The following is a 136,831-nucleotide window of genomic DNA, read 5'->3' on the forward strand; positions in this document are numbered from 1 at the left end:
AACTTGCATGCAGATGTTTACAGCAGCTCAAACTCACCAAAATATTGGAAGTAATCAAGATGTCCTTCCATAGGTGAATGGATAAACATATTGATACATCTGTCATGGAATATCACTTAGTAATCAGAAAGAACAAACAAGCCATATAAAGACATAGATAAATCTTATTATTGCTAAGTTAAAGAAATCAGTCTGTGAATGCTACATACTACATGATTCCAGCTATGTGACTTTCTGGAAAAGTCAAAATTACGGAGACAGTAACCAGACCAGTGGTTGCCCGGGATTCATGGAAAGATGGGGGAGGGGAAGACAGGAGTGAGGTGTTAAATACAAGACGTGTAGGTTATTTTACTGGTGAAATTATTCTGTATGATCCTGCAATGGCAAATGCATGACACTAACTTTATCAAATACTACAGAACTGAATATCACAAAAAATAAACCATCAAACTGTTAGCAGATGGACTGAGGCATGCTAAAATTTGTGAGTTTATTTGCACAAACATTAATTCCAACTGGGCAGTGCTTAACTGAAACTGGTTAGGAGCACTCTACCAACAAACTACAGGAAAGGATTTTACAGAGGAGACGTGGAAGCAAAGCAAAGAAGTTATTTGATTGGCTATAGCTTAGAGGGAGTTGTTCTTCCCTTCATTATTGTCCTTTGGGTATTTAGCTATGTACTCTGCCCATATCAAATAGGTATCAGATAGGTGTAAAAATACATTGAATGAGCTGGCTAATAAGGTTATTAAATACTGAAATACTTCATTTTTACTTTGGCATTAGACCAATTGCTGGGAGCAGGATGTGGCTGACAACCTACATGGACTCCCAGGCCATCTGGAGAGAGACCTCTGTGATTGCAGCCCTGACAGGACCCACTGGCAATGCTGGAGGGGCAAAGGCACTGCCTGGTATGGGACAGGGAAAAGCAGAATGGGGGAGACTGGAGAGAACTCCATGCAGGAAAACAAAGAGAAAGGTTACTACCTCTGCAAAGAATGTTCCTCCTGTGCTCCTCTGACCCATCTCACCTAAATTGGATAACCATTTTTTCCAGTAGGAGGGAAAGTGGTTTTATTCCGTCACAAGCAATATTGAGAATATTCTGTTTTTAATGGACCTAAAGGGAGGAAATGGAAAGGGGATCTTTGCTTTCACAAATTAGCCCCTCTGCTCCAGCAGGTGAGCTGGGACGGGGCAGGGGTGGGGGAGGTGCAGTTTGGGATGGTTTTCTAGGGTGGCCAGGTGGGAAGCTGGAAGCAAAGCAGCTGAAATTCTATCACCAGGCTCTTGCCAGCACACAGTGAGTGTCCCATACATTCCCTCTACTTCTGAATAAAAGCTTGAATTATTTAGTTCAATATCATCTTCTATTTCGCAGCAAAATTTAGTTAGAGCTGGTTTTAAATTGGATTTTTTTTTTCTCCCCTCTGTTGGGACAGGAATGCACAGTGTCATCTACCCTCATCAGGTCATGGACAATGTCAAAAACCAGAATCTTGTTCTCTGGAAATCAGCCTTTCTTCTCTCTGTGTGGATCACTACATCATCCTTTGCAAGTAAAAGAACACAGTCACTTTTCCATGATAAACACCATGACATTCCTTGTATATTAGAGTAATGGAAAGAGGTAAGTAGTGCTCAGGGAAGCCCAAAAGGAGAAAGGAAAGCAGACTAATAGATATAATCTGATCTCTAAGATCAAAATAAGTAATTTAGGATACAACTAATGACAGGGAGACTGCTAAGAAAAGGAACTTATTTTAAGTTTACAATGTAACCCGGCAAAACAATAATTGTAATTACTTGTTGAGTGTCTATGTGTACGCTGGATAGTCTCTAGTGACTTTTAGTCACATTCCTTACTTCTCATAATAACCACAATGTAGGTATTATGATGATCAGAGTCAGTATAGCATAGTGTGGGTCCAGCCAAAGTGTAAAGGACAAGATACTAAATATTTTAGGTTTTATGAGCTATAGGGTATCTGTTGCAACTTCTCAACTCTGACATTATAGTGCAAAAATAGATAATTTGTAAATGAATGGTTTTGTGTTCCAATACAATGTCATTTACAAAAACAGGAATGCATTGTGTAGTAGAGAAAAGCACAGATTCATAAACCAGACACTCTGGATTTGATTTTCTAGTCTACCTCTTACTAGTTCTGATACTTAATCTCTCTTTGCCTCAGTTTTCTTATCTGCAAAATTATAACAATAATAGTACCTCATACAGTAAGTGCCTAGTACATTGTTAGTACTATATAAGTACTTGATATTTTATTTCCAATTAAATCCGATTTTTCTATTTCCAATTAAGTTCAATTTTCAATTAAAAGTGGCATACAAAGATGGGATTGGGATTCAGAGATGTTAATGCATGTCTAGTGAAATCTTTTTTTTTTTTTAAAGATTTTATTTATTTGACAGAGAGAGACAGGGAGAGAGGGAACTCAAGCAGGGGTAGTGGGAGAGGGAGAAGCAGTCTTCCTGCTGAACAGAGAGCCAGACATGGGGCTCCATCCATCCCAGGACCGTGGGATCATGACCTGAGCCTAAGCCAGATGCTTAACCACTGAGCCACCTAGGAGCCCTGTGAAATATCTTTAAAATGTTGCTCCAGAATCTTAATTATCACATAGAACAAAATCTCCCCAAATGATATTCAAGTACATTGAGAGGAAAAGCAAACAAACCATTTTAAAACCATAAATAATAATGTTTCAGGAGTCCTGCTTCATATGCCATTGGAACTGGTAGTTGGATAGTCAAAAGACCTATTAAAAGGGAAACCAAATAAAATATGACTTGTATGCCCACTGCACTTTAGAAAGTAAGCCGAGCAAAAGCAAGCAACAGGAAGGAAATAATCGAGAGTAGAAATAAATGAAAGAGAGAAGAGAAAAACAAAATAATAACTTAATGAACACATGTCATTCATTTGAAACTATCAATAACCAACAAGCCATTAGTGAGACAAGGAAAAAAAAAAAAACAGAGAAACTCAAATGACTAAAATCAGGACTGAGAGGAAACATCACTACTAATCCTACAGATTCAAAAAAAAGGATTATAATGGAATACTATGAACAACTCTATGCAACTAACATAGAAGATAGGGACAAATTCCTAGAAAGATCTAAAAGTACTGAAACTGACTCAAGAAGAACAGGATAACCTGAATAGAACTAACATAAATCAAGACATTAAATCAGTAATTTTAAAAATTTGAGAAAACCTGAAGCAAGCTGCAGATTCAGTGCAATCTCTATCAAAATCCCAATGGCATTTTTCACAAAAATAAAACAATCCTAAAATTTTGTATGGAGCCAAAAGCATCCCAAATGGCCAAACTAATCTTGAGAAAGGACAAAGTTAGAGGCATCGTGCTTCTTAATTTCAAACTATATTTATATTACCTGTAATAATCAAAACAGTATGGTATTGGCACAAAAACAGATAAATGAAGGGAAAAGAACAGAAAGCCCCCAAATAAACCCACATATATAGTCGATTAATTTAAAACAAAGGAGCCAAGAACACATGATAGGGAAAATAGTCTCTTCAATAAATGATGTTGAGAAAACTGGACAGCCACATGCAAAAGAATGAAACTGGACCCCTATCTTACACCATACACAAAAATCAACTCAAAATAGATTAAAGACTTAAATGCAAGACCTGAATCCCTAAAACTCCTAGAAGAAAACATAGGCAGTAAGTGCCTTGATATCAGTCTTGGTGATGACTTTTTGGATTTGACACCCAAAGCAAAAGCAACAGAAGCTAAAATAAGTAAGTGGGACTACATCAAACTAAAAAGTTCTGGCACTGCAAAAGAAGCCATCAATAAAATGAAAAGGCAACCTATCCAATGGGAGAAAATATTTGCAAATCATGTATCTGATGAGGGGGTTAATATTCAAAATCTATAAAGAACTCACACAATTCAATAGAAAAAAATTTGATTTTAAAATAGGCAGAGGATTGGAGCACCTGGATGGCTCAGTGGGTTAAAGCCTCTGCCTTTGGCTCAGGTCATGAGCCCCATATCACGCTCTCTGCTCAGCAGGGAGCCTTCTTCCCTTCCTCTCTCTTTGCCTACTTGTGATCTCTGTCAAATAAATAAATCTTTAAAAAAAAAATGGGCAAAGGATTCAATTTGGTATTTTTCCAGAGGAGACAGATGGTCAACAGGTACATGAAAAGATGCTCAATACTAATCATCAGGGAAATGCAAATCAAAACCATGAGATATTACCTCCCATCTATTAGAATGGGTATTATCAAAAAGACAAGAGGGGTGCCTGGGTGGCTCAGTCAGTTGAGAATCTGCCTTCAGCTCAGGTCATGATCCCAGGGTCCTGGGGTCAAGCCCCAGATGGACTATCTATGAAGTGGGGAGTCCACTTCTCCCTCTCCCTCTAACTGCCACTCCTCCTGGTTTGTGCATGCTCACTCGCTCTCTCCCTCTCTCTTTAGAGAAAAACAAAAGACAAGAACGACTGTTGGTGGAAATATGGAGAAAAAGGAACTTGTGCACTGTTGGTAGGAATGTAAATTGGTGGAAAGAGTATCGAAATTTCCAAAAAAAATTAAAAGTAGAATTACCATATGATCCAACAATTCCACTTCTGGATATTCAAAGGAAACAAAGACACCAATTCAAAAAGGTTATCTGCACTCCCATGTTTATGGCACATTTATTGCATTATTTATCTATAATAGCCAAGTATGGAAGCAAGCTAGGTATCCACTGATAGATGAATGGGTAAAGAAAATGTGGTATATATACACAATGGAATATAGGTCAGCCATAAAAAAGAACTCTTGCCAGTTACAACAACATAGGTGGACCTTGAAGGCATTATACTAAATGAAATAAGATAAAGACAAGTACGTATGAACGGACTTCCACACGGAGTCCGAAAAGAAAACCCCCCAAAACAAAAAACTACACTCATAGATTCAGAGAACAGATTGGTGGTTACCAGAGAACAAGTTGGCAGTTAGGGATGGGAGGTAGGCAAAATGGGTGAAGAGGTCAAAAGGTACAAACTTCCCATTATAAAAGAATTAAGTCATGGGGATTCAATGTACAGCATGGTGACTATAGTTAATTAACACCATATTATTTATTTGTAAGTTGCTGAGAGATCTTTAGAGTTCTTCTCACAAGAAAAAACGATTGCTGCTATGTGCAGTGATGGATGTTAACTAGATCTATTGTGATCGTTTCACAATGTATACAAATATTGAATTGTTATGTTGTATACCCGAAACTAATAGAATGTTTCATGTCAATTATATTCTAATTTTAAAAAGTCCTTCAAAACGTTAAATATACTGTTACCATATAACTGAGCAATTCTGCTTCTAAGGTATATACCTGAGAGCAAGGGAAATGTATGTCAACACAAAATCTCGTGTCTGAATATTAAGAACGACATTATTCATGATAGTTAAAATGAGGAATCCAAATGTTCATGTACTGATGAGTGGATAAGCACCATGTACATCTATACAGTGGGCTCTTTGGCCATAAAAAAGGAATGAAGTATTGATACATGCTACTACATCGATGAATCTTGAAAATGCTTTGGTAAGGGAATGAAGCCAGACACAAGAAAATGGCATCCTGTAAGGATTCCATTTACATGGAAAGTCCAGAATAGGCAAACCTATAGGTACGGAGGAAAGCAGATGACTGGGGTATGGGGGAGGGAGAGCAGAGATGGGATGGTAAAGGGCTGCTTACGGGTATGAGGTTTCTTTTTGAGAGTGAAGATGTTCTGAAATTAGACTCATAGTTACACTACTCTGGATATTTTAATCATCACTGAACTGTACACTTCAAATGGGTATATTTTGGTGTTTGTGAATTAATATCTCAATAAATCTGTTTTTTTTTTTTTAATTTTTTTGTTTAAAGATTTAATTATTTGAGAGAGAGTGAGAGAGCATGAGAGGGGAGAAGGTCAGAGGAAGAAGCCGACTCCCTGTGGAGCTGGGAGCCCTATGCAGAACTCGATCCCGGGACTCCAGGACCATGACCTGAGCCAAAGGCAGTGGCTTAACCAACTGAGCCACCCAGGCGTCCCAATAAATCTGTTTTTTAAAAGAACACATACTACTATTACAGATGACTTATTAACGTGACTTACCACGGATGACCTTAACCTCATTCACCTAGCTGGTTTCACATTATAAGACTACCTTTTCATCCCTCTCCATCCTCTAGCCATCGGAAGAAATGGAGAGAGGATTAACCCCCATTTCTGTGACAGGAGGAATACCTCCACAAGTTATTTGGAATTCTTCTGTGTAGGAGTTTTATTTCTCTGTTCTCACTCATTTTTATGTTTTTTTCAGTAGCTTTTTTATCAGCCTAAACTCATGGGTATTTGTATTTTTTGCTTTGGAATATAATCCAATGCTACATTATTCATTTCACTATTCAAATTGTTCCAGCTTTGGTCATGGGAACTCTTTCAGGTCCAGGCTTATGTAATTATAAGTAAATTACTACTTTACAATAACAAGTAGCGGTGTTCTGGACATGCAAACAAACAGGCAGTTCAGAAGCCCGCCGTCAGTGAACAGAAGCTCACATGTGCACTGCAAGGTAGCCTTTAAGCCGTGAGCATTTCATGGATGGTGGAATCAGCCAGGGTGTTCTACAGGAGTTGTGGGGAGGGCTGGCAATGACTCTGAAAGTCAATTTAAGAGCTTCAGCTCAAATGTTAACTCAAAAACAAAGCCTACCATGCAGACAGAAAGTATCGAAACCCCCAAATGCAATTGTCCAATGTTTTCAGAGACATTTTGTTACTATCCAGGCAAAGAATCTTTTTTCTTTAAGATTTTATTTATTTGACAGAGAGAGACAGCCAGAGAGGGAACACAACCAGGGGGAGTGGGAGGAGAAGCAGGCTTCCCGCTGAGCGGGGAGCCCTTTGCAAGACTCAATCCCAGGATCCTGGGATCATGACCTGAGCCAAAGGCAGATGTTTAACGACAGAGGCACCCAGGCACCCAGGCAAAGAATCCTATGGTTTTCAAACAACACCCGCTACCCCCGCCCCCACTACCTGATAGGAGATGACTTAGCATTAAAACAATCCAGACATGCTAATGAGACTTCTGAAAGGAATGCAACCTCTTTCTAGAGCTACAGAGGTTGTCTTGGGTGAGGAGCACAGCCTGGGCTGCAGAGAATTTATTGCTCTGTTCTGTCAAAGCACGTTTCAGACCCTCTCCAAGCTTTAAATGGCAACTTCTTAAAGAATCTCAGTAAATCTCAACATTTTGTTGACCTCTGATAGAGTCCCTTTTAGAGAATAGAACAATCTATTCAGTTGTTTGTTTGCCATGTTCACAGTAATGCTTTCATTATGACAGATGTGTCTATTCCAGGGGACAGATCTTTCGGGGCAATTCCATTCTATTAGGGAAAATTACACAGAAATTTAAATTTCCAGTAACAAACATGGGAAAACAGAAAAGCAATTGAAATGTTAGGTTGCTCTGGTTTTATAAATGTATGTTTAGGATAAACCCCCAAGAAGCAACTGGCTTTCTGCATATTCATTAACTCATTTGTGTATTCATTCACTCAACAAATAGTACTGAAGATCAACTATATCTTAGAAGTAGAATGTCTAGGATAGAAAATAGGAAAAAAATGTAAGATATATTTTAGTGTGATAAAGTCATAAAGTTATCGTGTTGGTGAGGACTCCTGTCGGGGTTTAGTTTGTCTGGATAAGCAAGACTTCCCTACAGATGTGGCATTTTTATTAAATTTATAATGTTAAACTATATTAAATTAATATTTAAATATTTTTATGTATTAAAATAATAAGATCCACTCAAGTGAGAGCTGAGAATGGTACCTTCCAGACAGAGAAGCCAGTACCGAGGGCCTCAGCAAAGTGCATTGGTGGAGAATGGGAACAAGGATGGGGAGCGATGGGTAAGGAGGTCAGTCAGAGATGCAGGAGCCAGAAAGGTCAGGGATGAGAAGTCTCAGGCAATGAGTTTGAATTAAGTAAAAATCAAAGACCTTAGAAAGATATGATCTAGAAGTCCAATAATCTGCTTCCTATGTCGAAAAATTCTGCTTACTTGAAGAGAATGCATTGTAAGAAAACAACAAGAGATGGTAAGGATAACCATTTGGAGACTCGAGTTAGTTCAGGCAGGAAAGTGGTGGTGGTTGGTGGGCATTGCCTGGCAGCAAAGAAGAGGTACTGAAGTTGAAAGCAAACACCCTGCTGATCAATGAGATGTGTAAAGAAGGCCAGGGCTCCTGAATTCAGGGAAGAGACTTGCACCTTGTAAGATTACAATTTATTCAACCAATAATACAGAAAATATCAAAAGGGAGGGTGGTCACACAAACCGTGGGTGAGGTAGAGTATCTTAACCTAGATTTCCTAGCTACCTCAGAGAAATTTACAGTTTTGTTTTACTAAATGTCCACCATATTTTTCTTACTTGAAGGGAAGTAAGAGGCTTTATTTGAAAGTAGTTAATTTTCTTCAGAAGCTGTACATTCATGAATGTGAGAAACAGGGAGATCAAAGCCAAATCTGTCTGGGCCAGCATTGTGTTCCCAACCCTGTCTTCCCACGGTTGAACAAAATCAGTTCTGCACTCCCCTGGGTGCATTAATAATGCTACTAAGTGCGTGTGGAACAGAGCAATGGACCCCCAACATGGCTGACCTTTCCTCTGTCAGTTCACCATAGAACAGTTCGGAGTGGGGGCAGCTCCTTCAGCCTCCTCACCGTCTCCCTTTGCTTATCCTTCCCACAGTGGAGCCTCACACAGTTCTGACAAGATCATTATTCTTAGGACACTTAAGAAAAAAATTTGCTAATACAGATGGTGTCTTTGAATAATAGGAGTTTGCATTCAGGACGGAATTTCAGCAGCAACAGAAATACGCCCCGGTAAAGCAAACGTTTTTAATGTATGCATTCGCACTTTTAATGGTCTTCTATAAAAAAGTCAACTCCACCTACAGGGAGGTTTTTAAAGGTGTGGGCATTAATTTCCGATTGCTGCTCTGACAAATTACCACAGACTCGGGAAGCTTAAAATAACACAAATGTATCATCGAATAGTTCCAGAGGTCAGAAGTCTCAATTCAGTCTCACTGGACGAAAGTCAAGCTGTGGGCAGGGATGCAGTGTTTCTGGAGGCTCTGAGGGGAATATCCCTTTCCTTGCCCTTTCCAGCTTCTAGAAGGACCCGCACTACTTGGCCGGTGGCCCTTCCTTGCATCTCACCAACCTCTTGCTTCCATGGTAATATTACTGACTCTGATCCTCCTGTCTCCTTCTCATAAGGACCCAGTGATTGTATGAGGCTCACTGGGATAATACAGGATAATCTCCCCCATCACAAGATGCTTCATCACCTCAGCAATGTCCCTTTTGCTGTGTAAGTTAACAAAGTCATGGGTTCTGAGGATTAGGACATGGACATGGGTCGGGAGGCGGTTAGAATAACCCAGCCTACCATACCCTCTGTTAGTCAAATTTCACATCCTGGTCTCTGCAATGTGCAATGTGCAATGAGGGAGGGAGAATACAACTGGTAACTCCTGACTTTAAAAAATAACTTACTAGAAGTAAAAATAAGAAAAACAAATAAGACATTTGAAAAAATGCCATCAAATTAGTAAAATCTCATCCAAGGCATCAACTTAATTTTAGCGGCCTTGACCGTCATAAGATTTATCATGGTCTTTTTGCTTCTTAAAAGTATTTGTGGACAAATAGGACTTTAAAACGTTGGGGGAAAATGGAAGACTTTAAAGCCTCAGACAGTGATTATCTGCGATTCATAATAAACAGAGTACCAGATATGAATGCCAGTGAAATATACACAACTAACTATTTGATGGCATGTTTTGGTCTGTGGGTGCACTGGTGCTAAAAATGAAATTCATAATAAACAAGGTTCTTCCCGTATTTAAATTATCTCCAGATTAATTCAGGAGCCCCTTTAGGGCAGTTGAGCAGCTTTTCATTCTGCAAATACACTGCAGCTGGAGAATTAAGAGTATTAGAGGAAGGGGGTTTTTAAAAACTCACTGGAACTAGAACAGAAACTCTATTATGTTGCCTATATGGTAGCTTATTTTTTAAATACTTCCATATCCATTGGTTCTTTTGTTTTGTTATTTGTACAAAAATATTTGAGCCTTTCCCCTCCATATGCCAGGTGTGTCTTGTTGAGGATCCAATAGGCCATTACATGACGCAGATTCTAAAGGGGTCACTTTGACTCCTATGTTGACACCGGATAAAGAGAAGGAAGGACTAAATGGAGGAGACTGGTGTGAACAGTGTGATGTCTGTGTGTGACAAGTTACTCTCAACAGTAACAGGAATGCTTACTTAGGATCTAATGTACTCGAATCAAGAATCAGTAACCTAGAGACAGTTCCTTAGTATTTCAAAGGATGCTATCAGAATCCACCACAGAGTTTGGTAGTTAGCAAAATTAACAAAGAAGCACAATTGTGTTGTTTAGAACGGTTGAAGGCCAGTTGGAAATATCTGCACAGGCCCTACTACCCTTGCCTGAGTGGAGTATGAGAAGCCTGCTAGCCCACGCTTGTGGCTTCAGTCCGCCTTCAAGGTCTGGAGCTGTTGCCCCACTGATTCTCGATTTGTCTACTGAACCCCACCTTGAGGTGGACTGATCCTTTTATCAGAATTCTGTGTCCCCCTAAAAGTAAACCTGATGACACCTCAAAACTACACAGATAGGTTGTATAACCTTTTGTTACATGCTTGCTAACAAATATTTATATATTTGGCAGAATTTGGTCCAAGACTTGCTTTCTCTGTCACATACTATCTTACAGGCAGTTAGTGGGGGAAGGGAGGGTAAGGCAGCCAACCTTTCTCTAGCCGATGAGAAGCTATTCACCAAAAGAACCTGACATTTTTTGGAGAGGTCAAATCAGTTTAGACCCATTCACATCTAATAAAATGATTTAGCTCTTTATTTTAATCCAAATCTGGATTCTATGCACCTATGTTTCATGTTGGATGTTTCTATGTTCAAATAGAATATTGCTCTGAAGTTTCCCTTTCAAGCTATCTTTATTAGGTTCTAGAAATATAAAAATGGACAAAATTCAGTCAGAGCATGAGCAGTGCATTGGGATTGTGGGTAATTTTTATTCATATCTCTGTACTGTGATGTATCTTAAAGTTTCAAGAAACATACAGTCCTAAAATTCCATGAAAAATTCTTAAACATTTTAAAGGGCATTCAATCATTATTTTTGGTATTTTGAAAGTGAACTTGGCCCAAAAGCTTCCATTAGTTAAGAAAACAAAGTTTTTTTGGATAATATTTAACAGAAACTTTATGATTTTATATAACTACTTTTTAGGATGTACAACATACACAAAAATCTTTAAGGAATCATATTTATATTAGTATTTATGCATTAGTTATATTTTAAATTCACCCACTGTTTTGAGAAAAAAAATTCAATGTGAAATATAATGAAAATATTTTCAATAAATTCTCATAGAACATTTAACATTTCTCATTTATATTGTTACCAATTGTGTTTTAAAAGTTTCTTCCCTCTCACCCTCCATTATAAAAAAAATGACAGGTACAGTTTCAAAGTCGATTTTAATGATTATTCTTGGATGAAGTGGGTTATGGGTGAGACAGTTCCTTTTGTTAGTTTTTCTCTGGAAGTTTTGAATATTTTGGTATTTGCATCTTTGCGTCCTCTGCTTTGTAGCAATCATTATTTAAGTTTAAAAAGAAACATTTAAAGTGAAATTCATTCATAATACTTTTGTGAAGAAGTTTGCTCTGTATTCTAATAGAGACTATGCTCTCTTTTTAAGGTAAACAATTCAATGGGTTACATCTGAATAAAGTATGACTTCTAAGGCTTCACTCCCCCCCACCAAATTATGTGGTTCTCAAGTATCTGCACACCAGGCACCTCTTGCCAAGAGGGTCATCACCTGAACTCACTTTCTGAAGGGAGCTTTTTAAGAAAAAAATGTCCACAGGTGATTTTAACTTAGTGCTGTAATGGCAGAGCTGGGGAGACATTTCAAGTGTATTCCTGCAATGCCCAGGCACGGCAGAGTTCTCCAGCCAGGTTTCATGGGAACCAGTTGAAAATGGGCAGTATCTGCAAATTCCCAGCAGCTCTGCACCACAGGACCTTCCACAACACTTGAGTATCTGTAGTTGGTAGCACTGAGTGATAATTTTGATATAGGCTGTTCCAGCGAGGCACTTTTGGAAAACACGACAGCTACAGATTGGAGACAGGGTACGGTGGGACTGAGGGAGGATGCCATTTTAAGGCTGGAAGCAATTTCTCAACTTCTGGAAATTTTGCAGCCTGGCTTTGGCATGCCAGTTCTTAGGATAACTGCATCCTCTGGTGGGCACCTTTGGAAGCTATGAAGATTTCACACTAAGCCCTTCAGAGAACTGCATCCTTAATATTTGTTCACTGCACTGTCTCTCCACCAGTTTTTTATTTTCTTTTTAGAAGCTCCTAAGCCAGCTAAGCCAACAGACTGCACACTGTCCAGGAGTCAGGGAAGATCCATGCGTGAAGTCTTTGCTCTGTTAACGTGAATTGGACAAACCAAAACCAGATGAACCTTCTGGCCCTACGAGGCTTTACTAGGGTCAAGAGTAGTCCCCCCCGCCCCCACCACCATGCCTGGGGGCACGTTCCCAGATCTCCAGCGGATGTCTGAAACCGCAGATAGTACCCAACCCTCTCTATACTATGTTTTGTGTTTGTTTGTTTTTTCCTATATGGACACAACTGTGATGAAGTTTAATTTATAAATGAGGCACAGTAAGAGATCAACTAATTAATCAGAACAGTAACAATATGCCAAAATAAAAGTTATGTGAATGTGGTCTCGCTCTCCCTCTAAACATATTCTCCCAAGGTACTCACCCTTCTTCCCGTGATGATGGGAGACGATGAAATGCGGTCGCAGGGGAGGAAGTGAGGTAAATATCCCGCAGCCACTTTGTGACGTAGGGTGAGGCTGCCGTTGACGTTATGACGCTGCGTCAGAAGAGGAACAGCTGCTTCTGGACCCCGGGGAACTGAAACCAGATGGTAGGGACTCCTGTGGTCATAGATCAGTATGGGCGTCTGCCCTGTGGACCCTGTGGTTGGAGTGTGCTGAAGCCGGGCCTTGCCACACACAGCCAGCAGGGAAACCTCCAGGAAGGACCTTCACCCCTGGAGTTTTGGAGTCACTGTGTCCATGTCTACTTCTGAGCGTGTGCATGTGCATGTCTGTGTGTTTGCCTGTACATGTATATGTTTGAGAGAGAGGTGGTTTTTTTCCTCTTTTTCTGTTATCAAACCTCTAGTATTCAAAGACTGTGTTCATCTTAAATATTGCAACTTGATGTTAATATTCTGAGTAATCAAGGGAGGGCCTTCCGTTCCCATGTTCAGCAAAGCAGCTGTGGTGGAGAGGCAGGGAGTGACCAGAGGGTTGAGGGGGCGGTAGAAAGGCGTGGGGAGGGCTGTAAAGGCTTAAAGGAATCCACAAAGAGGTGGCAAGAAGTAATCCTGAGCCACCGTGACTCAGCTACATGGCAAATGACAACAGGGATGGTTTGGGGGAACAAAGGAGAGCTGTCCGCCTACCGCCCTCCAGGTGTCTGAGGGGCACAGCTGTGCACCTCAACCCCCTGTGCACCCAGTGTTGGGGGCTCACAGTAGTCAGTCACTAAAAGGAAGCGAGGTTCCCCCAAAGCTGAGGACTCTGGAGCATATTGTTCAAAGGAGAAACTACTATCCAGAGACTAGATATTTACAACAATTATATTTGAAAAGTCAAGCATATCTGAATTGGTGTAGTTGATTCAATGTTTCCAGGTATTGTAGCTACATAGAATTGTTTAGATAAATTAAGCGCATTCTGTCTGGACTCTTGTGGTTTAAAATGTAACAAAAAGAGGTATCAAAGTGCCATCTAGTGGGATGATGGAGAATTAAGATGAAAATATGTACCAGCTGATGGGGTTTTTTTCCCTGTAAAAACAAGTAACATTATATTATGTTGTAATGAAAATTATAATACCTTGTCATACATGGTGGTAATAAGGGGTACAAGGCGGTAGGAGGGGTAAAGTACACGGAACAGTGTGCAGCACGTAGCAGGCACTCCGGAAGAGGTAGAGATTGGAATTCCTTATTTGTATCTGCCTTCAGCTCAGGTCATTATCTCAGGGTCCTGGGATCAAGTCCCACATCAGGCTGTCTGCTTGGCGGGGAGCCTGCTTCCCCTCTCTCTCTGCCTGTCTCTCTGCCTACTTGTGATCTCTCTCTCTCTCTGTCAAATAAATAAAAATCTTTTAAAAAGGGTGGGGGTGCACCTGGGTGGCTCAGTGGGTTAAAGCCTCTGCCTTCGGCTCAGGTCATGATCTCAGGGTCCTGGGATCAAGCCCCGCATTGGGCTCTCTGCTTAGCGGGTAGCCTGCTTCCCCCTCCCTCTCTGCCTGCCTCTCTGCCTTGTGATCTCTGTCTGTCAAATAAATAAATAAAATCTTAAAAAAAAATTCTCTGCTGATTTCTGCTAATCAAATGATATTATTATTATTAACAATCTGAATCATTGACTGTTGGGCCTACTGAATCTCAGGTTTAAGATATCCATTTAACAAGCTCTCTGCTTAACTCTAGAACGTCCATTTTAACTCTTTGGGGATAGAACAAAATGATAATGATGGGAGAGCCTATGGTCACCCCTTCCATGGGATTGCTTAAAAGGCTGCTCAAGAAGTTTGTTTTCACATACAGTATTCCCCAACACTGAACTAGAAGCTGCTGGAGTTTGGAGGAAGGAGAGAGGAAAACACACATCCAGTGAAATATCTTCAGTGTCGATGCCATGGGAGCACACAGAAGAGCAGTTAAATGTAAAATGCCTGTGGGTAACGTGTGGCATCTTAGAAACCTGTTTCTTTCTAATGCATGCCTCAGGGCAGCAGAGACGACTCTTTTCACATGGGATTTAATACCCTGAGTACCGCAGGGCAGGGAGGTGGGGGGAGAGACTGGAAACATAGATATCAATGTAAAATGCCCAGAATTCAGATAAATTGGACCGATGAGCAAATTGAGTGTCTGAGCTCTAATGGAGCTACAGACCGTTTTCATAACAAGTCATCAGTATGTTGTTAAACTCACGTACCGATGTCAGAACGTTAAAGCTGCCAGTCCCACCTGAGATTTTCATTCCGTTTCTCATTTACAAAGTAGACTCTGAATAAAGGAAAATTAACTTTCGAGTCTGGGAAAATAGTCTTACCTTGATTGCTACCACTCTACACGTTGAAATACAGATGATGCAGAAATATCACTCTAAAATAGCTTTATTAATCCTTCCCTCAACTAAGTGAAGGAATGGCTTGAAAAATATATCCAGATCCTCCAAGCCAAATCCAAATTAATCGTGTGATTATGTAGATACTCCTGAGAAAGGAACTTCTGGCCCTGATTCCTCTTCACTGCTTTACCATTTTTATAATGGGGCTAATTACTTTAATTGTGGCAGCAGAGACTTAAAAAAAAAAAAAAAAAAAAAACTCTACTTTGTGGTTGATACTGTTTTCCATATAAGGACCAAGGTTTCATATTTTTGTATACTTTGTTAAGGTGCCTTTCCGGCCAAGATCACGAGCGCTGCCCTGGCTGTTCTGTTAAGAGTATCCAAGCATTGATATTACCTATAAATCCTCACCAAATTTAGAAATTCCTGCCTGTGCACAGCAGTGTCCTTTGAAAGTATCTTGTCAAAGTGTGTACCTGTTCACTGGGGGGTGTTGGATGAAATGGGAAAGCTGCCTCAGTAGATAAAAGTTGACATCTTTTTAGGTAAAACAAACACGTACATACACAATTATAATCTCCATCTGGAAATCCCACCATTTATTATTACATTCGTCACAAAATTACCTGATACCCCAAGGACAAAAGGGAGGGAAGTCATTTATTTGATATGCTTCATGCCAGTTACCACATGAGTCATTTGAATAGTTTCTTCTCTGAACATTTGGGTTAAATGGACAATGAAAGTAAATGATATATATTTTACACGGAAGGTTGGGGCTCTCCATCCAACATGACTGGCATCCTTATAAGAACAGGGGAAGAGACAAAGGGGAGGAGGCCATGTGGGGACAGAGGCAGAGATCAGAGAGGGGCAGGCAGAAGCCAGAGAACAGCTGGGGCCACCAGCAGCTGGAAGAGGCAAGGAAGGACCCAACCCTGGAGGCCTCAGAGGGAGTGAGGCCCTGCTGACACCTCAGTTTTGGACATCTAGTCTTGAGAACTGTGAGAGAATAAATTTCTGTTGTTTTAAAACTCAGTTTGTTGTAATTTGTTACAAAAGCCGTAAGACAAAAACCACATGTGAAGATGAAGAAGCTTCGAGACCCAGAGAGGAGGTGAAGCTGAGGTGACTGTTAAATATTCATTTCATTCTGTCTCTGTCTCTCTGTCTCTGTCTCTCTGTCTCTCTTTCTCTCTCTCTCTCTCTCACACACACACACACACAGGTATATTCCTATGGGATGACCTTGGAAATGGCAAAAATGTTCTCCCAAGAAGGAAGAGAAGCCCACGCTGCTCTGATTAATGGACACCACATGCACACAATGTGAGTCGGAGTTGGGTAGAGCCCACAGACCACAGCTGGCCTCCACCTCTTCCTGACATGGAGAGAAGCCCTCTCAAGGGGAACAAGCTCGCCCACAGACATCATGTAGAAAGGCCCACTGACAAAACCTACTGTGACAACACACCACGACCAGTAACTGCTGCTGGGACATCCATGTGGTTGGTGAAATCTCTGAAGGTGACCTTCTAGTCACTGTCAACCAGGATGTGGAAAATCCTCTCACGCAAGGAAAGGGAAAAGCCATTCTAACCCAGATTGGTGTAAGGTGTGGAAAAGCATGCAAAAAAGGAAGTTAACACAATGTAGAGCCCAGAGGATGAAGAGAAAAGAGGGACTAAACGGGCCCAGAGGGAAAGATGTTTCTTCATCAAAATGGATCAGGTACCCCGAGTGTTTAATGAGGTTGGGCAACAGGTAGGGCCCTAAGAGTAACATATATAATACAAAATGTGTTGTTTACAAAGTCTTTCTTAAATAAGTGTCTTAATATTGTATATGATTCTCATTCCAAAGTTTGGGTTCACTTCCTAGAATCTGTGATAATGGCAGCCTACAGGTGCCCAGGGTGCCAGCCTGTGAGAATCGCTCTAGGTGTGGCCCATTTGTGGCCTCATTACTTGCTTTCCCAAGCACCACTCATCAGAGAGACACGTGGCTCTATAAAGAGTCCCAACCAAAATTATTCAAAATAGAACTTCTAAAATTAGAAGAAAAAATAAAGGATGTGCTGACAAATAGTACAGTTCTAAGTACCTAATATATATAGGCTAAAGTTAATTGAATCAGGGTAGTAATAATACTTGAGGTCACTAAGTCCCAGTGCATCCCAATGTTTCAGCTGCAAGTAATAGAAAACCCAATTTGAACTGCCTTAAACACAAAAGGAGATTGATTTACTGCTATGAAATAAGGAAGCCAAAAGTTGGTTCAGCCTTCGGGCATTCTGTCTCCATGTCTCGGTGGGCCCTGGGCTGGCTTCTCAAATTTGCTGCCATAAGTGCTTCCTCATTCACCTGGAGGAGGAGGAGAAAGCCATTCCCTCAACAATTAAAGTCTTACATGTTGCTCAGACTGACATATCTGAGCCAATTCCAGGAGCTGGGGAAGGCCATGTGCCAGCTACCTAGACCTGCTCAGCCACAGATGGATGGATCCATCCCTGGAACCAGAGATGGAACTACTTCCACACCAAATCTATGCCTGTAACCTGCAAGAAGGACTACCAACCAATATTTTCACAATACTGAGCTACTGTCCAGTTTTAATAAGATAAGCTCTGGAAGTTGTTTTTTTTTTTTTTTCCTTGCAAGAATTCTTACCATGTTGTAAGGCTGCAAGGAACATACTCTATTTTTGTCTACATGGTAACTGCTAAATATTTAAATAAAAATTAAGCTGTTAATAAGTTGGTGACCTTATACATGTGATGTTTAATGTCATTTGTATTAAGGAAGTCACAAAAACAAAACTATATTGAGACACCTTTTTCCAACTATCAGGCTGTCAAAAATTCCCAAGTTTAATGTCATCAAGTTAGCCAAAGGGTCGCCCTGCTATATTGCCAATGGGAGAGAAAATTGACAATTTGGAGAGAAATTGGATAACATTGAAATTACAAATGCATTTACTCTTTTGGTTTTGTTTTGTTCTCAGCAATTCTACTTCTGGAATATATGCTACAAATTTACCACATATGAGTGAGTGAAAAAATTGAAAACCACTTAAGTGTCTATCAGTAGGCAGCTGGTATTTGGAATCCTCACACTGGAATACCATACTTTTGTAAAAAATACAAACTGAGGAAGCCCATTGGGTACCAATCAGAAATATTTCCAAGGCAGAGTATAAAAAGGAGAACAGTGCTGAACAGTTAGGGTGTGCAGTCTTTTGGTGTGGGGCAGGAACATTCTTATTATAGGTATAAGGTATATTTTATATGTTCTCCCAGTATTTTCATTTCTGAATCATGGGCATATGCTTACTATTCAAAAATTAAGATAATATTCAATGTTAAGTATGACAACACTAAGGTGGTGTTTTTCTCAAATATTTGTCAGGGAAGACTTCAGAAAGATCTTTCTCTCTCTGCCTCTTTTAAAGAACAAACGTTTATTCAGAAATGGATTAGTAACACATGGTCTTTCATGCCTCTTCCTTTCATGCCTCTTCCTCTCGTTTTGAACCACAAAAAAGACACAAATGGGGAACGTAGAGGGAAGATCTCTTCCTACGAAGAATTATATCCCAATTTTTTTTAAAATGTGAAGTGTTACATCAAGACTACTAAGGTAATAAGCAGATAATAAGAAAATTATTACTACTGTTTGGTAATTTTAATGGTGCTCAAGTCTCAGTCTGTCTTGTTTGACTCTATAAGCATTTTGGATCTGGCCCCGTTAGACCATCCCAGTCTTTTTGATTTGGGGTTCTGTTTGCTTTTGTTTTTCATTTGTCCTCCTCAGCACAAGCTCATTTTTATCCTAGTCTTTGAACCTGCCCCAAATGCTCATCTTCCTGTCCATTGTCACAGAGCCCTGTACGTCCCTCCCACTGAAGTTTTACACTTGTATAATTCTTTGATTTTTGTTGTTCATGCTACCTAGACTGGGGTTCCATGAAGGTAAAGACATAGCACTTTGCTTACCACTATGTCCTCATAGTTCAGTGTGCTCCCTAAGCATTTTTCATACTGTATAAGATGTAATGTTGTTGACACAGGTTGAAAACGGCAGTGGAAACAGGGCACAGTCTAGGCATCAGAAACAATAACCAAATACTCGCACTAGAGGGCAAACCCCAACACTTAGCATACAGGGAGCTGTTTTGAAGATAAAGAAGACTCTACAAGAACCATCCACTTGTTCCCAAATTGTTTTTTCCCTGAAGTCTGGAGGTACTTTGTATTGAATTCTGTCCAAACCCTTTATTACCATGAATGTAGATTTGTAAACTCACACTCACCATGGCAGCTTCTCTTCAGAAAGCTCTAGCTTGTTTCCCTCACCTCCATCAGCTTCCTTTACCCAGAATCACACCAAATAAATATACAATCTACACACCAGTAGTTTTCTAGGCAAGTACAACTTTAAAATTCTTCCCTTAAGATACCACGTCCAGGTGAATTACAGCCTTCAATCCTTTCCCATATAGAAATCCTAGAGTCGACATTCACATGCACTCATGGTTCATGTCCACCCAAACTACTTTAAAAACATATTAAAAACCGAAATGACAGGGGTGCCTGGGTGGCTTAGCTGGTTGAGCAACCAACTCTCAATTTTGGCTCAGGTTATGATCTCGGGCATGGGATCAAATCCTGCATCAGGCTCTGTGCTGAGCATGGAGCCTGCTTAAGATTCTCTCTCTCTCCCTCCCCTCTGCCCCACCCTCCACCCATTGTTCTCTCCCTCTTAAAAAAAAAAAAAATTGAATTGACAAAAATTCCTGATTATTCTGAAAACCAGCCGTTGAATCCAGTCAAGTTCTTCTTTCACAAAAGAAAGATGTTCATGTAGGCAGAGCACAGATTCTTGCAAAATGAGGGTAACTGTCCTTGTCCCCATTTTCTCCAGCTCCCAGTTCTCACTTCACGAATCTTTTTATGGTGGTTGCTTCTGGCAGCTCTATCGGAGCCTCTGGTGCCACAACTGGATTCTTGAATCTTAAAAAATATCAATACTTGAATTTTTAAAAAATCACCATGGAGTATTTCTTTGGCCCAGTAACATGTGATCAAAAACCAAGAGACTGGATGCTGAAAACAACGATTATCATAGAATGGAAGTTTTGAAGATGATCATTTGTTTCTCTTGGCACATTCTCACAAATACCCACCCCCTTCACTGCGTTACTATCTCAGCACCATAACCTATGGAGGAAAATGGCAGCCCAGCCTCTGTCTTCGGTGCAATCAAAACCCTCCTCCCAGAAATAATCTGGTTTGCCTTTCAGGTGTCAAATGGCATGTGGGGACTCTTTCATACTGCTTGAGTTTTCTCCAAAATCCAGTCCACATACTTAACCACGTTGGTGTAAACCCCTGGCCGTTCCCTTTGACCACAGCCTTCTCCCCAGCTGGTGATGCCCACCAAATGCCAGACCTCGTTGTGTTTACAGGACAGGGGGCCCCCTGAGTCTCCCTGTGATGGGGTGAAGAAGGGGGGAAGAAAAGGTGCACATATGAGTTCAGATGCTTCTCATCTAAATACATTTCCCTCAGAGTGATTTTGCTTAAAATTCTGTTCTTGGCTCTTCGATAAACTTCAATGTAAATAAAATAATATATCATGGTTTCCAGAAGACTGCTTCTTAAATGCATTAAACTTTCTGGGGTGCCTGGGTGGCTCAGTCAGTTAAGTGTCCAACTCTTGGTTTTGGCTCATGTCATGAACTCAGGGTCGTGAGATCAATCCCCGCATCAGGCTCCTTGTGTGGAACATGCTTGGGATTCTCTCTTTCTCCTGCTGCCCTTCCCCCACTTGTGTGCATGTGCTCGCTCTCGCTCTCTCTTTAAAAATTGCATTAAGGGGCGCCTGGGTGGCTCAGTGGGTTAAAGCCTCTGCCTTCAGCTCAGGTCATGATCTCGGGGTCCTGGGATCGAGCCCCGCATCGGGCTCTCTGCTCGGCAGGGAGCCTGCTTCCTCCTCTCTTTGCCTGCCTCTCTGCCTACCTGTGATCTCTGTCTTTCAAATAAATAAATAAAATCTTTAAAAAAAAATTGCATTAAACATTCTAATGTGAATGTATTCAACTGATTGAAAACACTCTTACCTTACAAGCATCCTTTCCTCCCTCTTTATAGCCTGCACAGATCATCTTATTCGTTATTTTATGCCTTCTGTATCTTATCTGGCATTCTTCAGTCGTCACCAAGGGTATGCTAGCTTTCTGGAGGGTATTTTGTATTTTGCCTGAAAAAAAAAAGGTTTGTTAGTGGAATCATCATATATATATATATATATATATATATATATATAAAGGTATGAATTTAAAATCAAAATCATACTTATATAAAAATCTAGAAAAAATATTAGGTTTACCTCATAAACCTTTTATAATTGCAAAATATAGAGATTATTTGTGAACACTAAGTTCAAAACTAAGTATGCCTCTAACTGGAATTACAGCCTAGAGAAAATAACTGAATAGGCCAGGACATTTCATGAGAAGTGCTAGGTTTCACATTAAACGTCATTAAAAATAATTAGTCTTTAAATGAGATTGTCATGTTTAAAATTTCCAATCAAACAGATGTGGGATCCTCCTCACTTGGGCAACTTCACCTTTTCATTTTTTTAAAGGTTTTATTTATTTATTTATTTATTTGAGAAAGAGAGAGAGAGAGACCAAGAGCATGAGCAGGAGGAGGGGCAGAGGGAGAAACAGACTCTCCGCTGAGCAGGGAGCCTGATGTGGGGATTGATCCCAGGACCCTGAGATCATGACCTGAGCCGAAGGTAGACGCCTAACTGACCGAGCCACCTAGGTGCCCTGCCTTTCATTTTTATTTAACATGCTTTCTGTAGTTGAAGGACATGATTATTTTACTCACATTTTAGCTGTATGCCATGATATAGCAGATAAGGGTAAACCTGAGCTATGTTCTTTACCTTTAGAATGGAGCACACTGAGAAACACCATTTCTTACCTCTTAACTTTCTGTACCCCCATCCAGTCACCCAGCAATCAGTATATATTACATTTCTATCTCCTTTGGAAGGTAGACATATGGGCCTCTGAGCATCTAAATTTTAAAAATCATAGTTTAGTCATCAGAATCAAAATATACCTTCTTTCCCAGAAGAGACTCTCTTCTTTAGCTTTATATCAGGTCGTGTGTTCTCTATTTATTATATTTGGGTTTACCTCATTTCCATTCATTTTCACTCATGTTCAGCGTTATCCATCACATACTAGATGGGTGAGGGAATGAGGGGGAGACAAGGCACAGCCCTCCCCATGAGCTCCATCTCTCTAACTAGGTCTGTGACCCTGTAGAAACTGCTTACTTGTTCTGACCTGCAATTCTTTTGTCTCTAAAAGAGAGATATCAATCATCTTTAATATTCCAATATGTTATAGAGTTATGTCATTTGGTGCATCTGAGAAAACCTGCAGAAAACTTAGCTCTTCACCCACATCCCACAATAAAATTTATTTATTTTTTAATTTTTTTAATAATTAGGAAAGAGTGCCAGTCTTAACAGACTAAAAGACTAGCTTTGCAGACCCTCTCTCTTTCACGATCACGCCACCTTGAGATTGCTGAGGTCAGGTCATGAATCTGGAGGTGTTAAACATTACATTTAGGAAATCATTCTTGATAACTTCCCATTTAAAATTCCAACATACCTGTGTAATTTATTGCAGTTTCCAGTTTCAACAAGGCAATATCATACCCACTTTCTGCCACTTCATATTGATCATGAATTATTATTTCTTGAACCCCAAAGAAAGATGTGTCCTTTTTAATTTCTGATTGGTTTAGAATGCCACTATAGACACGCAAGATTTTAGGCGACTCTACCCTAAGGAAAAAACAATAAGAGGATAAGAAGTTCCCATTACCAAGTTGCTAATTACCTATTACTAATGTTTTCTACAAGTGGTGGGCTTTTTGATGGAAGGAGTGATTGCATAGTAAGCTTTTTCACTCACATATTCCTCCCATAGAAAGCTCTGAGTTAGTATATACTATAAAAAACACATAAAAATGAATGAAGGCTCTTTTCACCCAACACACACACACACACACTCACACACACATGTGTTCTCTCTCTTTTTCTCTCTCAATCGCCCTCTCATGAAGAGTTCCAGGTTCTAGTCTCAACCCTAGCATTATTAGCTGTGATCCTGAGAAATTCACTTGGTTTTTCTGGTACTCCATTTTCCCATAGGAAAAAGGTAAAAAAAAAAAAAAAAAAAAAACCATAAAGGAGACTATGGACTTCAAACATATCTGTGAGTTATAATGTGAGTATGCTACATATTGGCGAAAGACAAAAAAACACACAATACCATGTCTGGAAACTCAGAGAATTCTGAAGTACAAAGAGCAAGTTTGGCCAACTAAAATTCCCTGGGATACACATAATCTCCCGATGGAGCTTTTAGGTCTGCTCAATATTGAAACTGACCTAAGTAGGGAATCCAATTTGAGGATTTATAATGAACTCTTCCTTCTGTATTTGGAAACATAGGGAGAGAAGAGAGAGAGAGAGAGAGAGAGAGAGAGGAGGAGGGGGAAGATAAAAGAGAGACAGGGAAGAAGCAGCAAGGGAGAGAGAGAATGGCATATTAGATTTAGAGAAGGGGAAATTCTCCTTGTGTTTAGTTCTGGACCCGAGGCCCAAGACAATGCACAGAAGATATGTCCTGATGGAACTACCAAGAACACTCCTGGACATTTGGATGCATTTAAATGGGCACATGAAATAGTATGCCATCATGTTTCCGCACTTCATCTGATGCTGGCAGACCATAAGTGGTTCTTACCTTCTGCATTTCTTTTTTTCACTCTAGAAATTTAATTTAGCAAATAGGATAATTTGCATTTTTAAAGTATTTACTAAAATGCTAATGACAGATTTAATATATGTGTGAGTCTGGGGAACTAATAAAAACAGGAATGGTACCAACTCGTCGAAACAGTGAGCAGCTGTTAGTATCCACCGGTTTCCAATGATGGAGCCTCCACACAGGTGTCTCTGGCTGGGTGACGTGATCTGCAAAGTTATCTGCCATGGCCACTCGCCATGAACAGATGCCGTTCCTCCAACAATTCTGGGTTTGATTTTGGTTGTACACACTGCAACAGAGGGGTGGCAATGAGGAGCTTCCTAAATCTTCCTTTTCCTTCAGTAGTTATGTCCCTTCAGGTTCAAAGAGGAGAAAACCTTCCCTTGATTCCATATTCTATCATGACGCTGACATGAAGAAATTTTGTAATCAAGTTGGCAAGCGAAGCATACACAGGAAAACTGAATGACTGAGGCACCTGGTAATTACACGTCCCCAAAGAAAGTCTCATCCGGTATTGCATGCAGTCTTATCCTCCCTCACATGATAAACCCTAATGGTTCTTTCAAAGAAGTCATTGTCAAGGGTGGCCCTTAGACCTATCACATCAGCTGGGAATTTGTTAGAGATGAAACCTCTTGAGCTTCCCTCAGACCTGATAGATCAGAAACTTGGACAGCAGAGCCAAGGAATCTGAATTTCAATCAGCCCTGAAGCTTGAGAATATCCTTCCACTCAGTTTACCGCATCTGTCCAATTCCCCCATCTTCTTCCCTTCGGGCTGACCTTTGATCCCAGTCTCTCCTGCTCCAGCTGCGTTCCATCCAAACCTGAGCTGCTCTTCTGTTTTTGAACTGCTTCTGCCTTTGGGTCTTGTTGACAGTTGGACATTCTCTCAAGGACTTTCATTCTGATTTACCCCTCTGTTTCTTCCTGTCTTAGCTGCCCTGGGTAGGACAATCCATTCTGCTTCCACTTCCCGAGATGTCAAACATGAGCACCCACCCTCCTGATGGGAGCCTTGGCCAAATCTGGCCCAGCAACCCGGGTAGAATGGGAATGAGGTGCTCATAGACAACAGTTTTCTAGAGCAATTCTTCTCATATTTTAATGTGCATATGGATCACCGGGTTATCTTTTATTTTATTTAAACTTTATTTTTTCACCTGATTGTTTTTTAAAATACTGATTCTGATTCAGTCTAGGGTGAAACCTGAAATTCTTTCAGCAGGTTTACCGGTAACCTCAACATGCTACACCCAGACCACACTTAGAATAGCAAGGCCCAGAGGATCAGGGAAGGTTCATGGCCTTAGCTAAAGGAGGAGTGTGAAATTAGCAAGAGAGTCACTAGTCAGAAGCCAAGTCCTAGATGGTCTGCCTCCCGGTTTTGTGGGTAAACACAAAGTATGGGTAAACACGAAGTCAGTAAAACAGTCTATCCAGGCCTTTCTTTCCTCAACAGGGAAACAGATATATAATCCTGGGGCAGACTTCAAATCAAAGGAGAAATCAGGAAAAGGAGTCTTGGAGAAAACACCAGTTGGTGCATGTGGAGGCAGGAATAAGCTTGATGTGCTTGAGAAAGCCTAAACAGGCTGGGATGCTGAGAGAAGAGTTCTCACCTCAGAGTAGATGGAGTGAGATTAGCTTCAGAGTAACATTTTGAAGATTTTGACTAGATTCTGGAAATTTCAGGGAAGCCATTATGATTTACAAGAAAGGAATGGCAAAGTTTAGGAAAATTAATAGGTAAGCCATAACTAAAATATGTTACAAACAAGAAAGTCTTTCTTAGGGATAAGTAATAGGTCTTGTTCATTCCCTTTCATCTCTCAGTTTAAACAAAATGCTGAGGATATGTGTTTAGCGTTAGATTTTGTGTCAGGAAACATTTTTTTTATGGCAATTGCTATGTATCTTCAAGAAGTTATGAAGACCAATGACAGTGTAAGACATGATAACTATCTCCAGTAGGTATCCCCCCCACCCCCGCCAACTAGGGTATTATTTCATCTAGTATAGTGCAGGAAAATCTAATTATCTAGTTTCAGAAGGTGCCCTAAAAAGTTGTAAGATTTTATTTCCCTTTATCTTGTATTTTCTGCTTCAGCTATCAATTTCTACGTGATATATACTGTAGCCTTCACGGACCAGAATCCATACATTTATTAGAGAAAAAGCTAAGAAGGAAGGTGGGTAGGGAATGGATTCTGCAATTTAAGGTGTAAGTGTGATTCCCATTTTAGAAACTGTATCAATATCACTGACAACAAAATCTGCCAAATGTCAAGCATCCCTTCTAGTGCTTAACAGATGACAAAATTATCGTAAATGCTCCTTCCGTCTCAGGTAAATGTATTGTGAGGAAAACAGAGAATATTTGAGATACAACTTCATTGGCTGGCTTTTTAAAGGAGCTCGGGCCATCCAAAGATTCCCATCAGACCCCTCTACACCCCAGGAAGGCACGGTTTCCTAGTTAGGATGTTAAGCACTACACACAATATGGTATATGCTATGTGACAAGTTCTCAGAAGTTAAGGATTTACTCTTCTCCTCAGTAGAGAATTCTGACACAAAAAAATTTTCATACTCTGAAAACCATTACAAAGTATAATCATCACTCCTTTTTATTCACTAAATCTTGTTGAATCTTAAATTTGTAATACTTTATAATACTGGACATTAAGCAACAAAAGTCTAAAATGTAGTTTTATGTAAATCAATAAATACTGAAGTCATAATGGGTAATTTAGGGAGGAGTGTGGTATATTCTTTCCTCTTGGGGATTCTGTCCTTTAGATCATCTGTTTGCCTAAAAACCAGCACTCGGTACTATGCTTAGAAATTAGCCCCTGGAATTGGCCACAGCTGATCTGATTTCCATTAAAATTTTTATGTTAGTATAGGTCTTCTTTAATGTATACAATCTTTTTATTTCCTTTCTACCCTACCACACTGATTGTTATAAATTAAAAAGGTTTTACTGTAAATTTTTGCCAATAGTAAATAGATATGCAGAACACTGTAGGCAATCAGAAAAGAATGAAGGCCCCTGAGAAGGAACTACTTTATTTTTTTAATAAATACATAATTTTTCAAACATATGATAATTATTTATCTTTCAGTTAAAAGTCAAGTCATGGCTGATGGACAGAAAATGAATGATTTGATTAACCAAAATGCTGGCTGATATTCATTTTTAAAGGATGATAAGAAAGATCACTGGCCTTCATAATAAGAATCAAACATCAAAGTGTTGGCTAAACCTGAGTCTCACCATGAAATACCAGCTGTATAAATGTGTCAAATTAAAACACATATTCATTTAATACTAAGGCAACGCAGAGTTTAGTTAAGGCCCAATAATTACCCATAAAAAATGGTCAGCCTGAGTGACAGGAGCAGAAATAAGAGAAAATTGCATCTAAGTTTGTTATCATACTAATTTTCTCCCCTTTGCAGCTATTAATGACTCTCTCTGTCGTGATATATTTGGTACAGAGTAACTCCTTCGGATGTATTTTTCCTAAGGTAACATTAAACTCACCATTATCCATTTTACATAACCTTAATGTATATCCAGAGATGCCTCCTCTCCCATGAAGTATTTTAGTTGGAGATCCATTTGAAGAAAGTTTTAAGTAACATTTACCCCTGCAAGTTGGAAACAAAAGAGTATAAACATAACGCACCCCTCTAGAAGATGGGACAAGAGTGTGTACATAACTCTTCATAGGTCTTACTTCCCTCCGTTGCAAGATTCTGGAGATGGGGAGTAGGTAAAAAACTGGCAGCGTATGGCGTCAGTACACATTTTCTGGCAAGCTTCATGCCCTTTCGCATCAACAATGTCCAGTTCTTCTCCCAAGAAATCAGTGTCGTGGTAAAATGAGGAGTGACAAAACACTAGGCAGCAAACCACAGATCAGATATGAGACACAAAACCTCAGCACTGGTCAGCCTCGGCTGTGCTGAGCTCGAGCAGGAGAAAGTGCTTTCACAGCTTACCTGGGACACTGTGTCTGCAGCTTTGCAGACTGAACCCAGAAAGAGCTTTGTTCTTTTTAATGCGTGTACTCGGTAATCCACTTTCAGATGTTTTCAGGAGACAAAGATTTCTGACCGTAAAAAAAGTGAGGGGGGAGGGTAATGTAAATATATCATGTAGGACATATCAAAGAGAAGAACCATTTTTTATAGCACATACAAAAGGCAATTAATTCATGTTGGTCCTGGATAGTGAAAAATTTTTCATTTTGTAAGTACTCTTCATAAATCATTAAGTGAGACCCCATGATCCACAGGTGGTAGACAGATCTTCAAAACAAAACGACTTGCCTCCATAAAAATTTTCTGAGCTGCTTCTATTGTCAGTGTTCCAAGCACTTTCCTTCTTTGCCCCCTTTCTTTCAAATCTCCTCGCCCAACTCAAAGATTCCATCACTTTCATGTTAATGGAGAAATCTGGCATCCGGAGTTGCTGGGTGACTCTGGATGGCAGATTTATTCGTGGCTTAGACAGGGATAAATGCATTCCAACACAGACTCCGCACAGGGAGCATCTTCCTAGAAGGAATGAACTTTTCTTAATTAGCCCCAAATCACAGTGTAGAGCAGAGGTGCCCAACAGAATTTTCCGCAGTGATGGAAATAGTCCATGTCTGTGCCATCCAAGGCAATGGCCATTAGCTACATGTGCCTAGTGAGCACTTGGATGTGGCTAATACAACTGTAGAAATGAATATATACTTCTATTTAATTTTAATTAATTTAAATTTAAAAAGCCAAGTCTTGCCCTATAGTGTTCATCCCCCTCTCTCACCCTGTACTGAAGATCCAAGTGTTACTCCTCTTACAGACATTGATTGAGAATTTTATAAAAGGAATACAAAGAAAAAGAACAGCAATGAACCCAATGGTATCAAAGCCATCTTTCTAATTTGTGGCATTTATCATGTCCCAAGGCTCAATCTTTGAACCTCCTTTCTCTCTGCCTGCTTTCAGTCCTTTAACGTTCTCACCCAGTTTCAGTCACTTGGATTACCATGTATGCTGGTAACACCAGAACACAGATCTAGAACATAAACCTCTCTTCTTCGTTCCAGATTTCTCTTTCCAATTGCCAATTCAACACTTCTGGATGTCTACTAGGCATCTCTTCCCTCTTGAAATCTACATCCCTGTGATGGGGTTTTCATCCTCTCAGCTCCCTGGGCCAAAAGTCTTAGCGCTATCATTGACTTTCTTTCCTCCAGAGCCGACGTCAAATTCATCAGCAAATCTTATTGGCCCTACATGGACAATATATCCCAATCTGATTACTTCTCTATCACTTTCACTCTGGTCCAAATAGGGCAGGGTTTTTATCTGTTTAGTTCATTAATAGTATCCCTGGTGTTTAGAACAGTGCCTGGTATACAGAAGGCACCAAATAAATTACATTATGTTGTTGAGTAAATGAAAGCAACAGATATATTTTCATGTGACAGACTGAATACTTCTGAAAGTTTCTCAATGGAAAACCAGGCTTGCTTGATGGACAAGAAACTTGAGGGCTACCCTGGCTGGATTGCTCTTGGGGACACAATCCCCATGTGGGCAACCAAATCAAGTGCATACCAAGGATTCTGGGAATTCTGATTCAGATAATATAGAGAACCTAGATTCTGAAGCAGACTTGGGTTTGTTTGTTTTTTTTAGTAAGTCTTATTAATGAGGGGCAGCAACCCCAAAAAATAACCCTTTAATGATCAAAGACAATTCTTATGCTTTACTATGGTTTCCTGTATTAATACCCATCAGTAGGGAAACAGCATTTCAAGTCTCAAAACTCCCTTCGCAATTATCCCCAATTTCATTAATATAGGCCTTCACTTCCCCTTCTCTTCACAGTGATTGGACATTTCACTGGTATTCCTAGCTTCTTCTGCTCAATGATCTCAAACTGGGCATTGGACGAAGTTGCCTCTTAATGGTCATCCATGTTTTCTTCATTCTGTTAAGAGCTAGGCAACTCTCTTTGCTGAAGGCAGGGACCTCCCCCAGCTAAAGAAAACAAGAGTCCTTGCTAACATGGGATTTGTGGCCATTAGGTTGGGAACAGAAAGAGAGAGGAGCTAGGAATTCTTCTTTGCAAATTTGATCTACTCTATGCAGGCATTTAGATCAAATGTGTAGCAGCTCAGAATTGTTAACAATGGATTTTGAGCAGTTGTTTTAAAAGATACCACATTAATCTTAATCTTAACTCCTTACCTTTCAGATTCCTTTGGCCATTCTTGAGGAAAGAAGGTAAAAAACAAACAACTGGGATGGTGAGTACAAATGCGGCGACAGACAAAGGCATCTGGAGCCACGACACTGTCAATATTACTGTCTGCAAACGCCGTACCAGGGAAAATGTCCCTAATGCAAGCTGCACAACAGAAGACACTATGCTTAAGGAATCAGTTCTCCCACACAATCGGTAAAATCTCAGTTATCATATTTGTAAATGCCATATGAAAAGTTAGTGAGGGGGTGAGGGAGGGATAAATAGGCTAAGCACAGAGGAATTTGAGGGCAGTGGAAATTCTCTGTATGATACTGTAATGACATTGTCCAAACCCATAGAATACACACCACCAAGAGTGCATGAGAAAGTGAACCATGGACTTGAGGGGAGGAGGATGGGTTTGCGTACGTTAATCAACCGTAACGAACGTACCACTCTGGAGGGGAATATTGATCATGAGGGAGTCTGCGCATGGGTGGGGCACAGGGGTATATGGGGCATCTCTACTTTCCCCTCAACTCTGCAGCAAATCTAAAATTGCTCTAAGGTAATAAAGTCTCCATAACAATTTTTTTAAAGTTTTTTTTTTAATCTGAGGATCTTCAAATGTTTCTTTTAAATGAGGAAACATTAGGGTGCCTGGGTGGCTCAGTGGGTTAAAGCCTCTGCCTTCGGCTCGGGTCATGGTCTCGGGGTGCTGGGATCGAGCCCCGCGTCGGGCTCTGCACTCAGCGGGGAGCCTGTTTCCCTTTCTGCCTCTCTGCCTACTTGTGATCTCCATCTGTCAAATAAATAAATAAAATCTTTAAAAAAAATAAAATAAATGAGGAAACATAAAGTGATTATTTTAAATTCCAACGTAGCTCTAATTATATAGGACATAATGAATTTTTTCACGGGAAGAAGGTAAAAGATCATTTGGTCCATCTCATCAGTGAGCACCCATAGTACATACCATCAGCATGCACTTACTATTTAATGGCCAAACCGTCTCACGAAGTAGTAATAGTTACCCAGGTTAGAAAGTGCACAGGATTTCAAGGAAAATCCAGACACCACTGAACCAAGCTTCATTATTCTGGTTGGTAGCCCCATTTGGGTGTACTTCAGGAGACAAATGTTACTGAATAAAAACAAAAATGGACAAATGTTTTACTCCTCTAAATACAAGCAGGAAAAAGCGTAAGGTGATAAGAAATTCCAATGTAGACACTACCTGGGCATTACAGCTAAAGGATCGCTCTGAAAAGCATGAATCAGAGAACCGGACAATTGGACTTCAGTCCTTGCTCTGCCAAGACCTGGTGAGCCTGTGAATTTTGTCAACTTTGTTTTTCACCACAAAAATGCCAGCTTTGGAGGAAGGATGGTCTAAAGAGTATCGGGTGGGAAGTAATGAATTCTCAAGCCCTTCTCAATTTAAGCAGTTTAACTTTTTTATAATGCCCAGCAACTCCCAAGTTCCTGGCTTGCTGTCCCCATTGTGTTAAGTCTTAGATATAAAATATGTAAAAAGATATACGAACTAAGCTAAATACAAACCATGAAAGCTTGCTTATTAGGGTTTTATCATTGTTTTTGAAATAAATCTCTATTGCTTTATTTGCTTTCCTTCGTGTCCCTGTTGTGAATATGGAGAGCGGCAATGTTAAAACCCAAAGGTAAATCCAAATATTTGTCATTTGAACTTATTTTTCTTTCTCTCTTTTGGATTCTAGATAAGTATAATTTACCATAGAACTCAAAAACATCGCAAATATTTGTAAATATAAAAGTCAGTGACATTTCTTCCCTAAACTTTTTTTAAAAAGAGAACACAGATTCATTATTAGAGATCAAGTCCTTTTTATATCCTACCCATTTATCTCTGGAATATTTCAAAATCCAATGTGGGAAAGATTTTAAAACACTTCACATGGGTTTCAGTTATTTTGTCTTAGGTAAGAAACTGTCATTTAAAGAGGCCTGAGAGGGTTTTTCCTTTTGGTTCTATAATCCTTTAGGCCAGGAATGGCATAGTCAGACCAATTATAACTCTCAAAACTGTCAATGAAGAAATGTGTCATTTTTAAATTAGTTAGGAGATGGGTTACTTTTTTTTTTTTTTAAGATTTTATTTATTTATTTGACAGAGAGAGATCACAAGTAGACAGAGAGGCAGGCAGAGAGAGAGAGAGAGGGGGAAGCAGGCTCCCTGCCAAGCAGAGAGCCCGATACGGGACTCGATCCCATGACCCTGAGATCATGACCTGAGCCGAAGGCAGCGGCTTAACCCACTGAGCCACCCAGGCGCCCAATTTTTTTTTTTTTTTTTAATGTAACAATGTCAGTAAAAGACAGACTCCTTAGTATAAGGAAATGCATCCGAGTTGGGCTTTAAACGCACTTTCTGTGAAGAAGACTATCAGCACTGTACTTACTGTAATAATGTCATTTAGGGGCTAAAAGTAAAATCTGGCATTCAGCTAAAGAGAAATTTTGTTTTTCTTTTTTTTTCTCCTTTTTAAAAAAATTTTATCTTCTCAGTGTTCCAAGATTCACTGTTTCTGCACCACACCCAGTGCTCCATGCAATACATGTTTTTCATCGGATAATGTAATGATCTACTTACTGTCCTTGGGTTCAGCCCATTGCTCACTCACCGATGCTCTGCGCTGGGAAACTGGCTTGTTGCGTATGTGAAAAAGTGACAGTGCACATCATTCGTACACCTCTCTTGGCATTCCTGAACATTCCTAGCGATCGAGCCATTATAGTTCATGCCTTTCATGTCCAAGCCCACATACACCTTTTTGTTGCAAGCTGGAAACAAAAGTAGAAAATGGCAATCTTCCAGATTCCAGGGGCAACTGGAATAATGCTACCTTAGCAACTGTCCCTCCTGACTTCCTCTTTCCACACTTAACTGCCACTGTTCCTCAGAAATCCTTTGTTTTCATCTTAATCTGCTTAATTTCTACCCTCAGGTGGAAGCCGCAAAACAATGCCCATGTCCTTCTTATATTGCAACAATGTAAACTTGTAAATCACTGTTTCAGTTTTCTGCCCTGGCCTCCCTGATCTCCTTTAACCCTCTGACTGATTGACTAAACTATCCAGGAATCTTTTGACTATTAAGGCAAGTGTCATCTCAACTTTTACAGCTGCTCTTTTGATTTGAAGTCATACGTTTAATAAGGACTTTTATATAAAACTTTAAACTGGAAAAGAGAAAGACAACAAATGAATGGTGAGGACTAATGTAGTAAGATCATGTCCTTTTATTGTGTAAATTTTAATGAATGGGGGGGATATGCATGCTTAGTTTTTATTCTACACTGAAGGAACTAACTTCATTTGGAGACTCTATGACCATACAGCAGGGTTTTGTTTTATAATTATAAAACCATATGTGATATGACTATACATATACATCACAGTAACTAGCATTTAAAAATTCTAATAAGACAACTTACCACTTATTTGGTGTGAGCATTGCTTGAAAGAATATCCAGAAATGGCTCCTGTCATATTCATCCTTGGCAGTGTTTCTGTTACACTGTCTTTCAGGATACAAGTAAACCTGTTTAAAAAAAAAAAAAAAAAAATTACTGCATGAGAATTTACATTTTAAAAGAATGGATCTTGGGGCACCTGGGTGGCTCAGTGGATTAAGCCTCTGCCTTTGGCTTAGGTCATGATCTCAGGGTCCTGGGATCAAGCCCCGCATGGCTCTCTCTGCTCAACAGGGAGCCTGTTTCCTCCTCTCTCTCTGCCTGCCTCTCTGCCTACTTGTGAGCTCTGTCAAATAAATAAATACAATCTTTAAAAAAAATAAAAATAAAAGAATGGATCTTAAAAGCCAGCACACAGAAAGTCAAAGAGAAAGAAACAAATTCCTCTATCTCCTGCCAAAACAAATATTTTCTTGGCAAAACTGCAAATTTATTTCTCATTCCAACATTCCTACACTTAAAAGATCACATATTGTATTCCCTACTACCTGGAAACTGGAGTGGGTGAACTCTGGCCTGTTGGTGAAACAATCCTCCACCTGTTTTGTCTGGCCCATGAGCTGAGAATTGTTTCTATATTTTTAAATGGTTACATTTTAAATGGTTATATAAGTACTTAAGTAATATTCTTGATTTTGCTTTTTGACCTGTAAAGCCCAAACTATTCCCTGCCTTGTCAAGAAAAAGTTTGCCAAGCTCTGCTCTAGATTCTAGAATAGTAATTTCATAAGTTCTGGGTACTATGTAAGTATCTATGAATGTGGCAATAAGACACAAAGATGTTGATAACTTAATTCTGTAGTAAAGCTTTGTTACTGAATTTTCAGGTTCAACATGGAAACAAAAGTTGTGGATGGAATGTCCTAAAATTTTAAAAATATAACTCTAGGGCACCTGGGTGGCTCAGTCGGTTAAGTGACTGCCTTCGGCTGGGGTCATGAAACCCAAGTCCTAGGATCGAGTCCCTCATCGGGCTCCCAGCTCAGTGGGGAGTCTGCTTCTCCCTCTGACCCTCTCCCTCTCATGCTCTCTCTCACTCACTTTCTCAAATAAACAAAACCTTTAAAAAAATAAAAATAAAACCATAATTATAGACATAAAACCACTAAATGCAATTTGTGATCAAATGCAAATGCAATCTTCTGAAGAAGATTCTGGTTAATAGCTATAAATTATATTTGGGGGACAACTGAGATGATTTAAAGGGATTCTTGTTAAAATTATATGTTTTTCGTGTAGGAAAATGTATACTGAAATATTTAGGGGTGAAATGTTATAATGTCTTCAAATTAATTCAAGTGGTTAAACAGATAGATTAGATAGATGATAGAAAGAGAGGTAGATAGGGAAGAAATGGCAAAAGTCTTGGTGGTGTCAGGGGACTACTGTACTATTCTTTGAAACTACCATTATAAATATTTATCTCCTAATAAAATAATTGAGGGAAAAGCACCAGTTTAAATAACATCCAACATCAATAACAATCAAAAAGCAAAGAACAAAATGATTAAGAGGCATAAAAGTGGAGAGAAATAAGAGAGAAAGTACACCATTAAAATCTAGACCACAGAGAAGTTGGAAAGTCCACACTGAGGGGCACATCTGCTCCTCCCTTATCTGCCAAAACACCATCCTTTTTTTCTGTAATATTTTGTATTTCAATTGAAGGACAGTATGTTTTCCAACTATTGACCATACATTTTATAAAATGGTAGATGAATACTCATTGGTAAGTAATCCTCATGTAAAAACTATTTCTCCTATGTAGAAATGCAAACATTTACCATTTGGTAGGATCTTGAGAAGACGATTCAGCCACGAAGGTGAAAAGCAAACAGCGTGGGTGGTGGGTGCAGACGAGCTGGCAATGCCTGGCACTTGGCGTGAAGACGGTAGTGATGTCTCCTCCTTCGAAGCAGGTGTCTGTCAACAGCTCAGTCACACAGTCTGTGATGTAATACATTGCATGCCTTATTTTGGATTTTAGTTGCACATAACTGATTAGAAAATAATCTCACAAAGGCCAGCAGAGCAGGTCTACATAACAGAAAATATGCCTGACCTTGGAAATCAGAGCAATCAATACTTTTATGGTAGTTTATTGGGTGAGAAGCCTCAGACAGAAAAGGAAATCACAAAATGGCACGTTTGCCTTAATGGAACGGTGCAGATGGGGGTTGTCTGGGAGACACGGGAGCTTTGTGGGTGACTGAATAATTGCACAGAGCTTTACTGGCCCAAGATGTTCTTTAGCATTGCATCCAAGTCTGGACTGGGCCACCTGCTTTTTCCTTTCCCTGCTGCTTGCTTGTTGAAACTCCAAGTTTATATGAAACAAAGGATCCAGATTGACTTTTCAATAGTGCTCAATGGCCCTGGATGTGATATTCGGTATCATATTACTATTTTAAATGGGCCAGTTTAGTAACAGGAACTTTAGACGCTCAGAAAAATAGCTGAATCCCATTCTAACTGAAACCATACACAGGTTTGTGTTTTTTTCTTTTAAAGCTAAAGTGCATAAGATTATTTTTTTTTCTGTTTCTAGGAAGAGATAGCTAATATTTCAGATTATACTCTTTGGGTCATTATTATTTAGTCACTGAATAAAAGGTTGTAGTTTTTAATCTTGGTATATTCCTATTAAGAAGTACTACTATACCGCCCATGGTCTTCTTAATATCTTTCATATACATTTACTATATGCATACTATATATGTAAATGTATACATACAGATTTGGTAAAAATGAAATACTTTGGGAGGATAAAATATAACTCAAATACTTATTGTAGCAATAACCAACATACCAAATATATAGGAAAATATGTAAGTAGGGAGCAGTGAAAACTATCACTAGAGGCTTACAAGATTTAGGTAGCCCATGACCTTGGATGGGGAAAATTCCAACTTTATTTTCTCTAACCTCTAACTGAAATGTGGCATAGACTTCTCTTGTTAATGTAAGTAACAAAGCACATAGTGTTCACAGTATCTGCAACTTTGTCATAGTACAATTATAAGATTTAAAAAGAAAATACTACCTACAGATACCTTAAAATACCATTATCCTCATGACTACTTTGGTAGTAATTATTACTCTGCATTTTTAGACCACTAAGATTTTAACCACTAAATCTTGTTATATCATGTGTTAATACGAAGCAGATCTATTTTTATATCAGAATTCGGGGTGTTTTTTTTTTTAAACACATTAATTAAGTATATTGCAATATACTTGATTTTCTTGGTAATCCTGTGTATTTTTGCTTTATGTCTTTAAAGACATTATTCTGAGAATATAGTCTCCATGGATTTATGGGGGAAAAGGAGTAAGGATCCCTGCCACAGACTCTGCTCAAAACCCACCATATACACCTTCTAAATTACCCAACTACAACCTCTGCAGATAGCATAATTTTCTCCAAAATTGGCAGCTAGCCAAGAATGACCTGGAGGTTAACAGAAACCTGGCCCCCCCAAGTTCTGTGTTGCTTCCAACAGAACTGTACAGCAGTTCCCCCCACCCACCGCCCCACAGCCTTAATGAAGTCTATTAACAGCTCAAAATACTCCCACTGCCCACACATCCCACCTCTTGGTACAAAGCAAGTACTACTTACCATCAAACTAGTATGAGTGATATGGATTTGGATATAAATATAGGTACAGATGTGTATATAGACATACATATAGATTACTGCTATTATGAAGAGTTCCTGTACCTCATTTGTCTCCCCTGTTTTGAAAACCCCCAGAGCCTTAAGTGAAAAATAAAACTATGATGTCCTTCCCTGGAATAGATGGCATGGGACCTCGGTGTGATTTCCATCCCTGGGATCAATCCCTTTTGTTTCCTCGTTTTCAAGTCAGGGAACCAAGCTCTTTCCAATTCATACCTAAGATTAAGCTCTACTTACCACCAGAAACTGAGGCAAATAAAATGAAATGTACCACTTGATATAATAAAACCATCCTACAAAGAGAAAAATGTGCATGTGTTTAAAACATAAAATGTGAATTTATAATTAGCTTACTGCCATCAGTGTTTATAAGACATAGGGAGGGAGGGAGTGGTTAATTCCATAGTGTTCCCAGGGTTCTTACCATAAGGCTGAATTTTTCTTTCCCCACATCCCAGGACATTCTTCAGCATGGTTGTGTGTAGAGTTCAACACTTTCCTAGTTCTGAAGAACCCAGAACTGACAGGGGAGATTACACCCCTCATCTTTGCTTGCTCCCTGCCCCCACCCCCACCCCGCCTGCCCCTCACCATTAACCAGAGATTTCTCACTGCCATCATCTGACCCTTCCCCAACTCCAATTTTTCCACTTTTATTTTCCCTTACAAATTGCTTCCTTACTTTCCATCGCTGAAGTCTCTATAGCTGTTGAGCTCCAAATGATTTTCTACTTACAAAGTTTCCCATTTTAAAAATTCTGCTGCAAATATATTCATAGACTGTCTTGGTCATCCATAAATGTACTCATCCCCACAAAGTACTGATTTAACTCTTCTATAAAAAACCGACCGTCAGTGAGAAAAATCCAGACTTTTTTTTTTAATTTATTTGACATCACAAGTACTCAGAGAGGCAGGCGGGGGGCGGGGGGGGGGGGGCAGACTCCCCGCTGAGCAGAGAGCCTGATGCGGGGCTCGATCCCAGGACCCTGATTTCATGACCAGAGTCGAAGGCAAGAGGCCCTAACCCACCGAGCCACCCAGGCGCCCCAAGACTTATTTCTTAATATTGATCTTGAAAACCTTTTTAATTTGCAAAATACTTGTCATTGATTACAAAGATTAGTCTTCTTTCATTCTGTATCTTCTCTCAAACTGATTAGAGATATAAGCTTCTAAAATGTCAGGTCAGACAAATTTAATAAACCAATCACTCTCCATTGTAAAAAAATAAAAATGTTTTTTAAGCCCCAGTGGTAGAAAAAGGATAATTGCTCGGGAGAAATCTTAAATAAGAATTTTCAAAATCATACCTGAGAACATTTTGTTTGCTTGTTTGCCGCATTCTCAGTAAGAGTGTTTTTCTTCTTCCCAAATAGTCTTCATCCTCCTCTACATGAACTTATGCAGGTAACGCTCACTTTGATATTTACTTTAACTGGTTCCCAATGTTATGCAACCTTGTCTCTTTGTGGAGCACTTCCGCAAGGCCCTTAAAATCTCGGCATATCAAAAATGTTCGTCGGTCGAGTTGCTTGCTCTTTTTGTCTTATTTTACTGTATCTTCAAAAAAAAAAAAAAAAATGCCCAGAGAGATTGCTAGAGAACTCGGATTTGTCTGCATGCCTTAGCAGTTGGGCAAACTCCCATTAGTGTATGCCTGCTTGCCAAAGCCTCGCAGAACCACACGTTCAAATACCAGCTGTTAATCATTAAACCCAGCCGAACCTGAGCCTCGCGGTCTACAAAGAAAACAAGGAAGACCTGAGGGACCTACTGATGCTCAGTATAGCAGCGGGACTGAACCTCACCTGTTGGAGGCGGGGAGGCTTCTGCCGAGGTCTATGCTGATAGTTCTAAGAAGATCTTTTTTATTCCACTCACAAACACTGAAAGTCTAACTTACTTTTTTTTTTTTTTTTTTTTTTAAACGGAAAAATATGGGGCTTTGGTATCTTTCTTTGGATGTTGGCGCCGTGAGACAAATGGAGAGCTGGAAAGTCACGTGTCTGGCTTTTGCAGGAAAAGCAATGGAAACAGAACAGGTCGATTCCTTTGTCTTGGAGGGTGCCCCCTAGTGATAGGACCTGGTGCAGTTCACAAAGAGGAAAGCTTGTGAAACTTTCTTGGGTTTCGCCTGGTTGTATTTGTTAAGCGCCTTCCCATTGATCTTGAAAGAAGGGCTAAAATCTCTGTAGAAGCCGAGGATGAGGCATGTCCTCTGTCATTTATTCATTAGTTTACTATTCATGGAACCACAGCAGAAACCATCTTGCTGCACTGTAAACCAGCTACCTGTGGGTCCTTGGCCAAGTTGCCTTATCTCTCTGAGCTTCAGGTTCCTCATTTATAATATTAGACAATAACTAGCCCTAAGGATTTCTATGTGATTTCCTGGAAGCCTAAAGAAATTAAAAAAAAAATTTTTAAACCCTTTTTAGGGGTACCTGGGTGGCTCAGTCCATTAAGAAGTGTCTGTCTTTGGCTCAGGTCATTGTCTCACCATCCTGGGATTGAGCCCTTCACAGGGCTCCATAAATAGTGGGGAGTCTGCTTCTCCCTCTCCTCTGCCTGCCACTGCCCTTGCTTGTGCTCTCTATCTCTGTGTCAAATAAATAAATAAAATCTTTTTTTAAAAACCTTTTCAATATACCTGATTTACATAAACTTTAGTTCCCTCACAAAAATAATGTAGATAAATAAATAAATTTAAGAGAAAGATAATTTTATGGCTCAAAGAAGACTTCTATTTTCCAGAGAGAAGCAAAATAGGATTTTACGTTCACAAATGAAGTCACAATCTAAAAAAGTTCTGAAGAGGAAAGAAGAAATAAAATTATAGGTTTGCCCCCATTTGAGATCTTGCTGAAGTTATTGGTATCAGAGGAAAGATACTTTGTTCAGGGACACTGTATTGATATGAGTGTGATCTTCTGATCTTAGAAAATGCCACCAGTTACTTTGAGCCTCTCAATATTTGGAGATAGAGACAATCTCATTTTATGTCCATTATAACAAGGTCAACATTATCTGAACAGTTTCTGACAGTGCGTTGGGGTGCCTGGGTGGCTCAATTAAGTGACAGACTATTTTTCAAAAATATTCTTTATTTAAACTCAATTAAGCCAACATATAGTACATCATTAGTTTCAGATGCAGTGTTCAACAATTCATCAGTTGTATATAACACCCAGTGCTCAAATTCTCCCTCTCCCTCTGTCTTCCCCACCCCCACTCACATGTGCTCTCAATAATGAAAGTGTGAAATACCTAGTCTCCATTGGCCAACTGCCTGTGTAGAAAGACAAGCAAAGATTAGGAACATTGGACACCACTTTCAAAATTTGCAGAAATGGAACTGCAGTAGAAGAGAACTTACTGAAGGAGACAGTGAGAGTATCATTAGTGAAGTAAGGTAGATTTGAAGCTTAGCCCCATATAAATTCATTGGAGACTCTCTGAAAAGAAGAGAGAAGCCAGTGTTATGTTGCAGAGGGCAGAAAATTATAATGGGGATCTGGACTCAGAAGAGGGCTTTATGTGTGACATTCTATCTGGAAGGCAGTTCTTCAGATAGTTTTAATTCATCTATTGCCAAGATTGTGTGACCAATCTTGACATGAAGAGTCATTAGCTGCTTTCTTGAGTTTCCCATTTGAAATTAAGTACATTCCAGCCAAACAAAGAGCCCATGTTTATGATGCAATGCTTTTTAAGAAGCTCAAACACAGAATGGCAAATTTATGCCAAGACAGGTTTATATGGAAAACTGATACATGAAGTGATATAAGGTCCTTACATCCTTGTATTGTTTACTTCATGAAACCCCATCTCTATCCTAAAGCTCCAATAAAAAAGACTATAATGATAACCTTCCAACACTTTTCAGAGAAACAGAAAGACTCTAGTGACAGCAATACTTCATTGGGAAACCAGATAATATCTTATTAAGTTTGGTTTAGCTAGTTAGTGAAACCTCTAAAGTCTCTGAAATAATATAAAAATTTCAGAATATTTTTGTCCATTCAAATAAAAGCAGAATAGAAGTTCTACTTGCATGGAAACTCTTTGAGATTAAGTAGACCTTCCTTTCAAAGTGACAGTAAATATTCTAAAGACTTTTTTCAATTAATGCCACTGCAGTTTAGAATTCCAATATCAACTGCTTTTATCTTAAAGGTAAGTTTCCCCACCACCACCACCCAGTGAATTAAAAAGCTTTTGAAGGCTAATGGAAATAGGGACTTACTAGACAAAATCTTGGGAAGAATCTAGAACTTAGTCTAGAGACCCAAGTGCAAGTCAGAGCTTATAAGCATTGGTGACCTAAAATCCCCATCTGGGACAAAGGAAACCACACAGACACATTGCAGGTAAAGACCCCGTTTTAGGTCACAGCCACAGTCAATTTGCTCTTGGAGCTCTTCTTGCTCTCTCAAGATTTGCTTTCAAAAGGGGCACAGACTCCCATATCCTACAATCCCATTCTGCCATTCCCTTTTCATTATAAGGTGTTAACGCTGACCTTCAATTGGGGTTTATCTACACTGCCATTTTTGATATTTGGACCAGATCATTCCTTGTGGTGAGGGACTGTCCTGGGCCCCATAGGATGGTTAGCAACATCTCTGGCTTCTATCTGCTGGATGTACCCCCTCGCCCAGGTGTGAAAACGGAAAATGTCTCTAGGCTTTGCCAGATGTCCTCTGAGTGGGGATTGTTTGCAATTGAGAGTCACTGTTTTAGATGCTAATGAAAATAACAAATAATGGTTTTCAAGAATCCCGTCACTTTTTATCCTTTTCATAGAATGAGGCAACATAATCAGGACTAGAGACACAATATGGGATATATGAATGCCATGTTCAGTCTGGATCTGTCCTTGACAGTGACCTTGAGCTCATCTTTGTACCTCTTCAAGTCTCTCACGGCCTCATATCTAGAATAAAGATGCATTCTTTCATAAGATATTCACTGAATGCCCATTCATATGCAATATGAATGAAAGAGAGCCTTCTTCAACGTTGCTCACAATTTAGTGAGGAGATAGAGGTAAACAATAATTAAAAGTTTTTAATTTAAATCAGAGGTTTCGCACACCTTGGTGAGGAACCAGACAGATGTTGGAGCCCTGGGCTAACCTCGGATTAGATGTGCACCTGTGGGATACGTGGGCACATGGGGGACACACTGAGAAGAGCAGTGCCAGCTTCCAGGCCTGGCACTGCCACTACCCTCTCCTGGATGGCACAGCTGGGGACCCACACCTCCTCCTCACTCTTCCTCATGAAGGTGAAGTCATCCCAACCCCTTGCCTTCTTAGCCTCTCACATTTCTCAGTCCCACATGGTTCTTCCTACGTGATGGGCTCCTCTGTTTGCCCCCATACATGACAACATGGTGAGTAACAGAGACCAGGCCCGGACCGCGGGCCCCAATCAGCAACCTTAAAATAATCATTCATACTCTAGGGGAAGTCCACATTTCAAAACTCTCTGTATCGCCCAGATGAGGTCATTCCCTGACCAGTGTTTTGTCCAGCAAGCATTCCAAAGTCCTGTTCAAACACCCATTTGAATTAGTACTAAAAGCCAGAGATCAGAGATTCTCATAGCAAACCACTTTTTTTTTCCTTTTAAAGATAAAATGACACCCACACAGAACAAGGGCCACTGTATCTATTGCATGCCAAAGTACAAGGTGAAGCTGTACTTATTTTTATATTGTAGAACCCAGCCACGTTTTATAAAATCTAGAGCCTTTTTGGAGTAAACTCTTGGGTCTTCAGATTCCTAGTGTATGGGGTGTGACTAACTCAGACCTTATGGTTTTTCTTCAGCCCCCTCCCGCCTATCTTTGGCCCTTTCTATCGCTTACTGTGTCTTTGAGTGTGGAAGGAAAAAAAAAAAAAAACATTTAGAAATTTCACTTTTCTATTTTTTCTACTTATTTTGCACAATATTTTGTCAACAGTCAACTTTGTAAATGTGAACTCAATTTAATGGAACTGAATATAACAGGCTAGTGTCCGTTGTGGTAATCCTGGACAAGTTGGGAATTTGTGATCCAGGCAGATTTACATCAACTCTTTTCTCCAGGGATACTACAAATTGACAAGACTGAATTTATGATATACTTTATACCCAATGCTTCTTGAATTACTACTTCAGAACCCAAATCCACAGACATCCCCACCCTCACTGCACAGAGCAGATTCCTTGTCCTCCATGAAGGCTGTGTGATACCCCCACTCCCCAGCCCTCTCCTGTGCACCCAGCCCCAGGGCCTTGTGCCAACACCAGCTAACGAGGTAGGAAGGCCCAGGTGGAAAGGTGCACTGTTATTCTCCCATGTTCAGGAAACCCATCTCTTTCTTGGAAAACTGAATCTTCTGTACTTGGCAGAACAAAACCCAAGCTTACTGGCTCTTCACTCCAAGTGAGGCAGGCAGTAGTAGGTTTTCATGACCATGCAGGTGAGGAAGAAAGAAGAAATTACCATTTCTAAGAGAGACTGAGCCCCAGAGCAGGCAGTCAGACAAGAGTGATCCCCGTCCAAGCACTGTGCTAGAATCAGGAGTACCTTACCTTCCATTCTGTCTTACAATCAGAAGAAAACACTTGTAAATCACATTCTTTTGCCATTTTATTTCACAACAAATAATCCTGGAAATGTTCAGTTGTTATCGCCTGTTATTAGCATTGTTACTGAATGTCTAAAGCCTGCCTCTACACAACATTTTCCTCTCAGCAGCTCTGAGTGCATTGTCTCTTTTTGTTCTTATGACAAGGACATGAAGGAGATACCACTCTCCACGTTTTTGCAGACAAGTGCCCCAAGGCTCACTATTTGACTTGGACCCAGGCTGCAAAACTTACACTACAAACTGGGCTCTTTCCCAACTCTAGAAAGCTTCTTCATGCTGGGTGTCTTCATCAAAGACTGGTGTGCCCATCACTGACCTGTGTTTTCTCTAAAATCCAGTCCACATACTCCGCAACTTTGGTGTAGACACCTGGCTGTTCTCTGCGGCCACAGCCTTCACCCCAACTGGTGATGCCCACCAAATACCAGATTCCGTTGTGTTTACAAACTAAGGGACCACCGGAATCTCCCTGTGTCACAGTGGGTGGAAAAATAAAATAATAAAAAGTTTGAGAGATGTGCCTTTCAAATTCTTTAGTCACACTGCACACAACACATACAGGTCCTTATAGTTCTTCAGGTGTCTTACGTTCCTCAGTAGCTATTGGACGTGATGAAAATAATTTAATTCAGTAATGTATGGTTGTATTTTTTGTTTAGTCCAACAAGGAAATGTTGACATCATAATCTCAATGTCAAATATATCTAATGCTCTAACATTTTAGTATTATTATATGTACAATGGTGCTCCCTTAAACATAGTATGCTTCTGCACAGATTGTGAGATACATATATAATATAAATTATATACATGTATATTCAGTTCATCAAAGGTTACTTATGAAATTGTCAGATTATTTGGCTCTGAATTTTTAAAGAAAAATATAATGAAATATACTATGGAGAATATATTTTGCAGTTGACTTTTCTCAAGCAGACCACTGTGTGTTTTTTCATAATTGAATATATTACCTTACAGGCATCTTTCCCTCCTTCTTTATAGCCAGCACAGATCATCTGTTTGGTTACTTCATAATCTCTGTATTTTTTCTGGCATTCTTCATTTGGTACCAAAGGAATATTTGCCTTTTGCAGAGTATTTTGGATTTCCCCTAGGAAGTAGCCAATATGAAACTTCAGAAGGAAGAAATACAATGAGTGTGAAAATACTAAAGTCTTAAAACAAGTCAGAATAATGAACCTTTCATTAAGGTCATTTTTTAAGATAAAAATAGTAAGGGTGGGGATGCCTGGGTGGCTCAGTGGGTTAAGCCTCTGCCTTCAGCTCAGGTCATGGTCTCAGGGTCCTGAGATCGAGCCCTGCATCAGGCTCTACGCTGACAGAGAGCCTGCTTCTCCCTCTCCCTCTCCCTCTCTGCCTGCCGCTCTGCCTACTTGTGCTCTTTATCTCTCTGTTGAATAAATAATAAAAATCTTAAAAAAAAAATAGTAAGGGTGAAAAAGTAGAGTTAATCACACCAACAGAGAGAGAGAGAGAGAGTAAAAGAGAAAGAAACTGAGAAGCAGAGAGAGAGAGAGCGCATGCCATGTATTGGCCTGTGCTGTGCAATGTTAGGACCACCCCAGCACCTCAGGCTGACCAAAGACTTTGCTTCCAGATTCTCTGCTATCCTCTTAGCTCAAAAGAAGTCTCTCAGAGGGGCACCTGGGTGGCTCAGAGGGTTAAGCCTCTGCCTTCGGCTCGGGTCATGATCTCAGGGTCCTGGGATCGAGCCCCACATTGGGCTCTCTGCTCAACAGGGAGCCTGCTTCTCCCTCTCTCTGCCTGCCTCTCTGCCTACTTGTGATCTATCTCTGTCAAATAAATAAATAAAATATTAAAAAAAAAAAAAAGAAGTCTCTCAGAAATTCCCTCTTATCACCTCCAACCCAAAACCTGGAAGTCCTTACCTTTAAGTTTTTGTTTTATATATTCAACATGATCATTTAAAAATACATGATTTGGGGGGGAAAACACCCACCGAACCTCTGGCAACAGAGGAGCATTTTGTTCTTTGAGTAAATGCAAGTATTTTTCATGAAGAACAATTTATTTACAAATAATTGAATTTCTACCAGTGTTTGGGTTCCCCTTGAACATATGTTGGGAGCTTTCCTTGTTTAGTTAAGGTTACTCTTAAAATTTCTTCCTGTCTTAAGGTCCTAGTCAAAAACTTGAAAATTTTGAATTCCTTGAATAAAGGACTACATTAGGAAAGAAGGAAAGAGCTTGACAAGCCTAAATATGTAAAGAATGATGCCAATACTGTCCCTTATAGTCTCTATCAGGAACAAGATTTTGGAAAGGGAGAATAGTCTGTTTCCTGGGAAATTCAAGGGCAATTGAGATATATCAACTACCTGTGGTCAGGGATTCTTAAACTGGGGTCCACAGAAAGAATTCACTTGCTCTATAAACTTGGATACGAAAATGCATCTTTATTTTCACCGTCTCCAACTGAAGCCTAACGCTACCTTCAGTTATGAATGCAGGCAATAAAAATGGCAGAATCAGCAGTGACTTTGATGACTTTGCCATCAGCCGAGGACGCAGATATTTTTGCATCACAGTCATGATATTTTCACATGACAGATATGGCCAATTAACAGAAAATATCAGTTAATTTCAAAATTGTGGTAGTTACTTGAAACACTTGCTATTTAACATATTAGTAAAGAAACTCATTTATTACCATGTCACATCTCTTAAAAGTATTTTGATAACTCTATTTGCAACTTCACTGGTTTCCTTCCTATTTCTGGGTATTTTCTTTAAGTGTTTAAAAGCGCCATTACAGAAGGGGCTCATCAGTTCATCGGACTGCAGGAAGGATGCATGAAACAATAAAAGATTTAGAACCTTCCAGAAAGAAAGATGGTGTGCCTGCCTATATTCCTGGCACTCGGTAGCAAGGCAGAGAAACAGCACTGATAGATGGGAACATTATGAATAGTGAGGACAGGACAGTCTTGAGTGGTCTTGTTAGCCCCATATGGGACCAGTCCTTTATATGAAGTCAAACAAGTGATCTTTATTATTAAGTAAGATGCTTGAAAGGTTACCTTATAAAGTTTTCCAGACCCAAATAAAAATACATCTCGGAAATCACTGAGTAAATATTTGGGAATGGATAGATTGGAAAGGTCATGAGTTTGGAGAAAATTTCACACAGAGGCCAGTTAAACTGATTTAAATCCCTCCATGTACTTTAACATAAAAAACTTGTTTTAGGAACAACATTTAAAATGCCATACTGTACCTCTTTCTTTTGTGAAGCCCCATCCAGTTACCCAACAATTAGTATAAATTGTATTTGTATCAGCTTTGGAAGGTAGGCATATTGGTTTTTGGAATTCTGAAAGTTAATTTTGAGATTAAAGTTTGGTTAAATAAAGTTACAGATATTGACCCAAAATACACATTTTCTTTTTCCCATATTCTCTTTCTATAGAGAAGCACCAAGAAAAATCACGCTTTCGCTCTCTGCTCAGTTGCTAAGTTCAATGATTCAAGAAAATTTCTCTTTACCAGACTCATTTTCACATGATATTTTGGGTGTCAAATTTTCTGGATTAAATCTTAAAACTCGGAACACACATTTCTGTCAAAAGCCTTTAGAAGTTTGTGTGTTTTACCCTGTGTGTGATACTTGTAAAAGTAATAACAAAGTGTCTCCATTGTCAGAGGCACTATTTTAAGTGCTGTTTAAGTACTTAAATTATTAACTGACAATTTTTATAACAAACAGGTGACTGTCATGCTCATTTTACAGATGAGGAAATCTGAGGAGCAGAGAGGTAAAAACAACTTGCCTGAGGTCGTGGAAATGATACCTGACACAGCGGGCATTCGCCAACTGTAGTGCCTTGTACCAGAGGCCTTGTCTCCCACCCCCACACTACCTGCTTCCTAGAGTTCCTGCCACATCAGTGTCTCTACTCGAGTTAGACCTGGGAATTAGTATCTGGCCTACTTGCCTTCATGCATTCTTAATATGCCCAAAGCAATGGTAATCCTACTATTCTTGTCAAAGGGAGCCATTCTTCCCAAATGGCCAAGATATTCACCATGTGCATTATTTCAATAATGTATATGCCGTTCCATTCCTACCTGAAGAAACCATTTACTATTTCTTACCCCATAAACAGAAGAGATTTATCCAAGTCACAGGCGTTGTCCCCCTTGGCAACTCCTCACCTTGCCCCCAACTCCACCAAGCAGAAAATAAAGACAATCTCTCCAGATTCTGCCCTCTTGTTCAAGTTGATGTGAAAATTAAAACCACTGAACTCGGCTGTATAGCTTGAATTATACATACCCGTATAATTCAAAGGAGTCTCGAGTTTTATTAAGGCAATATCATGACCACCGCCATCTGAGATTTTGTAATTTGGGTGAATAATAAGCTCTTTTATTTCTGAGAAAGGTGTTTCTTTTGTTATCTCTGACAGTTTTAAAATGCCACTATAAATGCGCCAAACACTCGACAAGGGAAGCCTAGGAGGGAAAAATAAAGACCTATGTGAAACCAGAAAGACCAGCCTTTGATACTGGTCCATTTTCCTTTCAACTTTACCTTTTGAAAATAGCACTTTTCTGGGAAGAAAATACTACGCACGGCATATTTTTACTTACCTAATTTTGCTTCCTTGCAGTTTGTCATCACCACCAGCTGCAGTACTGATTCTCTGAAGATTTAGTTAAAAACACTGAAATGTACATTTATGTAGCTATCTAATGTTACTAACCCCTCTTGTGTTCTCTCTTTCTCTTTCACTCTCTCTCAATGGTCTACATGTTCCCTGTGTACTTGAGAAGAATATATAATCTGGTACAGTTGGATGGAGTGTTCTATAGATGTATATCAGACCTAGTTGGTTTATAGTTATATCTTTTTGTTGATCTTCTATCTTGTTGTTTAATCCCATATTGAAAGTAGGATATTGAAATGTCCAACTGTTATTGTTGAATTATCTTTTTCTCTTTTCAATTCTGTCAGTTCTTGTTTCATGTATTTTGGAGCTTTCTTTTCAGTATATGTGTGTTCATAATTGTTTTATCTTCTTGATAAATTTGTACTTTTATCATTATAAAATGACATTTTTGTTTGTAATAACAACTTTTGTGTTAAAGTGTAATTTGTCTGATATTAGCATAACTGTTCCAGTTCATTTTTCACTAATGTTTGTGTGGCATGTCTTTCTATCTATTTACTTTCAATTTATTTTTGTCTTCGAATCTTAAGTGTGTCTCCTGGATGTAGCATGTAGCTGGTCCTGCTTTTTTAAATAAATTCTGATAATCTCTTAAAAAAATAATAATAAGAAAATAAAATAAAATCTTAAAAATAAATGAATAAATAAATAAATAAGGAACCTCCATGCTGTTTTCCAGAATGCCTGCACCAGCTTGCATTCCCACCAACAGTGTAGGAGAGTGTGAAAACTTATATTAATTCTTTTTTACTTAATTATTTTTTTAAAGATTTTATTTATTTATCTGAGAGAAGAGAGAGAATATTCAAGCAGTGGGAGGGGCAGAGGGACAAGCCAACTCCCCGCTGAGTGCGGAGCCCAATGCCCAGCTCAATCCCAGGACCCTGAGATCATGACCTGAACCAAAGTTAGACGCTTAACCATTGAGCCACCCAAGTGTTTCTAAATTAATTTTTTAAAATATGAATACATACAAAGTAAATCTAAAATTATGTCTATAGCAAAGTCTTATCTGTGGTAAAGATTTGAATATTTTTATCATCACTGAGAGATGCAAAATACATTTGCATAAAATTCTAGAGAAAATCATGCAGCTAGGGGCAAGGTGGTTTTCTTTCAATTAAATCAGTGTTTCCATGTATATTATCTCTTACAAACTCAACAACACTGAGCCTTCAAGAATGAAAATTCTTAATATAAATTGGAGCAGCCACTATAGAAAACAATATGGAGGTTCCTCAAAAATTTTAAAATAGAACTACCTAAGATCCAGCAATTCCATTTCTGGGTATATATTCAAAAAGAATGAAAATACTTCACTGAGGGATATCTGTACCCCTGTGTTCATGGCAGCATTCGTTATAATAGCCAGGACACAGAAACAACCTAAGTGTTCATCAGTGGGTGAGTGAATAAAGAAAATGTGGTATAATATGTACAGTACCTACATACACACACACATGATATATACATATATGTATTATATACACACATATGTGTATTTAAGCCTCTATGTGTGTGTGTGATGGAATATTATTCAGCCATAAAAAAGAAGCAAATCCTGCAGTTTGCAGCAACATGGATGAGACTTGAGGGTATTATGCTAAATGAAATAATTAGACCGAGAAAGACAAATGTTACATGTTTTCACCTGTATGAGGAACCTAAAAAACTGAACTGACAGACGCAGAGAAGAGACTGGTGATTGTCAGGGGAGTGTCGTGGCAGGAATGAGTGAAGGGTACAAATTCCAGTTATAACGTGAATAAGTTTTGGAGACCTCATAGGCAGCATGGCAACCACAGTCAACCATACCCGAAATATCTGAATGTGGCTAAGAGTGTGAATCTTGAAAGTTCTCACCACATTCACAAAATGTGATACATGTGTGGTGATGGGCCTGTGGATGTCTTAACTAACCTTACTACGGTAATCATTTTGCAGTGTATGCCTATATGACAGCATTACATCATACACCTTAAATTTACACTTGCTAAAGCTGGAGAAAAAGGATGAAAAATCTTGGTCCCAAATTGGGGTACATTTAGTGAAAAGAGGAGCCACTATTCTCCTTCTCAGAGTCTGTCCTTCCAAGCCAATAGCTTTCCCCTTGTGGAGCAGGGCCACTGACTGGAGCTCCCATGCTGCAATGCAGAAACCAGGAAGGAGACTTGTCTGCCGCTGTGTCCCCGACTCTGATATACTTCAGTGGCCGGATGCCCAACCCTGACACACGGCAACCAGAGCCCTACCCTTTTATTTAGTCAGGGGAAGAGGGAGAATTTTATGGGGCGGGAGGGGGGGAACAACTTTCTGAGAGAAACTGAGTATCTTTTATTTTTAGGGCTATTAGTATTTCTTGCTATTCCTATGCTTTGTCCATTTTAACGTTTCTGATTTAATCATAGCTTATTTTTTTGTAATTTTTATGTTCCAGGTATAGGTCTTTAAGTGTGTCACTTAACCCTTCTAATAACCTTATGAATTAGATATCATTACTATTCATATTTCACAGATAGGAAATAAAGCTTAGAGAGATTTACAAATCGCCCAAGGTCACTCCCACCTCTAATAAGTGACAGAGCTGGGACTCAAGTCCTGTTTTAACTACAAAGTTGAGGTGTTTTAGAAATATTGTATCAGATTTTATCCACTGAAATATATAGGGTAATAAATTTGTTTTTTTGTTTTCACTATTACTATTCGTTAGCACATTTGTGAATCGAAGAGCTGAAAGTAAAATCTCTATCGGCCTGGAAATTAAGTCTTTGAAGAATACACTTGGGGAGTGGCACATGGAGGTGGCAGCAGGTGGGCATTTTTTTCCTTATTCTTTAAAGCAGGAGTGACATCCTCTCCCGGGAGTGTCAATCCTGTGAACAGACCACACTGTGTTCTGCTGGGTCCGTTCATTCAGTGCTCAGACGCTACGAGTGGTTCAACAATTTGAATACCAGCCTTGCTTTAAAATGTCTTTGATTAATACACTGATGTGATGATCAAGACACCAATCACAGATTCTTCCAAACAAATTTGCAAGTTAAGGGTACCTGGATAAAATGCATCCAAAACTTACCCATCAAAGCAATGGGCGGCAGTTAGCACCCACTGGTGTCCAATGATTGACCCTCCACACAGGTGGCTCTGATCTCTCAGCTTCACTTGCAGGCTGACTTGCCAGGGCCACTCTCCCCAAGAAGAGTTGGTTCCTCCAACAATGCGTGTGTTTGTTTTTGTTGTGCAAACTAAAAAGAGAGTCTTGACCTTAACGGTTGGAATTCAAGGTGAGTCAGAGCTCACCTCAGCCAAGGAAAACAGAATACATAATTCCATTATCGAAGACCAAGCAAGCTATTGAGACAACACAGACATCCCTTTACAGTTCCATGAAAAAGTGAGACTTACTTACCAGAACTATCCCCACTCTTACACAACCTCAAAGAATAACCAGAGCTCGCGCGTGTCCCGTACGTAATCCTAGTTGGCGAACCTTCCAAAGATAATCGTAAGGAACAGTTGCACCTAGATAAAATGATCGGTATAAAGATTAAACCTTCACAGAGGGGGATAATTCAAGAAATTGTCTTGCTGACTGTCTTTGAAAAATAAATTTTCACTAACTTCTTTCCTCTACAGTCTTCTGGGCGTAAAGAATAAGTAAAAAACTGACAGCGAATCATCTTTGTACAAGTCTCTTGGCAAACATTCACTCCTTCAACAAAGGTCACGTTCAGTTCTTCCCCTTCAAAATCAACTCCTGAGTAAATTTTGGGATGACAGGGCTCTGTGTGAATTAGAGATGTAAAAAGTTATAAAATGAAAACAGCAATAAACCCACACTTATCCAGGTTCTTGGTATTGAAGACTGTTTTCATCGCTATTACTTGTTAGAAGATCATAAAGTGTATCACATTTTATGTACTATTATTATTGAATCACATTACCAGGCAAGGTTTTGCAGGTTAGAAGGCTATATCCAGATATGGTGTTTTCCTGAGGAGTAGGGGATCTTGGTGTCCCGCTTCTGGAAGTCTTAAGAACACAAACATTTCTATTAAAAAAAAAGCAAAAGAGAGAGTAACAAAACTGCATTAAAGGCAAACACAAAAGCGCATCGTATTTTGGAAAGCACCTCTGCAAATTTCATTTCTCTGAGAAACTCTTTTCAAAGTAAAGCACACCACAGGACTATAATAAATCACAGAGATTAAATGTAAACCAAGCCACATCTCCCTCTGAAGAAAACTGATAGGCACAGATAACCTGGAAAGGGGAGAATGGTAAAGTTCCACCTTCTCATTGAGAAGAAAAAGAAAAGGAAAAAAGAGCCAAGACCAAATTCTGGGGGTTACTGTATAACTATGCATCCCTCTCTTAGCTCTGTCTTTGTGTAGAAGGAACAGGGCAAGTTATCAGAGGGTAAAGAGGTCAATCAGGATAATTAGGGCTCTAGTTTCTGAAACACAGGAATCAGAGATGACATTAATGGCTATGCTGCCAGTGAGTGGTTTTTACTTCAATTTAATAAGACAAAATATTAAGATCAGTTAGAAAGGTATCTGATCCTTTCATCCATGAATCCAATGCTATGTTTCAGGAAGAGAATGTAGGTGGGAAAGTCGGCTCAGCTCTTAACTCATCTATACCCGGCAGGAAAGTACCTGCTTCACCCGCGGCTTCAAGTGCTCGGAGGGAAATGAACAGAACTGTAAAATTACAGTGATGACAGGACAGGAGCAAATGTTACACAGTCTCACTCACCTTTGTGGTTCCAGATGCCACGCCTTTGTGTAGAATGTAAAGAAGAGGCAGCTGGGATGGTAGGTGCAAATAGTTTGACACACAAAAGCATCAGGGGTGACAGCTCTGCCGACATCCACATCTGAAAATGCGAGGTGCTGGAAAATGTCCATGCGGCAACCTGTGAACTCACAGACGGAAGACAGCCCTCAGCAGGTGACACGACGCTCAAGTGACTTGTCCTTTGTCATCACAGCTAAGGAGATTATGACTATTATTTATAGTACCAGATATCCTAAGTGAAAAAAGTGTCAGTTAAAATATCCTCAGACTTGTGGGGTGCCTTGGGTGGCTCAGTCGTTAAGCATCTGCCTTCAGCTTGGGTCACGATCCCAGGGTCCTAGGATCGAGCCCCATATCAGGCGGTCAGCTCAGCGGGAAGCCTGCTTCTCGCTCCCACTCCCCCTGCTTGTGTTCCCTCTCTCACTGTGTCTCTCTCTGTCAAATAAAATCTTAAAAATAAGTAAATAAATAAATAAAATATCCTCAGACTTGTTTGCCATTTGGAAGAAGGAAAAATTGGTCTAAATCTGATAAGAGATATATTCTTATATCAGAGAAATGAAACACCTTGACCTAGGCTCTCAGCTCCATCCCAACCCATGTAAAATATTTAGGTTACTTAGCATATGCTCAGCTTTTCTTTCTATTACCCTGACCCTGAATTCCAGATTTTAGGAAAGGTTTTGTGTTACATTTTCCTGAATATTATGAAAAAGATTTTGATAAAAACAGATTAACAAAAACATCAGGTAGCTAAGAAAAATGTCATGTGCCCATTGAAATTAGAACAGGAGAAAGCCCACTTTCATTTTCCATACATAATCTTATTTATTTATTTATTTATTTATTTTTAAGATTTTATTCATTGAAAGAGACAGTGAGAGAGGGAACACAAACAGGGGCAGTGGGAGAGGGAGAAGCAGGCTCCCCACTGAGCAGGGAGCCTGATGCAGGGCTCAAACCCAGGACCCCAGGATCATGACCTGAGCTGAGGTCAGATGCTTAATGACTGAGCCACCCAGGCACCCCTAATCTTATTTTTTTTAAGATTTTATTTATTGATGAAAGAGAGAGAGAAAGGGACAAGCAGACTCCATGCTAAGCACCAAGCCTGACATGGGGCTTGATCTCAGGACCCTGAGATCATGACCTGAGTTGAGACCAAGAGTCGAATGCTTAACCGACTAAGCCACCTCTACCTCTAATCTTATGTCTTAATTACACTTTTATTTGTGTTCTTATTATTTACTCACTTTACTCAATTTGATTACCCAAATTTTATTTAAATTATGGAATAATGATAGCAATTATAGGAAGGACAAAAAGAGTACTAATTTAAATGAACATAGTTGTATCAAGATAATGTACCTCGGTAACATAATATCTACATAGGGGCAGTCTAGGAAATTAGGCCTCAGCTAGTTAAATCTTTCCAAAACAACAACAACAACAGCAACAACAACACACACAGACTCTAGAAGCTGGAAGAGAATTTATGTATCACCATGCCAACCTACAAGTATATCCCCTGAAGGATGTCCCCAACAAGTTGTTTACCTTTTACTAAGATATTCACAGTGATGAGGTGCTCACTACCTCATGGCAAGGCCCAATTCTTTTCTGGACCATTCTAGGTGTTAGGTACGTTTTTCCTATTTTCTTCATAGGAGAATCTACCTTAATCTGTCTAATGGAACCACACAGATTAATCTAATCCTTTCTCTAATGAACAGCTCTATAAACAAAAATTAAGACAGTCATCCTTATCTTTTTCAGCTTAAATGCCTTTAACTGGTCCCTCTAGCGATTTTGTGTTTTCCATTACTTCTAGATATGTTACTCTCCTGGCTACCCCCTTTCGAAATGCTCAGGGTTGACTGTTGCTACATACCACATATGCAACATGAGCTGTATACAATGTTTTGGTCACTCCCTGGCCCATCCAGATGACAAAAACACAGGAGCTATCTTGTTAAGAACCATTCTCTTTTTTAAAGCTAGTTTTTTGGTTTCGTGTGTTTTGTTTTGTTTCATCAAAAGCACTACAGGATGTGAGTGGAAATGGCAGAGGAAGGAGCTCTGAAAATCCTCACCTCCACAGAAGAAATGGGAGCACGGGCAAAATTGTCAAAATCAATGTTTTCAGAGCTCTAGAAATTAATCAAAATTAATCAAATTATAACAGTCCAGGGAGCACTTATTCAAGAAAAATGACTGAATCTCTATAAGAACAGTGAGTTTAGTGGGGTTTTCATTTGCCTTGTTCCCATTCTCCTCTTCCCAGTACCATGGAAGCCTTGAAAACAGCCTCACCATCATGCTGGAAACCAGCCAGTAGTCCAGCACCCCTAGAGGGGCCAGAGTGGGTTTGGGGCTACTCCAAGGCCCCATTCCCATCCCCAGTTAAAACCATTATTTGACCTGTCTGGAAATTCTCAGGAAAATTCCACTCACAAGGATTGTGTTTATTTGACATGACTCAGAGCTTCCTTCAGTATTAACAGCTTTTTCCTTGCAAGTGTTTGTCAAAAACAAACAAATAAACAAACAAAAAGTGCCAATTATGTAGCACTGCAGCTTCCTAGGGCAACAGGAATTGCTGGAGCCAACAATAAGCTGACAAAAGTCTTAAAAGGAAAGTGAAGGGCAAGAGGATGGTGGTGAAAGTCTTTATTTACCACATTCCTGGGAATCTAGAAGACCATATGTAAGTACAGGGCTATGTGCATGACCAGGGCTGTGCATATGTCCATGAAAGAGCTGAGAAAGTCCTAAGCTCTCAGGCTGGCTGACATTGCGCCTGGGGTCAGCAAAAAGCAAAGGCCAAGGCAAAGTTGCGAAATGCCTGTCTGCACATTGAAGCCATGCCCAGCACTCCCAAAAAACCCATTAAAAGCGGGAAAACTTACTGATTCCAGGGAGGTAAGGACCAGAGGAGAATGGAAACAAATTAGAAAAGAGATACTCTGTTGCTAACTTCCCGATCGCCCTGCCCTCGGAGTGGGGGTGCTCTAACTTCCAGATCTCTCTGGGAGTGGGGGTGGGGGTGGGTCCTCCCCAGAATCTGCTGCAGAATTCCGCAGGAGTTGATGCTGGATACTGCATAGCATTGAGTATTGGTGATTCAGTTTCAGTAACATCTTATCGTGGACATGCTGGTAATTAAGTGAGGTGTAAGGTTATGACAATTTTCTGGATAACTGAATTGAAATTACCTAAATGTCTGAAACTATAGCACTTTCTTGATCATTATGTTGAGTCATTTCACTATGCAATAGACACCATCAAGAAACGATCTTATGGTTTTCTCCGCAATGTCATTGCTCTAGTTCCCTAGAGCTGCTGTAACGAATTATCACCAATGCAGTGCCTGCAAATAATATAAATTTAGTATCCCACAATTCTGAAGGTCAGAAGTCTGAAACGTGTCTCACCGGGCTACAATCAAGATATCTGCAGGGCTTTGTTCCTTTGGGAAACCATTCAGGAGGACCTACTTCCTTGCTTTTCCCAGCTTCTAGGCTACCTGTGTTCCTTGGCTTGGGGCTCCTTTCTTTATCTTGAAAGCCAGCAGGGTAACCTCTTTAAAACTCTCTCTCTCTCTCTCACTATGACCTTTCTGTCTTCCTCTTTCTCTTATAAGGACTCTTGGGATGACATCGGGCCCATTCACAGAATCTGGAATAATCTCCCATCTCAAAATCCTTAGCTTGATTACATCTACAAAGCCCCATTTTTTTAAAAAGATTTTATTTATTTATTTGACAGACAGATCACAAGTAGGCAGAGAGACAGGCAGAGAGAGAGGAGGAAGCAGGCTCCCCGCTGAGCAGAGTGCCCAATACGGGGCTCGATCCCAGGACACTGGGATCATGACCTGAGCTGAAGGCAGAGGCTTTAGCCCACTGAGCCACCCAAGCGCCCCTACAAAGCCCCATTTGCCATGTAATGTAACATAGACACATGTTCCAGGAATTAGGATACAGATGTCTTTGGGGGACTCCAATTCTGCCTACTACAATCACACAGGAAATAGTAGCCATAGAATTACCAGTTTCTGAGAGTGCACAGGGCTTCAGAGAGAATCCAGATGCCACATGAGTCAGCACCTTTATACTGGTGGGCGTTCCTCCTGGACCGTGCTTCAAAAGGCAGCTGTTTCTAAATGTGAAGAAAGGAAGTTACTTCTCTTCCTAAATTGCAAAGACATGTGTAGCAATCCTTTTTGCATTGAAATAATCCTTGGTCAGTGGGAAATAAAACAATCAGAATGAGTTTGACACTGATTGGCCCAGGGTTTGTATTTTTAATCAAAGAGACATTTTTCTGCTCTGCACTAGGAAGGTTAGGGTGAGAATGGGATGGGAGACATTTTTCAACCAAACCCTCACTCTCTAACCAATGGGAATTACTCTCCTTAGCAAAATGACACCAAAACTGAGTAAATAAAAAAGCAAAATGGTTAGGTCTGAAGGCCCTGTCTGGTCTTCCATTGGGGGGAAAAAAGTTACAAAGAGTACAATTAAATCTTAAAAGCACCACCGGAAAGAACAAACGCTATGCATGTTACTTACCGGTACTCTGCACTATAAAATCTCTCAGTGGCGTAGGTGAAAAATTGGCAATGAATGCTATTGGTGCACTTTTTTTGGCATTCTTCAACACTTTTTACCTTAGAGACATTAAAATTAACTCCTCTCATATCAATTCCTTTATGAATGTCTCGGTAACAAGCTGTACAAATAAAATGCACAGAGAAAATTTAGTAAGTTTCCTTCCAGAAGTACATGATCATTGAGTCAGGGTAGTTTCAAAGGATTCCATCCTGTTTTTCACAACTGCACTTTTAACTACAAGATTTAGATTTTTTGTTACATCACGACATTATCAAACTCTTCTTGAAATAAACACATTCCAGAATGTTTCAGAGCACTAGCCCTGAGAAGCAGGGGAAAAGGGTTTGTTTCCAAAACTGTATGGTATATGCAACTGTATAAGTAATATTTCACCCTGAAATTATCAATGAGCAATGGAAGAGACAAACAAGGCAATGATCGTGAGGGCTCTGATGATTGTGTTAGGGATCTAGCACAATCAAAACAAACTCATGTGTCCCCGACAAAGTAGTAGGAAAACAATATATTGAGGTGGGCAGGGCAGTGGATAATTCACAGTGATTCATGCACATAGGACTTTGTAGATTCTAGAAATGAAGTCTCTTTCCAATTATGCTGCACACGAGAAAAGAAACCAGCTGAGCTGGGATAGGACACTTACAAAGTAAAAACATTTCTTTATGATCAGTGCAAAGCTATAAACCTACCTATAAATGTTTTAAACCAAAACTGGTCCCAAGTTTAGGGACTTTATGTCCTTGGGAGTAACTACTCACTTTAATTTGAGATACTTGGGGAGAGTTAGGAGGGAATATTAAATCAAGTTCTGGAGGACGAGGTTTGAGAAAAAAGTAACAATAACTAGGAGTATTGAGGAAAGCAAAATACTGTTCTTTAACTTTTGCTATGATAGCATAATTAAAAATAATGCCTAAATGAATGATTTGACCTAAATTGTATTAAGACACAAATTTGACCTTATAACATAGGACATGTACTCATCCTCAGGTAAACTACATATTGACTAAGTCACATATCCCTGCGTCCCTAACTAAGGACAGGTTCCCATACAAACAGCAGACACAAAGCACACATGTGTATTGAGGGAGTGGTGGTAACGGGGGAAGGGAGGATAGAAAACTTTAAAACATCTGAAATTTGAAACTACAAAATTAATTGTAAATAGTAAAGGTAAAATAGCAATGATGGACAGTTGCAACATGGTTCTTTCAAGTTTCTGCCAGCTCATCAGTTGAGAATCTTTTTAGTACTTTTCGCTTTCAGATAGATCAGTTATGTCAGAGAAATTGTTCATCTCCCTTAAATTAGGATAGGATTAGAAACAGCTTCCCAAGACATTAGTAGCAATAAGTGTCAGAATTTAAATTTCCTGGCCTCTTAGTCCTCATATTTTCTTCTAAGAAGTATGATTCTCATTAGCAAGATTTACAGAGCCCAGACCTTCAGTTTGGGGGCTTAATGAGGTTTCTTAACTTCTGCATTATTGACATTTGGGACCAGAAAATCTTTATCGGGGGGGGGTGTCCCTGGGCCTTGTGGAATGATTAGCAGCATCTCTGACCTCTATCCACCAGATGTCAGTCGCAACCCCCTAAGCCGTGACAACCAAAAATGTCTTCAGCCATTCCCAAATGTGCCCTTGATGGACAAAATCACACCTGGTTAAGGTGTGCAAATTATCTCAAGTAAAACAGGGAGAGAGACCACCCTCGGTGTTCTCTTTAAGATTCTTAAAGTCAGGGACGGGGGAAGGGGGCAGCTACCGTTTGAACATGTATTCACTTTCGGCAAATCATACCCTGTAGTGCTAACCTCATAAGTAATAGGGCCCTTGAGCATGGAACTGATAACGGGAGAGGGAGGATACAACCAGTTAATAGCGCCCCCCCCCCTTATCTTTCTGAGTGCTCCCTTCAAAAGTCCAAGGCAGTACAGAGTTTGGGCAGAAGGCATTTTAAGGTAAACCCATTATTCACTCAGATTTAGTTAGAAATCAACAGCTTACCACTTATTTGATGACCACATTGCTTTAAGGAATGTCCGGAAATTGCATTTGTCCGTGACATTCTTGGCAGGGTTCCTGTAGCACTGTCTTTCAAGAAGCAACCAAATCTGTTTTTAAAAGTACTTTCAGTTAAAAGTAGAATAATAAACACACACTGAGGAGATGTCTGACATTTTTTGGAAACGAATAAACATGTCCAGGAATAAGGAAAATAATAGAGCCTCCCTGACGCTTGCTGGAAAGAACACTCTTAGAGGAAAGTCCATAAAATCTAACAGTCTTTGTAATACCTAACTTCAGCATACTTTTTCTTTTAAAAAAAAAAAAACACTTTTAAGTACAGAACATTGATCATATTTCCTGTGTTCCTACAATTTGGGGAATTATGTTCTCACCTGGTCATTGTTTTTATTTAAGAAATTAAATCAGTCATGAGAGTTGGATCTATCTATAGTATTCAGCTTTCTTATTAACTCCTTCTGGTTCCCACTAATGGTAGACTTCATTCTATCTCTGCTGTTAATCCTAATGGTGTTCTTTCATAAGGATTCTAGAACCTAACTCAACAAAGTTGATGCCTCTCACCCACAGTCTGGGTTTTCTGTACAAGTTTAACATGTAGAATCAGGGTGTGATGATCTAATTCCTAGTTTTCAAATTCAAATGGAACTAAGATAAAAGAATAGACTTATGGATATGGAAATAAGAACAATGAAGAAACGCTCATTCTGGATATTGATCAAAGCGAAAGAAAATTATGATGAAACCATGGCCACACTCAGTCAACTTTATGACCTAATAAGATCTTTAATGACTATTTTTTCAGGGCTCTTACTTTTCCAAAATGCCAGTTAATAATATATTTACATGTGCACACTCATGCACATAGACACACACACACACACACACACACACACACACACACTCTACATCACAGATGCCCCCTATAGGCCCATTCCGAACAAACCTTTCCCGAGGTCACAAGCTCTGGATCTTACTCAGTAATATTCTCAATAAAATATTTGCCTTCCATTATATTTTCTTAGGCCTGTGCTATCCACAAATATAATCCTGACTTACACAGTATGTTTCCTTGCTCGGGAGAAATATTCACCTATTTCTAGACCCTTTCTGGAGACAATCACTTAACCCAATGATTTTCAAGCATTCTCCCTGAGGCCTTGGATAAACCCTAACTTAGTGTCTATGACTCTAGGTCAATGCAGCAACTGTTTGATATGCACATTGCCAGGCCCAAGACACTTGGGTTCAGTGGGCTGAACCACTTGGGTCTGAGGCTATGGCCTAAGAATCTGCTAATATAAGAACCACTCCAGATGATTCCAGTGAAACTGGCCCTTGGATCCCATTTGAGAAACATAACCCTACAATATCTACACCTTTTTGTACACAACTGGTTCTATTTTGAAAAGTGACTGGCTTCTCCAGTAATGACATATCAGCGTTTACCTTTTGTCTGTGTCATTAGTGGAACCTTCAGGAAGAAAGCTGAAGAACAAACACCTAGGATGAAACGTGCACATCATCCGACAGTGTTGAGCGTTTGGGGTGTACAAAGCCGTGAGGTCCCCACCTCTGAAGAAGGTGTTTGTATATAGTTGAGTCAGGCATCCTAAGATACAATCATTGAAAAAAAGGCATTAATTTGCAATGAATGCAAATAATTATTTTGATAGAAATATGTCTGTGTTCTGAGCCTTCTTTCTTCCTCCACTAAATACCAAAAGAGCTTTACAACAGGACTTTAATTACAGAGGAAGTATGAAACATATTAAGGTGACTATTTGAACAAGATATAATGTTATTTAAAGTCAGTCTATGGGTACTTCTACATAAAAAACTTGGTTGATTTGTATGAAATCAGAGAATAATTTGCATATAAATTATCCATAAGAAAATACAATTCTAGCTTGGTTTCTCCCTATGGCCTAATGTGCTATGAGAATGTTGTTACTTAAAAAAAAAAAACAAGCAGGGTGCCTGGGTAGTTTAGTTTGTTAAGCATCCAACTCTTGATCTCAGCTCAGGGTCACGAGTTCAAGTCCCCCACCAGGCTCCCTGTTAGATGTGAAGCCTACTAAAAAAATAAAATAATAAGATAAAATAAAATATAATGGGCTTCTAGTTATGGAATAAATAAGTCATGGGCATAAAAGGCACAGCATAGGGAATATAGTCAATGATACTATCAGTAGTGTTGCATGATGACAGATAGTAGCTACACTTGTGGTGACAATAGCAGAATGTACAGAGAGGCTGAATCACTATGTTGTGTACCTGCAACTACGTTAACATTATGTGTCAACTATAGTCACAAAAAAAAATTAAAAAAAAAATGTAGAATCTATTTCTCAAAAACTTTCCATAATAAATATCTCTGTAAGGGGAGTTAGAGACAGACTCATTATAAGCCTCTGACTATCGTGTTTTGTTGTGTTGTGTTTTTACAGAAAGAAGTTGAGTAACTGAGCCTTAGGGCAGTACAGACTTGTGCAAGACCCATGTGGCTAACGAATGTCCTAGGAGAGAAACCTAGCTCTTTTCACTCCCAGTCCTGTTCCCTTTTCTAGCGTGCAATGTTGAATGTTGTTCCTCATCTCAGTTTAATTTAAACAAACCAAGAGTTATTGGGTACTTACTGGGATCAGTACATTTATTTGCTCGGTTTCTATAAGCAAACATAAATGTATGCATATGCGAAATTGAAAATCCATTCTGGACTATTTGCTGTTTAGAATTGTTCACAGTTCTAAAGTACCCTGCATCCCACATATTATTAGAATATTAAGTGCTACCTTTACTGTTCTACTGTTCCATATGTTAAAAGTAAACTTTAATACATGAATTTGAGTTTACCTTGAAAGACCCACTCTAAAGTCAGCTTAATAAGCTTTTCCAACTTAGGCAGCACATTTTTCTGTCAACTGTCTGTTAACCACAGGATATCTCAATGGCAACTCTGTCCATCCCCTAGAACATCTATTTTTGTATCGCCCTTCAGGGAATGAACAGCTTAGACACATGTGTTCCATTAAGCACTGAAGATTAAAATTTCCTTTGCATTATCCTACCCCTCTGGGGAGTCTAACCCTGAGTTCTGCTAGGATGACCTAACCCAGGAAGATTGCTTTTCTCCCTCTTAGAGGTGTGGCTAAGATGACTAACCCTTGAGTAAGTTTCATATTTTGAAAAAAGCAGAGATTCCCTAGAAGTTGCCAGGTGTATATGCCTGGATTTCATATTCACACAAAACACTGAGTAGCTGGTCCAGTGACAACACTAAGTGCAAAGTGACCTGTGTTTTAAACAGTTGGTGTATTTGGCTGATTCCTAGTTACCAAGCAGCCATCTTTCCCCCATCCCCACAAACATGAGTACAAACAATACCCTGTGCTAGCCTGGGAGTTCCCATTATGCATCTAAGCCTTGTGAACAGCCATGCAACTTGATGGGTGGAAAGGGGCAACCAGAAACACACCAACTTTGGAGCAGGCTGGGAGGAAAGATCTAATAGGTGTTCTGCTTATCCTCATAAGCTGGTAATGTAGATAATAATGGTGATGACGATATCGATGATAGGCTTGTTGGTATTGTATTTCAGAGTGTTTTAAAGCACTGTTATAAAAGTTATCCACAAAATAAAATAATATCACACTGCCTCCTGTGTCCATGGACTTTGGGCAGGTTATTTGGTCTTGTTTAAAAAAAAAAAAAATCTACATGATCAATAATAAGAAAACCACTACATTTTTTTTTAATTGGGCAAAGGACATGAAAAGGTAATTTACAAAAGAAACACAAGCAAATAGTAAGTATACAAAAATGGAAACTATCATAAATGCAGGCAAGTCAAAACAGTTGATGCCATTTTACTCACCAGATTAGCAACAATTTTTAATTATCTAAGTTACCAGTGTAGATTGGCTGCAAATGATTTATAAAAAAAATAAAAATAAAAAAAAAATAAAACCTAGTTCAACGTGACTTAGTATAAATGAAATGTATTGGTTCGGAAGCCAGAGTCCATGGCAGATTGGGCTTCAGGAATCACTGGACAGAGTACTTGACTGATCCCATCAAGATTCAATTTGTCTTCATCCCTTTGCTCTGTTCACGGTGTTGCTGTTGCTCTCAAGTTCCACATAGAGGCAAGATGCCAGAAGCTCGGGGCTTTGCACTCTCCAATAGTTCAAGTCAATTGGAAATAATAATTAAAAGGAGAGTCTTATTTCCAGAAGTGTAAGCAAAGGCCTTATTGCAACCCTTTGGCTCTGATTGGGTCACTGTAGCCAGCAGGATGTGTGCCCCTGTTTACTAATTCAGGTCAGCTTGGGTCACAGCCACATAGACCCAAACTTGGAGGTAGCAGTTTCCCAGAAACAGTAAGATACAGTTTCTAGAAAGGTGAATATATGTCAAGCCATACAGAAAACTACTAGAGTTGGCCCAAGTGGCATAATGATCACTCTTAGCGGCTGGTGGAGAGAGTTAATTGGAGAATCACCTTTCTGAAAGATAATTTCATGATGTACATCACAGAACCTTCCAAACTATTCACACCTTTCTATCTAACATTTTTATTTCCAAAATTTTATTCTACAGAAATAACTGAATATGTGTATAAGAATGTGCACACGGGGACACCTGGGTGGCTCAGTGGGTTAAGCCTCTGCCTTCGGCTCAGGTCATGATCCCAGGGTCCTGGGATCGAGCCCCACATCGGGCTCTCTGCTCAGCAGGGATCCTGCTTCCTCCTCTCTCTCTGCCTGCCTCTCTGCCTACTTGTGATCTCTCTTTGTCAAATAAATAAATAAAAATCTTAAAAAAAAAAAAAAGAATGTGCATACAAAAATACCATCACTAGGGAAGATTACTAAGTTCCAAAAAATATGACATATATAAAAAAGATAGCTATAAATGGATAACATAGATTATAAACAAAGTATCTATAATTAATAACATCTTTGTTAGATGTGTAAATAGACATATAGAAAAATATTTGAAAGACTAAAAAAATATTTTAACAGTAGTCATTTCTGTATTATAGGACTACAAATAATAGGCAATTTCTCATTTTCGGCTTACCTGCACCTCTAATTTTCCTAGCATGATCATAATTTAATTTTTTTTTTTTGCCTAAAAGATAAAACTGAAATGGCCATGGTCCAATAGCATCTCTGGTTTCTACCCCTCAGCATTCAATGGATTTAATGATCATGGCTTAAAAAAACAATTAGACATGGAGGGGTGTTGGTTTAGGAGGGGAAAAAGAGCTTCCTCCTGAAAAAAATTATACCTTTTTATAAATGTAACCTTTATGTGAGAGGTGTTTATCTTCGCCATACATCTGAGAGGTAGGTAAATAATCACTGCAGTGTCCATCTTAAGTCAACACAGACTCAAAATCTATCCATAACGATGGCACAGAGAAAATGCCATTCTATAACGACTAATAAAGAACTGTGTCCAAAATCGTCTTTATTCCCTGAAAATTTAACAGACTGGCTAGAGAGAGAAATACGTTCAAAACTTGGTGTTCAAACCAGAATTAGTCAAAGGGATGATTTACTAATTTAAATTTAAACCAAATACTTTTGTTTCTGAAGCAGTTCCCCTGTGGCCAAAAGAGTAAAAATATGCACCCCGTACCTATTACAACACTTGGGTTTTGGATCCAGATATTACAAAATGTCTACACAGTAAATATTAAGATAAAGTTGATTTTTAAAATATATTGATACTAAAAATAGAGGGCTGAGTGTTTAAGATCTGCTTTGTAGAGAGTCGTTTGCCAACAGCAGTTTCTGCTAACACAGGCACAAAGACATTCTCACTTCCGGGCTCCCACTCCCGTACATCAAGGGCAATACATCTGAGAAGTGGCAGTTGCCTCTGGATACTAAAAGGATATGTGTCCTGACCTCTTGGTAGATTATCTGGATGACAATTATCTGGATGACAACTGAATAAGGGATGGATATGGGTAGCTCTTCTGGCAGGAGGCAGCTCCTTCCCAAAGCTGTCTGTTCAATAGTTTTCTCCAGGTCTGGCATGTCTGGTTAACTATTCCTCTCCCACACACAATTTGAGATTTTAGAGACAATTCACTCACCACAGGAAACAGTAGCAAAGAAGCAAGTGAGATAAGCTGCTTGAGTGGGTGAAATCATCCTAAAAGAGAAAGCAACACATGCATGACCCTGCTGGTGACAGATCATATTTAACACGAACCTTCATTTAAGGTAATAGAGATCTTCTTATAAATGTCCGCATTGCAAGTCTAAGCACATAATTACCAGTACAGGGAGCAAGCGCTCTCTGTATATTTTATGCCAGGTACTTGGCACAAGATTCAAACTGAGATCTCTAGACTACTATTGCTTTCATAGCTCACTTGTCGCCGATATTGATAATTATGGAAAGGGAATTGGTAGAGAGAAATTAAACAGTTGTGAAACCTCTTGATTTGAGCAAAAAGAAAATGATTATAAATAATGGCCAGCATATCGGTCCAGAATCCCTAAGAAAATCTCTCAAAATACTAAAGCTCATTGAAAAATTTTTAAGCAGTCGATATCCTCTTTAATGTTAAAATATCTTACACTAAAAGATTTCTTATGTAAGAATGTCAGTTTCTCCTATATTCTTTAAATACACCAGAAATTAGAATACATACTGATAGCTTCTTCTCAAAGTAGAATTATGCTTAATTAAAAAAAAAAAAAACCTATTTGGAAGCAATCAGAATAAAAGAAATTCTCTACCTGAGAGCACAATTCTTCTATGGCTCTGGAGGTGAGGGTGTCTCTCGCCACTTAAAAATGGATGGTCCTCAAGCTTTCCTAACTGGGCACTGCAGGCCGTTATTTGCTTGGCTCTGATATTGACTTTGATTTTCTGCCAACAGTTTCAACTTTTTGTCCTGTCAACATATTCTGTGAACGTCCCATTCCTGTGTTCAGCTATTTAATATATTAACTATTTCATGTTAGGGCCCCACAAAGCATGCCTGGATTTCTATTTTTATTCTTTTATTCCTTTTTTAATTGATTTTATTTATTTATTTATTTATTTATTTGAGAGAGAGAAAGAGTGAGAGAGCATGAGAGGGGAGAAGGTAAGAGGGAGAAGCATATTCCCCATGGAGCTGGGAGCCCAATGTGGGGCTCTATCTGGGGACTCCAGGATTATGACCTGAGCCAAAGGGAGTTGCTTAACTAACTGAGCCACCCAGGCACCTTAGATTTCTATTTTTTTAAATGTTCATAACTTTTCCCATTATTTGGAGTCATGCAGCTTAAATCTTACTTAATTTTTCCCATTGCAATTATCTGGATGACAACTGAATAAGGGATGGATATGGGTAGCTCTTCTGGCAGGACCTTTTGATGAATGATATCTATGTTTTTTCATACCCTCATCAAAGAAGCATGTAACACCAAAGTTTTGAGTATGGAAGGGAACTGGAGGATGATTAGGTCCTTCTCACACCCAGTTTAGGAAATGATATATAGCAGGAGTTGACAAACCACAGTTCACAAAACTGGCCTGGTGACTGGTTTTATAAATAAAGTTTTATTAGAACACAGCCACGCCCATTCATTCGTATAATTATCTATCCTTGCTTTCATTCTATAACTATAGAGTTAAGTAGTTGTGACAGTATGACCTACAAAGCAGAAAAAGTTTATTATCTGGTCCTTTTCAGATGAAGTAAGCAGAAACCTGCTATATATGGCACTCCTAGTAGAATTTAGAGTTCTCTGTCAGGATGCCTCATCTGGAAAAAAAAAAAAATGCCTGTTTTCCTAGAAATCTGTTCCTTTTCTATTTTATTTTTTTAAAGATTTTATTTATTTATTTGACAGACAGAGATGACAAGCAGGCAGAGAGGCGGGGAGGTGCGGGGGGAGCAGGCTCCCCACTCAGCACAGAGCCCAATGCAGGGCTCAACCTCACGACCCTAAGATCCTGACCTGAGCCAAAATCAAGAGTCAGACGATGAATCAACTGAGCCACACAGGTACCCTCTTCTTGCAACTTGTATCCTTCAGTCCTAGATTTACGTAGTAGATCCATACAAAATAATTTCTTCTCTTTTTTGTGTGTGCTTCTTAAACTATTTGAAGACCATAATCACTTGCCCACTAAATCTCCTTTGTTTTCTAACCCTCCAAATTATAGTACATCATTCTGACTAGTAAATCAGATTTGTAGGGAGTTGATTATTATATAAATATTTTATGCATATTACTGCAATGCAGAAACGTGTTCCTTAAAAATGTAGCATAATGTTGCCAGTAAAATATTTTCTGGCTATAATGAAGTAGCATATTTCAAATATGCCCACTGTACCACCTTGTCGATCCAGGGTATCAACTAGTACACCAGCAATCAACAACAAACCTCTGCCTTGTGCAATATAAAAGAATTTTTTTTAAAGATTTTATTTATTTATTTGACAGACAGATCACAAGTAGGCAGAGAGGCAGGCAGAGAGAGGGGAGGGGGAAAAGCAGGATCCCTGCTGAGCAGAGAGCCCAATGCAGGGCTCGATCCCAAGACCCTGGGATCATGACCTGAGCCAAAGGCAGAGGCTTTAACCCACTGAGCCACCCAGATGCCCTAATACAAAAGAATTTAAGCTTGGGATCTCATCTGTTACCAGCCTCAACAACAACAACAACAAAAAGATGAGAGGAACAGAGCTACCTTGCCTCCAAAGCACAGCAGAACCCCTAGAGGTTGTTTCCCTAAAAGGTGAGATTACAGATTTTAATCTTTTTATATCCTTCTGTGTTTCATTTGAACATTTCTTTTTTTTTTAATTTTTAATTTTATTTTTTATAAACATATATTTTTATCCCCAGGGGTACAGGTCTGTGAATCGCCAGGTTTACACACTTCACAGCACTCACCATAGCACATACCCTCCCCAATGTCCATAACCCCACCCCCCCAACCCCCCTTCCCCCATCAACCCTCAGTTTGTTTTGTGAGATTAAGAGTCACTTATGGTTTGTCTCCCTCCCAATCCCATCTTGTTTCATTTACTCTTCTCCTAACCCCTTAACCCCCCATGTTGCATCTCTTCTCCCTCATATCAGGGAGACCATACAATAGTTGTCTTTCTCCGATTGACTTATTTCGCTAAGCATGATACCCTCTAGTTCCATCCATGTCGTCGCAAATGGCAAGATTTCATTTCTTTTGATGGCTGCATAGTATTCCATTTACCATTCCATAGTATTCCATTTGAACATTTCTTACAGCAAAACATGTTATGTTTTAGTAATACAATAAAACTAAAAATTTCCATTTTAGAAGAATGAAATCAGAAATAAGTTGAAAAGAGGCAATGGTAGGCAGAACTGTAAAATGTTCCCCGAGATTTCCCAGTCTAATCCCAGGGACTGAATGTAGGATGAGATGCCCTGTCTGTCCATGATTGTGCTGGGTTACATAACAGAAGCAATTTTGCAGGTGAAATTAGGATTGCTAAAGAGTTGATTTTGAGCTAATTAAAATGGAGATGATGTGGGGGCTTAATCCCATCCTGGGGGGGGGATGCTCTTTGAAATCACAGTTTTCTTCTGCTGCTAGCCTAAGGAGAAGGCAGAACCCAGGTGTGAGAGGGAGGTATTTGGCTTTGACCTGGATGGGGCCTGTGGCAAAGCCCCCACAATTGCCTCTAATGTTTCCAACAAACTGAGCTTGGATGAGGTTCTTCCCGTGACACCCACATCTTGATTTGGGGCTTGTGAGATATCAAAAAGGGAGGGAACTCAGCTAAGCCCACCTACTGATGCACAAAATGCAAAAAGGTAAATTAGGGTTGTTTTAAACTGCTAAGATTGTAGTCAGTTATCACCGCAAAAGAACACTAATACAGAAGAGTTAATATCAAAAGTGACAGTGGCCTGGAGCTGGACACTTCTGGGGGGAGGGAATGGAGGAGTCCCTAGTGGAGGACAGGGTCCTTGGGTGGGAAGGTGGGCTGGCTGCTGAGTGGTGATCTGCCATGGGAGCTTTCAGAGAACCTGTAGAGTGTTCTGTTTTGTTTTGTTTTTAAGAAAAATCCCTGAGTCTTTATTGAAGCTGCTCTGTGGCCAGGAGATGGGGTGATCAGGAAGGAAATCAATGAACAAAACTACACTCTGCTGCTCACTAAGAAAAGAATCTCAGGGGCACCTGGGTGGTTCAGTGGGTTGGGCCTCTGCCTTCGCCCCAGGTCATGATGTCAGGGTCCTGGGATCGAGCCCCGCATCAGGCTCCCTGCTCAACGGGGATCCTGCTTCCCTTCCTCTCTCTCTGCCTACTTGTGATCCCTGTCTGTCAAATAAATAAAATCTTTAAAACAAACAAACAAACAAACAAACAGAATCTCAGGTCACTGAGGAAGGTCTTTGGTGGTGACCTTTGACCCTTGAAAGATTTCTGCTCTCCACATTTCTACGGCATTAAATGTCCCTGCGAAGGGTCACACTTTAGGCTCTGCTCTTCCCAGTGCACCTCAGTGAGAAGTAAGGTATCTTATAAATATAACACTGCTATTATAAATGTACACATAAATAAAATACATATTAACAGAATAAATTACAAAATAAATATCTTAGCGGAACAGGTGTGGTCGGGCAACAGCTGGGAGGGGAGGGTAGAATAGACTGCTATTTGTAAAGGACCAAAAAGAGGAAAGAGAGCAGTAGGAAACACAAGATGGCATCATCAAGCATCTCATTTAAAAAGGCATCTTCCATCCCTCAAGTCTCTACTATGCTTTATTTTTCTTCATAGCACCTACCACTATCTGATGCCTTGTGCCCTATTTGCTCATTTTTTTTTTTTTTTTTTTTTGTGGTATGCTAGCTAGACCTCACATCTTGCTGATAGGCTTGGATCTCTATTCCCAGAGCCCTGAGTAGTACTTGGCAGACATTTATTAAAGGAAAGAGTGAAATGATGAATAAATATGTAAATAAATAAGAAATTAAATGTTCTTAAAAGAAGGAAGGAAAGAAGGGAGGAAGGAAGAGAGAGGAAAGAAGAAAGGAAGGGAGGGAGGGAGCGAGGAAAAAAGAAGGAAGGGAATAAAGGAAAAAAAGGAAAGAAAGGAGGGAGGGAGAGAGAGAAAAGAAAGAAAGAAAGAAAGAAAGAAAGAAAGAAAAGGACAGAAGAGGAGGGGAGGGGAGAGGAGAGGAGAGAAGAGGAGAAGAAAAGAAAAGAAAGAGGGGGGAGGAAGGAAGGGAGAAGAGAGAAAGAAAAGAAAAAAAAAGGAAGAAAGAAAGGAATGAGGGAGGGATGGGAGAAGGAAGAAAGGAAGGAAAGAAGGAAAAGGAAGAGAGGTAGAGATTGAGGACAGGATGGCCTTTACCCACAGTTGTGGACCATCTAAGTCATGTATGAAAGTCACTGTCACTCTGGTAAATGAGGATGAGCTGCCAGTTGTAGATAACCCTGACAGCAATTATTAGACAAATAGCCAGACTGGCCTTAACCCCATGAATACCCTCTGTGGGGAGCAGATGTCCTCTTGAGGTTCCACCCAATTGCACAGTAGGAAACACTGTAGTCCTTGGCTTTCATAAACAACATTGTTTCCAGTGATAAGAAATCAGCATTGGGTACAACATCAAGCATTACTGATGGAAAACAATTAATGAAGAAGGCACAGGAGGTCAAAATCCTGAAGGACAATCACATGCCTATGAAGCTGTGGCCTATGGAAAACATTAATTGTGCTTGAGTGGATTAAAAATCTTAATTTACTCTATTTCCAGAAGCATACATTAAACTGGCAACCAACTCGAGCAAGAAAGGATGCCAAGAGTACAATATGGTAAAAGAGAGGAAGGCCTCCATCCTGGGAGTGCCCAGGAAGCATGTTTGTGCCCACACACCCTTTACCATTCAGCTAAAACTCACACTTTTAAACTGTGTATAGCATTCAAAAATAAGTTTAAAACATTCTAAAAATAAGAAAACCATGCCTAAATATAGTAAGGATTTTTATTTTGAGGAAAAGCCTATCATAAGTTTTTATATAGAAATAGGAGTTTGAGTACAGCCTTTATTTCCAGGAGACATATGCTGGCTAATACCAGGAAAGGCAGGAAAGAGTTCATGTAAACTGCAACCAAAAGAAAATGCTGGGGAGGAGGAGGCAGGAAGTAATAGGATGGAAAAAGAAGGTGCCACAAGGTAACTCATGGGATCAAGAGAGTGGGAGGAACAGCTACAGTCTGGGACTAAATTTAGAAATTGTGTAAAAGTGTAAAAGGCCCAAAGTAATACTTCCATTTTGTGAATTTCTGCAAAAGAAGCAGAGGAGAGAATACACAGTCCATTCGTAGTAATTACAGATGAGAGATTTGTCCCTGGAATTGTCCCTGGTATTTGGTATACAGCTAGCCAGAAGGAAAACTGAGGTGAATCTGGCTTAATTAAAGCAAGAAAAAATGATGAACTAGTCTGGGGAATACATCAGAATGTAGCTGAGAAACTCAACTCTTCGGTTGGGCTAATTCCTGCTGTATTCTAAAATAAAGTATTGGACTTTTAATTCTGGTACTATGTAGAAAAGATGGAAAACCTGCATTTCCTCAAATGCCATTGCATTTATCATTTCACATACATACAAACACCAAATCATGGCTGTTATATACCTGAAACTAATATAATGTCAGTTAAATCTTAATTTTTCAAAATTCGATTGCATCTAAATGATTAGCAGACATATGTTATTGGCTGATGTTATCCAGCCTAGGGAAGTATTGAACAGCAGAAAGGAAAGAGGATGAAGATCTAAGATCATGTCCAAAGAATAGAGCCACTTTCTTCATCCCACAGCTGAGCTAACAAATACTAAGTTGCCTCTGGTTAGAAATGAAAGACCATTAACCTAAGCAAAATGACAATAGCCTGGCTGTTGGGCTCCAGGGTAGAGTGAACAACTCAACAGTGCACACGGCAGGCAAGCATGGTATGGGTAGAAATCTCGTGATAATTCATTTCAAATATTCTGAGAACTCAGGGAAATCTCGTACCAATGTCCAAATCTCATGAGATCTCAATCCAAATCTCGTGAGATTTCAATCAAATCCCATGATATCTCAGTCCAGATCTCAAAAGATCTTGGTGCAAATCTCACGAGATCTCAGACCAAACCTCATGAGAACTCGAGCACTTCTCATGAGATTTCTACACAAATATCGTGAGAAATCTTTCCAAATATCATGAGATTTCAGTCAAATCCCATGATCTCTGTCTAAATCTCCTGATATTGCAGTCCAAAAACTCCTGAAATGTCAGGCACAGCTAATGAGATTTCTTCCCAAATCTCCTAAGAGATCAGTCCAAATCTCATGAGATCTCTGTCCAAATCTCCTGAGATCTCTGTCCAAGTCTCAAGAGAATTCAGTTACTTATGAGTTTCTTCCCAAATATCATGAGAACTCATTCCAAATATCGTGAGATGTCAGGGAAATCTCATGAGATCTTAGTTCAGATCTCATGAGATCTTAGTTCAAATTTCATGAGATCTCAGTCCAAATCTCATGATCTCTGTCCAAATATCATGGGATCTTAGTTGAAATCTCATGAGAACTCAGATCCCTAGAGATCTCAATCCAAATCTCATGATATCTCAGTCCAAATCTCATGAGAACCCAGGCATTTGTCAGGAGATTTCTACTCAAATCTCATGAGAACTCATTCCACATATCATGAGATGTTGGGGGAATCTCATGAGGTCTTATTCCAAATTCCATGATATCTCAACCCAAATCTCATGCGATCTCAGTCCAAGTTTCCTGAGAAGTCGGGCATTTCTCACAAGATTGCTACCCACATCTTTTGAGAACTCATTTCAAGTACTGTGAGAACTCAAGGAAATCACATGACCTCAGTCTAAATCTCATGAAATCTCTGTCCAAATCTCATTATAACTCAAGTTGGAGTGCTAACTACCGCCACTGGAGGGAGTGGTGAGCTGCAGTGGGAGATGCTGGAAGAAGTGGCATTGCCAGTTCCCACCACTGGAGGCCATGGTGAGCTGCACAGTGAGAGGTGCTAGAAGATGGGACACTACAGCTTGTTGCCACTGGAGGCAGGGGTGTGCTCCAGTGAGAGAAGCTGGAAGAAATTGCAATGCACTTTCACACCACTACACCTGTTGGAGAGCTGTAGTGTGAGACCCTGTAAGGCATAGCAGTGCAGGTTCCCACCACCGGAGGTTGTGGTCAGCTGGAGTGTGAGTGACGCCTGAAGGCCTTGCAGTGCTGCTTATGGCCACTAGAGGTAGTGCTGAGATGCAGTGAGAGACCATGGACGGTGTGACTTTGCAGCTTGTCGCCACTGGAGGCAGTGCTGAGCCTCCATGAGAGATGCTGGAAAGAGTGGCAGTGAAGTATCCCGCCACTGAAGGCAGTGTTGAGCTGCAGGGCAAGATGGGGAAGACGAGTCAGTGGTCAGTGCTACTTACCACCACTAGAGGCAGTGTTGACACACAGCGGGAGACCGTGGATAGCACGGCTTTGCAGCTTGTCACCATTGGAGACAGTGATGAACTACAATAACTACAATACAAGATGCTGAAAGGAGTGTGAGTGAAGTATACTGACACTGGAAGCAGTGGTGAACTCAGTGGGAGATGCTGGAAGGCATGGCAGTGTCAGCTCCTGCCCATTGAGCTGGGGACACCTGCAGTGTGAGGGATGCCTGAAGGCATCGCAATGCTGCTTACTGCTACTAGAGGTAGTGTTGAGATGCAGTGTGAGGCCATGTATGGCGTAGCTGTGCAGGTTGCCACCACCAGAGGCAGTGGGGAGCCTATCCCACTCCCTCAACTCAGCATCACAGGGAGCTCACACGAGCACCAGCAGATGGGGCCTGCCATGCCCTTGGGCCCTAACCCTCACTTGAGATTTCTGGCATTGGTGCCTCGAGGTCTGGCACCCAAGGCCTCCAGATTGGGGATACCTGAGCCATACCACAGGAATCCACCTACCACCCAGAAGAAAAACCGAGCCATCTGGAACTCTGCAAAGGATTCAGAGCTGGAGAAATCTGCATACCCACCTGAAGCCACTCCCACTTTAAGAAGCCTCCTGGACACAAACCCGGAGACTGACACTCAGGCTGACCCACGCCCTCAACTCAGCCCCCTGGGGAGCTCACATCAGTGGAGGCAGATTGGGCCTGCCATGCCCCTAGTCCCTAACCTGAACCCTACTTTGCATTTTCTGGTTTCTGTCCCCAGAGGTTGGCACCCAAGGCCTACAGATTGGGACACCTGAGCCATACCGCAGGACTCTGCCTGCCACCCAGAAGGAAACTGTGCTTTTTGGAACTCCACAATGGTTTCAGAGCAGGAGAAATCTGCATGCCCACCTGAAGCCACCCCTACTTTAGACAGCCTCCTGGACAAAAACCAAGAGCCAGACACTCAGCCTGACACATGTCCTCAACTCAGCATCCCCCACCCCTGGGGGAGTTTGCCTCAGTTCCTGCAGATTGGGCCTGCCATGCCCCTATGCTCTAACCCTTACCCTAGTTTGGGTTTTCAGGCTTCTGTTCCCAGAGGCCTGGCATCCAAGCCCTCCAGACCAGAGACACCTCAGTCATACCAGAAGATTCAGCCTGCCACCCAGGAAGAAACTATGCCATTTGGAACTCCAGAAAGGAATCAGAGCAGGAGGATTCTGATTGAAATAATCAGCAAATCCCTGTTTACGTATATGTTTGTTAACATACTGAACACAAACCCTGAGCCTATTACTCTCCCTATCTGTAGCCCTCAAATAAGTCCTCTACGACATTCTCCTCACATCAGCAGATCACTCCTTCTATGCTCCTGAGCCTTAACCCTAACCCTCGCTCAAAACATGGATGAAAACCTGAACAAGCATTCCCTGAAGACCATATACAAGTGACTAACAGACACAGGAAGGAGTGCTCAACATCACCAGCCATCAGGGAAATACAAATCAAAACCATGAAATACCACTTGACACCAGTTAGAATGGCTAAAATTAACAAGTCATGGAATAACAAATGTGGTTGAGGATGGATAGAAAGGGGAACCCTCTTCCACTGCTAATGAGAATGCAAGTTCATAGAGCAGTCTGTAAAATGGTATTGGGTTTCTTTAAGCAGGTACAAATAGAGCTGTCCTACAACCTAGCAACTGCACTACTGGGTATTTACCCCAAAGATACAGATTGAGTGAAAAGTAGTGGCACCTGTGCCCCAATGTTCATTGCAGAAATATCCACTATAACCAAACTATGGAAAGAGCCCAGATGTGCACAGACAGATGAATGCATAAATACAATGGAATATTACTCAGCCATCAGAAAGTATGTATACTTATCATCACATCAACCTGATTGGAACTGGAGGGTATAATGCTAAGCAAAATGAGTCTATCAGAAAGAAAATTGTCATAGGGTTTCACTCACACATGAAACAGAAAAGACAGCACAGAGCCTCACAGGGAAAGGGAGGGAAAACAGAATGGGAAGTCATCAGAGAGGGAGAAAAACCATGAAAGACTCTTAACTACAGAGACAAACTGAGGGTTGCAGGAAGGAATGTGGATGGGGGATGAGGTAACTGCATGATGGGCATTAAGGTGGGCATGTGATGCAATGAGCACTGGGTGTTATAGACACCTAATCTACTATTGAACACTACAACTGAAACTAATGATGTGCTCTAAGTTGGCTCACTGAATTTAAATTTAAAAAAACAAAGAACTCAAACACTCCTAAAAATTTGTAGGGAACCACCAAAGATACTGAACAGCCAATGCGATCGCTCAGCCATAAATCCACAATTATGTACCAATTAATCTTCCACAAAGCAGGCAAGAATATCAAGACGGAAAAGGACAGTCTCTACAAAAAAAAAACGGTGTTGGGAAAACTGGACAGCTACAAACAGAAGAATGAAATTAGACTGCTTTCTTACACCAGGCAGACTAAAAAAATCTCAAAACAGTTTTTTTTTGTAAGATTTTATTTATTTATTTGACAGACAGAAAGAAGACAGTGAGAGAGGGAATACAAGCAGGGGAAGTGGAAGGGGGAGAAGCAGGCTTCCCGCTGAGCAGGGAGCCCAATGTGGGGCTCGATCCCAGAATGCTGGGATCATTACTTTAGCTGAAAGCAGAAACCCAATGACTGGGCCACCCAGGCGCCCCTGAAAATGGTTTCAAGACCTCAGTGGAAGACCTGAAACCATAAAAATCCTACAAGAGGGCACAGACAATAACTTCTCTGACATGGACCATACCAACATTTTTCTAGACATGTTCCCTGAGGCAAAGGAAACAAAAGCAAAAATAAACTACTGGGACTACATCAAAAACAAAAGTTTCCACACAGCAGAACAATGAAAAAGTAATCATCATAAGACAACCTACTGAAAGGGAGATGATATTTGCAAATATCCTATGGAATAAAGGGATAGTGTCCAAAATATATAGAACTGATAAAACTCACACCTGAAAAACAGAATCCAGTGAAAAGAATAGGCAGAAGATATGAACAAACATTTCTCAAAGAAGAAATACAGATGGCCAAATGTCTATGAAAAGATGTTCACCATCACCCATCGTCAGGAAAATACAAATCCAAAGTACAATGCGATATTACCTCATACCTATCAGAATGGCTCACATCAACAGCCCAAGAAACAACAGGTGTTTGGAGGATATGGAGAAAGGGAAACCCTCGTGCACTCTTAGTGGGAATGCAACCTGTTGCAGCCACCGTGGAAAACATTATGGATGTTCCTCAAAAAATTAAATAGAGAACTATCCTATGATCCAGCAGTCACACGACTGGTGTTTACCCAAAGAATAGGAGAACAATAACTAAAAAAGATATATGTTGCCCTGTTTCTTGAAACATTATTTACAATATAACAATAGGGAAGAAACCCAAGTGTCATTTATAAATTTATATTTTTATATTTGTAATTTATATATCTATTTATAAACAATAGATTTGTACACACACATTTACACACAATAGAATGTTACTCAGCCATAAAAAGGAATGAAATTTTGCAATGTGCAGACTCATGGATGGAACTAGAGAGTGTGATCCTAAGTGAAATCAGTCAGTCAGAGAAAGAAAATACCATAGGATAATACTCTTATGTGGAACTTAAGAAAGAAAAACATAAAGGAGAAAAAAGAGATAAACCAAAATAAAAAGTTTTTTTCAAAAGATTTTATTTATTTGTTTATTTATTTACTTATTTATTTATTTGACAGAGGGCTAGAGAAAGAGCACAAGTAGACAGAACGGCAGGCAGAGGGAGAGGGAGCAGCAGGCTCCCTGCTGAGCAAGGAGCCCCATGTGGGGCTTGATCCCAGGACCTTGGAAGCATGACCTGAGCCAAAGGCAGACACTTCACTGACTGAACCACACAGGTACTCCACAGACTCTTAACAATAGAGAACAAATGGTTAGTTACCAAAGGAGAGGTAGATGAAGGGATGAGTGAACTAGGTGAAGGGGATTAAGAGTATGCTTTTCATGATGAGCACAGAGTATTATATCAAGTTACTGATTCACTCTATTGTACATCTGAAACTAATATACCACTGTGTGTTAAATCAATTAACAAAAATTAAATTAAATTAAATTTGGAATTAAAACAAAGCATAAAAAATATTTTTCTTTCAGTAACCTATTTGAAAAAGCTTTTGCTGTGCCATGTTCATAAGCCCTACTTGGGAGTATTTCCTCTACAGCATTTATTCACTTTATGCCTCAGATTCAAATTTCACTGAGTTCTTATACTTAAACTGTTAATCCTAGCCCACAGGAGCCATGGTCCCTTTCAGCACCTAGGCATTCAACAATGTAGAGAGAGATGCCACATCACAGTCCAGAAAGCTATTATTTCTGTTTTAATGTGAGATAGTCACAAACTGTGGGATAGGTTTCAGAGCAGGTTTGTTCTCTATCCTGGATCTCTAATTCAACGGTTCTTCCCTGGATCCATTTGGCCAATAACTTCCCTGTGAATGGGCTTCCTTCCAAGCCCATCTATGGAAGATGCAAAGGTGGGTGGGCTCGGTGCAGGACAGGAAGAGGTCAAAGTACAGACAAGGGTACAATCCCTCCCCTGATCCAGGAACTGTCATGGGAGCAGGTATGGGAGGTATAGGGAACAGGAGACCACCGAAGTCACCAAATGAAGGCAGGAGGCACAGGTCGCAGAATCTTGAGATGCAGGGTTTGAAGCTCTGAGCTATCTCTTGAGGTGGGGGGTGGGAGAGGAATGAGAAAGACAAACTTTTGGCCCTGGCCCATGCTAGCTGCTTACTGCTCCTGGCACACATCTGTCTTCATAGCTGACACAGAGCCTGGGCTCAGGATGGGCTGGCTCAGATCCCTCAACCCTCAGTGGGACAGCTGGCCCCAGGCCTCAGGGACATGCTGAGGGAGGTGATAGGGAAAGGTGTTACCTCTCCCAGGTCATCTCTTCTTTGAGCAGACAGCCCTGCAGGACTGCTGAAAATCCACCAACATGCCATGGATGAATGAAGGCATGGAGAAATAGAAAACAATATTGGTTTTTAAGGTCAGAGCTGTCAGCTCAGGAAGTGGGGACAGCTTCCCTGAGGAGGACTGAGGGGAGGGCAGGCCAGGCTGAAAAGGAAGACATGGCTCTCCTGATTGGGGACCTGCATCCCCCTTTCAGGGCAGGGCATCATCCTCACCTCACAGGGGATCCATGGAAGTGTTCCACCAGGGGACTGACAGAGCAGCCTCTCAAGAAGGCTACCCTGACATCGGGTTTCACAGGGTCCAGCGAGGAGGGCCAGATGGATGGAGGGCCACACCCTGGGGGGCCATGGGGAAGAGCAGAGGCTCATGACCATGAAGATGATAAAAAGTAGGAGGCTACAGCATGGGTGCCAGCTGGAAAGTACCATGGGCACCATGCCCACAGCTACAGTGAGTGGGTGCCTACTGAGCCAGGCATGGCTGACCTCGGTAGTCCTGACCACAACCCTAGGAAATGTGAACCACCACTTCCCTCCTTTCCCCATGCTGCTGCTAAGAATCATAGTCACAGACCCTGGTCAGTTTGTATGGAAATAAAGGAGTCATTCCCCCCACACACTGCCCCTCTGGTGGCGATCCAGTGAAACCCTTGTGCCTGACCAGAGACTGCTGTCTACCTGTTTCTATACAACTCAAAAGACAGGAGGGTGTCCCTGAATTCCACAGGATATGATGAGACAGATCCACAGGCCTTGCTACCTTACCCACCAACAACAATCAGTGGGTCACTTGGGACCTCAGCTATTGTCATAAAGCACACCATGCCCCGTTTCTTTCACTTCCAACAGAAACTTGGGTTCTGATCCCCCAATTTATCATACATCCTGGTTGCTGACCTGGGACCATGCCATAAACCCATATGACACCTTTCCATTAGAGAAGGTCACCCTGCACCTCCTACAAAATGTTTCTAAGGAAGTACAAGTCCATCAGGGCTACAGTGTGAACAGTGGTACACAGCCTGCATGGTAGTAGTTAGTAATTCTAACAAGGGTTGACCCCCAACCCCTTCCTGCTCCAGTCTCACAAAACATTCCTCTGTCTCCATGGAATGCGTGGTCTTTCTTCAAAGAAAAAAAAAAAAAAACAAAAACAGGAAACTAACCATTAAACTGAACACTCCCTTCACTCTCTGTTTCAAATCTTGTCCAACCACAATGGTATATGAAAGTAGAAATCAGTCACAAGAAGAAAATGGAAGTCAGAATTACATGGGGATTTAACCACATGCCACTAAACAACCAATGGTCAAAGAAGAAATAAAAAAAAATTTTTTAAAGTACCTTGAGACTAATGAAAGAGAACCTATGAAAACTTAGGGGATACAGCAAAAGTCGTTCTAAGGGGGAATTTCAAAGAAATTCAGTTCAGAAATTTCAATTCAGTTGAAAGCGCTCCAGTAACCAACTTAATTTTACATGGGAAAGAATGGGAAGGGAAAAAAAAAAAAACCAACAAGCAAAGCCCCATAACAGTAGAAATAAGGTAATAACAAAAAGAAATATAGAAATAAATCCAATGGAGACAAAAATGACAAAGGAGCAATGAAAATACAAACTGCCTTTTTTGGAAAGATAAACAAAACTGACAAACTTTTAGCTAGACTCACCAAGAAAGAGAGAGGACTCAAATACATCAGGAAAGAAAGATAATTGATTCCTGTCTCACATCAAGATCCTAGAGGAGAACACAAGCAGCAACCTCTTGGACCTTGGACACTGCAACTTCTTGCAAGACATGTCTCCAAAGCCCAGGGAAACAAAACTATTGGGACTTCAACAAGATAAAAAGCTTCTGCACAGCAAAAGAAACAATTAACAAAAGTAAAAGGCAACCTACAGAATAGGAGAAGGTATTTGCAAATGGCATTACAGAGAAAGGTCTGGTATCCAAGATCTACATAGAACTTCTCAAACTCAACACCCAAGAAACAAAGAACCCACTCAAGAAATGGGCAGAAGACAGGAAGAGACACTTCTCCAAAGAAGACACACAAATGGCCAACAGACCATGAAAAAATGCTCCATATCACTTGTAATCAGGGAATTCAGAACAATGAGATACCACCTTCCAGCAGTTAGAATAGCTGAAGTTGACAAACAGGAAACAAGTGTTGGCGAGGATGTGGAGTAATGGGAGCCCTCTAACACTGTTGGTGGGAATGCAAGCTGGTGTAGTCACTCTGGAAAACAGCATGGAGATTCCTCCAAAAGTTAAAAATAAAGCTGCCCTTTAACCAGCAATTGCACTAACGGATGTTTAGCCCCAAAGATACAGATGCAGTGAAAAGAAGGGGCATATGCTCCCAAGGTTCATAGCAGCAATGTCCACAAGAGCTAAACTGTGGAAGGAGATGAGATGTCCTTCAAAAGAGGAATGGATAAAGAAGATGTGGCACATACATGCTCTAGAATAGTACTCAACCATTAGAAGGGATGAATGCCTACCATTTGGATCGACATGGATGGAACTGGAGGAGGTTATGCTAAATGAAATAAGTCAAGCAGAGAATGACAATGATCATATGGTTTCACTCTTATGTGGAACACAAAGAATAGTGTGGAGGACCACAGGGGAAGGGAGGGAAAACTGAATGGGAAGAAATCAGAGAGGGAGACAAACCATGGGAAACTCTTAATCATAGGCAACAAACTGGAGGAGAGGCAGGTTGGGGGGGGAGGTAACTGGGTGATGGGTATTAAGGAGGGGACACGTGGTGATGAGCGTGTCTGGGTGTTACATGCAACTAATGAATCATTGACCATTACATCAAAAACTGTACCTTAGCTAACTGAATTTAAATTTAAAAATGTGAAAAATTTTTTAAAAAGAAAGAAAGATGAACTACTACAATGAACACCACAAAAATACAAAGGATTATAAGAAACTACTATGAGCAAGTAGAGGCCAACCTCTTGGACAACCTAGAAGAAATGCATAAGTTCCTAATGAACAACCTAGAATGATCCATGAAGGGGAAAAAAAAATCTGAACAGACTGATCACTAGTAAAAAGATTGATTCGATAATCAAATCCTCCCAACAAACAAATGCCCAACACCAGATACTTTTACTGAAGGAGTTCAGCCAGATGGTAGAAGAAGAATTAATACCAACCCTTCTCAAAATTTATTTTAAAAAGCAGAGAAGGGCATATGTCCAAACTCGTTTTATAAAGGCAGCATTAGCCTGCTACCAAAACAAGACAAGGATGCTACAAGAAAAGGAAAGGCCAATATCCCTCATGAACAGAGATGCAAAAATCCTCCACAAATTATCAGCAACATTAATTCAACAATACATCAGGAGAATCACACAACATGATTCAGTGGGATTTATTCCAGGGATGCAAGGATGATTTCATATCTGCATATCCACCAATGGGATACACCACCTTAACAAAATAAAAGATAAAAATCCTAGGATTGGGGGCGCCTTGGTGGCTCTGCAGGTTAAGCCTCTGCCTTCAGCTCAGGTCATGATCCCAGGCTCCTGGGATCAAGCCCCACATCGGGCTCTCTGCTCAGCAAGGAGCCTGCTTCCTCCCCTCTCTCTGCCTGCCTCTCTGCCTGCTTTGTGATCTCTCTCTCTCTCTCTCTCTCTGTCAAATAAATAAATAAAATCTTTTGTAAAAGTCCTAGGATTGTTACAATAGATGCAGAAAGAATACTTGACAAGATTCAATACGCATTTATGATAAAGATTCTAAACCATCTGGGTACTGAGGAAACATATGTCAACCGAACAAAGGCCCTATATGAAAAGCCCACAGCTGACATGATACTCAAGGGTGAAAAGCTAAAAACTTTTCCACCACCAGCAAGAACAAGATTAACATGCCCACTCTTATCACTTTCATTCATCATCATATTGAAAACCCTAGCCAAACCATTTAGACAAAAAATAAAACAAAGATATGAAACCTAAATAGGAAAATAAAATGGTCACTATTTGTAGATGACATGATACTATATGTAGAAATCCCCAAAGAGTCCACAAAAAAAAAAGAAAAGAAACAAACAAACAAACAAACACCTGTTAGAATAAACAAATTCAGTAAAGCTGCAGGACACAAAGTCAATATACAGAGACCTGTTGCATTTCTTTTTTTAAAAGAATGTATTTATTTGACACAGAGAGGGAGAGAGAGAACACAAACAGGGAGGGCAGCAGAGGGTCAGGGAGAAGCAGACTCCCTGCTGAGCAGGGACCTCAATGCTAGGCTCATTCAGAGAACCCCAGGATCATGACCTGACCTGAAGGCAGACATTTAATTGACTGATTCACCCAAGTGCCCCAACTTGTATTTCTATATACTGATGACTGACTTTCACAAAGAGAAATTAAGAAAGGAATGCCATTGACAATTGCATCAAGAAAAAAAATTAGGAGTAAAAGTAACCAAGAATAAGGAAGACCTGGTATACTGAACACATGGCAGAAAAGGAAGGAAAAAACGTGTACGTGTTGGCAGGTGAATGTATGGGCCAAAGATTTGGAAGATAACACAAATAAACGGAGGCATACTCCATGCTCATTAACTGGAAGAGTTAATAATGTTAACATATCCAACATACCCAAAGCAATCTACAGATGTAATGAAATCCCTATCTGAATTCCAATGGCGTTATTCAAAGAAATAGAAGACAGTCCTAAAATTTGAATGGAATCACAAAGACCCCAAATACCCAAAGCAATCTGGAGAAAGGAGAGAGAGAGTCCAAGATGGTGGAGGAGTAGGACACCTTAATTTCATCTCATCCAAGAAATTTAGCTAGATAACTATCAAACCATTCTGATCACCTGCAAATTCAAGCAGAGATCCAAGAAAAGAATAGCTTGCAACTCTACAAACAGAAAAGTGACCACTTTCCGCAAGGCAGGAGGTACAGAAAAGTAAGTCTAAGCCAATAGGTGGGAAGATAAACTGTGGGGGGTGGGAGCCTCAGTCAACCACCAAGTGCTAAGGGCATCAGAGCACAAAATCTGCTCTGGTGAGGGATATCACTCTGGCAGCTAAGCAGTGGGGGGAACCCTCGATGGGACAGTGTGGTCTCAGGATCCTCTGGGTCCCAGGAAGACCACGGGCACTTCAGGGCAGCAGAGCTCCCAGGTATCAGAGCAGGGAAGCTGGCTACAAAGAGTGAGCCCAGGAGTGGATTCTAAGCTGGAGGTTGCCATAAACTGTGATCCACAGCCTTCTGACAACTGCTCTTTGAGAAGGGGCCCAAGAAGCAGCACAACTGGGGAGAGCCCCTTCCTCCCCCGGGAGGAGTGTTGCCTGAGCATGCTGCAAGAATCTGCCAGATTTCATGACTCCAAATGGGGTCATGTGCCAGAGATAGAAATGCTTGGTCATAGGTCTGGTGAGCATGGAGCACAGACAGAAACCAGGAAGACACAAAGGATTGGGGGTGCACTGAGGAGCGGGACCCTGAGCTCTCAGCTCTGGGGCCAAGATTAGGAATCCACCATGTTTATTCTCATCCTAAAATATTGGGATCATTCCCTGAATATTTTCAGACCACAATACTTTGAAAATGGAACTCAATCACGAGAGGAAAGGTGGAAAGAACTCAAATACATGGAGGCTAGAGAGCATCCTACTAAAGGATGAATGGGTCAACCAGTCAATTCAAGATGAATTTTAAAAATTCATGGAAACACAAGAGAATGAAAACATGACTGTTCAATATCTTTGAGACGCAGCAAAGGCAGTCCTAAGAGGGAAGTATATAGCACTACAAGCCTTTCTCAAGAACCAAGAAAGGTCTCAAATACACAACCTAACCCTACACCTAAAGAAGCTGGAGAAAGAGCAGCATAGAAAGCCTAAATCCAGAAGGAGAAGAGAAATAATAAAGATGAGAGCAGAAATCAGTGAAGTAGAAACCAAAAGAACAGTAGAACAGATCAACAAAACTAGGAGCTGGTTCTTTGAAAGAATTAATAAGATTGAGACACCCCTGTCCAGATTCTCCAAAAGAAAAGAGAAAGGACCCAGATCAATAAAATCATAAATCAAGAGATCACAGGAGAGATCACACCCAATACCAAAGAAATACAAACAATTATAAGAACATTGGATGGCAACTCTATATCAACAAATCAGGCTGTCTCAAAGAAATGGATGAATTCCCAGAAATAGAGAAATGAACAAAACTGAACCTGGAAGAAAAGGAAACCTGAAGAGACCCATAATCAGCAAGGAAATGGAAGCATTCATCAAAAATCCCCCAGGAGACAAGAGCCCAATGTCTGATGGCTTCCCAGGGGAATTCTAGCATACATTTAAGGAAGATTTAATACCTCCTTTTCTGAAACTTTTCCAATAGAACTGGAAAGAAAACTTCCAAACCCTTTTGATGGGGCCAGCATTACATTGTTCCCAAAACCAGACAAAGACCTCTCCCAAAAGGAGAATTACGGACCACTATCCCTGATGAATATGGATGCAAAATTCTCATCAACATACTAGCCAATAAGATCCAACAGTCCATTAAAAGGATGATTCATCACCACCAAATCAAATTTATTTGTGTGCTGCAAGTGTTCCTCAACCACTACAAATCACTCAATGTGATACACTACCTTAATAGTAGAACGAACAAGAACCATAGGTTCCTCTCAATAGATGCAGAAAAAGCATTTGACAAAGGAAAGCATCCTTTCTTGATCAAAACTCTTCACCGTGGAAGGGTAGAGGGTACATACCTCCACATCATAAAGGCTATCTATGGGAAACCCACAGCAAATATCATTCCCAATGGGGAAAACTGTGAGCTTTTCCCTTCAGGTCAGGAATAGGACAGGGATGCCCATTCTCATCACTACTGTTCAACACAGTACTAGAATTCCTAGCCTCAGCAATCAGACAACAAAAAGAGAAAAAAGGCATCCAAATAGGCAAACAATAAGTCAAACTCTCACCCTTTGCAGACAATAGGATACTTTTTGTGGAAAACCCAAAAGACTCCACCCCAAAATTGCTAGAAATCATCCAGGAATTCTTTAAAGTGGCAGGATATAAAATCAATGCACAGAAATCACTTGCATTTGTCTACAGCAACAACGCGACAGAAGAAAGAGAAATTAAGGAGTCCATCCCATGTATAATTGCACCCAAAACCACGACTACTTAGTAATCCATCTAACCAAAGAGGCAGAGGATCTCTGCTCAGAAAACTATACAATAGTCATGATAGAAATGGAGGAAGACACAAAGAAATGGAAAGACAGGGGCACCTGGGTGGCTCAGTGGGTTAAAGCCTCTGCCTTCGGCTCAGGTCATGATCTCAGGGACCGGGGATCGAGCCCCACATCGGGCTCTCTGCTCAGTGGGGAGCCTGCTTCCCCCTCTCTCTCTCTGACTGCCTCTCTGCCTACTTGTGATCTCTGTCTGTCAAATAAATAAAATCTTAAAAAAAAAAAAAAAGAAATGGAAAGACATCCCCGCTCATGGACCGAAAGAACAAATACTGTGAAAATGTCTATGCTACCTAGCACAATCCACAGATTCAGTGCAATCCCTCTCAAAATACCACCTACATTTTTCACAGAACTGGAATAAATAACCCCCAAATTTTTATGGAAGCAGAAAAGACCCTGAATAACCAAATGGATGTTGAAGAAGAAAATCAAAGCTAGTGGCAACCCAATTGCAGACTTCAGGCTCTATTACGAAGCTGTAATCACCCAGAAAATATGGTACTGACACAAAAACAGACACATAGATCAACACAACAGAACAGAGAAACCGGAAATTAACCCTCAACTCTAGGGTCAACTAATCTTCTTCAAAGCAGGAAAGACTATCCAATGGGGTGGGGGGGGGGAGTGTCTTCAATAAATGGTGCTGGGAACATGGGACAGCTACATGCCGAAGAATGAAACTGGACCATTTTCTTATACCATACACAAAAAAATAGACTCCAAATGGATGAAAGACCTCAATGCGAGACAGGAGTTCATCCAAATCCTTGAGGAGAATAGAGGTAGCAACCTCTTTGAAATCAGCCAGAGCAACTTCTTGCTAGACACATCTCCAATGGTGAAGGAAACAAAAACAAAAATGAACTGTTGAGATTTCATCAAGATAGAAAGCTTTTGCACACCAAAGGAAACCGTCCACAAAACCAAAAGATGACAAACAGAACGAGAGAAGATATTTTCAAATGACATATCAGATAAAGGGCTATCATCCAAAATTTAGAAAGAAGTTAACAAACTCAACACCCACAGAACAGATAATCCAATCTAGAAATAGGCTAAAGACATGAACAGACATTTCTTCAAAGAAGACATCCAATGGCCAACAGACAAAATAAAAAAGTGTTCACCATCCCTCAATAGTAGGGAAATACAAATCAAATCCATAATGAGATACCACCTTACTATATTTCCCAAGAATATATACCAAGAATATATTTTCCCAAGAAAAAAAATTTTTCCCAAAAAAGAAAGAGAGAAAGAAAGAAACAGAGAGAGAAAGGAAAAAAAAAAAAAGGAACCTGAGAAACTCAGAAACTAATCCACACATGTATGGTCTTAACTTATGACACAGCAGCAGAAAATATACAATGGGGGAAGGGACTATCTCCTCAGTGAATAGTACTGGGAAAACTGGACAGTAAATGCAGAAGAATGTAACTGGATCACTTTCTTGCACCACACATACAAATTATGAATTGGTGAATGACTTGAACATAAGAACTGAATCCATAAACCTCCAGGAAGAAAACACAGGTGGTAAGTTTCTCAAAATTGGTTTTGGGGAAGAGTCTTCTACATCAGACACCAAAAGCAAAGACAACAAAAGCAAAAATAAACAAATGGAAAAACATCAAACTGAAATTTTTGCATGACAAAAGGAACCATCAAACCCTTAAAAGGCAACCTCCCCGATGAGAAAAAAATATCTGCAAATCTAGTGTATGAGAAGAGGCTAAAATCCAAAATACACAAAACCTCCTTCAAGCCAAAAAAAAAACTGAATAAAAACTGGGGAGAATATGTCAATAGATACTTTCCAAAGATGGCATACAGGTGGCCAACAGACACAGAAAAAGTTGTTCAACATCACTAATTGTCATCACGGAAACATAAGTCAAAACCGCAATCAGCTCTCACCACACAACTGTGGGAATGGCAGTTGTCCCAGAGACAGACACCAGGCATGGTCAAGAGTGTGTACACAAGGGGACCCTGTGCACTGTTGGTGCGAATGCCAATTGGGGCAGCCACAGTGACAAATGCTATGGAGTGTCTGGGAAAAAATGAATACACCTACCACATGACCCAGTAATTGCTCTACTGAGTATTTCTTTGGAGAACATAAAAACACTCCCTCTAAAAGAGAGATGCCCTCCCATGTTCATGACACCATTATTCACAATAATCAGACAAGGAAACATTGACCTTGGGAGCAGCATGCTAAGTACTTCAGACACAGAAAGACAAACGTCAGAGGCTCTCATGGACATTCCACATGGAATCCAAAAATTACTGAACGCATGCATACTGAGAACAGATTGGTGGTTGCCAGATTCAGGGAAGGGGGAAAGGAGTGAAGGTGGTCCCAGGTGCCACGTCTGAGTGATAAATCTGTAAGTCACGGAATATTCTATGCGGCATGGGGACAAAAGCTAACCCTGCAGGATGGGGTACAGGCTCCCCTGCTACTTGAAAGTACAGTGTTCCTAGGAAACCATTCATGGCAGAAATGGTGTAAAATGAAAAAGGAATGACCATTCATTTCTATAGAAAAACGAGTGAGCATGCTCAGACACCAAAAGTTCCTTCTCTATGGCCCTAATAATTAGGCTTCAGAACACAACATCCTAAAGGATGCCCAAAATACATGGAGATAAGCAGAACAGATGCTCACAGACACAATTCAAAGTGCTGTGGCTGGACACGGAGTGCAATGCCCAGGAAGAATTGGTTGGGGTACATGCCGCCTCTATAGTGGTTCCTCACAAAACAGATGCTGAATGCAATGCCCACTTTTTTACTTTTTCATAAGAGGGAAACCCTCTTTGGGTTTCTTCCTGCTACTGGAGCTGGGTAATAATGTAGATCTTTCCAAAAAGCCAAGTGTCTTACCATGAACTTTGAGAAAAGTGGGGGAGACTTGTACTTGAAAGTTGCTGAGGGGTAGAAGTTCAAAGTTCTCCCAGACACAAACATCAGCAGATCCACTGTGAAAGGCACCTTCCTCAGCAGGTGAAACATGGACTACCTCCTTCCCCTAGAAACCTCCTCCTTCACCTTCCTTGGGACAACCAACAAGAGCTGGGAGTTACCTCAATTCCTCCTTTCTCTCACTCCCAATATCAAGCCCATTGGCAAATCCTGTGAGCTCCATCTTCAACAGGTATCCAGAATAGCACTAACCTCTCTTTCCAAGGCCACCTGTCTGGTCCTCACTAGAACCCATCTCTTGCTTGAGTTTCTGGAAAACCTTCATCATTGACCTCCCTTGCCCCTCCTCAAACCTATGTCATCTGTTCTCAACATTATAGCCAGGATGGCCCTGTAAAACAGGGTCCCATGGAGACACAGCTCTGTGATGGCTTTCTGTCATATTACTGTCATCTCCCTGAGGTCATGTCCTAAGTTGTCTCCTTGGCCACAGGGACTTCTTGCTGCTCCTGGACATAACTGGTATGCTCCTGCCCCAGGACCTTTGCATATGCTTTCCCTTCCATTTAGAAGGCTCTTGATGTGATATCACTCACCTTCTGTAGAACTTGACTCAAGCATCACCTCCCTAGTGAAATCCCACCTGGCCCTTAGGTGAACAGCAAGCACCACCGCCACCTCCCCTTCAGCACCCAGCCCTGTCTCCTGCTTCACAGTTCCAGAGCAGTCATCACAGTCACCAGGCCATCTCAGCAAGGGATAAAGGGAGGCCTATTCAGATGGTTTCACCACTGACTCCCTCTGATTTCTTAGTCCAGAGCCCTGGGGGGAAAGGTGACCAAAACCCTTGCACAGCCAGGATGCCCGGGACAATGAGTCCACCTATGGCACCTTGAAGACTGTCAGGAAAATGAGCCATAAGAGGTATCCACTTGCACATGAAACTTGAAACCAAACACCTTCCTCGATTACAGAAGAGCACACACACTTCTTCCATTTGCCTGAGGTGCTCATCTGAGAAACCTGAGCAGAGAAGCATCCCAGGGTCCAAATCTCCCTCTGGCCAAGGTCCTGGGAAACAGACATCTCTCCTTCCTGCACCAGCCATCTGTGATTGACGTCTGGCGTCCTCCTGTGCTGGGGCAGAATGGTGCACCTGTCCCTCTTTCCTAGGACGTCATCATAAGCCAGGCTTTGCTGCACACTTTTCAGGAAGGAACCTGCAACAGCAGCAGCGGCAGCAGCAGCAGGCTGCCCAGGTTCGGTCTCAGTTTTACACGTGAGGCCCCATGTGGAACTAGAGCGTCAAGGAGACTGGTGTGCTGTGTGGCCTTGGAGCCTAATGGCAGGAGCTGAGATTTCAGTTCCAGATGAAAACTGGCCTCATCCACAGAGCACAGGAAAGGGGAGGATTTTTCAAGAAATGCTTCTGGTGGCTGAATTCACAGAGCCAGGCAGAAGACACCTGCGGTTCCTCAATCCGAGGAAGGAAGGGGCACATTGGGCAAGAATCAATAATGCTGCCTGTGGGCTGCATCCCACCATGTCCCCTGCTGAGACAAGTGCTTAAGAACCCAACAGGAAACAAGTTTCATAAACATGGCTCAATTCCCCTATGATCTAAGAATATAATCTAGTTAATTTCAGGCTTTAAAGTGTGTAGACTTGCTTCGTGGCCCAACATTTCATCTACTTGGGTAAATATCCTAGGACCACCTGAAAATAATGCATTCTGTACTTAATGTGGAATGTTCCATATATGTCAATTAGGTCACATTTTTTACCAATGTTTCATCTGCTTTTTCTATCAGATATTGAGAAAGGCATATTAAAATCTTCAAACAATGTTACCCTAGTCAACATTGCATTGGAGAATCTACCAAGTGTTATAAGGAAAGAGAAACAAAAAGAATAAGAATTGAGGGAATAATTGTGACTATTCACAGATAACATGAGGGTGTACATACAAAATAGAAAATAGTCTATAAATACAATATTAGAATTCAACATGGAAAACTTACAAATCTTAGAACCAAGAAAGCAATCCAGAAAGCAGCCAGGGGGAAGAGATTTCTTATGTACAGAGGGAGGAACATCAGAATAATGTCAGACCCATCCCCAGAGACCGGGCAGGCCAGAAAGGGCTGGCAAGTCATATTCAGGATATTAAATGAGAAGAACATGTAGCCAAGGACACCATATCCAGCAAGGCTGTCAATCAAAGAAATAATACCTATTCTTCTGAAGCTGTTCAAAAAATAGAAACAGAAGGAAAACTTCCCAACTCATTCAATGAGGCCAGCACTACCTTGATCCCAAAACCAGGTGAAGACCCCATCAAAAAGGAGAATTACAGACCAATATCCCTGATGAACATGGATACCAAAATACTCAACAAGATCCTAGCCATTAGGATCCAACAGTACATTAAAAGGATTATCCATCAAGCACAGCTGGAATTTATCCCTGGGATGCAAGGGTGGTTCAACATTCACAAATCAATCAACATAATAGAGCACATTAATAAAAAGAAAAAGCAAGAACCAAAGGATCCTCTCAACTGATGCAGAAAAAGCATTTGACAAAATACAGCACCCTTTCTGGATTAAAACTCTTCAGAGTGCAGGGATAGAGGGGACATTCCAGAGTTTCCAAAAACCATCTATGAAAAGCCCACAGTGAATACCATTCTTAATGGGGAAAAGCTGAGAGCTTTTTCCTTAAGATCAGGAACACAACAGGGATGCCCACTCTCACCACTGTTTTTGTGAATACCATACTGTCACACCTATGTAATAAAGCTTGAAGTCAGGCATTGTGATTCCCCCAGCTTTGGTTTTCTTTTTCAACATTTCCCTGGCTGTGTGGGGTCTTTTCTGATTCCATACAAATGGATAGATCCATACAAATGGATTAGCATAGTACTAGAAGTCCTAGCCTTAGCAATCAGACTACGAAAAGAAATAAAATGCATTCAGATTGGCAAGGAAGTCAAACTCTCTCTCTTCACAGATGACATGATACTTTATGTGGAAAACCCAAAAGGCTTCACTCCCAAATTACTACAGTTCATACAGCAATTCAATAATGTGGCAGGATACAAAATCAATGCACAGAAATCTGTTGCTTTTCCATATACTAACAATGTAACTGTAGAAAGAGAAATTAAGGGATCAATTCCATTTACAGTAGCACCAAAACCTGTAAGATACCTTGAAATAAACCTAACCACAGAGGTAAAGGATCTATACTCTAGAAATTACAGAACACTTATGAAAAAAATGGAAGAAGACACAAAAAGATGGAAAACAATTCCATGCTCATGGATCAGAAGAATAAACATGGCTAAAATGTCTATGCTGCCCAGAGCAACCTACACTTTCAATGCCATCCTTATTAAAATACCCTTGGTGTTTTTCATAGAGCTGGAACAAACAATCCTAAAATTTGTATGGAATCAGAAAAGACCCCACACAGCCAGGGAAATGTTGAAAAAGAAAACCAAAGCTGGGGGAATCACAATGCCTGACTTCAAGCTTTATTACATAGGTGTGACAGTATGGTATTCACAAAAACAGACACATAGATCAATGGAACAGAATAGAGACCCCATAGATGGACCCTCAACTCGATGGTCAACTCATCTTTGACAAAGCAGGAAAGAATATCCAATGGAAAAAAGACAGTCTCTCCAATTAATTGTGCTGGGAAAATTGGACAGCCACATGCAGAAGATTGAAACTCAACCATTCTCTTACATCACACACAAGGATAAATCAAAATGGATGTAAGACCCCAATGTGAGACATGAATCCATCAAAATCCTAGAGGAAAACATAGGCAGTCACCTCTTTGACATCAGCTACAGCAACTTCTTCCTAGACACATCACCAAAGTCAAGGGAAACAAAAGCAAAAATGAACTATTGGGACTTCATCAAAATAAAACACTTCTGTACATCAAAGAAAACAGTCAACAAAACAAAGAAGAAACCCATGGATTGGAGAAGATGTTTGGAAATGACATGTCATATAAAGGGCTGGTATCCAAGATCTATAAAGAACTTCTCGGGGCCTGGGTGGCTCAGTGGGTTAAAGCCTCTACCTTTGGCTCAGGTCGTAATCCCAGGGTCCTGGGATTGAGCCCCACATCAGGGTCTCTGTTCTGTGGGGGTAGCCTGCTTCCTCCTCTCTCTCTGCTTGCCTCTCTGCCTACTTGTGATCTCTTCATGTCAAATAAATAAATAGAATCTTAAAAAAAAATTTCTCAACCAAGATCTATAAACAACTTCTCAAACTCAACACCCAAAAAACAAATAACCCAATCAAGAAATGAACAGAAGACATGAACAGACATTTCTCCAAAGACATGCAAATGGCTAACAGACAGATGGCAACATCACTTGCCATCAGGGAAATACAAATCAAAACCACAATGAGATACCACCTCACACCAATTATGATGACCAAAATTAACAAGTCAGGAAATGACAGATGTTGGTGAGGATGTGGAGAAAGGGGAACCCTCCTACACTGCTGGAAAAGCAAGCTGGTGCAGCCACTCTGAAAAACAGTATGGAGGTTCCTCAAGATGTTAAAAATAGAACTACCCTACCACCCAGCAATTTCACTAGTGGGTATTTACCCCAAAGATACAGACATAGTGAAAAGAAGGGGCACCTGCAACCCAACGTTCATAGCAGCAATGTCCACAATAGCCAAACTGTGGAAGGAGCCAAGATGACCATCAACACATGAATGGATAAAGAAGACATGGTTCATATATACAATGGAATATTACTCAGTCATCGAAAGGATGAATACCCACCATTTGCACTGACATGGATAGAACTGCAGGGAATTATGCTGAGTGAAATAAGTCAGGCAGAGAAGGACAATTACCATATGGCTTCACTCATGTGGAATGTAAGGGATAGTGTGGAGGACCACAGGGGAAGGGAGGGAAAACTGAATGGGAAGAAATCAGAGAGAGAGACAAGCCATGAGAAACTCTGGACTCTGGGAACCAAACTGAGGGTTACAGAGGGGAGGGGGAGGGGGTAACAGTGATGGGTATTAAGGAGGGCACGTGTTGTGATGAGCACTGGGTATTACACACAACTAATGAATCAAAAACTAATGTACTGTATGATGGTTACCTGAAAATAAATAAATAAATAGATACTTTGTGCATGAAAAACATATAATAATGGGTACAGAACTTCAGATTTGCATGATGAAATATTCTCAAGATATGTTTCACAGCAGTGTAAATATACTTAACACTACCGGACTTTATACTGAAAATGTTTAAAATGGCAAAATCAGTATTCGGGGATGGTTTATAATTTTTTAAAAGTAACTTCTATATGATTCCATTTTTATAAAGATTTTATTAATTTGTTTTAGAGAGGGAGAGAGTGTGGCACGAAAGTGGTGAAAGAGGCAGGAGGGGGGAGAGAGAATCATGAGCCCACACTGCACTGAACACAGACCCTATGTGGGGCTCGATCCCACACCATGAGATCACATCCTAAGCCAAAATCAAGAGTCAGCAGCTTTACTGACTGAGCCATCATCCATCTCCTTGGGTATTAGTATTGGTGCATTCACTGCTCTTTCCACCACCGCTGTTCTGAACAATCCTGAAAAGACATCTATGAAAAATTGTGCCAGTTTCCCAGGGTGAGTCTGAGTACGAGCACTGCTAGGTGATAGGTGCACCTGTGGCCTGGGATGGGTGTTGCTCACTGTTTTCTCAGACAGGGGTGCCCGTCACCCTTCTCTCCAGGAGACCCCCATGTCCTCAGGCACCTGAGGGCCACCCGGCCCAAGAATTCGCCTTCTCTAGCAGAGGACAGATGGGACTTCTTTCTCTGGCCAGGAATATGAACCCTGATCCTGGGAAAGGAGAACTCTCCTAGGACTCCTGGCCCAGCCAGGCAGCCGTGGCCACCATGTATGTGACAGAGCCAGAGCGGCTGGGCCTGAGTGGATGAGTGAATGAGGCCTGAGGGAATGAGTGCCTTAAAGCAGCCTTGCATGGGGCATGTGGGAGCAGCAGCCCCTGCTTCTTGGGGAGCAGTAATGTGTGCAAAAGCGGGGAGGCTGGACTGGAGCCTTCTAAGCCATGCCACAGTCCCTCCCTTGGTTGTGAAACCACCAGGAAGGGAGCTCTGAGGACAGAGACTCCAGGCGGATTCCCATCCAGGGAAAGGGAGCCCGCTGGAGGGCACTGAAGCTGCCAGCCCCACCAGCCGCAGGCCATTGCACAGGATCACTTCTGGTGCTTCCTTCGCATATTGTCCATGTTCATGTGTGGACAGTGATTGGCCCACTCAATGCTTGTGCACTTCCAGAGACGGACTAGAACCCTTCCAGGGCCTGCTCAGGGTCAGATGACTCCCACCCAGAGAAGCAGAGGATGTCCCTCTTCCTCCAGTGCTGGGGAAAGCAGCCACCATCCTGGGGCAGGACCTGGTCCAGGCAGGTGTTATTTCTGAAGCCCCTGCATTCAGTGGACATTGCTCTGTCTGAGAAAGGCCCCCTCAGCCTCAGAGTTGGGAGCCATGAGGGGCTGTCTCCCATCCTGGCCCAGGATAGTGACCTGAAATGACCATGTCTTTGGGAGGACGGGTCTCCTTCAGGAGCCAGGGAGGGGACTGGCCCCTATCCCCTCCACAGGTCCAGAATGCCCGGGACCCTACAAGATCTCTTTATTCAAGGAGGAGTCATGAAGAGTGTGTGTGTCTTGTTGGCCCAGCAAGTGAAAGAACCAAACCCCAATGCTCAGATTCTAACAGAAGCAAAATTTCAATGTCCTGTTTGGGGGCAGCCACCTCCCCACTTACGTGGTCTTGGGGTACCCCAGGGAAAGTCTTCCTTGCTCTTGTGCCCTCAGAGGGAGGAGCTGGCCCCGTGTCCCATGGTCCCCACTCTGTCCACTGCTGAGGAAGAGCCACACACAGGGACCTGGTGTCAGGAGTATGGTCTCCCAGGGGCTGCATGGAAAGCCTGGATGGATTTTGGGGCAAGGGATGCTCACTGGTCACACTGATCACATCCCCCACTGCAATATGCAGTCCAGGCTCTGTGCCCAGCTTAGGTCAATCACCAGCATCCCCCATGCTCCTGCCATGGGAGCGATCAGTCAGCATCACCACATCATGCAGAGGCAGACAGTGAGGCCCAGAGAGGGGAGCAAAATGGCTCTAGTCACAGGGCTGATCAGCAGAGGGGCTGGAAGCCAGCCCTCCTGAGCCCCTATTAGCCCATCCAGGGCCTCCCTGAGCCCAGAGCAAGCCCTCCCCTGCCGGCCCAGCCACGCACTGGCCCCTGAGCTGGATGATGGACTGTTTTTCTTGGCCCTGAGGGTGTTGCTGGCCAACTAGGAAGGGGAGGGCACCTGGTGGGACAGGCTGTAGCTACAGGACAGAGTGATACATCTGAGCCAGCAGGAGCCACACTCTGGTCTCCCTCCTGGAGTCTGCCTGGGAGCTGGAGTCTGAGTGACCTAGGGGCCAGCACACAACACTGTGCCCTCTCCCAGCCCCTGAGCCACATCACTCTCCTCACTGTGCGGCTCCAGGACCTGGAACCAGGCTCCATAGGGCTGGCTCAGCTCCAGCTTGTAATGGGTTTACAGCCTCCCAGAGCAGCTGGATTTCCTGGGGCTGGAGGGAGGACTGGCTGCAGACAAGGACTGGGCTGGGAGAGATGTGGGGCCTTGTGGAGGGTAAAGGATGGGCCAGGGGCTGAGTCCTGGGGCCACTGCTCATGCATAAAGAGGGCTGAAATCCCTAAATGCCCACAGGGTCCCTCATTAGAGTAACAAAATCCTCCATACTTCGGGCATCCTGGTGGTGAGCTCCTCCTCCCTGTCCTCCTTCCCACACCTCTGACTCCAGCCAGGGCTGCAGCCTGCAGACTCCAGACAGGGTGGACCTCTGTCCCAGGATACTACCAGGAAGACAAAGCAAAAGGCAAAGAGGAGAAGGGAAAGGAGTGGACTGCTCCTCCCTGCCCTGAGTTGGCCTCCATTGCTGCCTCCAGGTCCTCTGACCCAGCCCTGCACTCAGCAGGACCCTGGGAGGGAGTCTGCATTCCCAGCCAGCTGTGGGGGGGGGGGTATTCAGTGACCTTTTCATCCCCAGATGTCCAATCCACCCGGCCTTGTACCCTGAGCCTTGCTGCCTGGGATGGGCATGGTTCCGGGATTCAGTGGACTTTGGGGCCACAGAGCACTAGATGGTGGTGAGGGAACACAGGGGACGGGCCAGGTACAGGGACATGGGTCTCGTGCACATCTTCTGTGGGTCTGGGTCATGGTACAGGTGCTGTGTGCAGTTCCCTGTGCATACTTGGCTCTCTCAAGAGGGAGGCCTGTGTGCCTGGTACACTGTCCTCCATCTACCCCTGGAGGAGTGGCCATGTTCAAGCATTTCCATGTTCAACCTTCAGGGACAGTTGGGAACCTGGGGTCAAGAGAGGCAGGGACTGGCCCAGGACAAATGAGGGGTACAGAGTCCAAGGAGCGGAGCTGCTCCCCAGTCCTAGGCCAGCACCAACCCTCCCATGAGGTTCACTTTGGGGGTGAGAACCCCTCAGATCCTCAGGGATAGCTACCTACCCTGTCCCAGGTGGGAACATGACCTTGGGCATTCCCAGACAGGTAGAGGCATATGCACCCCTATACACACACACACACACACACACACACACACACACACACACAAACACACACGTACGCACACCACTCTAATTGCCCAGCTGGGGGTGAGAAGGGGCGGACACCCTGGGAGCAAGGTGGGTGACAAGGGGAAAGAAGAAAGAGGTTGGAGATAGCTGGGCCATGGGGCAGGGGCATCAGGACCCCTGTCAAGAACCCAGATCCGGGGCACCTGGGTGGCTCAGTGGGTTAAGCCTCTGCCTTCCGCTCGGGTCATGATCTCAGGATCCTGGGATCGAGCCCCACATCAGGCTCTCTGCTCAGCAGGGGGGCTGCTTCCCCAACCACCCCCCCCCCGCCTTCCTCTCTGCCTACTTGTGATCTCTGTCTGTCAAATACATAAATAAAATCTTTAAAAAAAAAAAAAACCCAGATCCATGGCTTGGGGAGGGGAGGCAGGCCAGACTACTGGTCAGGGGGTCCCCAAGGGCCCGGGGGGTTGCCAGGGCACTGGGAGAAGACAGGGTCTGGGGTCTGGTGTCCATCACCACCCTGGGCTACTAGAAGTAGGAAGAGATACTCCCCCAAGTTTAGATGGGGCTACAGCACAAAAGGCCTCAGCTTACTCTTCTGTCAACTGGGCTATAGAGATGGGGAGTCCCTAGGGTCCCACAGGCTTGTAGAAAAGTCTGTTGGCCTTGGATCTCCATTCCTGACCCACTGTGCTCCCAGTCCTGGGAAAATGCTTTGTACTCCCTCAAGGTCCTTATGAGAAGAGGACAGCCTAGGGACTTGGGGGCCTGATGACCTGGGTTTGCAGAATGTGGCACAGCACTGGACCACTGGTCTGGGGACCAAGGTCAGGACCCTCCTTGTTGCAGCCTCAGGGTCCCCATTTGGAAGAGGTTACAGAGTCAGTGCTCTGGTCAGAGTGAGGAGGCCTTAGGAAGGAAACAAGCACCAGGACAGGAGAGAGAAATGGGGGGAAGAGAGGCTTCTGAGGTTTATCACATCACCCCCAGAGCCCCCAGGTCCTGCTCCTGGGAGACACACAGAGAAGGCAGAGACAGAGAACGAACACAAGAGAGGGAACCAGAAGAAGTGACCGACTTCCTCCAATCAGGTTGGAAACAACATCCCATCGTGTTGCTTCATTCTATTCCTTAGACCACAGTCTCACAGGTTATCCACACTGGGGGGTGGGGGAGAGAATTCCACAGGCATGTGTGACCAGGATTCTGGAATGCCAGGAACCACTGTGGGGACTGTCCAGCACATGGGCACGACCAGGCCCTGGGACCTGGGCTTACACCCAATATAAGCCCCTGAAAGCCTGTTGTCGCAAGAAGACAAGGTGAGAATCAGTTCACCTGCAACCTTCCCGCTGGGGCTGAGACAGGCAGAAGGAGGGTGGCTTTGCCTGGACCCCGGAGCAGATCCAGGCCCCTCTAAGCTGTGTTCCAAGCCCTGCTCAGCCCCCCAACTCATCCTTGCATTGCCAAGTGCATGTACCAGCCTCCTGTGATAGCAGGTACGGAACACAGAAGTCCTACCCCTGATGGCGTCCTAGAAGTAGAAGCCAGAAGACTCCACTGTGCATATGGGAGCCTGGGGAGGCCCTGAGAGGCACAGGGTCTGTCCAGGGTCACACCCCTGTGCATGAGCAAGAACCCAGTCTGAACCCAGCTCTGTGTCCTCACAGCAGGGACACCAGCTGCACCCAGGCCTCGTGTGGGCTGTGGGTGGGCTGTGTGGGTGTCACTATACGGATGGGGTAGAGGGTGAACATGGAGCACCTGGGGGTGGGGGGCCCTTGTGGGGGCTCTTGTGTGAGGAGGAAGTCAGGTAAGTGGACCCCAGGTAGTGGTGACCTCACTTCCCTGACAACGGAGCCCAACAGAATTTGGAACGCAGGTAACCAGGCACCCACATTTCAGAGACAGCCGCCTGCCCAGCTCATTTCATTGGAGATCCTCGAATGAAGAACATGTTTACATGTTGCATCCCAAAGTCTGGAGGCTGCAGGCAGGAAAGGCATTCTGCAAACACTCTCTGGGGATGTTGTGTCAGGGCTCCCTGAGATCTCTGGCCATTTGGCCAAAAGGACAGAAAGGTGACACCATGAGGCCCAGAGCCAGCCCCCAGCTCTATAGGTTCTGATCCAACCTGGGCACCCAGGTCCCCTCCCTGTGTGTGTGTGTGTGTGTGTGTGTGTGTGTGTGTGTTAAGAAGGCTCATGTGGGGTGCACCCACCCCATTCAAGAGCAAGTTGATGAGGAGTCAGATGCCCGGCAGGCAGATCATGTTCACAGCCCAGGTCAAGGCTGGCTGGGTGAGATAAGGTGCGGGGGGCTGTGAGCTTCTCCCCAGGGTTTATCTTGTGTCCTGCAGGTATGGGCCCCTGTCCCAGTGTGGGCTGTGCACAAACAGGTCTGTGTCTGTGTCTGTGTCTGAGAGGAGCAGGGGACTGGGCAGGAGGACAATGAGGATGGCCAGGCAGGGCTCTGATGTTTCTGGGCCAGGTATCAGTCCCTGTCTTTGCAGGACACCACAGACACAGGGAGTGACCATAGGGGGCTCTCCAGGAGCAGGGACTGGGGACCACCTGGGAAGGCCTCTGACACTGCCCAGGCTACTGTCCCTGGTGGTACTACACTGGGCTGTGGTCCAGCACCCGGAGCCCACAGAGCTAGCCTGAGGGTGAGAAGGCCAGGGCTGGGTGTACGTGGGTGTCTGGGGATGGGCTGGTGCCAGGCCCCACAGGCAAGAGACCCCAGAGGCTGGTGTGGGGCCACGAGCAAGGACTGGGCTCAGAGCACCCAGCAGGTGGACTGTAGTCAGGATGATGTCCTGGTAGGGTTCCCTCTGGGCTATAGCTTCTCTGGGAGGCACTGGGCTGAACTCTGTCTCTACAAAGGCATGCAACCATGTTCTTAATTCAAGGATCTCCAATGAAATGAACTGGGTGTGGATCTGTCTCTGGAATGTGGGTACCTGGTGTCTTGGGTCTAGTTCTGAAGAGCTAGAGCTGGCCCTGACTCCATCCACAGCTCTAGAGCTGGAGAGACTTCAAGAGACCAGGACCCAGCAGTTGACCAGGCACCTGCCCACGGAGAGCCTGATGCTGTCCCAGAAGAGCGGGTACCTACCCCTGCCCCAGCCCCTGCTCCTGCTACAGTTCCCGCTCCTGTCCCTGCCCCTTCTCCTGCCCCAACCCATGCTGCCACATCTGTTCCTGTCCCTGCCAGAGCCACTCCCCCTTCCCTGCCCTAGCCTGCATTTCCCTTGCAGTGGCCTGCATCTTCCTGCACTGGGTCCCCTCTGACAATCCTGGGAGGTCAGCCTGTGCCCATGTCATAGCCATGGAGGCACAAGTCCAGAAGGTCCAGACAACCTGCTCCCAGTCCCACCATGTGGCCAAGGACAGTCCCTGAGCAGAGGAAGAGTTAGGCCCAGGGAGCCCACGGAAGGAGAGTGAGCACCATGGAGGCCTGGCACTCGGGTCTGCTGGGAAACCATATCCCCCTGCCCTGGGTCTGTCCCCAGAGCTGGAGTCCCTTGGATATCCCAGGCTGCAGGCTGGAGTGACTAGCAGGGGTGGGGCATGGCTGGAGCAGGAGAGAGTCCTCCACAGAGAGGAGGGGGTAGGCACTCCCCCAGCAGCAGGGGCACTGGGGCAGGCTGAAGGATCATCAGCGGACAGCAGGGCCTGCAGCTGGGGTCTCCACACAGGCCCCTTCCTCAGGCTCAGCACAAGCTTGTCTGGATGGCCTGTGTCCCCAAACACAAAGTCTGGCCCAGGATCTCCCTTCAAGCTGCAACTCCCAACCCTTTGTACTCAGCTCAAGTGACAAGAAATGGTCAGTAGTTTAGGTGGTGTTGGGTTCACAGAGACATGTGATTTTCTGGACCATGCTGTAACACTGCTGGCACTTTAAACACCTTGGGGCTTTGATTCAAAAATGGTATGAGGTTGGGGACCCCAGACAGCTTTCTGCAAACCTGCCTCTGTGCCTTGCAGCCCTCTCATCCCACGAGCTCTGCTCAGAACCCCTCCAGGCCACAGGCCTGTGGTTTTGGGTCCTCAGATGGCCCAGACGATGTGCCTTCAAAAAGCAATCCACGTGGGGCAGCCAGCTAATCGCCCCCCCCCCCAGAAAGTGAGGGTACTGCTAGATGAGCTGCCTGAAAACAGCCAGGTCAGGGTTCCAGGAAGACACCACTGGCACAGGAGTAACTGAGGAGCATCTGGAGGTCAGGTAGGGACAGTGGGAATCTCGGGTGGTTTTGCCTCGGGGCAGCTCCTGACCCCCTAAACCCTCAGTGTGATGGCTCCACCGGGGGATGGGGGAGGACCATGTCTGGAGGACCCGTGGCTCCACTGTCAGAAGTCACCAAATTGATCTGTGCACAGGCAGGGAAACCCAGCCACACCCTAAAGAATTTCTGGAAATAGTAGCCATCTCAGTGGCAGCCGACCTAGGAGGTCAACCTTCCAGCTGCCTGAGGTGGATCCAGCCACAGACTAGCACACTAGCCAGAAATGGAAGAAGAACCAGTTTTTCATTTTAATAGTTTCTGAGTTACCGTTCTGTTCCTATGGTTAGTATACTTTCCAAGGCCTTGAAAATGTTCTTCTCATGTTCTCTGCTGGAGAGGTTCTTGAAAAATCTCTGATTCATAGGTAAAATCATCCAGAATTGACCTTGGTTGGCACAGCCATGGTGGGAAAAGTATGGAGTTTCCCCCAAATACTAAAAATAGAACTCCTGTATGATCCCACCACCAGGTAGACATTTGCAGGAAATGAAGTCAGATCTGCACACTCTCACCCAATCTCCCGGAGGAGGGGTGGCCACGCTTAGCAACAGGGCACCCATGTGGAAAGTCATAGGCAATCCTCGCCTGGAGGCAGGTGCCTCCCTGGACAAGGGGCTGCCCCAGGGCTGGGAAGTCTCCACAGCAGCACATTCAATGTCCTGGATACTAGGAGGAGATGGGGTATAGCACCAGGCCAGTGAGGGTCAGGGCACACTGCCCCAAATATGGCACCTTGGCAAATTAAATATAGAAACTGAAAGAATTTTGGATAGAACAGAAGCAGGAAGGACCCTCTGATCCCCAGCCACCAGCCCTTCTTCCCCGAAGTAGGTCAGAATATTCCCAGGTGGCGCTTTCTCTGCCCAGACTGCAGGGAGGACATGCTTATCACCAGAGTCAAAGAATTTAGGGCCACAAAGGCTAACCTTTATCTTCCCAGTTACTTCTTTATCATTTACCAGCCCTAGCCCAAAGTCCTGTGTCTCTCAATTCTTCACACATTGATTGCTTCTTTGTCTAAAAGGTAGAAGAGCTGTCTGCTCCAGTCACCTCTGCTGGTCTCCATTTTCATGTGAAGCTTACACACACACACACACACACACACACACACACACACACACACACAAAATCAATACACTTTGGCTGCTTTTCTCCTGTTCATCTGTCTTTGTCAATTTCCAGATCCAGTCAGAGACCTTAAGAGGAGTTGAAGGAAACTCTCCCATCTTGCAACACGGGGAAGAGGGTGGAGGGGTGGCAGGTGGAGTCAGGAAAACCCATCCTGTCTTTTTGACCCTAGTTAAAACCGCCCTCTGCTGGGAAGCAATACAGGGCCGCGTCCACAGCTGGGGGAGCCAGGGAGAGGCAAGTGGAACATGTAGGAAGCTATGTGACCCCCAGCTGGGGGACTGGGCCCCACTGACAAGTCCAGGGTGTGATGATGATTATAATGGAAGCATACTGAAATCAGACCTTCCTCGTGCTTCATTATGGTTGCTTATTGTGGTTGCTACTGTTGGCTTAGTGACTTTTCTGAACTAACTTTGTCAAGTCTGTTCTTTGTTGTGTGTGGTCACTGGATCCTTGTGCTGTTAACCTAGTGGTCAGCCAGTGGCTAGGCGGAGAGGTCACCTCTGTTTCTGAGCTATGGGCTACAGATCAGAGGTCCTCACAACCACCTCCTCAGGTTTGAATAGTCTGTTCTAGTGGCTCATGGAACTTAGGGAAACATGTTACTTCCTGGATGACCAGTTCATTAAAAGAACAGCTCTTAGGACCAGGCAGCTGGAAGCGATCAGCAGGGCAAAGTGTGTAGCAGAGGCTCAGAGCTTCCCCACTCTTGGAGTGAAAGAGGCCTTTACCCACCTCCACTCTGACCTTCATCTGTACTTCCTAACTGATGACCTCCCTCCTTCCGGCTCATCTGTTAAGTCAAAGAAATTGCAGGCACCAAAATGACCCCTCAAGCAATAACCACTTCCAGATGCCAGCAAGACCCCGTGAGATGGACCCCAAGAAAATGATTGACCAGGAGTTTACTGACCCCCTGCATGACCCACTGACCTTTGTAATATACACCCTAATTCTGCAACATTACAGGACAAAATATCAATACACAAAAAATCTCTGTTATTTGTACACACTAGCAATCATTCATTGAAATCATTCATTGAAAACAATTCCATTTTAAGGAACATCAACATTGACAAAATACTTAGGAATAGATGTAATCAAAACGTAAGTCTTGTACACTGAAAATTATAAAACATTGCTGAAAGAAAGTAAGGGAAACCTAAACAAATCTGAGGACACCCCAAGGTGATGAAAAGACATACTACTGGAGGAGGGAGACAAGATGGCGGAGAAGTAGGAGGAGGCACTCTGTCAACCTGTCCCCTAAAGTGAGCTGATTACCTCCCAAAGAACTCTAATCACCCGTGAAATCAGCCTGAGATTAGAATTTTACACTTCTGGATCTCTATGGGGACAGAAGACACCAGTGGACAGAAGCATTCAGGGTGCACCTTGCTTGCACCATGGTTGATACATTCAGCTACACATCCATTCAGCCATCTCTCACCAAAGTGACTAGGAGGAGGAATACCCAACAGAAGAAAAATTCAGAGACTGGGCCCTCTCCATCAGAGCTATTGGATATGGACATAGACAGTATGTCGGAAAGGGAATTCAGGCTAACAATTATCCAGGCAATAGCTAGGTTGGAGAAAGCTTGGATGACAAAATGGAATTGATTAGGGCCACCAGGGATGATGTTAACAATGCTCTCAATGAGTTCCAATCTAATCTAAATTCTCTAAAAGCTAGGGTAACAGAGGCAGAAGACAAAATTAGTGATCTGGAGGACAAACAGATAGAGAAAAAGGATCAGGAGGAAGCCTGGAACAAACAACTTAGAAGCCATGAAAGCAGAATTAGGGAAATAAATGATGCCATGAAATGTTCCAATATCAGAATTATTGGAATCCCTGAGGGAGAGGAGAAAGAAAGAAGACTAGAAGATATAGTTGAACAAATTCTCCATGAAAATTTTCCCAATCTGACGAATGGAACCAGTGTTCATGTAATAGAGGCAGAAAGGTCTCCCCCCAAGATCATAGAATCTAGAAAGACCTCGAGACACCTGATTGTGAAAATGATGAATCATAATTTTAGACAGGAGCTCCTGAAAGCAGTTAGGGGGAAGAAATCCCTTATGTACAGAGGAGAGCCCATCAGAATAACTTCAGACCTGTCCACAGAAACCTGGCAAGCCAGAAGGGCTGGCAAGATGTATTCAGGGCACTAAATGAGAAGAACATGCAGCCAAGAATACTTTATCCAGCAAGACTGACATTCAAAATGGATAGATAAAGAGCTTCCAAGACCGGCAAGGTTTAAAAGGGTATGTGACCACCAAGCCAACACTACAATAAATATTAAGGGGGGGTTCTATAAAAGAGGAAAAAATCCAAGAACATCATTGAACAGAAATAAATGGAGGCAATCTATAGAAACAAAGACTTTACAGGCAACATGATGTCAATAAAAATGTACCTCTCAATAATCCTTTTCAATGTGAATGGCCTAAATGCACCCATAAAATGACACAGGGTTGCAGATTGGATAAAAATGATAGGACCCATCCATATGTTGTCTACAAGAGACCCATGTTGAACCTAAGGATACATCCAGACTGAAATTGAAGGGATGGATAAACATCTTTCATGCCAATAGGCCTCAAAAGAAGGCTGGGGTAGTGATTCTCATATCAGATAAATTAGATTTCAAACTAAAGACTATAGTCAGAGGTACAGAAAGACACTACATAATTCCTAAAGGGACTATCCACCAGGAAGATCTAACAATTGTAAATATCGATGCCCCCAATATGGGAGCAGCCAATTGCATAAGAAAACTGTTAATCAAGATAAAGAGTCATATTGATATGAATACACTAATAGTAGGAGATCTTAACACACCACTCTCAGTAATAGACAGATCATCCAAGCAGAAAATCAATAAAGAAACAAGAGCATTGAATGACATATTGGACCAGATGGACCTCATAGATATATACAGAACATTCCACCCTAAAACAACAGCATACTCATTCTTCTTGAGTGCACATGGAACCTTCTCCAGAATAGACCACATACTGGGTCACAAATCAGAGCTCAACTGATACCAAAAGATTGAGATTATTCCCTGAATATTTTCAGATCACAGTGCTTTGAAACTGGAGCTCAACCACAAGGAAAAGTTTGGAAGGAATTCAAACACCTGGAAGCTAAAGACCACCTTGCTTAAGAATGCTTGGAACAACCAGGAAATCAAAGAAAAACTTAAACATTTCATGGAAACCAATGAGAATTAAGACACTTCGGTCCAAAATCTATGGGATACAGCAAAGGCAGTCCTAAGGGGGAAATACATAGCCATCTAAGCCTCCCTCAAAAAAATGGAAAAATCCAGAATACACCAGCTGTCTCTACACCTTAAAGAATGGGAAAATCAACAACAAATTAAGCCAACTCCACATACAAGAAGGGAATAATCAAGATTAGAGCAGAGATCAATGAGATAGATACTAGAGATACAGTAGAACGCATCAATGATACTAGAAGCTGGTTTTTTGAAAGAATCAATAAGATCAATAAACCATTGGCCAAACTAATCCAAAAGAAAAGGGAGAAGGCCCAAATTAATAAAATTATGAATGAAAAGGGACAGATCACAACTAACACCAAGGAAATAGAAACAATCATCAGAAATTATTATCAACAGTTATATGCCAATAAGTTAAACAACCTAGATGAAATGAATGCATTCCTGGAAAACTATAAACTTCCAAAATTGAACCAGGAAGAAATTGACAACATGAATAGGCTGATATCTAGTAACAAGATTGAAGCAGTGATCAAAAACCTCCCAAAAAACAAGAGCCCAGGACCTGACGGATTCCCCGGGGAATTCTACCAAACTTTCAAAGAAGAAATAACACCTATTCTCCTGAAGCTGTTTCAAAAAACTGAAGCAAAAGGAAAACTTCCAGACTTTTTATGAAGCCAGCATTACCCTGATCCCCAAACCAGGCAAAGACCCCACCAAAAAGGAGAATTTCAGACCAATATCCCTGGTGAATATGGATTCTCAACAAGATCCTAGCAAATAGGATCCAACAACACATTAAAAAGATTATCCACCATGACCAGGTGGGATTCATCCCTGGGTTTCAAGGATGATTCAACATTTACAAATCAATCAATGTGATAGAACAAATCAATAAGAGAAGAGAGAAGAACCACATGGTCCTCTCAATTGATGCAGAAAGAGCATTTGACAAAATCCAGCACCGTTCCTGATTAAAATGTTTCAAAGTATAGGGATAGAGGGAACATTCCTCAACTTCATAAAGTCTATCTATGAAAAACCCACAGCAAACATCATCCTCAATGGGAAAAAGCTCACAGCCTTCCTGTTGAGATCAGGAACATGACAAGGATGCCCACTCTTAACACTCTTGTTCAACATAGTATTAGAAGTCCTAGCAACAGCAATCAGACAACAAAGAGAAATAAAATGTATTCAAATTGGCAATGAAGAAGTCAAACTCTCTCTCTTTGCAAATGACATGATGCTTTATACGGAAAACCCAAAAGACCCCAACCCCAAACTACTAGAACTCATACAGCAATTCAGTAATATGGCAGGTTACAAAGTCAATGTACAGAAATCAGTTGCTTTCTTATACACTAACAATGAAAATACAGAAAGGGAAATTAGAAAATTGATTCCATTTACTATAGCACCAAGAACCATAAGATACCTGGGAATAAATCTAACCAAAGAGGTAAAAGATCCGTACTCCAGGAACTACACAACACTCATGAAAGAAATCAAAGAAGACAGAAAAAGATGGAAGACCATTCCATGCTCATGGATCAGAAAAATAAACATTGTTAAAATGTCTATACTGCCTAGAGCAATCTTTACTTTCAATGCCATTCTGATCAAAATTCCACTGGCATTTTTCAAAGAGCTGGAACAAACAACACTAAAATTTGTATGGAACCAGAAGAGACCTTGAATTGCTAAGGAAATGTTGAAAAAGAAAAACAAAACTGGGGGTATCATGTTACCTGAGTTCAAGCTTTACTACAAAGCTGTGATCACCAAGACAGCATGGTACTGGCATAAAAACAGACACATAGACCAGTGGAACAGAGTAGAGAACCCAGATATGGACCCTCAACTCTATGGTCAAATAATCTTTGACAAAGCAGGAAAAAATATACAGTGGAAAAAAGTCTCTTCAATAAATGGTGCTGGCAAAATTGAACAGCTATATGTAGAAGAATGAACTCGACCATTTTCTGATACCGTACACAAAGATAACTCGAAATGGATAAAAGACCTCAATGTGAGACAGGAACCCATCAGAATCATAGAGAACATAGGCAGTAACCTCTTCGATATCAGCCACAGCAACTTCTTTCAAGATATGTCTTCAAAGACAGAGGAAACAAAAATGAAAATGAATTTTTGGGACTTCATCAAGATCAGAAGCCTCTGCACAGCAAAGGAAACAGTCAACAAAACAAAGAGGCAACCCACAGAATGGGAGAAGATATTTGCAAATGACAGTACAGACAAAAGGCTGATATCCAGGATCTATAAAGAACTTCTCAAACTCAACACACAAAACAAATAATCATGTCAAAAAAATGGGCAGAAGACATGAACAGACACTTCTCCAATGAAGACATACAAATGGCTATCAGACACATGAAAAAATGTTCATCATCACTAGTCATCAGGGAGATTCAAATCAAAACCACATTGAGATACCACCTTACACCAGTTAGAATGGCCAAAATTAACAAAAGAGTGAACAACGTGTGTTGGAGAGGATGTAGAGAAAGGGGAACCCTCTTACACTGTTGGCAGGAATGCAAGTTGGTGCAGCCACTTTGGAGAACACTGTGGAGATTCCTCAGGAAATTAAAAATAGAGCTTCCCGGGCGCCTGAGTGGCTCAGTGGGTTGAGCTGCTGCCTTCGGCTCAGGTCATGATCTCAGGGTCCTGGGATCGAGTCCCACATCGGGCTCTCTGCTCAGCGGGGAGCCTGCTTCCCTCCCTCTCTCTCTGCCTGCCTCTCTACTTGTGATGTCTCTCTGTCAAATAAATAAAAAAAATCTTAAAAAAAAAAAAATTTAAAAAAAAAAAAAAATAGAGCTTCCCTATGACCCTGCCATTGCACTACTGGGTATTTACCCCAAAGATACAGATGTAGTGAAAAGAAGGGCCATCTGTACCCCAATGTTCATAGCAGCAATGGCCATTGTCGCCAAACTGTGGAAAGAACCAAGGTGCCCTTCAATGGACGAATGGATAAGGAAGATATTTATACACTATGGAGTATTATGCCTCCATCAGAAAGGATGAACACCCAACTTTTGTATCAACATGGATGGGACTGGAAGAGATTATGCTGAGTGAAATAAGTCAAGCAGAGAGTCAATTATCATATGGTTTCACTTAATTGTGGAGCATAAGAAATAACATGGAGGACATGGGGAGATGGAGAGGAGAAGGGAGTTGGGGGAAATTGGAGGGGGAGATGAACCATGAGAGACTATGGACTCTGAAAAACAATCTGAGGGTTTTGAAGGGGTGGGGGGTGGGAGGTTGGGTGAGCCTGGTGGTGGATATTATGGAGAGCACGTACTGCATGGAGCGCTGAGTGTGGTGCATAAACAACGAAATTTGGAACAAAATTTTGGAATTTTTGAAAAAAAATTCCTCAACAAAAAGACAACCCCATTTTTTTTAAAGATTTTTTTATTTATTTGACAGATAGAGATCACAAGTAGGCAGAGAGGCAGGTAGAGAGAGGGAGAAGAGTAAGCAGGCTCCCTGCTGAGCAGAGAGCCCGATGTGGGGCTCGATCCCAGGACTCTGGGATCATGACCTGAGCCAAAGGCAAAGGCTTTAACCCACTGAGCCACTCAGGCTCCCCAGACAACCCCATTTTTAAAATGGACAAAGGACTTGGATAGACCCTTCTCCCAGGAAATCATACAAAAGGTGAATAGCATATGAATAGATGTTAACATCATTAGTCCTCATGGAAATGAAGATTTAAACCAGTTATATGTCCTTTTACATAAGTAGAATCACTATAATCAAGAAAACTAAAAATAACAAAAGGATGTTGAGAAACTGAAACCCTTAAACCTTGCTTGTGAAAAATGGTGCAGTCTATGTATAAAATAGTTTGGCATTTACTCAAATAGATCAAAGCAGAATTACCATCTGGCTCAACAATTGTACTCTTAGATATATACCCCCAAAATTGAAAACACTGGTTCAAACAAAAATGTACAGGGATATTCAAAGCAGCAGTGTTTACAATAGGCAAAATCCAGAAACTATGCAAATGTCCTCCCATGGGGAAAAAGATAAACAAAAGGAGGTAGATCCACAAGTCACAATCTTGTTCTGCCCTATGAAGGAATAAAGTAAAATGGTTCGTTTGTGGGAAAAAAATATGGGTGGTTGCTTAAAATATTAAACACAGAATTCCACTGCAGCCTCCCCAAAATTGAAAGTACAAGTACCCATATTCAGAGCAGCATTTCTCACAACAGCCAAAAGGTGGAGCCACCCAAGCGTCCACTGACAGATGAATGGATAAACAAAATGTGGTACATACACAACGGAACACGATTCAGCCTTTAAAACGAAGGGAGTTCTGACACAGGCTACAACACAGGTTGAACCCGGAAGTCATTATGCTGAGTGAAATCTGCCAGTCACAGAAGGACAGATACTGTATGATTCCACTTATAGGAAGTATCCAGACACTCAATGTTGTATGCGGCTGTAGGGGCCAAGGGGAAAGGGGAGTGGGAAGGTGGTGTTTCATGCACACAGTCTCCCTCGGGAAGAATGAGAAAGTTCTGGAGAAGGATGTACAACCATGGGAATTCAGCTAAGGCCAGAGAACTGTGTACCTGAAATGTTTTAAGGAGTCAATGTTCTTATGTTTAGTCACTATGAAGAAGTGAGTGAAGGACTGACACATGTCACAATGTGGATGGACACTGAAGACAGCCCCAGTGACATTAGTCATGTAGAAATACCACTCAGATTGGAGCTGTCTGTGCTCCTTAAATCCATCAAGGTTACCCAAAGAAGGGAAAGTCCTCAAAGAATTTCCAGAAGAAGAAAACTGGATCTGAATGAAGAAGACATTTCAGACCATCAGGCAGGGGATGATACCTGAAGTGGGCCTGTGGTCTGGATTCAAATGTAGGATTTTCTCATGATTTTCTCACTTGAGGTTACATAGTGGTTCTGTGGGACACTGTTCCTGTTTGGGGTCAAAAACACTGAAGCATCCCATGGGAAGTGGCAAACATGGTGAAGAAATGACAGCTGGGGAGTCTGAGTGTGGAGATAAAGCGTATTTGTGCTGCTGTAACAAGCTGACTGCACTTTGAAATCACCGCAGAGGAAAACAACTCTTCCAAACAACCACGTCGGCACCGCATCAGAGAAGCAGAGAGGACATCAAACTTCTGGATGGAGACCGAGCCCTCCCAGATCCAGGTCACCCACCGTGGAGCTGCCACTCGCCCTTGGAGGAGGCCACATGTTAGCAAGAGACTCATGGGAGGATTAAATCAGGGGATCCTGTGTCTTGGGTGCAGCAGAAGCAGTGGGATTTGGAATTCCAATTTTCCACAATATTCCACTACAACCTGGTTAGAACTGTGAAAAAGCATGAAGGGAAGCCTCAAAAGTGGACTGGAGACACCAGAAGGGAAGGCTGGAAGGGGGCACCGGCTGCTCAGTGTCCATTACAGACCCCACATTACAAGCCCCCACTGGAGAGACTCATCCATTCCAGGCCCCACAGGGGTTCATCTCCTGCAAGAAATCCACCATCCCCGCAGCTCAGCCGGTGAGAATCCTCCATCACCCCGAAGCCCTGCCTTTCTCCAGTGGACTTTCCTTCCCAACAACCCTCCCAACTTCTTCCTCCTTCTCCATGAAATAATGTTCCCCTCCTTTGTTTCTTGCACTTGCCTGTGATGGACCGTAGCTTGCTCAATCCAGATTGCCATTCTCTGTTCTTCCCAAATTAACCCATGTTGCTGGTCAAGTAACTGGCAGTTTGAGTTTAAGGCAAACGGAACTAAGAAACTCAAGAAACTTACAAGGAACAAAATCAATATACACAAATCAATTGCATTTCTACGTGCTCCGAAGGAACCATCAGAAAGAGACTATGGAGAATGATCTCATTTACTACTGCATCCAAAAGAACAACATACCTAGGAGTCCCCTGAACCAAGGGGGTGACAGACCCGTCCTCTGACAGAGTGGGACACTGATGACAGACAGGGAGGGAGACACACGGAGATGGGAAGACACTCTGTGCTCAGGGAAGAACCGACACTGGGAAAATACCTCCTCTCCCCAAAGCCGTCTACACAGTTCGAGCTGCAGCTCCCGAACTTCTAGACTCCGGACCAACCCTGAAGCGGGTGTGGACACCGGAAGGACCCTGCAGGGCCGAGGCAGAGGGAACAGGAGCAGGGAGCCCGCAGCCGCTCCCTGACTGCACACTGTCTGAGGAGCCCCAGGAACCGAAACCGCGGGCGCACAAACACAGACGCGGGACTCCGGGGAGCATCTGAGCGCAGAAAAGGGAGACCCCATAGCCCCACGCACAGCACCAAACCACGGAAGCCCCAGTGTCTACACAGCGCACCCTTCCTCCTTGGGATCCTGAGACCACGCACCCCCGCGCCAGTCCCCACTCAGGCAGCTTCTCCTCACCTTCTCCTCCAGTGGCGGGTCATGAGGAGGCTAGACTGCTATCAGTGTGGATGCAGCCTCATGTCCTCCACAGCGGGTCCTGTCAGTGTGGATGTGGAGCCACATCCTCCCCAGCTTCTCCTGTCAGCCAGGGAGCGGACCCACATCCCGCAGAAGTCTCTACAGCAGGTCCTAAGGAGGCCCGGCTCCTGTCCCAGCTGCCGCGGCGCAAGCCAGGCTCAGGGCGGAAGCTGAGGTCCTGCGCCCTCTGCAGGCGGTGAAGGCAGTGCAGGACAGGATGAGGGGCGCTCATCCTTCCATGGAAGCCCCTGCTTCCTCTCGGAGTCCAGCTGAAGCCATCTCATTTTGGAAATTCAAGCTGCATGGAGCCCAATATCTCCCAACTTCTCCAAAAATAGCTAAGGAACAATGAATTGGAAACAATATGGAATGACAATAGTCTCTGACCTGAACAGCGGCACCAAACATGACCCTGGCCCTAAGGCAGACCTGTACTCTGACCTCAACTTGATCTCAAGTCTGGCCCTGACCCCAATCCAAGACCCTAACTCTAGCCATTAATGCAAACAATGTTCACAAGAATCAAAAGGTAGAAGCTGCAAATATCCATCAATGGTGAATGCATAAACAAAGTGTGGTGAAGTGTTTGAATTTGGGTTTGGGTTCAGGTTTCAGAGTTCTAGATCAGGCTTTGAGTTTAGGGTCAGGTAAGGATTTATAATGAGGGGCAAGGGAACAGAGTTAGAATTTAGGGTTTTAGGTTTATGACTTAGGGTTTAAGGCTCAGGGCTTCTGGGATAAAGCTCAAGGTCAAATTTGGGGTTTGGATTCATGCTGGGATTTGGGTTCAGGGTTCAAGGTTTGGTTCCAGGGATCAGGTTTAGAGTCCAGGCTTTGGGTTCACCTTCAGGTTTGGGATTCAGGGTCCCAGTTTGGGCTTTAAGGTCAGGTTAGGTTTCAGCATTAAAGTTAGGGGTTAAGCTTAGTTTTAGGGATGATACATTTTCTTCAGTTCTCGTCATGGACAGAAAATTTCTATCTGAAGTTTCTAAATCTGAAATGTATTTCCTCTGGGTGTCAGAAGCTGGTTTGGAATTTAGCGTCCCAGTAACTCCCTACTGACAGCATTCTAGTCCTAGAGTCTCCCAGTCACCCAGAAGCAGCTTTTTTCTTGGCCCAAACATACTCTTGGCATAGAAGGGAGAGCTGGTGCCAAAGTTGGGATGATTTCACAATGGTAGAGGTGTGAAATGAAATATTGGGGAAGTGTTCATGGAAAATGAAATAGGAGACAAATAATTGGTTGACTCCTGATTCTTCCACAATAACAAAGATGAAGTTTCCAATAAAATCTGATAATGTTCCCTAGGAAGGCCTATGGTACTCATTACCAGTACCAAAAGAGGGCCCCCACCCCTGGTTTAAACTAAGAATCACAGCAGGATACATCCTCCTTTGTGTCAGAAATAAAATTTTATTGTTTGACTGTTCCACTGTACAATTTGTGGAAGCATTGACAACATTTTCCTTTCTCAAATCCTCATTAACACACGGGTTAAACGCAGGCAATGTTGTGATGCACTGCTCATTGGAATAACAAGCACAAGGAGGGCTATTAGAGGTAATAAAAAGATATCGAATATGAAACTCAGAAAAAGCACCCTTGGTGGGCATTTAATGAGGATTCCTAACCATAAGAACTAACGTCTCATCCGATGGAAGTCACCCATATAAATCATCAATAACAATAGCCTGGCTGACCACTGTAACCACCTCGCCATTGACCTCTAGGCTTGTCACACACACTCCAACCTCTACAGACACGTTTCTCAGCAGCAGAACAGACTTGCCCAGTCCTGGTAGACCAACTCTTACAGTGATGCCAAAAAATCCCACTCCTTGGAAATCCCAGCCAGTAGGACAAAGTCACAGAAACCCCACCCAGAACTCAATAAAGAACAGACATCTCATGAAGCGGATGCAGCAGACCACCACTCCCACGAAGTAACTCTACAGTGGACTCCAGGTCTGTACCCTCCCTGGGATTACACAGGACACTGCATTCTTCCAAGACTCCATCCTAGGAACAAAAACATGAACTGTCCTCCTCAGTCCTGTGTGCAGGCTCACAGTGAGCCCTGTGAAAGCCAGACACCTTCTTGAGAGCACAGAGCCCCCACACCTATCCTAGCAGATGGAGGGTGCTGCTCTCCCCAACTTCCATACCAACGAGAGACTACTTGGAACAAGTCTTGTCATACTCCATGCAAAAGGCGTATTCTCCATCTACAAAATGCTGGCCGGTGAAACACCATGGATTCCCTGCACCTTCTTGAACCTAGGTAAATTAGAGATACAGCTTGGCCAGAGCTATTATGCCCAATCCCCCCCTCCCACACACACTCTTCTTTGTGCACTCCAGTTTCCATCCACTTTGCTCATCCTCAGCTACTGTCTCTGCAGAGTGATACAGTTGTACGGAGGTGCTAGGACTGAGGTGCTAGGTGCTAAGCCAGCACCTTGGGTGCACTTACTATCAGAAATTAATATCCATTTTATTAACAGATCTATCCCAGAAGATCTTGCGACCACAGCCATTAGAAAAGTCATTACAACAGAGGTCCTGACAACCTGTGCCAATCTCCACAGCTCCACTCCCTGGCTCCAGCGATTGGCTCATCCATGGGCATGGGACCTGATCCCAGCCAATAAGGTGGGAGGAACCTTGGGTCTCAGCCTGCAGAGCCAAGCCTGGGGTGGACCAGCCATGCCAGGGGCTTTACCATCACGACTGCAGAAGTGGCTGAGGCCCAGGAAGCCAGGTGCTCCATAACATTGCTGAGGGCTGAATTGGACTCATCCTGAAGCTCATACATGCTAGATCCTCCGCTAACTGAGGAGAACCCTAAATGTGCCCATCATCTTGGCCTGAACAAGATGACCATCAGTGTGATATATAACCCACAAGACATAACCAGGCAATGGGGACCATACTCCTCCAAACAATACTTACATGGAATTCAACCACCGACAAACATCTTGTGGGAAGCTCGAGGACTACAGAGAAATGTGGGGGAATTGCTGAGGCCTTAATTGTTGGCCAACCACACTATCATCTTTTTTTCCTTTCAAGTGGAGGGGCCGGGGTCAGGCAGGATAGATCTCAGTGTACTCCCACTGCCACTGGAAAAAAAGAACCCTCTCCCCCATCATCTATCATGTTGCAGATCTGGGGTGTGGGAAACTACCACCCATGGGGAAAATGGGACCTCCCTCTGTATTCTCTCAATCAAGTGTGTCTGGAACATTAGTTATGGATGGTCTGTGGCTGTTTTCAAGCCACAATCCAAGAGTGGAGTCAATGTCAGAGAGACCACATGGACCATAACACCTAACAGAAAATCTTTACAGAAGACTTTACAGAAAAGTCTATGCCAATTCCTGGTCTCAAAGATCCTAAGATTATGTTACTTCCTGAGTATAACGTAGCGCCTTCTGGGTAAAATGTAATTTCCTCACCCCCAAAGGCAAGGACTTCCATCCTTTTAGCCAGAACTCCGTAACCATCCTCCCATCCTCCTCTATTTACACCTTGAATGGCTCGTCTACATGTCTGCAACCCAACGGGAATTTACTGTAGTGTACATGGTAGTGATGCTCAGAAATGGAGGTGTAAGTGTGAACTTGTGAATGTGAGCGTGTGTTTCCTCTTTGATGCCCACAGTGTGCAAGGAAAATACAGTATCATAGCATGCTTTCTGTCTCACAGGAATGGCCATGCAATGTGGTTCCATAATGATCTCGGAAGGAAGCCACCTTCATAGAAAAAACTTCATCTGGGAGGACTCCCAAATCCCTTGTCCTGGACACTATGTTCCACCGAGGCTGGGGGCACACAGAGGGACAGAAACTCCCCCTGCCCATCAGGGTTTTGAAGGACGCCTGCTGTTCCAGGACCAAAGATCCCAAAACCATTCATCCACCTGTCACCCAACCAGGCTTCTGTGAGAGAGATCTACTCCAAGCAGAAAGGAGAGACCAAGTGACAATAAACGACAGCCTTGTGTGACAAGTGCCACGACAGGGGACGCTCAGGAGGACTGGGGTGTGGAGGATTGGCCAAACTAGGGGGCATCAGGATAGGGAGTGCTCCAGGAGGATGTCACATTTGTGCCCTTGTGTGGCTACACGTGTCAGTGTGACCGGGCATTGGCCAGACCAGAAATGACAGGGTGGGTGAGGGGTGGTGTCCCTAAACTGTCTTCTGCAAAGCAAAAGTTCAGTAACAAGATTTCTTTCGGTACAATTTCATTTCACATGCGTCTATGAGTCCCTAAAGCTGATTGTGTAGAACATGAAGTACATAGTTTGCCATTGTTTTCAAGCCTGAGGTGCTGGGAGCAAAGCACACCTGATATTTCTTTTTGTTCCTTTCAGAGTATGATGACTTTTCCTGCCTTCATCTCTGACCCAAGGACAAGGAACAAAGGCCACACAGATCTACACTTCGAAATGTCAACAGAAATCTGCAAAGCCAAGTTCTCACAGGAGCTAAAGGTTCAGAACCAGGATGACAGAAAGGGGAGGCAGATATCAAGGAACCAAAAGAACATGTCATGTGTATGTGAGCTGGCCCACTTCTCTACCTGTCGGAAGCAAGCCATGCCTGACAGGAGGGAGTCCCACCTGCACCTGGTCTGTCTGTTTGCTGCCCTTGAGCGGAGCAGAGGATGTGCTGAGCTGGGTGTGAGTTGTCGGGGGGGAAATGGGCAGCTGGCCACAGATGCTACCTGCCAAGGTGCTACCTGGCCAAGATGCTACTACCAGCTCCTGGTCCTCAGCTAAGATGAAACAATAATTACGTTTAGTTAACTATTTCCTGGACAGGTAATGTGTTCAGTGCTTTGGTGACTATATCCTCTCCCTTGTATTAAAAAAACAAAAAACAAAAAAAAAACAAAACTTTAGGCAGGTAAGATTGACATATAAAAAGCTGTCCATAGTTAATGTATGAAACTTGACCCTGACCCTAACCCTAATATCTAGTTAAGATAAACTCGATTTAGAATATCACTCATAAATTAGAGGATGGTTTTTAGGAGCTAAGAAATTCAGGGACCAACTTTCTGTCTTATTCTCCCTCGAATCTGCTAAGTTGGAACACATTTGGCCACATGCTATCTGGAGAGTGGCCACACGGGGGCAACAGTGAGTAAACATTGGCGCAAACCCCACCACAGAGCCAATTCTTCCTCATCCTGTCAAGCATTGTTCATTCAGTGTTTTGCTGAATTTTTTAAAAACCAAACCAATTCTTTCAACGTGTTAAAAATAGAAGATGTTTCCAAAAATCTCAGAGTTGGTGAACGGATGAAGGCCCAGGGGGCTGGGAAAAGGCTATTACTATTAAATATATTCAGGTGTACATGGGGGAAAAGGATGACTTCTATTCCACCCTCTTTTCAGGAAGAATTTGTGTCAACTAACAGTACTGAACCCACACAAAATAGTGTAGCCCAGAGGAAAACAAAAAGAGAATCAACAGCTTCCAGAAGCAGAGAAAGACCCACACCCAGGAACCAAGAAGACATACCACAGAGGCTCTGCTCAGGCCAATTTGCAGTCTGTAGATCCTCTGAATCTAGAATGCCCTCAGTGTCCCTGGGGGTCGTGGGTCAGGCAGAGCGCACACCCTGACACTGCACTGTTGTAACCCATGACAAGTCTCCTGGTCCCTTCCTCCATGTGACACCACCTACCCCCTGACTACTCCAGCCTGCTTCTTGGAACTCCCATTCCCCTTTCTGACCCCATCGTTCACTTTTCCTGCCATAGTATAGAGTACATTTAACGACATGTTATTCCGTCATTTAAATGTCTTTTGTCATGTTTACTATGAAACTATACTTTGCATCATCTACCCCGATGTAGAAACACTTGAACCCACAAGCAACTTTCTGTTAGAGAAGGCCACCCCTGCACCTCCTACAAAAGGTTTCTAAGGAAGTACGAGTCCATCAGGACTACAGTGTGAATTGTGGTACACAGCCTGCATGGTAGTCATCAGTATTTCTAACAAGGGTTTACCACCCTTCCCCCAGTCTCACAAAACCTTCCTCTGTCCCCATGGAAGTCATGCTCTGCCCTCAGAAAATACCCCAGGAAACTAAACTTTAAACTGAATGCTCCCTTCACACTCTAGTTCTAATCTTATCCAACCACAACAGTATGAAAGTGGAAATCAGTCACAAGAAGAAAGGGACAGTCTCAAATATGCAGAAATTTAACAACATGCTAGTAAACCACCAACGGTCAAAGTAGAAATCAAAAGAAATTTTAAAAGAATTTGAGACAAATGAAAATGAGAACATATGAAAAGTTATGGAATGCAGCAAAAGTAGCTCTAAGGGGGAAGTTCATAGAAATTCAGACCCTCATCAATCCACCTGAAAGCTCTCCAATAGCCAATCTAATATACAGGGGAAAGAATTGGGAAGAAAAAAAAAAAAAAGCAAAGCCCCAAATCAGTAGATATAAGGAAATAACAAATGGAATGTGGAAATAAATCCAATGGAGATGAAAAAGACAAAAAAATCAATCCAAATATGAGCTGTCTTTTTTTTGAAAGATAAACAAAACTGACAAACTTTTAGCTAGACTCACAAAGAAAGAGAGAGAGTTCAAATGCAATCAGGAAAGAAAGGTAATTGATTCCTGTCTCACAGGAAGAGACACTTCTCCAAAGAAGACACACAAATGGACAACAGACCATGAAAAAATGTTCCACATCACTTGTCTCAGGGAATTCAGAACTACAATGAGATACCACCTTCCAGCGGTTAGAATGGCTAAAGTTGACAAGACAGGAAACAACAAGTGTCGGCGAGGATGTGGAGTAAGGGGAACCCTCTAACACTATTAGTGGGAATGCAAACTGGTGTAGTCATTCTGGAAAACAGCATGGAGATTCCTCCAAAAGTTAAAAATAGAGCTGCTCTACAACTCAGCAATTGAACTAATTGGTGTTTACCCCCAAAGATACAGATGCAGTGAAAAGAAGGGGCATATGCTCCCAAGGTTCATAGCAGCAATGTCCACAAGAGCCAAACTGTGGAAGGAGCTGAGATGTCCTTCAGCAGAGGAATGGATAAAGAAGATGTGGCACATACATGCTCTAGAATAGTACTCAACCATTAGAAGGGATGAATGCCTACCATTTGGATTGACATGTATGGAACCGGAGGGGATTATGCTAAATGAAATAAGTCAAGCAGAGAACGACAATAATCATATGGTTTCACTTTTATGTGGAACATAAGGAATAGTGTGGAGGACCACAGGGGAAGGGAGGGAAAACTGAATGGGAAGAAATCAGAGAGGGAAAAAAAACATGAGAGACTCTTAATCATAGGAAACAAACTGGAGGAGAGGCAGGTTGGGGGCGGGGTAACTGGGTGATGGGTATTAAGGAGGGGACATGTGGTGATGAGCCCTGAGTATCATATGCAACTAATGAATCGTTGACCATTACATCAAAACCTATACCTTAGCTAACTGATTTAAATTTTAAAATGTGCAAAAACTTTAAAAAAGAAAGATGAGCTATTATAATGATACCACAAAATACAAAAACATTTAGAATACAAATGCAAACTAAGTAAAAATAAATAAATAAATAATCTCACTGATAAGAAGGCAAGCAAGCAAGGAAACAATCGATTAAATGACTTGGCATCACCACACTCCAATTTCAAGCTAGATTACAAAGCTGTTGTCATCAAAACAGTATGGTACTAGCATAAAAACAGACACACAGGTCAATGGAACATGATAGAAAACTCAGAAACTGATAATCATAGTACTTTTAGCTTATTTATTCAAAGTTTATTCATTAGTATATTAAAAGTATATTTAAACTTAGCTCTGATAGAATTATTAACTCTGAATGGGAATTAATAATATTTATGTCCTGTTCCAACCATTGTTTCCAATAAATGCATTTCTTTAAACATGCTATTTTCTATAAATATATATTATGAAATAAGGATGACTTAAAATCTACTTTTATATTTAATTATTTTTATAACATATAATGTATTATTAGCCCCAGAAGTACAGGTCTGTGAATCGCCAGGTTTACACACTTCACAGCACTCACCATAGCACATACCCTCCCCAATGTCCATAACCCAACCACCCTCTCCCTATCTTCCCTACCCCCAGCAACTCTCAGTTTCTTTTGTGAGATTTGTCTCCCTCTCCATCCCATCTTGTTTCATTTTAATCTTCCCTGAGGGTTTAGCTCAGTGGTAGAGCATCTGACTGCATTTTAACCTTCCCTACCCCACAACCCCCCCGACCCTTCCTCTCAAATTCCTCATATCAGAGAGATCATATGATAATTGTCTTTCTCGGATTGACTTATTCCATTTAGCATAATACTCTCTAGTTCCATCGATGTCATTGCAAATGGCAAGATTTCATTTCTTTTGATGGCTGCACAGTACTCCATTGTGTGTGTGTGTATGTATGTATATATATATATATATATATATATATATATATATATATACATACACACACTCTCTCTCTTCTTTATCCATTCATCTGCTGATGGACATCTGCTGACGGTTCTTTCCATAGTTTGGCTATTGTGGACATCGCTACTATAAATATTTAGGTGCACATGTCCCTTCTAGAAGATCGCTACATTTGTATCTTTAGGGTAAATACCCAGTAGTGTGATTGCTGTGTTGTACGGTAGCTCTATTTTCAACTTTCTGAGGAATCTTCATGCTGGTTTTGAGAGTGGCTGCACCTGCCTGTATTCCCACCAACAGTGTAGGATGGTTCCCCTTTCTCTGCATCCTCACCAAAATCTGTTGCTTCCTGACTTGTTAATTTTAGCCATTCTGACTGGTGTGAGGTGGTATCTCATTGTGCTTTTGATTTGTATTTCCCCGATGTCGAGTGATGCTGAGCATTTTTTCATGTGTCTATTGGCCATCTGGGTCAAAAGCTTTGGCACAGCAAAGGAAAGAGTCAACAAAATCAAAAGACAACTGACAGAATGGGAGAAGATGTTCACAAACGACATATCAGATAAAGGGTTAGTGTCCAAAATCTATAAAGAACTTACCAAACTCAACACCCAAAGAACAAATAATCCAATCAAGAAATGGGCAGAAGACATGAACAGACATTTCTTCAAAGAAGACATCCAGATGGCCAATAGAATCCACATTTTTTAAGAGAAATTAAAGTCACTTTAATAAACCTACCGCAGAAAAGGAAATATAGATATCCATCATCACAACTGAGAACATCACAAAGGAAGACAATCAGACATAATCTGGTATCTGATGAAAGAATATAATACCACTTAAGTAGTTCTGCCCAAATGTTCAACCTGTTGAAAGCTATAGAGCCAACTACTCATTTACAAAACACAGATGTCAGAGAAAAGTCCTAACAGAGAGTGTCACCAATGAAGTCTGCACTGCATATATTCTGACAGGAAAAGTATTTTCCCAACAAATAAACTGTAAGACCGGAAGGAAGGAAAGAAAGAAAGAAAGACAGGGAGGGAGGGAGGAAGAAAGAAAGGGAAAGAAAGAAGGAAAGAGGAACCTGAGAAACTCAGAAACTAATCCATGCATGTATGGTCTTAACTTATGACACAGCAGCAGAAAATATACAATGGGGGAAGGGACTGTCTCCTCAGTGAACAGTACTGGGAAAACTGGACAGTAAATGCAGAAGAATGTGACTGGATCACTTTCTTGCACCACACATACAAATTATGAATTGGTGAATGACTTGAACATAAGAACTGAATCCATAAACCTCCAGGAAGAAAACACAGGTGGTAAGTTTCTCAAAATTGGTTTTGAGGAGTCTTCTACATCAGACACCAAAAGCAAAGGCAAAAGCAAAAATAAACAAGTAGAAAAACATCAAACTGACATTTCTGCATGACAAAAGAAACCATCAAACCCTTAAAAGGCAACCTCCCCAGTAAGAAAAAATATCTGCAAGTCCTATGTGTGAGAAGAGGCTAATATCCAAAATACACAAAACACTCCTTCAAAGCTAAACAAAAATTGAATAAAAACTGGGGAGAATATGTCAATAGATACTTTCCAAAGATGGCATGCAGTGGCCAACAGACACAGAAAAAGTTGTTCAATATCACTAACTGTCGTCACGGACACATAAGTCAAAACCGCAATCAGCTCTCACCACACAATTGTGGGAACGTCAGTCATCCCAGAGACAGACACCAGGCGAGGTCAAGGGTGTGTACACAAGGGGACCCTGTGCACTGTTGGTGTGAATGCCAATTGGGGCAGCCACAGTGACAAATACTATGGAAGGTCTGGGGAAAAAAATGAATATACCTACCGCATGACCCAGTAATTGCTCTACTGAGTATTTCTTTGGAGAACATAAAAACACTCCCTCTAAAAGAGAGATGCCCTCCCATGTTCACAGCACCATTATTCACAATAATCAGAAAAGGAAACATTGACCTTGGGAGCAATGTGTTAAGTAACTCAGACACAGAAAAACAAACGTCAGAGGCTCTCATGGACATTCCACATGGAATCCAAAAATTACTGAACGCATGCATACTGAGAACAGATTGGTGGTTGCCAGATTCAGGGAAGGGGGAAAGGAGTGAAGGTGGTTCCAGGTGCCATGTCTGAGTGATAAAATCTGTAAGTCACGGAATATTCTATGCGACATGGAGACAAAAGCTAACCCTGCAGGACGGGGTACAGGCTCCCCCGCTACTTGAAAGTACAGTGTTCCTAGGAAACCTTTCATGGCAGAAATGGTGTAAAATGAAAAAGGAATGACCGTTCATTTCTGTAGAAAAACGAGTGAGCATGTTTTCATCTTCCTTCTCTATGGCCCTTATTAGGCCTCAGAACACAACATCCTAAAGGATGCCCAAAATACATGGAGATAAGCAGAGCAGATGCTCACAGACACAATTCAAAGTGCTGTGGCTGGACACGGAGTGCAATGCCCAGGAAGAGTTGGTTAGGGTACATGCCGCCTCTGTAGTGGTTCCTCACAAAACAGATACTGAACACGATGCCCACATTTTGACTTTTTTCATAAGAGGGAAATCCTCCTCTGGTTTCTTCCTGCTACTGGAGCTGGGTAATAATGTAGATCTTTCCAAAAAGCCAAGTGTCTTACCATGAACTTTGAGAAAAGTGAGGGAGACTTGAACTTGAAAGTTGCTGAGGGGTAGAAGTTCAAAGTTCTTCCAGACACAAACATCAGCATGTGGAACATGGCCTACCTCCTACCCCCAGAAACCTCCTCCTTCACCTTCTTCGGGACAACCAACAAGAGCTGGGAGTTACCCCAATTCCTCCTTTCTCCCACTCCTAATATTGAACTCATTGGCAAACACTGTGAGCTCCATCTTCAACAGGTATCCACAATAGCACCAACCCCTCCTTCCAAGGCCACCTGCCTGGTCGACACTAGAGCCCTTCTCTTGCCTGAGTTCCTGGAAAACCTTCATCTTTGACCTCCCTCGCCCATCCTCAACCCTGTGTCATCTGTTCTCAAGATTGTAGCCAGGGGGCGCCTGGGTAGCTCAGTGGGTTAAAGCCTCAGCCTTCAGCTCGGGTCATGATCCCACAGTCCTGGGATGGAGCGCCACATCGGGCTCTCTGCTTAGCGGGGAGCCTGCTTCCCTTCCTCTCTCTCTCTCTGCCTGCCTCTCTGCCTACCTGTGATCTCTGTCAGATAAATAAATTAAATCTTAAAAAAAAAAAAAAAGATTGTAGCCAGGATGGCCCAGTGAAACAGGTTCCCATGGGGACACAGTCCTGTGATGGCTTTTTGTCACCCTACTGTCTCCTCACTGAGGTCATGTCCTAAGTTGTCTCCTGTGACCACAGGGCCTTCTTGCTGCTCCTGGACATACCTAGTATGCTCCTACACCAGGGTCTTTGCAAATGCTTTCCCTTCCATTTAGAAGGCTCTTGTTGTGATATCACTCACCTTCTGTAGAACTTGACTCAAGCATCACCTCCCTAATGAAATCCTACCTGACCCCTATGTGAATAGCAAGCACCACCGCCACCTCCCCTTCAGCACCCAGCCCTGTCTCCTGCTTCACAGTTCCAGAGCAGTCATCACAGTCACCAAGCCATCTCAGCAAGGGAGAAAGGAAGGCCTACTTGGATGGTTTCACCACAGACTCCCTCTGATTTCCTAGTCCAGAGCCCTGGGGGAAAAGGTGACCAGAGCCCTGGGGGAAAAGGTGACCAGAGCCCTTGCACAGCCAGGATGCCCAGGACAATGGGTCCACCTTTTCCTGAAGACCATCAGGAAAATGAGCCATAAGAGGAATTCACTTGCACGTGAAACTTGAAACCAGACACCTTCCTCGATTACAGAAGAGCACACACACTTCCTCCACTTGCCTGAGGTGCTCATCTGAGAAACCTGAGCAGAGAAGCATCCCAGGGTCCAAATCTCCCTCTGGCCAAGGTCCTGGGAAACAGACATCTCTCCTTCCTGCACCAGCCACCTGTGATTGACATCTGGCGTCCTCCTGTGCTGGGGCAGAATGGTGCACCTGTCCCTCTTTCCTAGGACGTCATCATAAGCCAGGCTTTGCTGCACACTTTTCAGGAAGGAACCTGCAACAGCAGCAGCGGCAGCAGCAGCAGGCTGCCCAGGTTCGGTCTCAGTCTCACACATGAGGCCCCATGTGGAACTAGAGCGTCAAGGAGACTGGTGTGCTGTGTGGCCTTGGAGCCTAATGGCAGGAGCTGAGATTTCAGTTCCAGATGAAAACTGGCCTCATCCACAGAGCACAGGAAAGGGGAGGATTTCTCAGGGGTGTGGCTCTGGAAGAAGAGCTTCTGCTGGCTGAATTCACAGACGCCAGGCAGAGGACACCTGCAGTGCCTCATCCGAGGAAGCAAGGGGCACACTGGGCAAGAATCCATTAATGCTGCCTGTGGGCTGCTTCCCTCCAAGCGCCCTGCTGAGACCAGGGCTGGAGAACCAAACAGGAAGCAAGTTTCCTATCACATCTGCAGCAAGACGGCTGGCTGGGGAGCAGAACCCTGCCCCTGGAGCACGATGGCCTGTGGATCAAGAGTGAAGGCCACCGCCATAGTTCACAGTCTCCCAGCTATCTGATCTGACTCCCCTGCCAGGCTCACACCGGCTGACATGGTGACTCCTAAGACCCAGAGACTGCTTTCCTTCCCAGCTCAATGCTACTCACAGAAAAGGCACCTCCAGTCTCAGAAACATGTTCATTGTTAGCTCTGGAATTCCCTGGGTTTGTCTACACTGGCCCACCCCGGTGTCCCTTCCAGATCATTCCTCAGGTACCCTAGGGCTTCAAGCCACCTTCAATCTGCCCTTCAAAAGGCAGGGACAGGGGGGCGCCTGGGTGGCTCAGTGGGTGAAGCCTCTGCCTTCAGCTTAGGTCATGATCTCAGGGTCCTGGGATTGAGCCCCACATCCGGCTCTCTGCTCAACGGGGAGCCTGCTTCACCACCACCCCTGCCCGCCTCTCTGCCTACTTGTGATCTCTCTCTCTGTGTCAAATAAATAAAATCTTAAAAAAAAAAAAAAAAAAAAAAAGGCAGGAACAGATCCGATTAGGCAGACCAGCCAACTCTGTGTGCGGGAAACTCGAACATCCTCCTCCCTGAACACCAACGCTTCCAAGTCCAAGCTTCAAACCTCACTCACGGGGCATGGAGCACCATGTCAGCATGAACACTGCTCTTTGAAATCTCTTGTCTCCCATTCCTTCAAATCAGAAACCAAGCTCCAGTCACTGCTCTATTTTCCCTTCAGAGAAGGAAGAGGATAGAATAAAGCACTGCGTGTGTACAGCACACTTCCACCCAAATAGAATTTCCTGTTCTTTCTCATCCGGGCAGCCCTATGCTGCCCATACTAATGAGAGGTACAAGTTCAGTCATCCTATATTAGTTGGCCTTTTGTTTTTCCTTTAGATATTTATATCCCGAAGTCAATGTCTAGATTTCTTTCTTAAAATAAGAATAATAATAATGACATGGTCACGTAAAGGTCTGAGTCTCCATAATCAGACAACATGGCTCTTCTTCAGATAAGGATGAAGACACAACCTCTTCCCAGGAAGGAAAGCCCACACCCTCAGGGATCCTGGCAGGCCTCATGGGTGATGAGTTCCTTTGCCCCATGGAGTTGTCCGAGTGCAAAGGATGCAGGCACCCTCCAGGGTTCATTCTGTTTTCTTCATAAATTCCCCAGTTCAAATCACAAGTGATTCACCTGGTCAGGTTTCAGAGCCCAGGATGGGCCACCAGGTGAGCAGAACACCTCCCACCCTGCCACCAGAGAAGGCTAACAGGGGCCTGTATTCCACTGGGAGCACAATGAGCCACTCTCTGGGCTCCTGAACAAGCCACATTCCTCCTCCATTTCTCCCCCTCATGAAGGGCACTGTACCCTGTTACAGCTCTGAGCCTGTGCTTTACTTTAAAAAATAATTAAAAATTTTTTTTCATTTATTTATTTGACAGAGAGATAGACAGCAAGAAAGGGAACACAAGCAGGGGAGCAGCAGAGGGAGAGAGAGAAGCAGGCTTCCTGCCGAGCAGGGAGCCCGATGTGGGGCTCAATCTCAGGACCCCGGGATCATGACCTGAGCTGAAGGCAGATACTGAATGACTGAGGCGCACCTCAAAAATAATTTTGAATATTAGAAAGTGGTTCACAGAAGAGAAAAACATGAACCCCTGCAAAGGATTCTTTGACTATTTCAGAAACCTGGTTTTCCATTGTTTAGTTAGGACAGGAAAGAAAAACACACAGACTGTCCCTTCCACTAGCAGGTCTGATTCATGTCAGTGACTGGAAGAAGAGCAGGAAATAAAAGAGGAACAGATGTTCTGATGACCCGTCATTTCCACCATTTAACTTTTAAAACTTCACCCACACGCAAGGGACAAAGCCCAAACCAGTGTCTCGGCTTGGCAGCGCGGAGAAGTCTGAATTGGAGTGACAAGGACAGACAAAGAGCTCATGTGTGTTGGCTGCAGCTGGTGGCCCAGAAGCAGGTGCTCTGCCAGCTCTCCACCTGGGCTTCAACTGTCCTCAGCCAGGAAGCTGCTCACACCCTTGACCTGTCACAACTGTCACACAGGGGACACAGAGTCACCCTGGACCTGGCCTTGCCCACAGCCTCCTGCCGAACACACTCCGCTCTCCTCCGGAACCCTGTCAGCTCTAGGCAGACCTGGAGCCCTCCTGTCTGCTGCAAAGCTCCAGGACACCCCCCCTTCCAAAATTACACTGGCCCAGGGCTTTCATGAGAAAGGCAGAAGGCTCCCTCCTGAATGCTTAACACCTCCTTTCCTCTTCTGCTGTAGTTCTCTGCACTTACCTTCCTACCCGGGCAAACGGTGAGTAACATATCAATGGAACATGAACATTCTCTGAGATCTGAATCTTTCATGGTAGCTGTCCGAGGATACCTTGTGCAATAAGGAGCTAGTGTATCCTACCACAGTGTGTTTGAAAGCTATCATCTACAGAATAGGAGAGCGAAATCACTCCATTACTTCACTCTTCATGAAGCAGAACATGGTCTTTTTCTTTTCTTTGTTGACTTCAATTCCAGTTAGCGTCCATGCAGTGTTCATTCTTTTGCTCTGGGGGTAGGATTTCATGATTCCTCACCTGGATAGAACAGCCGGGGCTCATCACAAGTGCCCCCCTCAATAGCCATCACCCATTTAGCCCTTCCCCCATGCACCTGCCCTCCAGCAACCCTCAGTTTGTGATGAGGTAGAGTCTGTTTTCTCATTTGTCTATCTTCCTCCCCCTACTGTGTTCAACCGTGTTGTTTCTGAAATTCCAGAGGAGTGAAGTCAGTGGGTATTTGTCTTTCCTTACAGATATTGCTTAGCTTAGTCCACTCTAGGTCCATCCGCATCATTGCAGATGGTAAGATTTCATTCTTTGTGAAGCTGGGTCCTATTCCATTGTATGTTTATCTCCCACAACTCCTTTCTCCATTCATCAGTGAATGGACATTGGGAGTCCCTCCACAGTTTTGCTATTGTTGATAATGCTGCTATAAACATCACAGTGTTTGTTCCCCATTGAATGTGCATTTTTGTGTCCTTTGGGTCAATACTTAGGACTGCAGCTGCTGGATCCTAGCATCGTTCAGTTCTTCGCTTTCGGAGGAACCACCATGCTCTGTTCCAGAGTGGCTGCAGCAGCCTGCATGCCCACCAACAGTGCAGGAGCAGTCTGCTTTAAGCACATTACCTGCCAGTAATTTTCTAAGGAGGAAACGGAAAACCTGTGGGATAACCTGACTCACCCAGCATCAGGCAAGCAATTCCAGATTCACCCCAGGGTTCCTGACACCAAGTCCCTTGAAGCCAGCAGCATGCCTCTATTCAGGAGAATTCCCAAAGACTCTTCTTTTGACTTCAGCACCAATGAAACTACAGAGAAAATATGGCACATCAAAATATCTAGATAATCCATTTAGTGAAACTAGAAAGTCACGCTTCACTTTTAAACCATAAACGTCTCCTTGGTATCATTTTGAATTTTCCCTCCACCCTCATTGTAACTCTTTGGATGAAAAGACTAATCAGGGACACCTAGGTGGCTCGTCGGTTAAGCCACTGCTTTTGGCTCAGGTCCTGTGATTGAGTCCTGCGTCAGTCTCCTTGGTCAATGGGAAGCCTGCTTCTCTCTCTGCCTCTGCCTGCCACTCTGCCTGCTTGTGCTCTCTCTCTCTCTCTCTCTGATAAATAAATAAAATCTTTTTTAAAAAAAGAAAAGACTAATCAATTAGGAAACATCACCTTTGACAAGACATCATCCAAGTCTCTATCTGACCGCAAAAAGTCACGTAACTCTAGATGCTGGTCACTCCACCACAACCTAGGCTCAGTGGAATAAACACTGTTAGATGAAGGAACAAATTATATGTTAAAAACCCACACAGAGTAAATCTCTTCTTTTCTTTCTAATCAAAGTGATTGGCTGGGAAAGAGATGTTCCAAATGCCTTTGTAAGCCAGAAATGAACAGAGAAAATGGGACCCCCTGCATTGTTCTACCTGCAGGGAAACTAAGGAATTCTTGCACCCACTCTAGATTGCCGACAGCTACTTCAGTTTTACTTTGTAGCTCCACTAGAGACAGAGAAAAGCCCAGGAAGTTTGGAGCTAAAGAGAAGTTTTACCTCCCATCCTGACATGAATATTGCATTGCGCCCAATGTACCTGCTGCTTTCTCTGAACGCTGATGTCCTGTGACAAGCTGCATGACTGACTTACCCACTGATGTTCAACACTTTGGGTCTCGTGGAGCCAGAGTGAAGAAGTGTTGTCAGGTGAGGATAAGAAGGGACCTCTGACCTAAGGCCTGTACACCTGCTCCAGTTCATGAAAGAAGGGGAGACACATGCTTGTTTCTTAAGTAGTAATTAGCTTCATTCTAAAGTTGACCGATGTCATTTTCTTTTGGAGAAGTAAAGTTACTCTTCCAAAAAATGCTCATTGGTTCAAAATGCAACATGAGTTGGGTCTGGTTTCCTCCAGGCTCCAGACCCTCCACTGGGAGGTCCCTCCTGCACCATCCCAACAGCCCATTACCACCAAACCCAGGGATACAGGGCACAATGGTGAGTTGGTGGATGGCTCTAGGGGTTGTTACCACCACTCTTGAACCTAGGGAAATAGACTATACAGTTCACCGCTGTCTTCTGTACAAACAAGCCGCAGTGTGTCGCCTCTCAGGGTCTCTCACCCAGCACCTCACCACTGTCCTCAGTGCTGACAGGCTGCACTGACTCCTCTTCCAGTGTCTTTCGCACTCCAGCTCGCCACTGCCTCCAGTGGTGGCAAGCAGCATTGTCATGCCTTCCAGTGACTCTCACTCTGCAGCTCACCACTCCCTCCAGTGGCGTGACCCTGCACTGCTGGGCCTCCCAGGGTCTCTCACTACAGCTCACAACTGCCTCCACTGGTCTCAAGCCACACTGGCACATCTTCTACCATCATTCAGACTGCAACTCAGCACTGCCTCCAGTGGTGGGAATCCGCACTGTCTCTCCTTCCTGTGCCTTGCCTTATATCTGTTCATACATCCACTGTCAGGAAGCACCAGCATCACATCTTCCAGCGTCTCACCCCCTGCAGCTAAGCACTGCTTCCCTTAGCAACAAGCTGAACTGCCCCATCTTTCAGCATCTGTTGCACTGGAGCTCAGCACTGCCCCGAGTGGTGGAAAGCTGAATTAGGAGAACTGCTTGATGGCATGGCAGTGCAGAATTCTGTCACTGGAGGCAGTGCTGAGCTGCATTGTGAGAGCTGCTGGGAGATATGCCAATGCAGCTTGTAGCCACTGGAGGCAGTGGTGAGCTGCATTGTGAAACCCTAGAAGAAATGGAAATGTCGATTTCCGCCAGTGGAGGAAGTGGTCAGCTGCAGTGCAAGGGTTGCCAGGTTTTGCAGTGCTCTTTAACGGCATTAGAGGCAGTGATGATCTGCAGTACGAGACAATGGCATGCCGGTGCAGAATGTGGCCACTGGAGTCAGTGTGGAACTGCAGTGTGAGACCCTGGAAGACATGCAGTGATGGTCCCGCCACTGGAGGGGGTGGTCAACGCAGTGTGAGGGATGCCTGAAGGCTTTGCAGTGCTGCTTACGGCCACTGACTGTGCAGCTGACTGTGCAGCTTGTCCCCACTGGAGGCAGTGCTGAGCTGCCGTTCAAGGTGCTGGGAGAAGTGTCAGTGAAGTATCCCGCCACTGGATGCAATGCGTTGCCTGCTCTGCCATGCGGGGGATGCCAGAAGGCTTTGCAGTGCTCCTTACCACCACTAGAGTCAGTGGTGAGAGACAGTGCAACACCATGGGTGGTGTGGCTGTGCAGCTTGTTGTCACTGGAGGCAGTGTAGAGCTGCAGGGCAAGACGTGCAAAAGTGGCCATGCAGGTTCCTACCACTCGAGGCAGTGGTGAGCAGCAGTGTGAGACGCTGGAAGAAGTGGCAGTGTCAGTTCCTGCTACTGGAGGCATTGGTGAGCTGAAATTTGAGATGATACAAGGAGTTCCCCTCAGGTTACCTAGCACTGGAAACAGTGGTGAGCTTCATAGTGAGAGGATGGAAGATGAAGCCATGTTGATTCTTGCCACTGGAGGCAGTGGTCAGTAGCAGTGCGAGGGACGCTTAAAGGTTTTGCAGTGCTGCTTATGGCCACTAGGGGTAGTGTGGAGGTGCAGTGTTGCTATGGCCACTAAAGGCAGTGTTGAAATGCAGTGTGAGACCATGGATTCGATGGCTCTGCAGCTTGCCACTGGGGGCACTGCTGAGCTGCCACACAAGACCTGGAAGGAGAGACAGTGAAGTATCCCTCCACTGGAGGCAGTGGCGAGCTGCAGTTTAAGACACTGCGAGGAGTGGCAGTGCAGTTTCCTACCACTGGAGGCAGTGTTGAGCTGCAGGGAGAGACACTGGCAGGAGAGGCTGTCCATTCCTGCCACTGGAGGCAGTGGTCAGCTGCAGTATGAAGGATTCCTAAAGGCTTTTCAGTGCTGTTTATGGCCACTAGAGACAGTGTTGAGATGCAGTGCATAACCATGGACGGTTTGGCTCTGCTGCCTGCTGCCACTGGAGGCAGTACTAAGTTGCCATGCAAGATGCTGTAAGGAGAGCCAGGGATGTATCCCGCCGCTGGAGGCAGTGGAGAGCTGCAATTTGAGACGTTGCAAGAGTGGCAGTCTAGTTACCTAGCACTGGAGGCAGTGGTGAGATGCAGAGTGAGACTGTAAAGAAGAACTATGTCGATTCTTGACACTGGAGGCAGTGGTTAGCTGTAGTGCGAAGGATGCCAGAACTTGTTGCAGTGCCATTTCCCGCCACTGGAGGCAGTGGTGAGCTCTAATGCGAGAGGCTGAAGAAGTTGCAATGCACTTTCACACCACTGGATGCAGTGGAGAGCTGCAGTGCAAGATGTTGGGAAAAGTGGCAATGTCTGTATGAGATGCTGGAAAGGCAGTGTCTATTCCTGCCACTGGAGGCAGGGGTCAGCAGCAGTGTGAGGGAAGCTGGAAGGTTTTGTAGTGCTCTTTACTCCAACTAGAGACAGTGTTGAGATGCAGCGTGGGACCAGGGATTCTGTGGCTGTGCAGATTGTCACCACCAGAGACAGTGGTGAGCTGCAGTGTAAGATGCTGGAAGGAGGGGCAGTGTCGGTTCCCACCACTGAAGGTATGAGATCTCAATCGAAATCTCACGAGAACTCGGGCAGTTCTCATGGATTTTTACCCAAATATCGTGAGAACTCACTCCAAATATCATGAGATGAGAACTTACTCCAAATCTTGAGAAATCTCAATCCAGATCTCCAAAGATCTCAGTTCAAGTGTGGTGAGAACTCAGGCACTTCTCATGAGATTTCTACTCAAATCTTGTGAGAACTTATTCCAAACCCCATGAGATCTCAATCCATATCTTGTGGGATCTCAGTCTAAATCTCATGAGAATTCAGGCACTTCTCATGATATTTTCACCCAAATATTGTGAGAACTCATTCCAAATATTTTGAGAAATCAGGGAAATCTCATGAGATCTCAGTCCAAATCTCCAGAGATTTCATCCAAATCTCCTGAGAACTCAGGTAATTCTCACGAGATTTCTACCCAAATTTCATGATTTAGGTAGAAATCTCATGATAACTCATTTCAAATATCATGAGAACTCAGGGAAATCACATGATCTCAATCAAATCTCATGAGATCATAGTCCATATCTCATGAGATCTCAGCCGAAATCTCAGGAGAATTCAAGCATATCCCACCAAATTTCTACCCAACTCTTGTGAGAACTCTTTTCATATATTGTGAGATCTCAGGGATATCTCATGATCTATGTCCAAATCTCATGAGAACTCGGTACAAATCTTGTGAGATTTCAGTCACATCCCATGAGATCTCAGTCCAGATATCAAAATATCTTGGTGCAAATCCCATGAGAACTTATTCCAAATCTTGAGAGACCTCAGTCCAAATCTCAGGAGATCTCATTCCAAATATCCTGAGTGTTCAGGCAAATCTCACGAAATTTCTACCCAAATCTCAGAAATCTCTTGAGAACTTATTTCAAATATCATGAGAACTCAGCGAAATCACTGGTTGTCTACTCTACTGAATAGAATAGATATCAAATATCTATGTATTTTAAATCTAGTAGGTATCTCTTTGTATCCATCTTTATTTGCCTGATTGCTACTGAAGTTGAATGTTTTCTCGTGCTGGTCATTAAATTTTCATTTATGTGAATGGTCTGATCATTTCCTTTTTTGTTTTTTTTTTTAGAGATTTTATTTCGGGGACCTGGGTGGCTCAGTTGTTAAGTGCCTGCCTTGGCTCAGGTCATAATCCCATGGTCCTGGGCACAAGCAGGAGAAGCGACAGGCAGAGAGTAAGAAGCAAGCTCCCCGCAGAGTGGGGAGCCTGATATAGGGCTCAATCCCAGGCCCCCGGGATTGTCACCCCATCCGAAGGCAAACACCCAACTGACTGAGCCACCCAAGCAACCTTATCATTTCCTTTTAAAAAATTTTTTTTTAAAGTAAGTGCTACTCCCAACATGGGGCTCTAACTCACTACACCAAGACCAAGAGTCACATATTCTACTGACTGAGCCAACTAGGCACCCCATCCTTTGCCAATTTTAAATGAATTATTTCTCATTAATTTAAAGGATATATATATATACAAAGATCTATCTACAGTGATGTCTACCTATATCTCTATCTATATAGGTATATCTCAATCTCTCTATATACACTATATATATATATGTAACTGAATGCCATTATATCATAGTTATAGACATCTTGACCTGTCAAAAAGTGTTAACTTTATAAACAAGAAGTAGTTTAATGTTTGGATAATTTGACTTACTTGTCCCCAGTGTACTTTAACAAGTAAACATATATCATTATGGCTGAGTGTGAGGAAGAATAAACAAATTCTAGAGTGAATAATACATGCTTCCTGTCTTGAAGAATTTAACAAAGATCCAGAGTGCAAGTCAGACTCTGCCAAATGTTCTTGGAGATATAACCAAATGCTGTGGGGCAAGGGCAGAGAACTTGCTTTGACTGGGGGAGAGGAGTTCGGCTCTAGGAAAGGAAGGTCAAATTCATAGGCTGTGCAGGATGCCACAGGCAGATGGCCAGGAAAGGCCATGAGAGGAGATGGTGCTGGACAGAGGGTGCTGGCTGGGACGGCAGGGTTGTCCTTCCAGTCTAGCTGGAATGTGGAGTCGAGAAGAGAATAATGTTGGAAAGGTAGGTTGGGGTCAGTTTTCAAGTTTGGGGTTGCTTATCTGAGGAATCATGGACCTATTCTGCAGGTTGGCTTGGCATTGATGGGGATAAACATATCATTATACCTAATCTTAAAGCAAACATGTTTTTGCCCACACAAAATGAAAAACAACAAAGACGTTATTTTTTTAAATTTCATTTTATTTTATTTTATTATTTTTTTAAGATTTTATTTATTTATTTGACAGAGAGAGATCACAAGCAGGCAGAGAGGCAGGCAGAGAGAGGAGGAAGCAGGCTCCCCGCTGAGCAGAGAGCCCGATGTGGGGCTCGATTCCAGGACTCTGAGATCATGACCTGAGCTGAAGG

General features: G+C 42.4%; 2 protein-coding genes across 2 annotated transcripts; both read right to left on the reverse strand.

Moving 5' to 3' along the window:
- Positions 1 to 20,133: 20,133 nt before the first annotated feature.
- F11 (coagulation factor XI) lies at positions 20,134 to 39,290 on the reverse strand. The gene is made up of 15 exons (XM_032838147.1): positions 39,033 to 39,290; positions 37,957 to 38,012; positions 35,822 to 35,984; positions 33,999 to 34,105; positions 33,186 to 33,345; positions 31,557 to 31,666; positions 30,525 to 30,684; positions 28,278 to 28,387; positions 28,013 to 28,175; positions 27,817 to 27,923; positions 24,384 to 24,552; positions 23,097 to 23,272; positions 22,393 to 22,488; positions 21,516 to 21,655; positions 20,134 to 20,884 (listed from the first exon to the last, which is right to left on the reverse strand). Exons 1-15 carry the CDS (start codon positions 39,062 to 39,064, stop codon positions 20,723 to 20,725), a joined length of 1,911 nt encoding a protein of 636 aa, XP_032694038.1. The 5' UTR covers positions 39,065 to 39,290; the 3' UTR covers positions 20,134 to 20,722.
- A 5,056-nt stretch (positions 39,291 to 44,346) lies between these two features.
- On the reverse strand, positions 44,347 to 67,393 carry KLKB1 (kallikrein B1). Its single transcript, XM_032838149.1, has 15 exons — positions 67,311 to 67,393; positions 66,659 to 66,717; positions 61,996 to 62,158; positions 60,526 to 60,632; positions 58,458 to 58,617; positions 57,935 to 58,044; positions 53,842 to 54,001; positions 53,025 to 53,131; positions 52,702 to 52,864; positions 52,490 to 52,602; positions 52,157 to 52,325; positions 48,684 to 48,862; positions 47,625 to 47,720; positions 45,337 to 45,476; positions 44,347 to 44,834 (listed from the first exon to the last, which is right to left on the reverse strand). Exons 2-15 carry the CDS (start codon positions 66,714 to 66,716, stop codon positions 44,655 to 44,657), a joined length of 1,905 nt encoding a protein of 634 aa, XP_032694040.1. The 5' UTR covers position 66,717; positions 67,311 to 67,393; the 3' UTR covers positions 44,347 to 44,654.
- Positions 67,394 to 136,831: the final 69,438 nt, after the last annotated feature.

The sequence above is a fragment of the Lontra canadensis genome, unplaced genomic scaffold, assembly GCF_010015895.1.
Source record: "Lontra canadensis isolate GAN:19392208 unplaced genomic scaffold, GSC_riverotter_1.0 scaffold102, whole genome shotgun sequence".
Lineage (NCBI taxonomy): Eukaryota > Metazoa > Chordata > Mammalia > Carnivora > Mustelidae > Lontra > Lontra canadensis.

What these genes read in the sequence shown, in the direction of transcription:
- KLKB1 (XM_032838149.1), bottom strand. Translation starts at nt 66,716, where the DNA reads ATGATTTCACCCACTCAAGCAGCTTATCTCACTTGCTTCTTTGCTACT. An exon ending in CTTTGCTACTGTTTCCTGTG is followed by an intron (nt 62,159 to 66,658) that starts GTGAGTGAATTG and finishes ATTGTATCTTAG; the next exon opens with GATGCCTGACTCAACTATAT. An exon ending in GACTCCTTTGAATTATACGG is followed by an intron (nt 47,721 to 48,683) that starts GTATGTATAATT and finishes ATTAACTTTCAG; the next exon opens with AATTCCAAAAACCAATATGC.
- F11 (XM_032838147.1), bottom strand. Translation starts at nt 39,064, where the DNA reads ATGCGGCAAACAAGCAAACAAAATGTTCTCAG. An exon ending in ATTTGCCTCAGTTTCTGGTG is followed by an intron (nt 35,985 to 37,956) that starts GTAAGTAGAGCT and finishes ATTACATCACAG; the next exon opens with ACTGTGTGACTGAGCTGTTG. An exon ending in TTTCCCAGCGCAGAGCATCG is followed by an intron (nt 31,667 to 33,185) that starts GTGAGTGAGCAA and finishes GTTTTTATTCAG; the next exon opens with TAACATTTGTCTCCTGAAGT.